Below are 144,179 nucleotides of genomic sequence, written 5' to 3' on the forward strand. Positions count from 1 at the left end.
TTTATTAATATGAAGCCTCACATATATTACAAAATTCTGCATTGTCTGTAAGGCAGCATAATGAATCCCTATAAATCCAAGTGGCATATTATAAACGTTCTCATGTACACTTCCAGTTTTATTAGAAAACACCACCCTAGCATTGCGTCTGATGGAGCTTACCACAAATTGCATTTAAACGGATTTTCCATGATTAGAAAAAAAATGTCTGCAAAAAAACAGCAATATATATATTTTTTAAATCCCATACAACTCACTTAAGTTGTATTTTATCTTTTAACAACCTTCGGCTCAATCTCGAGCCATGGCGATTTAATGGGTGAACAATCTGAAGGAAGATCAATCTTGTGCAAGCCTAGATGGGTCCACCAAGGTCTACTCCGCCGTTATCTTGATAGTATCAAGCCATCATTTTGCTGGTCTTCCTCTTCGCCTTATTCCTTTTGTTCTTCCAACCATGACGTCCTTCTCCAATGATTGCTCTCTTCGTATGATGTGTCCAAAGTAGGCAAGTCGTAGCTTGGTGATCCTTATTTTGAGTGACATGTCTGCCTTGATTTGTACCAAAATTGATTTTTTTTGTTCTTCTTATCATCCATGGTGTTGATCACATACTTCTCTAGCACCACATTTCGAAGGAGTCTTCTTTTTCTGTCTTGTTCCTTTATCGCCAGGTTTTGCATCCGTATGTCACCACAGAAAAGATAATTCATGTATAGTTGAGGGAGTCTTTTGACTACTTATGCTAATTTTCTGTCCCCAAAAATTTTAGACAATATTTGTAGAATGTCTTCTAACAAATCAGGACTTATCAGATCACATATCACTTGTCATAGTGTGTAATGTCATGTCAACTTACCTTTTGGGGTGATATGCTGTGCCTTTTGACCGCCAAACATAGTGTGTGTTATGGCATCCAAAGAGCTCAATTTTGGTCTCACCGGATCAGACTATATTCTCCCAGTATTTCACAGGCTTGTTTATATGTTGTTGAGCAAACTGTAAATGCGCTTGAACATGCTTTTTGTTCATCAATGGAGTCTTGCGTGGTGAGCGTGTATTACTTATAGTTTTCTTTGAAACAATTGTACCTACTTATTCCAGGTCTTTCTGTAGCGGTACCCACAGGTGGGCCTTGTGGGGAGCACCTGGTCGTGACCGGTTTATGGTGAAATTATGTTCTTTCCACTTCCGGATTATGACTCCAACAGTGCTCACTGGAACCATAAGTAGTTTAGGAATTCTTCTGTAACCAATGCCATCAGTATGTTTTGCAACAATATAGTTGTGAAGGTCTTGAGACAGCTGTCTGGTTTTACCCATCTTGAGATGTTTCTTGTGTGGCACCTTGGTAATGAGACACCTTTTATAGGCTATCAGTTGAACTAGCTGATATTTTTCACTAAATGGCAGGATTACTTTCTAATAACCGATGAGTTCAGCTGGTGTCATGGCATTTTTGCACCTTTCTTCATGTGTTCACATGTGTGTCATTTCACATTATTATACATAAATCAAACCACAGATGTCCATAAATTAAAAGTTATTTGCCTGTGTGGGTTGGAGGGGTTGTTACCGACATTTGGTGAGAATTTCATATCAATAGCACCTTTAGAAATATATTTACTTAGAAAATTGGTGGCATATTCAATACTTACTGTATTTTTCAGACTATAAGATGCACTTTTTTCCCTCCAAATTTGGGAGGAAATTGGTGGTGCATCTTATAGTCCAAATATAGCTTACCGCCGGCTTCCTGCAGTAGCGACCCCGCTCCACAGCCCCTCTTCCCCACCTCAGTAAGGTCAATTCAGTCTATAAGGGTATGTGCACACAGTCAGGTGCCGCTGCAGATTTGAAAATAAATGGCGCCGCTCATTTGCATCAGTGGAAACAAGCGCGGTTATTCCACAGTGTCGAGGCCGCAGGCGGCTCCTGACCGTATGCACATACCCTTTGACGGACCCTCATTTTAACATTAATTTTTTTTTTCCTATTTTCCTCCCCAAAATTTGAGGTGCGTCTGCTGTATATACCTAGGTTTTAGAAGCACTACTCAAAAAAATAAAGGGAACACTTAAACAATACAATGTAATTCCAAGTCAATCACACGTCTGTGAAATCTACCTGTCCAGTTATGAAGCAACACTGATTGACAATCAATTTCTCCTGTTGTGTAAATGGAACAGTCAACCTGTATAAATGATTGGCAATTAGCAAGACAACCCCTATAAAAGGAGTGGTTCTGCAGGGGGTGACCACAAACCATTTCTCCATTCTCATCCTTTTTGGCTGTTTTGGTCACTTTTGCATTCTGTCTCACCCCTAGAGGTAAATTAGCATGAGGCAGGGTCTACAACACAAAGAAGTTGCTCAGGTAGCGCAGCTCATCCAGGATGGCACATCAATGCGAGCTGTGGCAAGAAGGGTAACTGTGTCTGTCAGCACAGTGTCCAGAGCATGGGCAGATACCAGGAGACAGACCAGTACACCAGGAGACTAGGAGGGAGCCGTAGGAGGGCAACAATCCAGGATCAGGACCACTACATCCTCCTTTGTGCAAGAAGGAACAGGAGGAGCAGTGCCAGAGCCCTGCAAAATGACCTCCAGCAGGCCACTAACATCCATCTGTCTGCTCAAACTGTCAGAAACAGACTCCATGAGAGTGAAATGAGGCCCCGACGTCCACAAGTGGGTGTTGAGCTGTAAGCAGGGTGATTGGCATTTGCCAGAGGACACCAAGATTGGCAGATTCAACATTGGCACCCTGTGCTCTTCTTGGATGAGAGCAGGTTCATACTGAGCACATGACAGAGTCTGGAGACGCCATGGAGAACGTTCTGCTGCCTACAACATCCTCCAGCCGGAACTGTGTAGCAGTGGGTCAGTAATAGTGTGGGGAGGCATTTCTTTGGAGGGCCAAACAGCACCCCATGTGCTAGCCAGAGGTACCCTGACTGCCATAAGGTACAGGGATGAGATAGTCAGACCCACTGTGAGACCATATAAGGTCCAGTGGGCCCTGGGTTAATTCTCATGCATGACAATGCTAAGCCTCATGTGGCTGAAGTATGCCAGCAGTTTCTTCATGATGAAGGCATTGATGCTTTGGACTGGCCCGCCCGTTCCCCAGACCTGAATCCAATTGAGCACATTTGGGACATCATATCTCATTCCATCTACCAACTGTCCAGGAGTTGACTGATGCTTTAAACCATGTCTGGGAGGAGATCCCTCAGGAAAACATCCGCCGCCTCCTCAGGAGAATGCCCAGGCATTGTATGGAGGTCATACAGGCACGTGAAGGCCACACACACTACTGAGAATCATTTCCTTGCCACGAGGTATTTCCACTGAAGTTGGATCAGCCTGTAATTTCATTTTGCACTTTGATTTTGAGTATCGTTCCAAATCCAGACCTCCATGGGATATTAATTTTGATTTACATTGATCATTTATGTTTTGTTGTTCTCAAAGCATTCCAGTATGAAATGAATACAGATTTGCAACTGAAATATTTCATTCAGTGATATCTAGAATGGGGTATTTAAGTGTTCCCTTTATTTTTTTGAGCAGTGTATATTTTTTTTTGTGTATGTACATATATATTTTAATAGTGTCCATTTTTATGAAACTATATAGAACATATGAAAAGGGGACATGTAGACATTGTAGACCATTATGTTTGCCAGTCCTGATGAAAGATAAATAACTTGCACATTAAATCCAAATGCATTTTATTTTGGTAAGAGACTCTTTGCTTATAACAGACACTACAGATTTAGACATATGTTGTGGCTAGTAATCGATGGAGCTAGTAAACAGAACCGATGTGTACATGCCACAGCCTTTCAGTTAGAAGTTCATGAGACAAATCTGTATACAAGAAAGTACAGTATTTTATTTCCGTCTGTGTATAAGCAGAGTTCAGAGGTCAATTCGCAAGGGGGAGAAAAATAAACATGATCTGTAAGCAGTGGAGAAAAGAAAAAAAAAGTTACAGAACAGGCTGCCACTGTGGCAAAGCAAATAAAAGTCACATGAAAACTCTAGGAAGAAATGGTGTTTCTCCTGAGCAGATTATATCCTTCACTTTGCTGCATGAACAAAATAAGCAGAAAGAAAACGATGAGATAATTAACCTTTAATGCACAATGTGAACAAAAACACCTGCAAGTCAAGAAAATCATTCAATTATTTACGCTGTCATTGCCATTTGTGATGTTCTCAAGAAGCGCTGCGATTTTATTTTTATTTTTTTAAAGACTGCTATACGCATTTTCCAGAACAAAGAATTAAACTGACTTTTACAAAATGTTCATGTATTATTTCGCAGAACTGTCTGACACTGGAGGGCCCTATACAATGTTTCTCCAAATTGGCACATAAGAGGGGGAGGCTGCAGAGTGTTTATGCGGTGCACTTCAGCGATGCCAGCGTTACCAGGTGCTGTTAGTAGAAAGCACTAAAGTGGCAGATACTCATAATGAGAGCCCTTCCATGGCAATGCAAATTTATTGAACTGATGCTGTTATACAAAATCGCACCACTTTATTTAAGGCTTTGAAGTTTACATTTGGCCACCATAAAGCAGTTGTAGCATTAGGTTGGTCAATTGAATTACTGTGGTTCCCTGCTGGATATATACACCATTTTTACACCCAAACGTTAATGCATACAAAAGCAACAAGGCATTGATAAATAAAACAGCAAAAAAAAAGGTAATTACTGCAACATAGGCCTTGTGACTGATAACACATGATTAAAAATTACGTCCCACATTCACATCCACTGAACTCTTCCACCATTTAACAACGCAACCAAAACAATACACATGGGAAACAACCACTGACAAGAAAAGGTACTAAATCTGTATTATTTGGTATTGCAAATACACATATGCATGAGCAAGCAGGGGGAAAGACAGGGGCTCACAGTGAGAATCTACAGCTGCAGAAGCCTGGAACATGATTTACAAAATATTGATAAATCATTAAAAAAAGAACTCTTAAAATATACACTTCTTGTTGTAGACCCCCACTGTACACACATCTATAAACAGTTGTCCCTATGTAAACCGAGTGGGGAATGGAAACACTTGAATAAAGAAAAAGGAACTTATGAGTGTCCCTCCAAAGAGCTATCAAAGGCAGAATGTTCAACCAAGACAGACTATGAGAAATACATTTATTGTCATGACTCCCTTGCCTCCAGAAGGGTGCAATGCAAGTCTCCACAGGATTCCCTAAAAATAAAGGAAGGAAGAAGGAAGGCAGAAAAAAAAATATCAGTTGTGAGAAGCACTTCATATAACACGAAAGATGTTGCTGTTGTATTTCTTTAAAGGAAGGAAAAAAAATAGTTACAAGAAGCTACAAATACCAAAGATGCATGATCATCGGGAGTAGTCTATAGAGGAGCTCTTTGGACTTTCTTGTTTAGTAAGCTAAAATAGTGGTGCTTTTCATTGTACACTCCGATAGAAAGGAAGGGCTCGTGAAAGAATACAGTACACGTTTTCGGACGTGTGAAAACATTGCTGTGTGAACAATGTCTCTGGTAGCAGTAATACTGGATGTGGGCTCTGTTGTTCCCAGTTGCATACGTGAAGAACATCTCAAAAGCAGGCATCTTTCTTGTGACTTTAGGAGGGGGATCTGGTGGTGCACAATCTGAGCTTGCAACTTCCATCCATATTGTAAAGGGTACCACCACAGGAAAGTCCATTGGAGTCATTGACAGGATAATTTGGAGTTGGAATGCTGGGACTGTTGTTAGACAACAGTTCTTCAGACCTGAAATAAGGGTCAGAATTAGTGGTAGTCCTTGAATAAGCTTCACGAGATCAGTTGCTGGTTAGTTACGCTGCATCCATTCTTATCTGCACTGAACTGGTTAGTTGGGGTTGGTACAATTTGAATGTTTTATCTGCTAGCTTTAATGCAAGTGCCAACCATTATTACCTGTATTAACAGAAATTAATATCATATTCCCATTTATGGCCCATCCACATAATCCATGAATGTCTGATAGGTGCTAGCCCGAAAGGTGGAACCTGCATTTAACGTTTATGGCATATTCTGTGGGTAAATGTTCAAGATAGGAAACAAAGCTACACTTAAAGGGTTGTTCTATTAACTATCAACTCGTAAGTTGCAAAATTAAACAGATTTTTATATAAAAATTATTGAAGCCCAAATTTAATTCTAACAATCTTGGTCATAAATGATATGGGATAATATTTTTAGTATGGATTGATTAAAGGGACTCTGTCAGCACAAAATGACTGTTGAAACCAAGTACAGGCGCTCGGTGCTTCATGGCGGGGCCAATCATTTAAATATACCTTCTCACCTGCTTGATTTCCATCTATCTCCACCTGTCTCTCGCCCTATGAAGCTAGAGCGGTCAAAGAAAAAGGGATTGGAGATAGAGGGAAAACAAGCAGGTGGGAAGGGTGTATTTAAAAGTTTGGCCACAGTCATCCTGTGCTGATGTCCAATTTAATCTGCCACAAAGACAACCCCTTAGAAGCACCCACACCATGGAGTTAGAAACTAAACACCACATATCCAGTCAAATGAGCAGTCAACAATGTAATAAAACTAAATTTTCGTTATCTCTCACATTTCCTCCTATGCCATAATGGAGCAGGCTCCCAAAGGTGCTGGGTGAGGGGGCACTGCAGCAGAGTTTAGCGGTGTCACATTACAAACCCTTCTATTAGCTCTCCTGATTACGGAGTGTGTTAGTAATCACAATTTTGTCTGCTGTGCTCAGGCAACTTGTACTTGCTCTGCAGTGAGATCAGGGCAGTCATTTCATCTCACACAGAAGTAACCCTGCCTTTTCTGGACTACTACTGTGAGATATTAGGACATCCTGCTCTGATTTTACTGCTGAGCGTGTATAAGTTGAACACAATGGACATTGGTGATGAGAGCTCAAAGTGTCAGTATCTCACTAGACAGGCAGTTTGGTGGAGGGGTGATACAGCTAAACTACCAGTGCTAAAATAGAAGGAGAGCTGATAGAAGGGTTTGAAATGTGACACCGCTAAACTCAGCTGTGCTTCCCCTACCCGACAGAGGCCTCATCTATAACGAGTTTGTGATCTGTGCTTTCTTATCATGAAGATTAGTGTCTGAGATGTAATAATACAGCTCTGAGAAATCTGTTCTAAGCTATGGTGAGGGCGTGTTCGTCTTTCCTTTGAGTGTTGATGCCTGCTTATGATTGGTCTGCATCAAACAGGGAGAAGAAGTACACAACCTCAGTGAAAATTGTCTGATAACACCTACTTGGACTTAAAGTTAACCCAGTAGGTGCCAAACACTTTGATAGCTAACATCTACGCAACAGAGAGGCAAAATATCTAAAGATAACATTGTATTCCACTGTGCAGTCACAATTACATCATGTGTCCAGTTCAGCATGAAAAATTTGGTGACTGGACTGGTCCTCTTTAATATAGGTTTGGACACAATGTGGCTCTGTATAACTGGCTGCTCTAGAGCGAATTAGTAGAGAACTCTACATTAATTTATGCAGTTCTATATTGCAAGGCATATAGGAAGCAATGCCCAGATTCCCATCTGTCCTGCTCACTAGCTATGAAGGATTATGTGTAACATTGTTAATGAATAGAAGAAATTAGATTAATTGGCTACTAAAATGGCTTAAGAGGTGGGAAAATGAACATACTGCATCTAGGGTTTATTGTTTAAACTACTGATGTATCATATACTAAGGGTGCTTTCACATTGCTTCTGTGTCTCCTTTGGGGCATATGTCCGAAATCCCCTGCAAAACTGGGTCCGGGTGTATGTGTCGACAGGGCCATAGACTGTAATGGTGACAACAGAGTGAACGTGCGGTCTGCTATCACCATTACAGTCTATGGCCCTGTCGGCGCATATGCCCGGACCCAGTTTTGCGGGAGTTTTCAGACATATGCCCCGATGGGAACACAGTAGCAATGTGAAAGCACCCTAACAGAAAATCAATGTGTCATACCTGGCTCAGAGCTACAGCACATCTGTGTATTAAAGCAGCTGACATGTTGACTTTTTGCGTGCCTTGCCTGGTACAGGAGTTTTTCTGTTAATTTGTCGAACAAGATCATAAAAAATCTGTGAATGAAACAGAAGTATTAAAGTAATTCGCTGGAAAAGACAAACACCACATGATTACATTTTTGGGGTCTGCGGTCAGGAATAAACAGAATCTAAAGCTGTTAAGTTTTCTGGGTCAAGAAGGGTTTCAAAATATGAATAAGGAGTTTTGTTAACTAAAACACTAAATAATAGTTAAGATACAACTTTTATCTGCATCAAATATAAATCTTATGGCTTACCCATGTCGTCAACTGACAACCTGTCAGCTGTATACAAGTCAACCAATGGTTATTTACTATCCTAACACAGGAAAACAAAAAAATGATGCGGACAGATGATTGCTAATAAGATTGTTCTATTACCATGTACAGTACATAGTCTTGTCAGAACTTCTCTTGTTCACATGGGCCAATGTGGTGCCATGACATTTGTTATGCATGCATACAAATTATCGCTAATTTGTCTGGTAACTGCCAGCAAGTTTGAATGGGCCAATAACTGAGAACAAGTGCAGCTACGAAAGCTTGCTCGCCAACTACTGGGACAGCTAAATGGGCCATAGGGCAGAACTGGGACTTTAGCTACTGTTTGGAGGACGACTTATCTAAAATTGTTTTTCACTCATCCCTATTAGGCAAAGATTGATTCGCAATGAAAGAGAATAATTATTATATAAGTAGATACCTTTGAACAAAAGATGACGAATAAAAGAACATACAAGGGTGACCAAACTGGGAAATTTTCACATCACTTAAAGGAGTTGCCAACGCCAAAATGATAAGTCTGCAGTCACTCTGTGTGATTGTAGACTTCTGAATCGCCCCAGTGCATGCACTGTACACTGCTGTGAGGATTCGCTGGTTTCTGAGCCAGGAACGGCGGTGATGTATGCGTTATGCATACTCCCGGCCAGAACCCGACTAGTGGACATAGCCTCGCTCCATACACTTATATTGAGTGCGGCCAAGCAAACTAGTCGGCCATGCCCACTGGAAGATAGCATCACTAGACTGAGTGCAGTCTTGATCAATACAAGTGTATGGCGCGAGGTCGCGCCCACTAGTCAGGCTCTGGCCGGGAGTATGCATAAGGCATACGTACCCGCTGGTCCCGACTCAGAAACCGGCGAATTCCAGCAGTGCATAGTGCATGTGCTGGGGGATTCATAAGTCTGCAGTCACACAGGGTGATTGCAGACTTATTTTGGACCGGACAACCCCTTTAATTCGTTAACAGAGCTACAAGATCTAGCCCAATTGAATTATAAGGATAAGGCTGCATTCACATGTTAGTTTCTGGACTGCCTGTGAGTCTCCTTATAGAAATTTAATCTCATATTTGTTTATGAGACAGCTGAGTTCGGGTCAGGGGATCCGCTGCTGGTCCATAAATCACAGGAAGTATACGGATCATGAAACAAGGACACTTGAATGCAGCCTTACTAAAAATAAGCAACACAAGTCTGTCTTCAGCTGAAGATATTTGTATGGTCTTATATATTTCTGGGGTACCAAGCTGTATATAATGACTCACCATATACACTGCCAATACATGGTAAATTATGTCATAATAAATAGTTGAACTCAAGAAAACTCTTCTAAACTGTAACATAACTTGCCACAAATGTGATCTAATGTTTACCTCGTTGACATTAATCTTGGACTTGGCAGAAGACTCCAGGAATGCACAATTGTTCCACTGTCTTGCTAGATTCTGCCCCTGTTCTTTGCCAACAACCCTTTCATCTTCCAAGTCACATTTGTTTCCAACCAAAATCATTGGCACCTAGAAATGAGAGATCGGGTTAGACATTTCACCTTATAGATCTTTATGGATATGAAAGATACCCATCAAAATGTGTATTCTCTTAATATATTGCAATCATCATATTATATAGCACTGTGTACTTACAATAAGTCATTTTGCCTTTCTACAGCTAATTTTTCTCTTTTCCATCAGGTCTATGACATCATGTGATTAAAAACTGACTAGCAGAATCCTTCTAAGGTCTATGTAGAATCAGGAGGTCAATTTTCCCTCTATGAGTCATAAGTCACTGCAAACCTCCCTGGCAGGGGGAGGAGGCAGCAGCTGGGTCAGGAGTTGAAGAGGGGAATGATAAATGCAGGGACAAGAGACTTCCTGTTTCTACACAGAGCAGAGAAAAGAGAAGAACTGGCTGGGCAGAAAGGCAAAATGAGCAATTGTAAGTACACAGTGCTATATAATATGATGGCTGCAATATATTAAGGAGGATAAAAACTGATGGGAGTGCTTCTTGAAAGAAACAGATACTAAAGTGTTATTAAAAGTTTTAATCTCCCAGCGCCACTTACTTCTGCTTGACTATTCTGTGTGACTATAGGAAAAGGAGAAATAAGTCAAAAAAGAGGCGGCGGCACTAGGCGGGCAGTAGAGCTGGAGTGACAGAGGCTTCAGATCTAAAGCCTCATTAGCATATTAGTTCAAAAGCTCATTTCTCAGTAATGGAGGAAATAATTGGCCATCTAAAGGAATTGGTGAACGCATCTTTAAAACTACATATAAATAGTTTGAGGTATGAAATCCTTCTGACAGATTCCCTTTAACACCCTATGCAAATATAAAAAGCATCACAGGATTCCTCATTCTGGTGGACTAAATTCTTAACATGTGGTCTTAGCAGGGAATCTGCATCTCCATGTAAATTTGGTCTAAAGACAAGAGAACATGCAAACAACATGAACACAACGTAACCCTATTAACGTGAACTTAATGCAGGGAGATTAGCAAAAAATTACCACTATCGTTGTTGTATATGAGAGCAAAGAGTAGGCAAGTTAAAGGGGATGATCTGCCAAAATCCCATCATTCACCACCCAAATATTGCAGAGAGTCTACAGGCAATGTAAAAGGCACTAGAAAAGCAGCTATAGGTAATCTGATGTCCTTGAGACCAGTCTTACCTAAAAAAGGAATGATATAAAAATACCAAAAGTATTGTAATCTCTGTAGATGAATTTTCACATACACTCACTTTTCTCAACATACAATATATATTAGTTTTTTTTTACTGTGTGTGATATGTACATTTAACAATACAGGAAATGAAACTGCATTACGGGAACAGCACTGCCTAAATTCACTATGCATATAGAAAGGATGTGGTGACACTAGTTACACTGCCCATTTAGAAGAAACAGGCCCTTACCAATTTATTTTGTTTTCTTTGTGAGACTAAACAAATATTTCCCTGCATTAACTCAATACAAAGCTACCCGACTATTACCTGCAAAATAGAAATTAGTGTCAGCGCCAACCGTAGCGCATCCATCCCTGTATATATTCTGAAAAGCTGGCCCAGGGCCAATCCTACATTATTATCCATCCATGACGCCACTGCTGCAGTCGACAATCAGACTGCACATGCAATATGGCCTGAAGAGTATGATGTTAAGCAGACATGCTGCCTCCTGTTTACATTAAACAGAATTAGGTGCTCTTGTATTGCCGCGCTCAGATAATCGAGGGGGTTTCTGTGAGAATTAGCTCTTATCAAAGAGCGAGCAGTGAAGTGGAAATTACTTAAGTGCTTCACTGTACTAAATAAAGCTTAAATACAACAGTGAAGAGGTAAAGCTCATCACTATGGAGAAAAATCATGGAAAAAAAAAAAAAGTTCCTCCCACACAGCGCTGAGGAACACACGAGATCTGCAGCAGACTGCTGACTATGAAGTACAGTAGACCGGGCAGTAAGGAGCGGATTCATAAAGTCAATCTTTTCTCAAATAGGTCATGCCCAAAAGTCCTTGCTAAATATTACTGAAGACGAATTAAAAGAGACAATAAGACATCTGCAAACTTAGCAAAAATGATACAGCAGGGGAAAGTATGCAGATAGCTTGTTGAAAAACAGTACATGATCTGCAATTGTACAACAGAAATGAAGGTCATACTGACTTCTAGTGGTACTTGGAGAAACCCCCCTTACCTTGTTATAAAGTAATAACCAAGGTGACAAACCAAAAAAACAAAAATAAGTTGTAGAAATAAGCATCGGTATTTTTACACTTAGTAATGGTGCATGTTTTACCTTACATTTAAAGAGGACCAATTGTTCAAAAAAAAGAGAGATAAATGCCTTGTAAAAATCCATGAGCTCCTCAAATTCTGCGCTGCACCACTCCATTGCGGAGTTATTCACATTTGTTGCTCTTGGCCCAAAGCATGTAAAATTTCTGCTTGCAGTCCAACTGGGCTTTTCTCCAGACTCTTTCCTGGGGAGTCTACTCTCACCCCTCCCAGACACTGCCAATCACAGCTCAGCAGCGTCTGAGACTGCCCGACTGTTAGTACATGGTGATTGGCAGCGTCTGGGATGGAGGGGTGTAAGCACACGCACCCCAGGGAAAAGTCTGAACACACACCTACTTGGACTGCAAGCAGAAATTTTACATGCTATGGGCAAAAAGCAGCAAACGTGAATATCTCCCCAATGGAGTGGTGCGGCGCATAAAAGGAAAAGAGCGGCAGAACCAGAGGAGCTTGGGGATTTTCGCAAGGTATTTAACTCAACATTTTAAAGGGAACCGGTCATGTAAAATAATGATATTAACCTGCAGATTTGACACCGTGCAGCGCCCAAACAGAGAGACCAGCTGCCGGAAGGAAATTAACTAATGAACTTAATTCCCCAGACACCGTTCGGCGTTCAGCCATAAGGGTGGCGCCGGCAGGGCTTTAGTCACCGCTCTGTGCAGAGAGAGCGGTGGCTGTAACCGCATCTCCACTGACTAACAGTAGCTCATCATTAGTGCCTGCTGTCAGTTGGGTTACAGCCATCATATATATTTTACAAGACAGGTTCCATTTAAACAAGAGATAGGTCCTTTTTAAACTGAATAACAGCCCATTATAATAGTTGTGGATGTCATCCATTTTTATGCTGACCCTAAACTCACTGTAGAAAAGAAAAGCTATTGGTTCTCAGTTGTGATGAGCGCAAGTGCTCGTTACTCGAGTTTGCCTAGGGTGCTCGAGTGACATGTTCGAGTCCCCGCGGCCGCATGCTTAGCAGGTGTAAGACAGCCACAAAACATGCAGGATTGTTTGACAAACATGTCACTCGAGTACCCGTGATACTCAGTGCACACCCGAGCACCCAAGGCAAACTCGAATAAGGAGCACTTGCGCTCATCACTAGTTCTCAGAATTAAGATCCGTTAATGTGAAAAGAAAGCCTACTATTTTACAAGCACTGCATTTTATTTTGGTTACTGGTATATCCCATTGAGCATAGGCCTAATATGCTAAGAGTACATTTGCATTTTGTTTTTTTAAATTAAGCTGTAGACAAAATATACATAACGACAATAGTTAATACAAAAGCACGAATGGGTTTCAGTTACATGTTTTATATGGAGCCTTATTAATAAAGGGAATCTGGTCCAGGAAACCGCTAAAGCTGCTAATTGGCCTTATAATCAGGAAAGCCATGAAGGGGAAAAAATCACAATTTAAATGAATTGCCAAGCATGTAATGCATGAACTAGAAGGGTGAGACATGCTAATTAGTCTGCCCTGTTTCAGGCATCCTTATGCCCTAGCAGAGTATATGGAAAGGATAAATGTAAAATCCCATTGGGGCTCACAATCTAGATTCCCTATCAGTATGTCTCTGGAGTGTGGGAGGAAACCTGAGAACCTGGAGGAAACCCACACAAACATGTAGAGAACATACAAACTTCTTGCAAATGTTGTCCTTCGTGGGATTTGTACCTAGGACCCCATCGCTGCAAAGCAACAGTGCTAACCACTGAGCCACTGTGCTGCCCATTATTGGGAGTAAACTTAATAAAATCTGTACTTCAATGTACATAAATGACTCCCCTTGGAAACACGCTAGCTTTGTATAATTAAACAGGTTGTCTCGTAATAGAAACACCAACCATATGCCCTACTACAAAAGAGGTCTTCCGCTTAACACCACTCCATGTACTCAAAGCAATTATATGTACTCCACATTCTGAGGGCCATACGAACAAAAAATGTAGCTCAAACCCTTTAGACAGTGCACCAAAAATATAATTTCATAGTTGAAGTCTTCGCTATCAGAACCAGAAAGAAGAAATATAATTGGTTAATGGAAGGAGACGCCAGGTAGGTAGGAAAAGACCTACTCTAGTAGATCTTGGGGATTGCTTAAAAGACACCAATGTGATAAATGATGGGTTCGGTTATGGGATGCTATAAGTGTTGATGTGATTGCATCAAGTAAAATGACACTAGTTGCTTACGTATCCTTTTGATAAAAATCCCACCAAAGTCAGAACTCAAAATGAATGAAGCCAAAACATTCCATGGGTAATTCCTTGGTACACGAGTATTCTACATTAAGAAATCTTGTAATTTTTTAAACTATTAATTTTGGATGCTCACTAAAAGTTATGGAGAGTGAAAGCAACTTTCTATGTAGTGTATTTGGCTCTGTGCAATACAAAAATGTAAAGTATGCAGAAAACAGAGCTCTGAGGCTAAAACTTACATCATCCGTGTCTTTAACTCTGAGGATCTGTTCTCTGAGGTCCTGTAAATCATTAAATGTGGACTGTGCAGTTATGGAGTACACTAATGCAAAGCCTTGTCCATTCTTCATATAAAGATCCCTCATTGCTGTGAATTGTTCCTGTGTGATGTGTGATGGAAAAAAAATGAAAAGCATGTCACACTATAATCTTAAATATGCTAGCAATTTTTATGTACCAATTATATATTAACATTACATTTATCTAGTAGAGTTTCCCAGTCCAAAAGCTTTTCTCGGGGGTAAACAAAAGAACACCACAAAATGTCAATGCCCAGTGAGGTATGGTAAAAGGTAAACTTTACATGGCGACATTGACAGGTTAGGACTGAAAAGAGGATTGTGAAATTTTGTTACAGTGACCTTCCACACGACTGTACATGAAACGCACATAAAACATACCGTTCCTGCCGTGTCTAAAATTTCGAGCATACATTGTTGACCATCAACTTCAACTTGCTGTAAAAATAAAAAAAGGGGAAAATATACACGTCAACCAATAATGAACATAAAATACTAAGTATCTATGGGTTACTATTTATAGATATATGCAATATATGAAGAATAATATAGACAAAAAAAAAATTATTTACATCCAAGGCAGTTCTGTTCAGGGTACATTTACTGAACATGTATATGAAATCAAAAGGGGTTGTCCAATTAATAATTATTAAATTACACAAACTTAGAATCATTTCCAAGATGTTGCCATTGCATCCTGGTTATAGACTAATATGGTGATTCCCTCTCAGAACCTCTACTTTATATGTCCAGGCGCTTCTTCTGACTAGGACTGGACACATTGGGTGGACGTTCTGAGAAAGTCAAAAGATCAGCAGGCGGTGAGTTATCCATCAGTCATTTCTAACCACAGAAGGAATTTTTGTAAACTAATCAAATTAAATACGATTTAGGTTTTATGCAAACAGATTACGCATATACCACTTTAGCATAGATATAACGAGATTTTATGTTTAAAATCTCACGCTCCTTGGATAGATCTCTGCTAACTTTCACTTTGTCTGGAAAATGAAAGGGTCCACATTTTTTGCATCTTTAGGCTACGTCCATAGAGGACATATTTCCCACTGCATATGTATAATGCTTCCTGAAAATCAACAGTGCAGGGAACTGTAACCATCCCAAATCACTTGAAGGACCTGACCTATGTAAATGTGGCTTTATTCAGTTTCATGCACAGCTGATGTCTTATAGATATGCAGTGGATATCTGTCATGTGTGGACATAAAGATGCAAAAAAATGGGGTGACTTCCATTTACCAGAATGTCACTACGCATGAAAAAAGCAGAAGGAAATGCCGCCACTATACCTGCATCCCCTGCTCTCAAGAGATATAAAGTGATATTTCAAGGATATGCTAAGATAGGCATAGCTTTTTATGCTGTCCTATATCATCTGTGTCACTAATATTTTTAAAAGGAACATATAATTGAGTTTTTCTAATTAAAAAAAAACATTTCAGTATGTATTCTAAATCAGTTTATTTTGTGATTTTTTAAATTATTTTCTGTATGTATGTGACCATGGGGTAGCCATCTTGCCTAAATTGCTGCTTTGAACTGTAAAGCATAGCTTTACATCAACCACAAAGAAATGTGTGTATGTCTCAATCAAAAAAAGACCTAATGACTTATATGAGCGTGTTGCAGACATGCTCTGTGACCCGTACAGAGGTCACTGTGCAGGGAGGGAGAGGAAGAGAACTGTCACAATCTCGTATGGTCTAATCAGAAATTATATATTAATAAGCGTTACCTATGCTGAATGCTTAGAAGTGACCACCATAAAATATGAAGTTTCATATGTACTACTACCATATCACAGCCCTAAGTCATTACTCCTAGCAAATCAAAATAACACAAAATCTGCTGAAAGACTACATGCATACACAGCAGTTTGCTTTTCACCACCCAGAGAGGAATGAGAAGCACTCTGCTCATAAATATGCCAAACTATGGGCCAGATTCATTTAGAATGGCGCTGAACATGCTAGTCTTCAACGAAGGGGAGTGTTGGAGCAAGATTCCGCCTAAATCATTAAGAGGCACAGGCCACTAGGTGCATCTTATCACTGGTGTGAGCCTCTGTGCACCTCGTCACAGATTTTACTCCAGTCAGGGAATGGAGCACATTTCTGGCATATGTTTTGAGACTTTTGAAAAATTTGTCAGGAAGGCATCACCATGCCCAGTTCCACCCATTTTAGCAGAATTGTTTAGGACTGGCGTGAAAATGCCAAAAGAAGTAACATTTTTGTGCAACTACAAATTGCACATAAATTTAATGACTTCTTAAAATTTTACACCAGAAATGGGGGCGTATGTGTGGCTTATTCCTACAGCACTTCTAGAAGCCAAGCAGCAAATTTTATTCGTAATGTTTTGGCTACTAGGACAACTAGCCTGCAGCTGTACATAGATCTAGTAGCCCTTATTTACAGTACATCAGCTTTAATATAAACATGTACATAACTGAAAAAAAAGAAAAAAAAGCCTGAAAAATTGCTTAAAAAAAACACAAAAGAAAAACCACTCCATCACTTGAAAGACTCATTCTATTAGTTTCTATTGTAAAATCTCTTTGCTGATCATATTTTCAGTCTTTTGTGTTTTTATGCTAAAAAAAAAAAAAAAAAAAAAATGCAAGTTCTTTGAAGCAGCTCCTGATGCAATCCTTCCCAAGCTAGGCAATGTCCAATCAAAAGGCTGCTAAGGAAAAAAAAAAAGCATTTCAAGAAAAATCTTGTTCCGAAATGCTACAAAACCTTTTCAAAACTGCTTCAAGAAACATTCAAAAACTGCCCTGAAGCATTTTCCACTCAAAAGCTCATCGTTTCTGATTGCCTCAATACCCTAAGGCTATGTGCGCAAGTTCAGGATTTGAAGCAGAAATTTCTACAGCGTTTCTGCATCTCCTCGGCAGGAAAAACGCTGCGGAAAAAAACGTGCATTTTTTTTACATCAATGAATGCTTTTTGGAGCTAAATAAAGTTATTTTGGTGGGACATTGCTTTAACCCTTGGATTACCTTCAGAACTCGAGTGAGTATATTGGCTAATTTAAATGATTAAAGAATGTGTTGTATTTTAAATAGTGTTTACTCTGTATCTGTGTTTATTTAACTCTTTACTTTAAGGCTATGTGCCCACGATGCAGAAATGCTCCAGATTTTTTCCTGAGCGTTTCTGCATCTCCCTGGCAGAAAAAAAACACATGTGGATTGTACATGCGGATTGCACATGCGGATTGCACATGCGGATTGCACATGCGGATTGCACATGCGGATTGCACATGCGGATTGCACATGCGGATTGCACATGCGTTTTTCCTGCCAGGGACATGCGGAAGTGAAGCGTTCTTCACATGCATTTCTGCATGCGGGTTGTTAAGCGCTTTCCAAGCGATTTTAGCATCACTTGGAAAGTGCTTGACAACTTGGTCACACCATATAAATCCATGCAAACGGCATGGATTTATATAGTGTGACCGAAAGAATGGTAAAAAATAAAAAAATATATACTTACCCTCTGATGGCCCCCGCAGTCTTTATTCGATCCGTCCTGGCTTGCCGGCAGCTCGCGGTACACTGAATGACGTCAGCGGAGGTGCTTCAGTCCACCGCGATCTGCCGGCAAGCAAAGACAAGCACACCGCGGGCCATCAGAAGGTAAATAATATTTATTTTTTATTTTATTCTTTTTTTTTTTTACAGGTTCTATGGTACCTGGGTCCGGAGGAGAGTCTCCTGTCCTCCACACCCGGGTACCATCCGCACACTGAAACGCATTGATTGCGCATGTACAGATGCAGTGATGCGGAATCCAAGCATTCCAATGCAAGTCAATGGCGGCGAAAACGCAGTGCTTCCGCAAAATAATTGGTAGTGCTGCGTTTTTTCCCCAATGATAATCCGCATGTGCTGTGCACATGCTACGGAAATTTCCGCTGCGGGATATCATTGGGGAACACGGCAGGCTTTCTACCAAGCGTTTTTTAAGCGTTTCTGCAGCGGAATTGCCGCTGCGGAAACGCTTAAAAAACGCATCGTGGGGACACAGCCTAATTGGGTTTGGTGATGAAAGGGTCATCACCAAACAAAAGAGCTAGGTGTCAGCTAATCCCATTCACCCAATCTTCATTAGCATTTCCATTCATGTAATTTGTGGAAGCTGTGAGCTGCTATTTTTAGCCTAGGAAGGTGCCATTAGGCAAACATGGTCCCTGGCTATTATTAACAGCTCACAGCTGTTTCGTTAGCTGCTACATCCCCACGAACAACAGCAAGCAGCGCTTTGGACGCAGCGTACTTTTGCTGCATCCAAAACGCGGTGTTGTAATGCCGCACTTTTGTTGTCGGTACATATGAATCCACCGCATGTAATGACACTTCCATCGGTCAAAACCTGCAGTGGAGACTAGCGTGTCCGCTACAGAAATTGACAGGCTGCGGGTGAGTTTGGGTACGTGGCTACGATCACGAGCCGCTGCAGGTTTGACGCTGCGTGTTTGTACAGCATCAAACCCGCAGCGTCCAGACGTTACAGCATAGTGGATGGGACTTCTAGAAATCCCATGTCCACTATGCGTGCATCAGAGGCTGCGAAACACATGTGGACAATGACATTCGATGCGTCTTTCAGGACCGCAGCATGTAAAATTCTCTTGCGGAGTTGCTAGTCTCCGCAACAGAAGTTGGACCACTAGAAGGTACTGAATGCGGTAAATCCACATGGTTCAGTGAACACATGTGGATTTACCTGCGTTCAATAGAACGCAGCAAATATATGTGTCCAAAGCGCTGCTATGTCCGGATCGTGGGCAGAGCCTAAAATTTAAAAAAAAAAATAGAAAAAAAAATGGCGTGGCCTCCTGTGTCATTTTTATAACCAGTAGTGGGAAAGCCAACTGTTGGGGGCTGATCTTAGTAGCCGGGGAAGGCGCCATTAGCCAGCAATGTTCCCTGGCTATTAATATCAGCCCACAGCTGTTTGTTTAACCTTTACTGGCTAGATTACAGGGGGACCCCAGAAAAAAATTGACGTAGGGTCCCCCTATAAAATCTAACCAGAAAAGGCTAAACAGACAGCTGCGGGCTGATATTAATAGCCAGGCAAGGGGCCATGAATACTAGCCCCCTCCACCGCTAATATCATCACCCCTCAGCAGTCCCAGAAATGGCGCATCCATAAGATGCTCCAAATCTGGCGCTTAGCCTCTGCTCTTCCCACTGCCCTGTCGCGATGGCGAGTGCGGTAATGGGGTTGGGGTTCATGTCAGCCTTGTATTGGCGGCTGACGTGAAGCCCAGGTTAGTAATGGAGGGCGTCTATAAGATGCCCCCATTACTAACCGCGTAGTAAAGTTTTCGCCGCTTTTTCAATAAATACACGGCAAGAATAAAGCATTTTAATGAAATAATAATAAATTAAAACAGTGTGTTTTTTTTTTATTATTATTATTATACTCTGAGTTCCCAAATCCGTCGATCTTCTGAAAAAATAAGTAAAATAAAAAAAAAAACACCATATCCCTCACCTGTCCAACGTCACAACATAGTCCACAATAACCGCTGTCACGACTGTCCCTCGGCGATCCGGGTCACTTCTACAGCAGTGACATCAGCAATCACTGATGTCACTTCTGTAGAAGACAGCAATGTATACTGAAAGGAGTGTAAAATCACTCCTGTCAGTGTACATGCTGCTGCAGGAGCGAGGTCACTGGGGTTCATCAGCTGAAGATCAGCTGATCAGCCCCAGTGACCTCAGCACCAGTACCGGTGGGAACATTCTTCAGAATGTTACCATGCAGCACCGGTGCCGTAAAGTGAGATCACGTGAGCTCTCAGTTGATGTTCAGGTCCTGGCAGCACAGGACACTGCTGGGAGCTAGCGCGCTCCCCTCAGGGTGCCGCAAGACATTGCCGGGGGACATCGCGAGCACTGGGGTTCACCCGACAGGTGAGAATAAGTTTGGTTTTTTTACCGCACGCAGTCCCGGCTCGGCTGAGGAGATTACGGCTCCCCCCAGCCCCGCTCTCGCTTTTATCAGCGGGAGCGGTGGTCGGATGAGGGCAGTAGTAGTCCTCCTCTGCCGACCCGAGTACCACTCGCAGTGTTTCACAGCCCATTGACTTTAATCGAAACGCAGCAAATCCACAGGAATAAATATTATACCTGCGGATTTTTTGAGTTTCAATTAAAGTCAATGGGCGCAAAACGCTGCGGAAACACTGCATATAAAGGACATGCTGCGTTTATTTTCCGCAATGGCAATCCTGAGCAGAAATTTCCGCATCATGTGCACAGCACATCAGGATTGCCATTGCAATAGCTGGCAGACCGATTACCAAGCGTTTTCGCTGCGGTTTCACAGCGAAAAACCGCAGTGAAACCACATCAAAAAAAGCTACATGTACACTTAACCTAATAATGCTATACTTTTTTAGGAATAAAGGTGTATGAACGCTGCAATTTATAAAAAATGCAAAATTGCACTACTGTAGTTATCAGCAGAAACAATCAAGAGCTGAAAAATCCCTATTATGTAATACATTTTGGAAGTCTACTAGTTGTTACACAATCATAGCATTTTTTTTAAGGTACCGTACTGTTTGTTCTTACATAAGTCCACTTCTGTCTATCTGATGTCCAGCAATGCACATAACACTTCTATTAAAGAAGAATATAATGTCACTTGCAGTCAGAATGATGTGCAAATGCTGTCCCTTCAAAGCTGCAGGCAATAGAAGGCCATTGCCATACTTTGCAGGAACTGCTGACAATATCGTTTGCAGACTTAGTGCGTATTTATGCAGCGGAGCTTGAATGAAAAAAAATATATATTTTTTTAAATAATGTGCTAACCCTTCATAAATTGTATATATACTAAAATATTAGAAAAAACACATATGTAGAATTTATTGGACACTTACCTTAAAAAATGTCGCTATAATTCTACAGCGACAAAGAAACAATTGTCTATGGTGGGAAAAGACTTAGGGCCCAATGCATTAACGTTTTAATAACAGAATTCTGGTGCAAAAGCTTTGAAGCGTTGCAAAATTTTGGCACAATTCTGAGCTCTGCCTAAACTTTGCGACATCTGGCGTCTTCTGCCAAAATGCACAGCGCTTTGGCGGCATAATGACAGGCAGCATTTGCAAGGCCATAAATCCTATGGCAGCAGGCGCTGGTGTAGGATTTGTGGCGACGCACAAACAGAGGTGTACACCACCCGTCCCGATTCATAAAGAGGCGTAAGCTTCTGACTCCAGCACACCCCTGCATCAAGGCCGGCAAGAAAAACGCCAGACATGAAGCATTGAGCCCATACTCTATGTTCACATGCAGGTTTTCTTTATGCAAAATAAAAGCAGGTTGTTACAGCACCACAAAAAGCTATGAGAATTTAGAAATCTCATGCACACTTTTTTTCCTGACTCTACTTGAAAATTACAGCGTTTTTGAAATCTGCAGCTTATCAACTCTTTCAGAACACTTGTAAATGATGGACAACTTGCATCTTTTACATGATCAGTTGAAAAAACAAAATTGTTTCTCAGGTCAGTTTATGTATACCACAAGATACGATCATTATAACCAACCTTTCTGTAGGAGTCTTCTATTGTGGGGTCATATTTTTCAACAAAAATTCCTTGGACAAACTGGACGGTCTATTAAAGATCGAAAAAATGTTTATTAATGGCATGTATGAAAGATAAAGATGAGAAGAGCAAATTAGGAGGAAACAAGGTCAGAAACAGCATAAGAGAGTCATGTGATTGTGCCAGCTTTGAGAACGATGCTTGCATGCATGGCCCTACTATAATGAAGTGATCGCAGACACTAGACTAAAATGAACTGATCCCCAATATTAAAAGGATTGGGAAAAAACATATCTGCTTACTTACAGGGAAAAAAATCCCCACAACTTTCCAAATGAAGTGACTAGTGATTAGCTGCAATACCTCATACAACTATTGGATAGTCAAAGCCCTGTTTTTAAAGGACAGCAGTCATGTCCATCCAACCCCTTTAAATGGTTGTTTGATATAAAGCCATGTATTTTAATTCCTTGAGAACATAATCATTATGCTCCATTGCACAAAGCATGTTAATTACACCATGGAATCATTTTTCCACCGAGATCACATAATTTACAAATGTGCCACAAGCCTTAACACATTAAACTGCAATATGAAGCCTTATCCCTCATTCACATATACTGTTCTTTGCAACACGTAATGGCAAATTACTGTGCTGCATGAAGCAGACAGACATGGCAAGTCATATATGTGCCACTTTACCCATTATAAAGAGTCATAGTTTTGCGTAGTCCAATGGCCTGACTTTCCCGTCCATTGAACGCACATCAGGAAGCCTTGGAGACAAGTACAAACAGATAAAGTAACCAGGAACGCTCACTTCTCCCATTAACGGTGTCACGTACTGTTCTAAGCTTATCTAAATGTCTACGGAAAAAGCAGTGCAACATCTGCCTCTTCCCATTAGCAGTGCAGACGTAACAGGCAATATAAAGTTATTGATCCATGTAGTCAGAGTCAGCCAGTGAAAAACACACACAATGGACATAGAACTCTGGACACTATTCAACATGCTGCACTAATGCATTTCACATAGATAAACAGGTCACTACGCAGACTATTAAATACAATAAAGCAGGAACACGGCTTCAGGTCTTAATATAGGTATATATGCAATTTGTGCTTTAGGCTGTGTGCCCACTATGCATTTTTCAAGCGTTTTTGCCACGGAATTTCAGCAGCGAAAACGCTTAAAAAATGCTTGGTAATACGTGCCCCAAGATTCCCAATGATAATCCCCATGTGCTGTGCACATGCTGTGGAAATTTCCGCTGCGGATTATCATTGCGGAAAAAAACGCAGCACTACCAATTATTTTGCGGAATCGCGGCGTTTTCGCTGCCATTGACTTGCATTGAATCACTTAATAACCGCATGACTACATGTGCACATGCGGATATTAAGCGATTCAATGTGCGGATGGTACCCGGGTCTGGAGAAGAGAAGACTCCCCTCCAGACCCAGATACCAAAGTACCTGTTAAAAAAAGAATTTAAAATAAAAAATAAAGATTATACTTACCTTCTGACGGCCCCCGGTCTTCTCTCCGGTGCGTCCGGTGTGTTGGGCGGCTCGCGATGGTCTAAAAGGACCTTCCATGTAGTCATTTAGTCATGTGACAGGTCACGTGACCGCTGACGTCGGCAGTTGCATGACCTGTCACATGACTAAATGACGTCATGAAAAGTCCTTTCACACCACCGCAAGCCGTACAAGAGACAGGACGCAGCGGAGAAAAGACCTGGGGCCATCAGAAGGAGAGTATAATCTTTATTTTTTATTATTCTTATTCTTTTTTTTTTAACTAACTCGGTCACACTACTATAAATCCAGGCCGGTTGCATGGATTTATATAGTGTGACCAAGTTGTCAAGCACTTTTCCAAGTGATGCTAAAATCACTTGGAAAAGCGCTTGATAACCCGCATGCAGAAATGCATGTGAAGAACGCTTGACAAACGCTTCTACCTGGCAGGAAAAACGCATGTACAATCCGCATGTGTTTTTCCTGCCAGGGAGAAGCGGAAAAAATATGCAGCATTTCTGCATCGTGGGCACTTAGCTTTACTTACATCAGAGAACTCAGGAACAGATTATTGCTTCTCCGCTATATATGTTATCAGTTCAACTCAGTAGAAGTGAATGGGGCTGAGCTGCATTACAATACACCATCTATCTATAAGTGAAGAACTGTTTTTGGAAGTAAGCTTTTTATTCTCAGATGCTGTTCAACCTTTTCAAGAAAAGTGAATGTTGTGACTGTAAGACAGTCATCCATGGAAAACAGATGACAGACTACACTTTCTCCAGGTACAGTTAAAAAAATTAAAGTGGCGATCTGGTCTACGTTTCTGTTTTTTGACAAGATCACCACTTTTCCGTTTTTTGTTTAAATGGTTTTTATTAAGGGAAATTTTACATAATGGGGAATAAAAACAAAAAGGGGATACAATACATAAGAATAATGAAGAAAACCAAACAATGGAAGAATATTAGCTAGGAAATGAGAAAAACAAGCTATATCTTAACCTATCTAAACTAAAGGAAGAGGGAAAGAGGAAGGACAAAAAAGAGGAAGGGAGGGGAGAGGAAAAGTAGCAGGGAAGGGAAAGAAAATAGAAAAAGGAAAGGGAGACGGAAAAGAGGAGAAATAATAGGGGGAGAGGTTAAATGAGGAAAGAAAAAACTGGGAAGGGAGAACAAATTAATTATCTGAGAAGTGCTTAACAAGAATAATACAATGTACATTATAGTATACCTACTAAAACACAAAATTTTTTTATATATACACACACACATACATATACATATATATATATATATATATATATATATATATATATATATATATATATATATATATATATATATATATAGTACAGACCAAAAGTTTGGACACACCTCATTTAAAGATTTTTCTGTATTTTCATGACTATGAAAGTTGTACATTCACACTGAAGGCATCAAAACTATGAATTAACACATGTGGAATTATATACTTAACAAAAAAGTGTGAAACAACTGAAAATATGTCTTATATTCTAGGTTCTTCAAAGTTGCCACCTTTTGCTTTGATGACTGCTTTGCACACTCTTTAAGTTACCCTAAAACATTTCTTTATAGCTCTGCTTCCTGTCTAACTGCTTAGATGCCACGTCACTATTGATTGCTGTAACTGTGGGGTAGTAATATGTAAGTGACAACCCCTGGAAATAATGAGTGCACAGAAGCATCACCATCCTTGTGGCTTAGATTTACAGTGCTGTGCCTGGCACATGTTCAGCTCCAGCACCATAAATGTATGGCAGATGTCACCAAGGCTTTAATACTTTCTGTGCTTGCTTTGATGCGGAGGAGACATGGTGGTCCCTGGGGAACAACAAATCAGTAAAGCTACAGGGTTCAACAATCCATTTTAATTTGCTGACCCTGCCATTTTGTAAGGCCCCAGTGCACTCATTTTTAATTATAGCCTTGCTTCCAAAAAATTAAGCACATTTCTACATATTCCCTATTAAAATGTTCTACCATTTTGTTGTGCGTCTGTAACTCCTCTACATAGCTGGCTGCTGTTGCTTCTGGCTGTGTGTACATGAAGAATTACACTTTTTCACCACTATATTACTTGTATCCTGCATTATTTCATTAATTTCCCCATCTCTTACAGGGAATCTTTCACTAGAATCAACCCACCTAAGCAGTCTGTCTTTATGAGAATGAAGGTCATAGAAAGCTGAATAAAATGACACCTTAATGTCTGAAATCCAATATCTTATTAAAGAGTAATCCGCGTTTTAATATGTAAATTTGCTGTTAAAATCTATGGGCCTGACATAAATCTCCTTGAGAGAGCCTCCAGAGCTTATTTTAAATGAAAAAGGGCATTACCAATGTGAGACATGTAATGACTGACAGTCTGCTCTCCTGAGCTACATGTCTCACACTGGTAACACCCCCTTTAATTTAAAGTAGTGATGATCAAGTATTCCTCATTAAACTTTTCCGCGAACACAATCGGGTGCTGGCCAAGTATTTTGGCGTGCTCGGCGTTTCATTCATTGTCGCCGCGCCTGCAAGTGTCACGACTGTTAGACAGCTGTGACACATGCAGAGATAGCCTGTTTGCCAGGATATCTCTGCATGTGTCACGGCTGTCTAACATCCGTGACAATGAATGAAACGCCGAGCATGCCAAAATACTTGGAGAGCACTAAAAAGGAGCTCTAGAAACAGATTCTCAGGGAGATCAGTGTCCTGCCCATAGATCTTAACAGCTCACTTACATATTAAGAAAAGACGGATTTTGGTAAGACCTTACCTGTAAAATCCTTTTCAGCGAAGGAAGGAAGGGAGACACAGATCCATTACTAGTGGGTAGGTGGAGCCCCTCAGGATAGTTCACCTCAGATTAGAAAAAGTGACGACCGGCCCCTCCAGCTTAGGCTCCTCCTACTCCCATGTCCTTCAGTCCATACACAAGCTAAGGAAGAGCAGACAACACCAGCGGAACAACACAACCCCTTCCGAAAATTCAGAAATGCGAAAGAACAGGTTATGCATATAACAGAAAAAACACACAGTCCCTGGCACTACTCACTGGACCTGACAACTGCGATGAGCTGGCAATGCTGGAACAGAGCCCTAGCGCGCCAACCCCCGCCCAGATGACCGCCATCAGAGAGGAGTCGCGCCACATCTGGAAAACAATAATACACTTCTGCCATGGGAGGGTGCAGTGTCTCCCTTCCTTCGCTGAAAAGGATTTTACAGGTAAGGTCTTACCAAAATCCGTCTTTCAGCAGCAGAAGGGAAGGAAGGGAGACACAGATCCATTACTAGTGGGACGTCCCAAAGCAGTCCAGAACTCAAGGGTGGGAAACAGTGGCAGAATCGCCAACACCCCAACAACTTAGGCAAGTGCGCAACAAGCGCCAAAACTAGATAAAGAGATAACCTAAACCACCGCTGCCTGCAGGACCCTGCATCCCAAGGCCGCATCGGCGGAAGCACTCACGCCCACTTTATAAAATTTAGTAAAAGTGTGAACGGAGCGCCAGGTAGCCGCCCGGCAGAGCTGCGCTGCGCTGCCGAGGCCCCCTGACGAAGAGCCCACAACGAACCAACAGCTCTCGTGGAATGAGCTCGAACCTTAACCGGACAAGGCTCGCCCTTGAGCCGGTACGCCTACAGGATAGCCGAACGTATCCACCGAGCTATAGTATCCTTGGAAGCCCGCTGACCACGCCGACGACCAGCAGGAATCACAAAAAGAGAGTCCGACTTCCGAAACCCTTGCGTGATAGCAAGATAGAACTTCAATGCCCGCACCAAATCCAACAAGTGCAAGGCCCGCTCCTTTGGATTCTTCGGATTCGGACAGAGAGAGGGCAACACGATGTCCTGATTGACGTGGAAACGCGACACCACTTTAGGCAGAAAATCGCCACGGGTACGAAGCACCACGCGATCCGAGAGGAACTCCAGAAAAGGGGGCGAGCAAGACAGTGCCGCCAACTCAAACCCTTCTCAAAGAGGTGACCGCCACCTTCCAAGAAAGCAAGTAGAGCGTAGCTGAATCCATAGGCTCAAACGGCCCATGCTGAAGAGCCGCCAAGGAGCCACAAACGCCTTCCGAGGTGGAAACTGATGTGCAACCCCGCGAAAAAACAAACGCACATCCCTGCACGAGGCAATAGCCTTCCGAAAAAGCACGGATAGTGCAGATACTTGACCCCGCAAGGTACCAACCGCCAGACCCTTAGCCAAACCACATTGCAGAAAAGCCAAGAAGTTGGGAATGGAAAAAACCCTCGGGTTCCTTGACGATCCAGAACACCATGAATAGAAGGCCTCCCAAGTTCTGTGATAAATCCTAGTCGTAGCTGGACCTCTGGCCGCCCGCAAGGTGGCAATGACCTCGGCCGAAAACCCACGACGGGTCAAGATCTCGGTCTCAAGTGCCACGCCGTCAAACGAAGCGACTTCAGGTCCGGATGGTGAATGGGCCCTTGGGTTAACAGGTCCGGGCGAAGAAGCAGTGGAAACGGAGGCGCCGCCAGAAGAGATACCAGCGTTGAATACCACGCCCTCCACGGCCAATCCGGCGCCACCAAAATCGCCGGAATTCGTTCAAGTTTGATCCGCCGAATCACCAGAGGAAGTAAGGATACCGGCGGAAACACGAAGATCAGCTCGAACTGGTCCCACGGGGCCACTAGAGCATCTACCGCCACAGCCTCCGGGTCCCTGTACCTGGACATGAACGTCAGAATCCTGGCGTTCAGCCTGGATGCCATCAAGTCCGCCTGGGGAGTCCCCCAACGGGAGCACAGCAGTGTAAAAACTTCCGGATGAAGACTCCATGCTCCGGGATCCACCTGCTCGCGACTGAGGAAGTCCGCCGTGATATTCAGCACTCCTGGGATGTGAATCGCGGAGATGGCTGGAACCCTGGACTCGGCCCATACCAGGATCCGAGAGACCTCCATCATGAGTCTGGAACGCCTCGTCCCGCCCTGATGGTTGATATACGTGACCGCTGTCGCATTGTCCGTCTGAATCCGGACCGGCAGACCGCTCAAGGGGACCGTCCAATGTCGGAGGCAGAGAAATATCGCTCTCAACTCCAGGATGTTGATCGGCAGAGACGACTCCTCTGACGACCAGACCCCCTGAACCCAGAGATCGTTCCAAACCCCCCCCCAGCCAGTCAGGCTGGCATCGGTGGTAATGACCGACCACCGTGGGAGGAGGAAGGATTTCCCCAGGGATAAAGCCTCCGGACGTAACCACCATCCAAGAGACTCTCGCACCCTGCGGGAGATACCGACACAGCGATCTAGCGAAGCCGGCGATCGGTCCCAACGGGTCAGAATAAGATTTTGGAGACCCCGGGAATAAAATTGTGCAAACGGTACCGCTTCCATTGCTGCCACCATCAGACCCAGAAGGCGCATACACTTCCGAAGGGACATCGCCATCGTCGACCTCATATCCTGGACATGGTGACGAAGGTTCGCTTGTTTGTCCGGAGGCAGGGACACCACTGCTCGTACCGTGTCTAAATGCATCCCCAAGAACAGGATTGACTGCGACGGCTCCAATGACGACTTCTTCCAATTGACCAGCCACCCGAAGTCCTCCAGGTGCTGAAGGGAGAGATCGCGAGCTGTCACCGCCTCCTCCGCTGTGGGCGACACAATTAACAGGACGTCCAGGTAGAGGAGAATCGTAACTCCTTGCCTTCGAAGGAGCGCCATGAGCGGCGCCAGAATTTTTGTAAAAACCCTGGGCGCCGAGGCCAACCCGAATGGTAGGGCCACAAACTGGTAATGGGCCTGACCTATGGCGAAAAGCAGGAAGCGCTGGTGAGCCATGCCGATAGGGACATGCAAATAGGCATCGCGGATGTCGATCGACACCAAGAAATCGTACTGTGACAGGGCCGCCACAACAGAGCGAAGAGACTCCATACGGAATTTCCGGGTCCGGACATGAACATTCAAATCTTTGAGGTCCAGAATGGGGCGAAACTTGTCCTCCTTTTTGGGGACCACAAAAAGGTTGAAGTAAAACCCCCTTCCCGGGTCCTCCGGCAGAACCGGAACCACCACACCCTGCTGCAGAAGAGAGTCGACCTCCCGCAGCAGTGCGGCAGCCAGCTTTGGCTCGGACGGGATGCGTGACTGACGAAATATGTCCGGGGGTCGAGAATGAAACTCTATGAAATAGCCTGCCGACATAACCCGCGTCACCCAGGCGTCCGATACGTTGGACGCCCAAATCGACCCGAATTGAAGCAGACGACCTCCCACCCGAGAGCCCTCGAGAGGGTTCCTGGCGTCAGTCCGCCTTAGCGGGCTTTTTGTCAACCTCCCGTTTGTCCTGACGGAAATGTTGTTTCCAGGGTGTACGGGATTTCTGGGTGGTCTTCTTTCTGGAAGACAAGGGACGACCCGATCTCCAAGAGGGCTGACCGAACCGTCCCCTGGGCCGAAAGGACCGACGACCACTACCGGCACTTGACTTGCCAGACGTAGAAGCCGCTGCTTTCCGCTGCGGCAAAGCCGAATCCTTGGCCTTGGCCTTAGCAATCAGCTCCGTGAGGTCCGAACCAAAAAGCTGACCGCCCTTGTACGCCAGACTCAGCAAACCTTGTTTGGATACCGCGTCTCCAGTCCACTGTTTAAGCCACAGTGCTCTCCTGACTGTGACGGCCGAGGATTGAGCCCTGGACAGAACCGAAGTAGTATCCAGCACTGCGTCCCTGCCATATCGGGCCGCCTCTTCCAACAGCTGGAAAAGCCTTTCCACCTGAGACAGCGGAGTCCCATCTTGCCACGCCGTCCGCAGCTGATCCAACCACCGCAGAGAAGCCTCACCAGTCCACATGGGCCCCAAGGCCGCTCGGAATCCATGACTCGCGGCCTCGTAGATGGACTTCGCCGCTAACTCTGTCCTTCTGTCCAGCGGGTCCTGTAGACTCGCCTTCCCTTTAACAGGAAGCAAAGAGGATTTGCTCAGCTGAGACAATGGCACGTCCACTTCAGGCGAGGGGACCCAATTAGCGATCGTCTCCGTGGAGCAGGGATACAGGGCATCAAAAAACCGCATCTCCTGGAAGCGTTTATCCAGACACAGGCGTTTTTCTCCACCGCCTCGTTAAGTTCATCGTGCACCGGGAGCGTCGAAAGAGCTCGACGCAACTCCTGATACAGCCGGGCCGACTTGCCAGGGCGCCTCGTCACCTCTTCAGACAGCTGTAACGCTTCCCGCATAGCCCCAATAAAAGCGTCCACGCGGCCCGAAAGCGAAGCAGAGCGACCCTGCCGATCCTCTTCATCAGAATCGGAAATCTCACCAGCAGAGTCTGTCGGTGATTCCAAAGCCTCCGACGCACTGCGCGGAGGAGACGGCGCCACCACAGGCCTGTGGCGCTTCTTGCCTCGTGACGTCGGTTGGGACTTAGCTGATACCCAATGACCCAGGAGGTCAGACAGACTGTCAATGGAGCGTGTGAGCGCTTCCACTTTAACATCACTGAGGCCCCCGACCAGTGTCGAACCTGACGCCGTCCAAGACCCCGGCGTATCAGATACGCGTGACCGATCCTGAAGCGGACCGGGAGAGAGGTCCGCGCCCCCTGGTCCCTGATCCGACATGCCCCCACACAGTTGCGAGCGTCGCGGATAAGGCGGTAATAACCCTTTACAATGGGTACAGTAACCGAGGATGTGTGATTCCGCTACCACAGCCTGTTCCTTCACAAAAAAATCACCAAGCACTAAAGGGTTAAAGCTCCTCCTTAGAGGGAGAGAGCTACCCCAGCTGCCTGCAGAGCAAAAGTTAACCTAACAGACTAGGGAGATGCGCCCCCTGATCCCAGAAGCATGCACTCCAGTACAGGTTAACTGCCTTGATGAGGCCAGACCCCTCAGAAGGGGTTAATGCTGCTGACCACGCAATACACCTTTGCCTTAAAAGGACAGAGGTGTGCGAGTCCCAGAGCCTCCTCAGCAGGGAGATAGCAGCGCCGGATATAGCACACCCTGTCTGCCTTAACAGGTCAGCAGTAAGGTGCTCTGCACTGCAATGGTGAGAAAACTGAACATTCTGCCTTAACAGGCAGAAGTGACTCACCAGCTGGCCGCGATGACTGCTCTTCTCTGGGGAGGTGTAGAGAGCGGGGAGCAGGGAGCAGGAGGCGCTGCACGTGGCAATGGACGCCGGCCGAAGGACCCGGAAGAAGAAGAAGAAGAAGAAGGGGCTGGAAAGCTCCAGCGCGCGCTTTCCGGAAAGCTCCAGCGCGCGCTTTCCGGGCGCTTCCTGCCTGAGGATAAGATGACAGGCAGCAGAGAAGCGCGAAGCCACGCCCCCCCGCCGCCGCACACCAACGGAGCCCGCGCTCCCCCGTCCCTGCTCCCCTGCTAGCAGAGAGATCTCCATACGCCGAATGCAGCGGTGATATCCCCTGTGTAACGGACAAAACAGCAGTCACCACTTGTACAGTAACAGCGGCTGCCACAGCAGCCGCTGAAGCACTCAGAACTTGATGAGCACTTACCCAGCTGAGCGCCACAGGGACCCCCAGGGATGTGTGGCGCTGTGGCCCTTTGCTCCCTCCCACGGCGGAGCGCGCAGGGACCCCACAGAAGCGGTGTGCGTCTCCGCCAGGGAGCGCCCTGTATCCCCCGGGCCGGCAGGCTTCTGCGGGGACCTTCTTAGGGGGTACGCAGATCCGCCAGGGGAGGGTCAGGGGTCCCAGCATCGCCGAGACCCCCTGAGACCTCTAGACTGCGGGGGGTCCAGGTCTCCGGAAATATAAAATAAAAAATTCTTCTGAGGAGCTGCAAAGGCAGCGACAATCCTCTGCGACCTCAAATTTTAAACTGAAGGACATGGGAGTAGGAGGAGCCTAAGCTGGAGGGGCCGGTCGTCACTTTTTCTAATCTGAGGTGAACTATCCTGAGGGGCGCTGCCTACCCACTAGTAATGGATCTGTGTCTCCCTTCCTTCCCTTCTGCTGCTGAAAATGTGGATTTCTCTGGAGATCAGGAGGCAGGAGAAAGAGGCTGATAAGTTGAGAAGAAAGCAGATTTCTCTGATAAGTTGCATTACAATGTTTCTTTTATTTGTCTGTGCTACTGATTTAAGCAAAGTGTGTTGAAAGTACAATTTCTTCAAAGGGAATCAGCCCTCCTAACCTGTCTATATGGGCATGTAGATCATAAGAAGCTGACTAAAATGATACCTTGATATATGTGATCCGATGTTTTATTCCAGAGAAATCAAAGTTCTTCTTATATGTAAATGAGCTGTTAAGATCTATGGGCCAGACACAGCTCTGCATGAGACTCTGACTACAGGGCTTATTTTAAATGAAAGGTGGAGTTACCAGTGTGAGACATGTAACTAACACAGAACAGTGGAATTGAACTTTGTCTCCTAAGGCTAAGTGCCCACGATGCAGAAATGCTGCATATTTTTTCCGCATCTCCCTGGCAGGAAAAACGCATGCGGATTTTACATGTGTTTTTCCCGCCAGGTAGAAGCATTTGTCAAGCGTTTTTGCATGCATTTCTGCATGTGGGTTATCAAGCGCTTTTCCAAGCGATTTTAGCATCACTTGGAAAAGTGCTTGACAACTTGGTCACACTATATAAATCCATGCAACCGGCATGGATTTATATAGTGTGACCAAGTTAATAGTTGAAAAAAATAATAAAAATGGTAAAAAAAAACAAACAAACATTATACTTACCTTCTGATGGCCCCCGGTCTTTTCTCCGCTGCATCGGCGGTCGCGTGACCTGTCACATGACTAAATGAAGTCATGAAATGTCCTTTCACACCACCGCGAGCCGTACAAGAGACCGGATGCAGCGGAGAAAAGACCGGGGGCCATCAGAAGGTAAGTATATGTTTATTTTTTTATTTTAAATTCTTTTTTTAACAGGTACTATGGTACCCGGGTCTGGAGGAGAGTCTCCTCTTCTCCAGACCTGGGTACCATCCGCACATTGAATCGCTTAATATCCGCATGTGCACATGTAGTGATGTGGATATTAAGCGATTAAATGCAAGTCAATGGCGGCAATTACGCTGCGTGTCCGCATTATTAATGAACATGCTGCGTATTTTTCCGCAATGATATCTGCAGCGGAAATTTCCGCAGCATCAGCACAGCACATGCGGATCATCATTGGGGACCATGGGGCACGTATTACAAAGCGCTTTCGCTGCGGAAATTCCGCGGCAAAAACGCTTGAAAAACGCATAGTGGGCACGCAGCCTTACATTTGCTGCAATACAGCAGAGCTGTGAGAATGGCAACATTACAACACTGTCTGTCTGAGATGGAAGCTGAGAGAAGCCTGCAGTTGTGTCAGTCATGGTTCTCTCACATGAGCGTATAACATGGCCGAGTGCTATGCTGTATTTTATCGGATATCACTCAGACCAGTGTTATTCTATGGGGAAGCTCAGATCTGCGATTATTTTCTCATGCTGAATCGGCATGAGAAAACAGTTGTAGCATGCTGCGAGTGCATCCGAGAATCGGATTATCTCGCACGAGAGAACATTCGCTTGTGTGATCCCAGCCTTATAATCACACACAGCTCTGCAGTGAGATCAGGAGAGCAGAGAGCGGCCATCACACATCACACTGGTAACTCCTCCTACATGGAATATAATCTCTGGAGGCAGAATCTCAAGGAGATCTGTGTCCGGCCCATAGCCCTGAACAGCTCATGGATATGTAAAAACAATGTAGATTTCTCTGTAATAAGACATCGGATTGCAGATATCAAGGTGTCATTTTATTCAGCTTCCTATGACCTGCATGTCCATATAAACGGCTTAGGAGGGTTGTTTCTACCTACATACTCCCCTTAAGGAAACCACATATATACTGTGTGTGTGTATATATATATTCCACGGCAAGAGTGTTCATATCCTTTAAAAAAAAAAGGACAAAAGTAAAGCTCCTCTGCATATCTTGCCCAATGTTTGTTCTTGAAAGAAGCATATTTCATGGTCAGATTCATTTCATGTCATACAACAAACTAAAATATCAGGTTCGGATAGCAGTATTTCAATAGCTAAGCATGTATTATACAATGTATAGTACAAAGCAGGCTGTACGGCACTGTCAAAATAACAAAAAAAAGCAGAATTTGAGATGTGAGCCAAAAGTGAAGTTTCAGTTCAGGTGGCAATACTTTAAGATATTAAATTAAATGCCATTTTGGAACACAGGTTTACAGAGGGAACAAAAACAGCCATTAAGATCACATTTCCTATCCCCTCGAAGCAGCAACAGCCTACCCCCATCAGCATTCAACTCACTATGCAAGTCTGAAAACTAATAAATCAGAGTGCCAGAACAAACAGACACAGGGCATCTGACACAGGAAAGAACAGGGAACTGAGCCGACTACAACAAACAAATGACACCATTCTTTCTCAACGTCACCATCCGCTCTCCAGTATTATAGAATTATTCCGGTTCTCAAAAGGGTTCAGTGTTTTTTTTTTCTTTTAATTCTTTCAAACTCTGTCCTAGTTTAGCTGCTCAATTTGAGTTGTGTCACTAAGCGGATAAAAGCAAAATCAGTACAGAGATTCCACTGTAAATCTAGTAAGAAAAACTTCAAGCTGTAGGCAACCCTACCTAGAAACATGTTTCAGTGACTAACTGCTGAACAGAAACATGTGTGAAGTTTTGATCAGAGTGGTCCTAGGTGTTGGGAACTCTACAGCTAGCTAAAGCTGCAAAACAGAAGTGTTCATCAGTATGAGGTGCCCTTTCAACTTCAATCTCAATTTCCACCTGTCCAAGCCTTTCTGTCCCATGGTCCTGGATCTAAACTGATCACATATTTTACTGTCTTAATATGGAGTTTCATTTTTAAAACATATGCTTTAAGTTCCATCTAGTGAAGACTGGGACAGACGACCGCTACAACCAGGCCCAACAGGTGAGGGGCCCGCCAACGCCAGCAAATACTTCAGATGGATGTGCGACCTCAGACGCACATTCAACTGAAGTGTATTGCAGCATACAGACCCATCGAGGCCTGCATGGCAAGACACACTGCCGGCCAATCAGAGGCCAGCAGCTGACGTCTGCGTGTATGACTGGGGGCGCATAGCAGTGACTTCATATGCTCCTGTTGCTTGCATGCGGACATCAGCTGCCAATTTCAGAATAAGGATGCCGTGCGTCGGGAAGGATTTTTTTTCTTTTTAAATCTGTGAGTACATGGTGCCCGTGGCCATACTACTACATGGATGACTATGGGCTGTGCATTATACCACATGGATGACTATGGGCTGTGTAATGCATTATACTGCATGGAGGACTATGGGGGTTGCATTATACTATATGGAGGACTATGGGGGTGCATTATACTACATGGAGGACTATGGGCTGTGCATTATACTGTATGGAGGACTATGGGGAGTGCATTATACTTCTGCTATGGGGCCCCATGACTTCTATGTTCACCCCTGGTGAGTATAATGGTTTATTTTATACATTAAAGAACAGCGGCAGAAAGGGGGTCATATACCAGGATAGGGCCAGGATGAGCGATATATATGTATGTATGAATTAACTGCCTACAGATAATAAAGGTAATTCTACAAATACACACATGGTTCTGAGGTCTTCTTCATTGTTTACCAGGTACAGCTTGTACAGGTAGTAATTGTAAAACACTATCCTGTTCACTTAAAAGGAACCGGTCATGTCCTAAACCACTTAACCTGCAGACATGGGGTAATTTGCAGTTCAATAGCATTCTAAAACTAAAAGCCTGGCTACCGGTAGGAGATTAAATGGGTTGTCCGATCAAAAGTGATAAGTCTGCAATCACTTTGTGTGACTGCAGACTTATGAATCCCCACCAGCGCAGGCACTGTGCGCTGCAGGTATTCGCCAATTACAGACCCAGTAACGGAGGGGGTGTGTTATATATATATACACACCCCCAGCCAGTGGGTGTGGCCTCGTTTTCCATACACTTGTATGGAGCAAGGCCACGCCTTCTAGTTGGACACGCCAACTAGCCGTCTGCGTCACTAGACGGGGCAAGGTACCGGCGACTGGCCGGGAGTACGTATAACTTATACATACCCACCGGTCCCGGGTCTCAAACCGGCTAATCCCCACTGCGCACAATGCATGTGCTGGGAAGATTCATAAGTTTGCAGTCAGAAAGAGTAACTACCGACTTATCACTTTTGAACGGACAACCCCTTTAACTTTATTCCTCCCAGCAGCCTCGGCTTTCAGTCCTAGAGAAGCGGCTTCAGTAACTGCTCAGTTCATAGTAAGCAGTGGCTGTAACCACTCCCTGGTACTGACTGACAACCAGCTCTGTATTGCTGCACTGCTAAGCCGACTATCGCCATCTGCGCCTCTGTGACTTAAACCCGGAGGATGCCGAGAGGAATAAAGTTAATTTCTTCCCAGCAGCTGGGCCTTCAGTGCGGTGGCCGCACGGCTTTAGAACACTATTAACCTGCAGATTAACAGCATTTTGGGACATGACAGGTATCTTTTAAACATAAATCATCTGTGAAAGCTGCATCAGACACAGTCCCTGCCAACAGCAGAAAACTATACCTGTTGAACAATCAACGGAACCTCAAAACTGCAATCCTCTGATAAGATAGGTGGGTCCCGAAGCCCTTGCCAATCTATCCAATAATGATCGCTGATACTAAAGATATATGATAAGTGTTGTAGATCTTGAAAACACCCTTTAACTCCCAACCCGAGTCAACCTAAAAAAAACAAACAAAAAACAACAACTACTTACCAGTGCAGACTTCCCGACACCACCTGACCCAAGGACAACCAGCTTATATTCACGCATGGTGCAAGCCTTGACTTAACTCCACACCCTTAAAAATAAAATATACAGTATTAAAGTTTCCATTACATAGGTGATACATAAATATAATATTCACTTTGTGGGAAAATAATAGATCTTACAGTATGTTGGGACATTGAAATTCATGGCAGATAGCTGCTGATAGTACATTCCTCAACACTGAAATTTCACCGAGGAAAAGTTATGGAAATCTCAGGATCTATAGACATGTTGATATGCAAATAAAAAATAAATAGAAAACATTTAAAAAGTAACCTCCATTTATTCAGAATTGACTAAGAGCTCCATCACTGCATTGCCTACCATGGCTTCTTCGCCATGAAGAGGCCTTAATGATGGAACGTCACATTGGTCCTACTCCCGGGATTGTGTGGGGTGGCATTATGTATAGAAGCCAAACACATCTAGCCTTATAACAAGGAAAACTCAAGGGTAATTCACTTGACTTCACTACTGGCAGTTGTACGGTAGTGAGCCCCTTTCACCTTCATTCCAGGTACATTAACAACTCGAAGGTACATTGATTTTATGATGGAACTAGTACTACAGCTATTTCTCCAAAGTATCCCAGGAGCTGTTTTTCAACACAGTGCCAGGCCACATGTTGCTCGTGCTACCGTGAGCAACCTGCATGGTCTAAATATGCTACCATGGTCTGGAATGTCATTGGTCAGCAATTGCAAAGGCCGCTGCCAGCAGCAGATCTTGTGGACTTGAACACCCAAGTGTATTCGGTGTGACAGAACATTCCTCAGATAACCATTAACCACCACTGTTAGAAGCCAAGGTGTGTAAGTGCTTGTACTTCTGCGCATATTGTTCATACTTGATACTGAATAACTCAAGATGTTTTGAAAATTTAGTTTCCATTTTTTCATCATATGCATTTATCATTAACATGTCAACCAATCCTGTGATTTCCATAATTTTACGACTCTTCCTTCTTGGTGCTGCAATTTCAGTTAGGAGGAGTGTATGTTATTATATTGCTGACCAGTTCCCAGTTATTCTAAAACGAGTAAGACAACCTTAAAAAAAAAACACCTCAATACACAATTTGCTGTCCAAGAGATTATATTGCAGTCTCCAAAGTCTCTTTTAAAGTTGCCAGAAAGGAACCACTAAAGCCTAAAGGCCCCATCACACTTAGCGACGCTACAACGATCCCGACAACGATACGACCTGTCAGGGATCGTTGCTGCGTCGCTATGTGGTCGCTGGTGAGCTGTCAAACAGGCAGGCTCACCAACGATCAGGGGAGCAGCGACATCGTGGAAAGAATCTTTCCACGATGTCCTGCTCCTGGTTACCAGCCTGCTGAAGCAGGAGCAGGCTGGTAACCATGATAATCATCGGGTTACTAGGGGCACACGCGCACCTAGTAACCCGTTGTTTATCATGGTTACCACTCTGCTACGGTGAGCGGGAGGTTACCGCTCACTTTAGCAGGCTCGTAACCATGATAAACAGCGGGTTACTAAGTGCGCGCGTGCCCCTAGTAACCCGATGTTTATCATGGTTATCAGCCTGATCGCTGCTCCCGCTGGTCACACACAGCAATGTGTGCTGACCAGCGGGAGGGCAACGACCAAAAAATGGTCCAGGACACTTTGCAGCGATCAGCGACCTCACAGCAGGTGCCTGATCGCTGCAAAGTGTCACACATAGCGACATCGCTGGTGAGGTCGCTGTTGCGTCACCAAAATAGTGACACAGCAGCGATCTCGCTATGTGAGACGGGGGCTTAAGAGTGCCCTTAGCGGTAGTGAGCCAAATTACTGGCATCACTGCTGAGTGATGAATGCCATGATCTGAGTGGTATTATGTTAGCGCTGAGGCCACAGGCTGGCTGCAGTGGTTACATGCTAGGCACAGCCACCTGTGTGATCAGCTGTGTATAGCGGCGTTACCAGACATTGTAATCCTGCCTCCGATTAGAAGGAGCCTCTTCCCGAAAAGACAGAAACTTTGAGTCTAAAAAAGCCCAGTGACCAGTGTGAAAATTGGAAGATTACTAATTTAGGTTTTTTTTAAATAAAGATCGCAGTAAACACACCCCCTGCATCCCCACAAAAAAAAAGGCTTTTTTAAAAATATAACACAAAAAACAGATTTAAAAAGGTCATTATTTAATGATGGCTTCCCTTTAATAAACGAGTTGTAAAAAAAACAAAAAAACAGTGGAATCAGTCTTACATTCTTTGAAGTATTATTCATTACATGAAAGATCCAACATTACCCTTTCTTAGATCCACCCTGTATGTCAATGACATTTATGAAATGCTTCCAAGCTAAACAGAATGACACAGAAAAGCTTGTGTGTGTATGAGCACTATTGTTTAGAAAACTTTTGTTTTTGTTTAACCCTTTATGCCCACTGATACTTTACGGTGGTCATTAACAGGATTTTTTTTTTTTTTGATATGCGGATTACGCTTGCTCATTTATGTGAAGGAGCCTAAAAATAAATAAATTTAAAAAAAATAGCACCCAAATTACATTCATATGTCATCCAAGTACTGTCTGTTTCTTATTCTCCGATAGGAGAAGTTTGGAAAAATTCATTTATTTTTTCTGCATATTAAAAAAAACAGACACCATATTTAAGGCAAAAGCAAAAAACAGGGACACAGACCACAAATGAATGAAAACCGAATCCATCACACTGATGAATAAAAGATCAATTTTAAAAGGGTTATTCCAATCTCCAGTATCCTATCCCAATTATGTAGTAGGTGTAGTAATAATAATATTAGCAGATACCTCCAATTAGAAAAGTAGTATAGTTTTTCTGATTCGCCATGTCGCTTACCCCATGTGCAGGCATTGTAGTAGCTTAGGTATCCATGGTTACGACAACTAACAACCAACTGTTGCTATGTGAGTGGTAGTAACCAGGGCCTGTGGAGTCGGAGCCCATTTTGGTGGAGTCGTACTCAGTGTAAAATGGACCGACTCAGAAAATATATAATAAATTGGATTCATAAGAATTTGGGAAAGTTACGAAATGTCCTATAAAGGTCTGTCCTATTCCTGATCTAAGGGTCTAGACTTTTAGCCGAGACTAATCTGTGCTACAGTAAATTCATCACTTAAACATGAGCCATGTATGAGGGAGTCGTAGAGTCAGTGTCATGGAAATTGAAGAGCGGGAGGTTTGGCTTACCCACTCCACAGCCCTGGTAGTAACCATGGATATCTAAGCTACTGCAATGCCCTGCATATGGGGTAAGCGATATGTAGTATAGTTCTTCTGATTCTCCATTTCTAACTGGAGGTATTGGAGAGCAGGTGCTAGAACAGCGCTTGCACTGGAGGAGAGTATAGCTGTTATTTTAAATGGAGGAAACACAGTGATTGAGAAGGGGTTGTCTTGAGTAGAGAAGCAACCCTTTAAAATTATTTTTATAATAAGTGGCTGGCTATGTGGAAAAGTGGAAACACTACACCAGCCAAAATGCACTCAATGCGCCTCCTTTATTATGAAATAGGAATGGGGGAGGGGAGTCGGAGTTCCAAAAAAAATACATTTACTCCTATGAGTTGGTTTCTCTATTAATAATCTGTTACTAGTAATAAATTTAGTTCATAACTAAAATGGCTTTTCCGCAATCTATTTTGTGCCTATAATGGTAACTCAATAAGTAGTATTCTAGACGTGCAATTATATTTTCATCCCAGCTACCTTAGACACCATGTTGATTACCAAATTTTAGGCCTCGTGCACACTGTAAAGCAGTTTTTAAAGAATTTCTATGGTGGCATACAGAACCCCCAGGTCGCTACAGATGTATACAGCTCAGTTATCTTTTTGCTTAGTTCAGAATATTTTATGGGAAACCTTTGTACAGTCAAAGATCGTGCAGTTGTAGGAGTAAGGAGTTGGCTGTCAGACACAGCTGAACTCCCAGAGAGAATGCAGAGATGGTTTATCATCTTTACCTTCCTGATCGGTGTATATACAGAGCTGAATAAGCACTGTGTATACAGTATAGGAAGTGCTAACAACGCTTCCTCTTCCAGACCCAGCAATCATGTGATTGCCATGTGCAGGGATAGAGGAGAAGCTGCGGGGGGGGGGGGGGGGGGGGGGGGGGAGGGGGTGGGGGGGGGGTTTAAAGGGAATCTGTCATCACTTTGGAGTTATCAGACTTCTACTATGGGCCATACAGGGTATAGAAAAGTGAATCTATACATACCAGTATGGCCCATAGTAGAGGTTTGAGTGCAGAGAAATCTGTTTTTATAAACTCTGTTAATCAGAGGCTTGGAAGCCAAGAAATCCCCAGCCTATATGATTAATTATCATATTTGCCCTTCCCCTGCATGTCACAGTGGGCCCTGTGATGTGCACTGTGCTCCCTTATGTGCTGGGCATGCACAAAGCGCCGCTTACATCCCGGCCCCGTCTGCCTGTGCTCTGCGCTGCAGGGTTCTATTGCGCAGGCGGCGGGAAGTGACCGCAACTTCCCGCCGCCTGCGCAGTAGAAACCTGCGGCGCAGTGCACAGAGAGACAGGCCGGGATGAAGCAAAGCGCGCTCTATGTGAGCGGTGCTTTGCGCATGCCCAGGAAGTCTGGGAGCACAGTGCACGTCACCAGGCCCTGTGACGTCCGGGGGGTGGGGAATATGATAATTAAGCATGTAGGCGGGCATTTGGGGGAATAATAAGCACATAGGCGGGGATTGCTTAGCGTCCCCCGGACGTGGTTAAAAGAAAACACGTATCCCCCCCACCCCCCCAAGGTTTTCCCTGCAGAGAACCCTGGTAACATTTTGTAGGCACGTTCCAAAGTGAGCAGATAACCTGTCTCCTATACAGAGCAGTAGTTTATTTTGATCTAATCTTATATGCATTTTGACAGATTCACCCCAAGTATTATACATTACTGTATATCTTTAGAATCTGATAACTGGAGTTACAACGAACTTCAAGAAGCAGCCAACACCCAATGTTTCAGGAAGTATGCTTGCAGATTAAAAAAATACATTGCTAAATTTAAACATGTGTTCAGTTTTCCACTTTCAGACCTTTAAAATGATCGCTTGAAAACAATATCTAGGCTGCAATGTGGTCTGCTAAAAGAGCATATCCACCTAGAATTAGAAAATCCCAGTAAAAAAAAGGGGTCAATGTGCCATCCTCTTTGGTCAAGTTACTCTTTTTCCTCTCTGAAGAGACAATTTGCATATTTCCCAGAGGAACATTGCGCCTTTAAAAGTCTCCTCATCTTGACATGCCTAAACATGTTACTCTCTGCAAGGAGCAATGTTACCCCTTGGATACTGGTCAAGCTATTAAAACTCCTAGTCAGATATTTCTTAAAGGGGATTGTCCAGCTTTAAACTACAAGTCTGCACTATGTGACTGCAGACTTGAGATTCTTCTGTGCGCGAAGTGAAGATTCTCCGATGCTGGCGGTCATGTGACCGCAAGTATGGAATTTGCATACTTCCAGCCACATTCCAACTACACTGTATCTGGCCTTGCTCAATACACTTGCATTGAACAAAGCTGCATTGGCATGTGAGCTCATGTATCCAAAGGACCGGTACCGAAGAATCTTCACAGCACGCAGTTCGCGAGATTTGAGGAATCACAAGTCTGAAGTCACAGAGTGTAGAGCTGTAGCTTAATACCAGACAACCCCATTAAGGTCCTCTTATATGTTCCGGCATGATCGGCCGGCAGTCTAATGTGTATGGAGATCTTCCAACCCTCCTCCGACAAGATGATGTTGGGGACAGAGAAGGATCCGGCTAGCTGAATTTCAGCAGCCAATCTTATTGGCTTTTGGGAAATAAGTTCCTACAAGAGGAATCTGGTAGTGGCTGTCTCATTGAGAACACAGGAGCACTTAGAAGAGACAGCGGCCAGCCAAATGATTGTCCAGCCAACAGTTATTAGTTTATATGAGGGTCTTTAGGCTTGGTACACACTGTGTACAGTAGTGAATTCCTGAAAAGCAAGATTCAGATGTGGCCCTGACGGAGTCTTTCATTGCTAGGAGACTAACTTGAAATGAACTCTGTTTGCGGCAGAGTCAGCCTTTTCAGCTAGTCTAAAGAACGTAATCCACTAAAAAGCAGTGAGAGTGGCATTTATTTCATTGTAGTTAATGGCTCCGACAGGTTCAAGTCGGAATGCTGGTTTTTAGGGCTTCAGATGGTGTGATAGATGAAAGCTATCAAGGCACTATTCAACCCAGAGTGTATCTAGCCACACTTAGATCTGTTTCAGTTTTCAAAATGTGACAACAGGAAGAGGTTGCCAGTACTGCTCTAGTTGTCGACCAATATTCAATACTCCAAAATGACTAATCTAGCTATGCAGCAAATACGCGGAGATGGCAAGTTACTGATGTGACACCTCCATTACAGCAACATGTAAAAAGTGCATTCACACGTTGCGACTGTGCCACAAAACAAACAGAACCAAACTGCAGGAATACATACAAAAATGGCATTTCAATAAACACTGGCACTGTTAAATTTGCAATATAAGTTTTTTCCTAGTGTTTTCCAAGGCTCAGAGAATTTTAAGGCAAAATGCCATAACCACTACAAACTGCATTTAAAAAAAAAAAAAAAAGTAGTGAAAAATTCTACAAAAACGCTGTGCAAAATGCACCACACTGAAATGTTTCATTAGGCTGTGTGCCCACTATATGCATTTTTTAAGCGTTTCTGCAGCAGCAATTCCACTGCAGAAAAGCTTAAAAACGCATGGTAGAAGGCCTGCCATGCTCCCCAATGATAATCCGCATGTACTGTGCAATTGCTGCGGAAATTTCCGCTGCGGATTATCATTGCGGAAAAATCCGCAGCACTACCAATTATTTTGCGGAATCGCTGCGTTTTTGCTGCCATTGACTTGCATTGGACCGCATGACATCCGCATCACTGAATCTGTACATGCAGATTCCATGTGTTTCAATGTGCGGTTGGTACCCGGGGTTGGAGAAGAGCAGACTCTCCTCCGGACCCGGGTACCATAGTACCTGTAAAAAAAAAAAGAAATAAAATAAATAATATACATTATACTTACCTTCTGATGGTCCCCTTTGTCCTTAGCGATGCGTCCTGGCTTGCCGGCAGCTCGCGATGCTCTACAAAGGACCTGCCATGACGTCATTTAGTCATGTGACGGGTCACGAGACCGCTGACATCTGACAACAGAATACTAATCCTAAAAGCAGGTAAACATACTGACTACTTTTTAACATCAGGGTTGAAAAATCCACCACTGTAATTTTGACCTTTACATACTAGGCGTTCAGCTTTATCTCTAAAAATTATAAACGCTCATTAGATCTGACCAGTATATGTACAAGAAAATCTCTTTAACCCAGCAGTAACTGGTGCCAGATCATAATGTAAACGGAAAAGCTAACTAAAAAGCCATGAACGAGCAGAACTTATCCGCTAACTCAGTCTGACAGGTTTACGAGGGGACGCGGACCAGGAGGAAGAAAGCTTGCACTGCTCTGCTTAGTGAGCGTCTGCGCTCTGGTATCATGCTTCAGTCATATCGCGAGGTGATTTTTTTTTCTCAAAAATCACGGCAAAAGCACTTTGTTTTGTTTTTTTGCGATATTCATAAAGGAAAGTTAGAAACTACCGACATTACGTTTTGAAAAACATTCATATTTTCTGTGTTTTACTTTATGTGACTATACCCACAAGCAAAAAAATGTAATCAAAACTTTAGTTTTCACACAGGCTACAAGAGCAGACAAAATATGTCCACAAACTTTTTTTTCTCCACTTCATTTGTTAGCTTTGCTGTATAGATTGGGTTAGAATAAACAGAGTCATTACAGAGTAACTAAACTTTTTTTATTCTTGATGTAAAGTTATGAATCTTTTTAATGTACTCAATTACCTTATATTGCTTCCTTTTCTCTCCATACTGAAAGGGCGGTTTCAACTGCCTAGTTCATTTACTTGGAGTAGCTGTTTTGAAGGCGAATGTACGCCTGTGTTTGCGTGGGTTTCCTCCGGGTTCTCAGATTTCCTCCTACAATCCAAAGACATACTGATAGGGAATCTAGATTGTGAGCCCCAATGGGGACAGCGATGATGAGGTCTTTGAAGTGCAGTGAAATTTAAAGTGCTATACATGCGAAGAAAATAAAATTACACAGGAGTAAGTATTTATTAGACTGAGGCTATGTGCCCACGATGCAGAAATGCTCAGGATTTTTCCTGAGCGTTTCTGCATCTACCTGGCAGAAAAAAACGCATGCGGATTGTACATGCGGATTGTACATGCGTTTTCCTGCCAGGGACATGCGGAAATGGAGCGTTATTCACTGACATTTCCGCATGTGGATTGACAAGCGCTTTCCAAGCGATTTTAGCATCACTTGGAAGGGGCTTGTGACAGCTAGGTCACACCTATATATATCCATGCAAACGGCATGAATTTATATAGTGTGACCCGAGAGAATGGTAAAAATAAAAAAATAAATATATACTTACCCTCCGATGGCCCGCGCTGGCTTGTTTCACTCGGTCCCGGCTGCCGGCAGCAGTGAATTGAAAGACCTGCCGACGTCAGCGTCGCGAGACCCGCCACATGACTCTGACGTCAGCGCAGGTCCTTCAATTCACTGCAAAGTGCCGGGAAGCAAGGAGGAGCGCAGCGCGGGCCGCCGGAAGGTAAATATACATTTATTTTTTATTTTATTATTTTTTTACAGATTTTTTAATGGTACCTGGGTGTGGATGAGACTCTCCTCTCCTCTCCACCCGGGTACCATCCGCACATTAGAACGCTTGGATTACGCATCTACATATACAGTGATGCGTAATCCATGCGATCTAATGCAAGTCAATGGCGGCGAAGACGCAGCGCTTCCGCAAAATAATTGGTAGTGCTGCGGATTTTTCCGCAATGATAATCCGCAGCGGAAATTTCCGCAGCATGTGCACAGCACATGCGGATTATCATTGGGGAACATGGCAGGCCTTCTACCACGCGTTTTTAATGCGTTTCCGCAGCTGCAAAAACGCTGCGGAAACGCATTAAAAACGCATCGTGGGCACACAGCCTTACAGTTCAAAACAGCAGGTGAATTTGTCCAAAGTTTAGTTAGTCCTTAAAGGATGAGATTTTTACTGACAGCTTTATAATTGGACTTTGAAATACGGAGGATCTGATCTCTATATACTCTGCATGCAGCTCTCCTACTACTTTCTACAAGCTAATAATCTATCAATCATATTTCTCTGTCAACTGACACCAATTCTATAAGCTGCCATAAAGAACACACACCCTGCTCTATTGTTGATACTGACAATACATAATGGAACCTTGTTCCTTGTTATCCTCTGGAAAGATATTAAAAAAATAAAAATCGCTGCAGGTTTTAAAAATGAAAAAAAAAAAAAAAAACACATTGGTCCCAATTCATCAGGAGTTTTTGCCACTTTTCTGGTGTAAAACTCCTTCAAACATTGCAAACATTTTGCACAATTTGCACGTAATAAGGGGGTTGGTAAAGCTTGTCCGTCCTAACCTGTGTGGCCAAGGTGGAGTAAATTATTACATAAGTGTATGCGAGCAGCTAGCTGCAGTAATATTTCTGGCGGAGGCGCACGCCAGTTGTAAGACGCCTGCGCCTCTCAATGAATTTGGCGCATTTTATTCTAGTGTACCTTTCATTAAGATTGGCAAACAAAATGCCAGTCTTAATGAATCGTGGCCATTATTTCCCTTCTACAGACATAAACCTAATTAACGAAACGAAAATTAAATACATGACACATTTCCTTTAAAGAGAGGATTCAGTCACTGTATAAAACTGCATTGACAGCCAAAAAGAAGCTGACAAGAGAAATGCTAAGCCCCACTGCACATATCTCGTGGCTTTCCAGCCAGGTAGACTCTGCAATAATGACAGTCAAAGCTCAGCGTTAGTTTGCTTCTATTCCACTTCCCAGACCCTCCAGCCTAAAGCGTATCACCTCATTAACCTTCTATATATAGAAGCACTGACTCAGGGACTGGGAATAAATGAACCCCCCCCACCCCCAGACTGCGCAGAAGGCATGCTAACAATACCTTTGGATACAGAGGTGTCCCAGGATTTACAGTTCTGTAGATCTTCCCTAATCAGAACATGGCAAATCAATCCCTCCGATTTTCTGGAAAGTGCCATGTACTCCATCCAGAATCACAGGCACAACCATGATATGCTATGGAACCATCCATTATCAAGCCAGCAGATGTGTACAACTCATGACAACCCTGGGAGTTGCTCCAGGGAGTAAAACCCTCATGTGACCTTCATCCTGTACAATTAATTTCCTAAGGACATATTACTCCCTGTGTGATATCATTGGAGAACAGACTATAATATCAGGCCTAATGGAAGCATGGTCAAAAATGCAAGCACTAGTTCTGTACCAAGAGTGGCACGCAGACAATGCATGTCCTGTGTATCATTATTTTCATCTATTAACATTAAGCATGGCAGAAAGGCTGGAGAAGATAGAGATCACTGGGTAATTGTGCTACAACGAGGCTGTTGTGTTCGGGTCAGGAGGCCTGCAACAAGTCCGGAAATCTCAGTCCGTATAATCTGTGATCCATGTACATGAGAATGTAGAACTACTTTTACAGTAGTGGACAACCCCTTCAAAAAAACAATGCATAAAAAAGGAATTCTTTAAAAAAAAAATTCACATACACAAGTTAATAAAAGTACAACTAAAGTTTATAGCACAGCATTCTGCTGCACACTTCAAAGGAGCCGCTGTGATGGAGCAGCTATGTGCGGTTCTCACTCACGGGAAGGGCTTGGCATTAAAGGCAGCAGCTTTAGGCTAGTGTGACACGCTGACTTTTATAGCCCTACTAATTTGGATCTTGTGGGTTGCAGCTATCACGCAATAGTTAACATTCATCAGGAGCACTACAAGTAGGTTGTGTATCTCTAATCTTATGGCCATTAGTGTAATACGGGTGCAAGTCCCGGCCCAGTGGAGGGTATAATAACCAGAATTAATATTTCTCAGATCCTTAGGAGGCTGTTCGTTTGAGTCATTAGACCCGAGGTCGAGCTGAGACTTGCACCCATATTATACCTGTGTAAGAAAAACTGCTTTCAATGTGATATTCAGATCTTTGTTATGACAATTAACCCCTTAATGACCACCAATACGTCTATTTACTGACCTAAAAATATAAGTGAATAGCATCCCCGATGGGTGACAATCTAGCAGCTATCAGCTGTACATTATAGCTGACAACTTGCTGCAACAGCCATGATCAGTGTTGGCACCGACCATGGCTGTTTAACCCCTTAGATGCTGCTGTCAAAGACTACAGCATTTAGATGATTAACAAAGTATGGGGGCTCCTTTTTTAACCTCATCAGCACCCTGAGATCTTGATCGTCTGGTCCTGATGTTTGACATGGCAATTCATAGCCAAATAACGGCCTTAGAGTCTGCTGGCTATAATGACCTGTTCAGAAGTTAGCATTATTTAGGTGGTAAAAATTATTTTTTTCATTCCAGTCATGCCATTTTGCATTACTCCCTCAAAAGCACCTGAAGGGTTAAATAAACTACCCGACAGCAGTTTTGAATATGTTGAGGGGTGCGGTTTTTAAAATGGTATCAATTATGGGGGTTTTCCAATATATAAGTCCCGCAAAGTCACTTCAAATCTGAATAGGTCCCTAAAAAAGTAGGTTTTGCAAATTTCCTTGAAAAAATGAAAAATTACTGCTACATTTTTAAACTTTTTAAAATGCTAACAAAATAAAAGAACATTTTACAAACGGTGCTGATGTAAAGCAGACATGAGGGAAATGTTATTTATTAACGTTTTTGTGTGGTAGGACTATCGGGATTAAAGGGATAATCAAAGCTTGAAAATTGCAAATTTTTTGAACATTTTTGTCAAATTTCTGATATTTTTGTAAATAAACACCAAAACATGTCAACCTAAATTTACCACTAATATAAAGGTGACACGAAAAAATCTCAAAATCACTTGCATATGTGGAAGCGTTCCAGAGTTATTATCACAAAGTGACACGTCAGAGTTAAAAAATTTGGCTCGATCACTAAGTGGTTATAGGGGCTGTCCAATGAAAACAAGATATCAACTATCCACCGGAAGGACGATAATTTGGTGATCGGTGGAGGCCACGCCACTGGGACCCTCACCGATCGGCAGAATGTGAAACTTTCATCTCCGTTAGTATGTAATGGCAGTGTGCATGCTCGCCTGCCACTCCATTCACTCCCTATTGGGCCCCACAGAGAATGAATGCAGGAATGGAGCAGCAGTCTGGCGTCCAACCTGTAATGGGGATACAATTTCACTGATCTACAGATTGGTTTGGGTCCCAGGAGTAAGTTATCATCTATTAGATAGGTGATCACTTGTTAACAGGAAAACCCCTTTAACGCTAGGTTCACATCTCTGGTGCTTTGCATATGGAGTCAAAAAAGGCAGAAAAATTAACAATGACACAAAACTGAAGGATCATTATATTATAGTCTATGCCAGTGTTGAAGTCCAGCAGTGTCGTTATTTTCGGCTTCCTATTCCTATGGTGGAAGAGAAAACTGAAAATGCCAGAGCAGGTTTTCTATTTATTGAGCAAAATCATAAATTCTCAGGATCACATACAAACAGGTAGTCATGACATTTGCTCATAAATGAAATGCTTATGTACAGAAAAGCTTCCCTTCTGCTGAAAAATCCCTAAGCAGTGAGGAAATCCCACTGTCATACTGCACAGGCTGCTCAGCCATTCCCGGGAATAGACGGACTCTGCCATATATGGCCATGTACAGCCAAATCCTGAATTCCTCATCTGTAGAGGTCTCTATTCGCTCAGCCCAAGCGCGTGCACATTTCTTCAATGTCATGCTCACTTGCCAGAAATTCTGAGCATTTCTCTACTTAACATAGAGAATAACAACTTATATGTTGGCTATTTAATAGAAGTCCAAACTTAAAAGCATGTGAAAAAGATATATTGTTCTAATCTTTTGCATCACAAAGAATAAAAAAGGCCAACTAAATCAGGGCTGGCGGATTGTACTTACAAGCACTTCCGGTCCTAGATGCCATGAAGGAAAATGAAGGGAGTCCGGGACCCATTACTGGTTAGAGATTTTTTTTTCTCTTTACAAAAGTCCAGCAATACCTTTACATGGCCAGTCCATTCCTCCATTACTGAGAAATCAGCGTTTTGTATTGATATGATAATGAAAATGTAGATATGAAGCCTCTGTCACTCCAGCTTTATTCTTCGCCCAGCACTTCCGCCTCCTCCTACTTGACCGACAGCCTCTATGCTGTGTGACTTCAGGCAAAGGAGCCATCGGCCAAGCAAGAGGAAAGAACAGAGTTGGAGTGACAGAGGCTTCATATCCACCATATCCATTTACATATCAATTCAAACACTGATTCCTCAGTAACAGACTGGCCATGTAAAGGTATTGCTGGACTTCTTTGAAAGAGCTACATGCACAAGATTCCCTTTAAAGAAAAGGCCTTGTGGAAGCTAACTGTATTATGGAGAAAGACTTCTAGGGGACCATGAGTGCCTTAAAGGGGTTGTCGGATATTTTGATAAAAGTCTGCAGACTTCTGAATCCTTACAGTGAGCGCCCGGCACATTGTCAGGATTCTCCGGTATTGCCGGCAATAGTGGGTGGTCATGCAACTGCAAATATGTGATTTACACACATGGTTAAAAAAATTGTAGGTACCCTTGTTTAATGAAAGAAAAATGCACAATGGTCACAGAAATAACTTGAATCTGACAAAAGTAATGAATTAAAAATCTATAAAAATGAACAAATGAAAGTCTCCACCTTCTCTTATCAGTCAAAAAAACGGACGGCATACGATGGTATACGAGTGCTGTCTGATTTTTTCATGGATGATTTTGATACGACACACGGATCAATATTGGACATGTCTCCATAATTTTGTACAGACCACTCGGTCCGCGGGAAAAAATAAAAAAAATCAGAGATGTGAACAACCCCATAGACTTTTATAGTTAGGAGTGCTATCAGTAAGAAACACAGATCACACTCATATGAGAAAAACTGACCTCTGAATGAGGCCTGAATCTGTCACCAGGCTGTTACTAGATCTGAGAGCAGCATAATGTGGGGGTGAGATCCTGATTCCAGCAATGTATCACTTACAGAGCCGCTTGCTGTCATTTTAATAAAATCACAGATTTATCTGCTGCAGATCTAGCAGTTATCTCTGAATGCTGAGCTCTGTATCCCTCGCCCACACTACTGATTGGCTGCTTTCTGCTCATGTACAGTGAAAGCTGCCAATCAGTGGTGGTGATTGGGTTATACAGAGTTCATGAATATGGAGGACTATCTGACAGCAGATTTACTAGTCCTCTAATGATAATCTGCTGTTAAAACACCAAGGTTACTTACCAGCAGCCGGTTTTTCCTGAACCCATGACAGCACACCTAGAGAGAGGGATCAGCCCCACCAAGGACAGGAAACCGTCTGAAATAAAAGGGCGGTACCTCTCCCTCGCTTCAGTTGGATTACAGAGCATTGAGAGGACTTCCAGAAAAGGTTAGACATACATATATATATATATATATATATATATATATATATATATATACATATACATACACACATACTGCGGGTGCTGTCATGGGTTCAGGAAAAACCGGCTACCGGTAAGTAACCTTGGTGTTTTCCCCTCACCCATGAGAGCACACCTTGAGAGAATTTTGGAGAATATGAGCACGCTTAGGGAGGGACCACCGCCTGAAGTACCCTTCTCCCAAAGGGGAGGTCAGAGGATAGATCCAACCTATAGTGCTTGTAGAAGGAGGATGGTGCAGACCAAGTAGCAGCTTTATATATCTGGTCAATTGAGACGTCTACTCTCTCTGCCCAGGAGGTCGCGACAGCTCTGGTGGAATGAGCTTTAATACCGTCCGGTGCCGGAACACCTGTAGATATGCAAGCTAGACAAATGGCCTCCCTAAGCCACCTAGAAATAGTTCCCTTTGATACCCCGTGACCTTTCCTACTCCCCTGAAAGGCCAGAAATAAGGAGTGGTCCTTCCTCCACTCCCTAGTCATGTCTATGTACTGTAGTAAAGCCCTTCTAACATCTACATTGTGGAAGCTAACCTCCCCGGGTTTTTTTTGGGTTACTGCAGAATGAGGGAAGCACAATCTCTTGATTACAGTGGAATCTGGAAACTACTTTCAGAAGGTATGCTGGATCTGTACGTAGGACGACCCGGTCATCATGAATTTGGGTGTATGGAGGGGGGGGAATCAACAGAAAGGGCCTGCAGGTCACTCGCCCTACGGGCCGATGTTAGGGCCACTAGGAGAATGGACACTCTAGGACATCTTTAATTGGAGGTTTATCCGAGAACGGGGAGTCTATAAAATCCAGGAATTTTCCTCAGATTCTGCTATAAATCTTAGTTGTTATGGGCTTCCTACTACCCAATAGGGTGGAATCTAGGCCCAGTGAAAACCCCCTATTGCTCAGTAACAACCTCTCAAATTCCAAGCCGCCAGATGGAAACCTTTGGCTTGTGCATGGAACATCGCCCCCTGGATGAGAAGATCCGGCAGAAACCAGGGATCCGAGACCGACATTAGGCGAAGCAGGGAGCCCCCTTTTGGCCAAAAAGACCCAGGTTCTATCAGAATTATCCTTGCCCCCTCCTCCCGAATTTTCCTCACAACTGCCGGGATCATTACTATCGGTGGAAAAGCATAGGCCCCCCTGAACTTCCAGGGTATCTTGAGAGCATCTACAGCATAGGGATTCTCTGTTGGATCTAGTGAACAGAATCTCTTCACCTTCCTGTTTGCCCTGGTGGCGAACAAATCTATGTCCGGTGACCCCCATAGTTGGATAATCTGCTGGAAGACTATCGGGTTTAGAGCCCACTCTCCCTGTCTTAAAGTGTGGCGACTGAGGAAATCTGCCTTTGAATTTTCTACCCCCCGAATGTAAAGAGCACTGAGGGATGGGAAATGCTGTTCTGCTAGTTGCAGGATTCTGTTTGCCACTACCATCAGGCAGCGTGATCTTGTTCCTCCCTGGTGATTTATATAAGCTACTGTCGTCCGATTGTCGGACCTGATCTGGACATGGCGACCCTGTATGTGGGGAAGGAAGCCTATCGGGGATTTCTCCACTGCCAAAAGCTCTTAGGTTCGATGATGTCCCTATTTCGTGACGTAGCCAGAGCCCCTGAACCGAGAGATCTGCTAGATGACCCCCCCCCCCAGACGGAGCCACTTGCATCTGTTGTAATTGTATGGTCGACTGGTCTGGACCACTGCAAGCATGAGGTCAGATATTCTCCCTGTTTGTCCACCATGAGAGGGAGTCTACCATCTCCAAGGAAAGAGATGGTCTTTTTTCTAAATGTCCGTTAAAGGATTTTTGCGCTGACAGGACCTCCCACTGAAGAAGCCTCATATGATCTTGGGCCCATTTGACTGCCGGGAGACAGGAAGTCATGGAGCCCAGTAGAGACATTGCTCCTTTCAGGGACATCACTGGAGACTTTATGGCCCTTGAGACCAAGCTGATTATTTTGCAAACCTTGTCCTCCGGGAGGAAGCAGGCTTGGAGTTGGGAATATAGGGTCAAGCCCAGAAAGATCTGAGTCCTTGAGGGGGATAGTTTTGATTTTTGAATATTTATCAACCATTCTAGCTGATGTAAGGCTGTCCTGACCTCTAATAGTTGAGAGGAAAGTCGTCTAGGTAGAGAACAATCACCACGTTTTTGATTCGGAGAAAGGCAGTCACCTCTGCTATAACCTTTGTAAACACTCTCTGTGCTATATAGAGACCAAAAGGCAGGGCAGTAAATTGGAAATGCCTAAATTCCCATTGGATAAATAGGGCTACCCTTAGGTACTTCTGGTAGTCTGGATGGATTGGGACGTGATAATAGGCATCTTTTAGGTCGATAACTGCCATGAAACAATTGTGGTGTAGGGGTTTTACAGCCGAGTTCACCGATTCCATGTTGAAAGTCTGGTTCTCTATCAGCTGATTTAGACTTTTGAGGTTGATAATGGTCCTTAAGGACCCATTTGTTTTTTTTTAGCACAAATAGGGGGGAATAAAATACCCTTCCCCATTGTGACTCTGGAACTTCTTGAAGGACCCGCTTGTTGACTAAATCTAGCACCTCCGACTCTAGGGCTATCTGCTCCTCCCTGGACTTTCTCCTGGGGGTGATCATGAAGGTTCGGTGAGGGACTTGACTGAAGTGTATCTTTAGGCCATTCTTTATGATACTCAACACCCAGGGATTTGAAGTAATGGCTTCCCAAGCTGGGATAAAATGGGAAAGCCTTCCCCCGACCTCTAGCCCTGCGTCATTGGGGAGATTTTTTGGTACTGGAGGATGGCCCCCTAAACATGTACCCAGAGTCTTTTTTAGATCTGGGCTCCCATCTTTTCCTTTCTCCCGGAGGGCGACCCTGGTTAAATCTTTTCCTCCGAAAGTAGGACCTTTTTGTGTCCCCCGTGAACCTTGGGAAACCTCTCTTCCTGTTGCCAGCCTTCTCCAAAAGCTCATCCAGTTTTTGGCCAAACAAGAGTTTACCATCACAAGGAAGGGAACAGTTTATGTTTAGACTGCAGGTCTCCTGGGCAACCCTTGAGCCACAGGGCTCGTCTGGCAGCATTAGATAAGTTTGCAGACCTGGCAGCGAGTTTAACCTAATCCGCTGAGGAGTCGGCAAGGAAAGCGGACGCTGCCTGTAGTAAAGGTAGATTGGAGATGATTTTATCTCTGGATATCTTTTTATCCTTGAGCTGGTCTTCTAATTGTTGAAGTTACACCATGAGTGACCTAGTGACACAAGTCGCCGCTTCCCAGGTGTGACGCAGGAAGGAATCTGCCTTCTTATCTAGAGCATCCTTTAGACAGCCAGAATCTTCCAGGGGTAGGGACGATTTTTTTGGATGATCGGGCGACAGGCCCGTCAACTTTAGGAATTTTATCCCAGGACCCAGAGACACTATCCTCGAAGGAGTACCTTCTTTTAGAGCAGTGTTTCCCAAACCCTGTCCTCACGGACCCCAAAGCATCGTGTTTTCAAGATCTCTTAGTATTGCACAGGTGAGAAAACCTGTGGCAGTTTCTGATAGAATTATTATTAAGGTATCAGAAACTGCCACAGGTTTTCTCACCTGGGCAATACTAAGGAAATCCTGAAAACATGACATGTGGGGGGCCGTGAGGACTGGAGTTTGGGAAACACTGTTTTAGAGGATGAGGGAAACACTCCTGATTTCTCAGGCTTCATCCATTCCCGGTCTATAAGGGTCTGAATTTTAGGATTCACTGGAAAGGAGCGTCTTTTTTTTTCCTCCAGGCCTGCGAACATAATGTCTTGCAGGGACATGGCTGCCTTCTCCTCCCTCAACCCCATGGTTGATCTGACCGCTCTGACCAACTTGTCTGTACCCTCAATAGGGAAACAGGGCCTACCACTGTCTGATGAAGAGGAGGATGATGAATCACTGAGGCATGGATCCTCCGACTGGGAGGATGAATCATAGTCGGAGGAGAGATCCTTATGGGATTTTTTTTTTCCCTTAAGAAAGCCTTTTAGGGAATCTTGAACCTCTGTACAGATTACGGACCTCAAATTAGAAGCAAAATCCGGGGAGCTCTCCGCTATGGTTTGGTTAATACAGCTAGCACAAAGCTGTTTCTGCCAATCTATGGAAAGGGGGACTTGGCATAAGGCGCAAACTCTGTGCTTCTGTTTGGAGCTACTCTTAGGTTCCTAAGGAATGAAGCGCATAATAACTTTCCATTACTATTAAGTGACATTCACGAAGATCACTCATTTCTGAAGTCACAAAAGGGTACCGTATTTGGAGGCTGTGGCGGGACATAAGATGAATCCCTTCTGGATGGCCCTGAAGCGTCCGACACCTTACTTCTCCTGCTGCCGCTACAGTACTGGAGCGCCTGTCCGTGTGAGAGGCGTCCGACTGCGTCTTCCGCTGGCGTTGTTGAGATGGAGGGGTCAGCTGCTGCTGCTCCTGGCTGTCCTGGTGTGCCATAGCTGCTATACCACAAGCATGAGTATAGGCAGCGTTTGACCAGGACAACACCCCCAACCTAAAATACGGCACATCCGGAACCTCCTCCGGTTCAGGTATCCTCCCCCCTCCTGACACCCGCCGGCCAAGGTTTCAAAAGCCGGCCGGCAAGCGCTTACAGGGCGCCGCCATGATAGATCCGAGTGCCCCCCCCGACGCCATCGGGCACACCTCTCCCAGCGTGCACCGCGCCGTGACGCCAGGCGCGTCATACCCAGAGGACGCCGCTCCCGGCGTGCAGCCAGCCAGGAGCCTGTGGCAGGGAGAGGACAGCGCAGCGGTTTGCGGGGAGCCAGAGCCCTCCTCACCGCCTGCGCACACTCGGACATGGCTCCAGGGAACCGTGGACGGCGCTTCTGGAACCCGGAACCCGGTTCACAGGCTGGCGCCCGCTCTTCCACACCGAAACAGGCCCAGGTAAGCATGGACATCTTCTTTCAGACAGGTTCCCATCAAGGACAGGAAACCAACTGAAGCGAGGGAGAGGTACCGCCCTTTTATTTCAGACAGATTCCTGTTCTTGGTGGGGCGGATCCCTCTCTCAAGGTGTGCTGTCATGGGTGAGGGGAAAACAGTTATTTTATCAAAACTACACTAAGCAACACATCGCTAGAATCAGTGTCTCTGCACCTAAATTATGATGGTCTTAGATTAGGTGGCAAAAACCTGGTGACAGATTTCCATCAAAATATGCAACATAATTTGACAGGTTGATTTCAAATCTGCAACACGGTCAATTTTCGCTTTGTAAATTCTCGGCCCGGTTTTGCAAAGTCAGTGCTGCTATAGTAAAGTGCAGTTAATTTTCCAACCCTTATGTTTGGGAGCGTTCCCTAAATCGGTTATAAGGCTGCTGTGTAAAGCAAGTGACAATAAGACGATCCATAGGTTTAGACAAGAGGAAATGTGAAATACGGAGGTTTGATGAATGATGAGGAGGGTAAGTCCACCAAAAATGAATAGTGGTGGACATGATGCACTTGTATAAGATGTTGCATAGGATGTTATTAGGGCAGCTGAGTCCAACAATAGGCTACATGCAGCACCATCACAGAGTGCAGTCAGGGTATATGGGCACAAAAAAATAAAACCATGTAGCAATAACGGGAAGCCCATGTCATGGTGGTGATAGTGTATGATAGGGATGAAGACAAAAATGGAGGGGGGCGTGCTGTAGTATAAGCCTGTAATATAGCAATCTGCAGAGAGGATAAAGTCGCCGTACTGCAGATTAATATGCCTGCATGAGTCTCCCAACAATAGTGTATCTGCAGTACACAGTAACTGGAGCTACCCTGGACGGTTTATCACTGCAGAGGCATCAAATAAGAAATGATGTAAGACATTGGGAGCAAAAATTGTCTTTCTAAAAGACTGTTTGCTTTGTAACCTGTGTGATGTATACATGTCTATGATGATACTGAATGTATTAATAGTTCTTATCACAATCACTGGTCACATAAAAAAAAACCCACAAGAATAAACTAACATAAGACCTCCCAGCACGCATCCGGCTCTCAACTAAGAACTGTATTATCCTGATAGGAGAAGAGCAGCAAATATTCTATAGAGAATGGTGAAGTTCTAGGGAAATCCACATTGTTACATCCACAGACCATTGATTTCCTATTCAGACTGCACAGCTCGGTCACCAATTCTGAGGACACAGGAAATTGACAAAATTACCTTAACCACCCACCATCCATAACTCTCACATCACTCCCTTAAAGGGGGACATGTTTGGGAAGCAAATGAAGCCTTTTAGAGTTAATAAATAAAAGGAATGATTGAAGTATATTCAATTTGAGGAGGAATCTTCTATACATTACCTTAATGCTGATCCATTCGCCACTAATACTCAATTAAGGAATTCGGGCAGCATTGTTAGCGAGGACATGCACTAGTGATGCATAGATAATAGGCATCACATTCTGTGCCAGTGAACCTGACTATGCCGGAAGTGTTGTACATCTGATCCCTTACTGCGTTCTCTTTGTCTTATTACACTTATACACAGTAGATATTGTCACCACCGCATGATGGGATGTTCGTAGGAATGTCACAGCAGCGAAGCCCAATTAGCTGCAGTCATCACGTGACATCGGGTCATTACATACAGGCTAAATAAGTAGAAAAGAGGACTGACCGCACCAGTGGAACAGAATAAAAAAAATTATACAAATTACTTCAGCTTTACAGCATGGTAAAATCTAACTGAAATCCTGAAAAAGAACGGGTTGTCCACTACTAGAACAACCCTTCTCAATCTGAATGTTGCCCCCGCTAAAATAAAAACACCTATACTCACCTGTTGTGCCAGCGCTGTTCCAGCAGTGTCGGCACTTGTGTTCTCGGGGCTCACGTGAGGTTGTTACATCACAGGAGCCCTGCACCCATTCAGCCCTTGGCGTCACGGTCACCACCTTCAGACGTCTAAGTAATCTAGAGAAGGTTAGAGCTGCGGCTGGCCGCTCACCTCCTCGATTACTTATACGTCTGAAGGCAGGGACAGTGACACCAGCATGGAAGGTGAGTATAGGCGTTTTTATTTTAACAGGGGGCAAACATTCTCCTAGTAGTGGACAACCTCTTTAACTTTATTGTTACATGGTTAATACGGTACATCAAGTTCAAGTGAGGGATGAAAAGCATATTGCATGATCCGGTCCCCCCAAAAAGAGCTACTCTTTCACCCAAACATTCAAGAAAGAACTTTACACATTTACATAATTATGCTTGTTGTTTTCTTCTAAAAAAAAAAAAAAAAAAAGAATCTGAGGCTGCGTACCCACTATGCATTTTTCAAGTGTTTTTGCCGCGGAATTTCAGCAGCGAAAACGCTTAAAAAAGCACTTGGTAACACGTGCCCCATGTGCTGTGCACATGCTGCGGAAATTTCCGCTGCGGATTATCATTGCGGGAAAAATACGCAGCACGTCCATTAATTTTGTGGACACGCAGCGTAATTGCCGCCATTGACTTGCATTGAATCGCTTAATATCCGCATGACTACATGTGCACATGCGGATATTAAGCGATTCAATGTGCAGATGGTACCCGGGTCTGTTAAAAAAAAGAATTTTAAATAAAAAAATAAAGATTATACTTACCTTCCGATGGCCCCCGGTCTCCTCAGCGATGCGTCCGGTGTGTTGGGCGGCTCCAGATGGTCTAAAAGGACCTTCCATGACGTCACTTAGTCATGTGACATCGGCGGTCGCGTGACCTGTCACATGACTAAATGACATCATGAAAGGCCCTTTCACACCACCACGAGCCGTACAAGAGACCGGACGCAGCAGAAAAAGACCGGGGGCCATCGGAAGGTAAGTATAATCTTTATATTTTATTTTTTACCATTCTTATTCTTTTTTTCAACTATTAACTTGGTCACATTATATAAATCCATTCCGGTTGCATGGATTTATATAGTGTGATCAAGTTGTCAAGCACTTTTCCAAGTGATGCTAAAATCGTTTGGAAAGCGCTTGATAACCCGCATACGGAAATGCATGCAAAAACGCTTGACAAACGCTTCTACCTGGCAGGAAAAACGCATGTAAAATCCGCATGTGTTTTTCTTGCCAGGGAGATGCCGAAAAAATATGCAGCATTTCTGCATCGTGGGCACTAAGGCTATGTGCCCATGTTGCGGAAATGAAGCAGAAAATTTCTGCTTCATTTCCGCATGTCCTCTCCCGGAAAAACGCATGCGGAATTCCGCACGCGTTTATCGCGCGTTTTTCACGCCTTTGCGACATGCGGAATTGCCTTGCGTTTTTTCATGCATTGATTAAGGCAATTCTGCATGCGGAAACGCAAAATTAATGAACATGCTGCGGATTTTTGAACGCAGCATAAACGCTGCGGAAAAATTCGCAGCATGGGCATAGAACTTGCGGATTCTCATTGGGGACCACGGGGTGCGGATTAACAAGCGTTTTACAAGCGTTTACGCTGCAGAAAATCCGCATCAAAAACGCTTGTAATCCGCAACGTGGGCTCGCAGCCTTAGCCTAAGTCTTTTTTGAAACCATCAATGGCTTTTGCTGTTACCAGTTCTTGAGGTACACTAATCCACAGATTAATAAGAAGGCCCGTCTCCTCTGGAGATTGAACCTTTCTTTTTCCAGACTGAAGGAGTGTCAGTCTTGTCTTTTGAGGGGGTTTTACATTTCAGTTCTTTGCTCACATGGTAGAATAGCATAGCATGCTATGTGGCATGGACAGCTGCCCTTTCTACATACACCTACCTTGGATAGTAGTGCAGAATTACCAGATTAATGGAGTAATAATAGAAAAGTTTGTTACTCATCTTGCTGATCCAGCAGTATGTCTCAGTCACTGCTCTGGCAACATCACATCAAAAGTGCTGCAGTCAATCACTGGGTTCTGTAGATGAGATGAGCTATAGTGCCCAAGAATTGACTGCAGCGCTGCTTATGCGATGTCACCAGTGCAGCCGGCAAACAAATCACCAGAGTTAGGGTGGAGACGCACCATTAAACCCAGGGGAGGGCAAATACCACCTGTTTCTGTTATATTTAACACTGGTACACTGATGTGGTGTACAGTGCTGAAGGAAGAAAACCTCTTTTAGGTTTCCCAAACTACAAATCAATGGTTATTATGGAGCCTAAGGGTATGTGCACACGATGCAGAAATGCTCAGGATTTTTTCCTGAGCGTTTCTGCATCTCTCTGGCAGGAAAAAACGCATGCGGATTGTACATGCGGTTTCCTGCCAGGGACATGCGGAAATGAAGCGGTCTTCACTTTCATTTCCGCATGCGGGTTGACAAGCGCTTCCCAAGCGATTTTAGCATCACTTGGAAAGTGCTTGTCAACTTCACACTATATAAATCCATGCAACCGGCATGGATTTATATAGTGTGTGATGTCAAAAAATAAAAAATAAATCTATACTTTACCCTCTGATGGCCCCCGGTGTCCTGCTTCATCGGTCCCGGCTGCCGGCAGTGAAGACTGTAGGACCTTCCGACGTCAGCGTCACGTGACCCGTCACATGACTCTGACGTCAGCGAAGGTCCTTCATTCAACCGCGAAGTGCGCGGGAAGCCGGCAGGACGCAGCGCGGGCCGTCAGAAGGTGAGAATATATATATTTTTTATTTTATTCTTTTTTTTTTAATGGTACCTGGGTCTGGATGAGAGTCCTCTCATCCACACCCAGGTACCATCCGCACATTAGACCGCATGAAAAGCGCATCAACATATACAGTGATGCGGATTCCATGCGGTCTAGTGCAAGTCAATGGCGGCAAAAGAGCAGCGTTTCCGCAAAATTAATTGACATGCTGCGGACATCATGGGCACAGCACATGCGGATTTCCATTGGGGAACATTGCTGCCCTTCTACCATGCGTTTTTCATGCGTTTCCGCGGCGTTTACGCAACTGCAAAAACGCCGCGGAAACGCATGAAAAACGCATCGTGTGAACTCAGCCTAAAGGTCCTTTTACATGGGCAGATAGATTGCCCATATGGGCTCATGCCCTCAGTCCGAGTGCTGTCTAAAAATACAGAAAGTGCTCAGACCAATGTTATTCAGTGGGGCAGTGCAGATGACAGATTTTTTTCTTGCTGACCGAATTGGTGTGAAAAAAGTCACAGCATGCACGAGTTTCCCCCGTCATTTGGTGGAAACTCCCCCATTCAAGTTTATGGGTATGCAAAAAAAACGGATGTCACGGTATAGCATGCGATTTTTACAGATGCGTTGCAATTCTGTAACATAGGAAACTGAAAATGGTCTTGTAAAATATTAATAGATGCTGCTGTAAAAAAAAAAAAAAAAAGTAGATTGAATGCAGATAACAAAAAAAAAATCTCACTTTTCTGGATGAAACTTAAAGATTTTTTATATGGTTATGTGACCCTATCCTTTTAAGCAAGTCTTTAAAGGGGTTGTGCGCTACCTGGTCAACCCTTTCTTAAATAATATATTACGCCTTGTAAAATAAAAATAACAGATATTTACCTCCCTTATAGGCACTGGGTGTCCTGAGACTCGTGTGACATTGGCTACAGAGCTCTTGTGGCATAACAATCAGTGGCCGCTATTGAGCTGTTGCGCTCTAAATTCTTTGGGATGAACTTTGGACATCCAGGGGGAAGTGTAAGCATTGCACCCCATTAGTAACTGCTGATTGGCTGCAGTGCTCACATGACCAGGGCTGTGGAGTCGGTAAGCCAAACCCACGACTCCTCAATCTCCACGACTCCCTCATACATGGCTCATGTTTAAGTGATAAGTTTACTGTAGCACAGATTCATCTCAGCTAAAAGTCTAGACCCTCAGATCAGGAATAGGACATTTCATAACTTTCCAAAATTCTTATGAAAAAATATTCCCCACAAACTGCATTGAACTACTGTACCTAATTTATTATATATTATAGGAGTCAGAGTCGGTACATTTTATACTGACTCCACAGCCCTGCACGTGACAATGTCACATGAGAATTGGAAGACTGTGTCCACATAGCTGCAACAGTGCCAGTAATGGGAGGACACATAGGGCATTTTTATTTTACAAGGGAGAATATAATATTTAATAAGGAGGTGTCCAGGTAGTGGACAACCCATGACAAACTTAGCATAACACTTGTTTCTAATTTTTTCTAGATGACTGCTAATTAAAATTCTGGCATATAAGAAATTGTGCGAGAATCGCCACATTGAAATGATATTTATTACAACAGTTCTCCATGGTGGCAGATTTCTTGCTATGCAGAACTCCAGTTAACCCACACATAAGCAATTAAAAATATTACAGCACTTATTAGTTGCGCAAAATAGTTATGGTCCAGTTTAATAGCAAGACTTTACATAATCTTTTTAGGCGACGTGGCCACTAAAGTAAAGAATATATTGAACAATCCGAATAATTACTACTAAAAGTAGGTAGGCGTATTTAAAACAAGAAAATGATAAGGGTGCCCATACTTATGCACCTGTCAAATTTTGTTTGAATGCAGATTGCACATTTTCTGTTAGTACAATAAACCTCATTTCAAGGCAGAAACATTACTGTGTCCAACAGTCATTACATATATCAAACTGAAATAGCTGTTGCAAAAACACCAATTTTTATAAAACATTAAGCTTAAGATTAATAGGGGTGCCCAAACTTTTTCATATAACTAAGTGATCGGTTCTGACTGATGAACTTTAATAGCTTGGAAATCAACAATAAAATCTACATGTTCTATATGGATTTTGTGGAGGGTTTTTTACTTCTTTATATATGAAAATCTGTGACAGACTTGACATCCTACTTCAGTATGCGCATGTCCATTACATTGTAAATGGTCGCACATTATTTGCAATATTTGCATTGAAAAACCACAATGTGTTAATTCATCCTAAGCAAACAGGTCAAACCAGTCAAATCCCGTGCAGTGGGTGAAATCTACAGCATTAAATGACATTCTGCATAGTTCTTCAGTGCCAGTCAAATTGTGAAATCTCATCCACAATGCTACTACTGTAATAGGAAGCAGATTTTCCAGACGGAAACAATTGCTGCGTATACACAAGAGTGGTAATACCGTAAAATGGCCATACACATAAGATAACTGTGTGAAAACAATGGTTTGGCAAATTGCTCCCTCTCTCGACTCTCCCATACACAAAAATGCTCTGCGGCTCCCAATGGGGAGAGCGGAGTAAGCCATGGACAGAATCATCTCGTAGCAGTTTATCTGACTATTTAAACCATTTAATGCTCATTTCCCCAGACACCATCCATTGATGAGAGTTGGGAGGCCCCATATACATTGGATGGTCAAAGGACTCCCCCAAAATCAGCAGGTTAAGACAATTTTTTATGTGTATGGGGGAGTTTAATCTACCTTCTCATGCTGCACAATCAGTGCAGCAAACGTATTGGAAAAAGACAGCTAAACCCAGCGCGTTGGCAGGAAAAATAGAGCTTGCTTGGGGCAGTGCAAAAATATGGCACCATGTTACCAAGCAGCTAAAAAATAAAAATGGAAAGTCATCAATAGCTAATAACTACTAACATGTATTTAGCTTACCAAAAGGCATTAAATACAGAGGAAAAAAAAAACATTAATATTTTTCCAATTGCAGCTCATGAACTACTATTTTCCACCACTCCTTGGCTTAGTGAGCTTGGGCTCGATAACATGAAAAACATCGAGAAAAACAGTACATGCTACTGAACTGTGTTAAGTGTAGTTTAACCAAAACACTAAAGAATGTGAAAGTTTAGTGACAAAAGAAGAGCACTGTTCACACATGGTAGTATCACTGCATCCAGAGTAGACCACCCCAGTGTGAACTAAGTACAGGTGCTTCTCACAAAAGTAGAATATCAAAAAGTTAATTTCAGTTCTTCAATATAAAAAGTGAAACTCACATTATATAGTCATTACAAACAGAGTGATCTATTTGAAGTGTTTATTTCTGTTAATGTTGATGATTATAGTTTATAGCCAATGAAAACACAAAAGTCATTATCTCAGTAAATTAGAATACTTTATAACAGCAGCTTGAAAAATGTTTTTAAAATCCGAAATATTGGCCTACTGAAATGTATGTTCAGTAAATGCACTCAATACTTAGTCGCAGCTCCTTTTGCATCAATTACTGCATCAATGCGGCGTGGCATGGAGGCGATCAGCCTGTGGCACTGCTGAGGTGTTATGGAAGCCCAGGTTGCTTTGATAGCAGCCTTCAGCTTGTCTGCATTGTTGGGTCTGGTGTCTCTCATCTTCCTCTTGTCAATATTCCATAGATTCTCTATGGGATTAAGGTCAGGTGAGTTTGCTGGCCAATCAAGCACAGTGATACTGTTGTTTTAAAACCAGGTATTGGTACTTTTGGCAGTGTGGACAGGTGCCAAGTCCTGCTGGAGAATGAAGTTTCCATCTCCAAAAAGCTTGTCGGCAGAGGGAAGCATGAAGTGCTCTAAAATTTCCTGGTAGACGGCTGCACTGACTTTGGTCTTGATAAAACACAGTGGACCTACACCAGCAGATGACATGGCTCCCCAAACCATCGCTGATTGTGGAAACTTCACACTAGACCTCAAGCAACTTGGATTGTGGCCTCTCCACTCTTCCTCCAGACTCTGCGACCTTGATTTCCAAATGAAATGGAAAATTTACTTTCATCTGCAAACACCTAGGACTACTGAGCAACAGTCCAGGTCTTTTTCTCCTTGGCCCAGGTAAGACGCTTCTGGCGTTGTCTATTGGTCATAAGTGGCTTGACACAAGGAATGAAACACTTGTAGCCAATGTCTTAGATACGTCTGTGTATGGTGGCTCTTGAAGCAATGACTCCAGCAGCAGTCCACTCCTTGTGAATCTCCCCCAAAATTATGAATGGCCTTTTCTTAACAATCTTTTCAAGACTGTGGTTATTCCGGTTGCTTGTGCACCTTTTTCTACCACACTTTTTCCTTCCACTCAACTTTCCATTAATATACTTAGATACAGCATTCTGTGAACAGCCAGCTTCTTTAGCAATGACCTTTTGTGGCTTACCCTCCTTGTGGAGTGTGTCAATGACTGCCTTCTGGACATCTGTCAAGTCAGCAGTCTTCCCCATGATTGTGGAGCCTACTGAAACAGCCTAAGGGACCTTTTTAAACGCGTAGGAAGCCTTTGCAGGTGTTTTTTGTTAATTATTCTAATTTATTGAGATAATGACTTGTGTTTTCATTGGCTGTAAGCCATAATCATCAACATTAACAGAAATAAACACTTGAAATAGATCACTCTGTTTGGAATGACTATATAATATTGGAGAGATGCACCTGTATATTTACATAAATCAAAATAGTCAATGCAAATGTCCATCCTGCTGCTCAGGTCAATCCCCAGTTTCCCCTTCTGGAGTGGTCGTAGCATAATCTGCAGCGGTTATAGGTTGACATCGTCGTTAGAGGGGGAGCCAAACAGTGGTACCAAGGAGCAGAAGGTGAGTGTATGCTTTTTATTATTATTCAAGCACATTCGGGCTCTTGGTAAAACAAAAATAAATTAAAAAGGGATGGACAAACAATATTCCAATCATGACATATAATGTCAGCTTTATACTGAATTATTTTGCAGCTGGAATGTCCACAACAGAAGCATGTGACAGAAAAGTGGCTTGCATAACAAGGATCGCTGCATCATACGCAAGTAACTTAACAGTACATTTACACTTGCCAATAATTGTGTCCGAGAGTTCCTAGAAAAGCTTTCCTGATAACTGGCCTGTCTACACAGGCTGCAATCACCCAGAGAATAAGCAAAATGGTTGCCGCCCATAGGGTGAAATTATTTAAAAAAAAACATTTTTTGGCAGCACATTGTTCTCAGCAGTGCAGGTCCTGCATAGGACTATGGACAGCCTATGTACATACAGTAGTCTACTACTGATAGTTCTGTGCACTGGAAGTAGAATCGGCCTGACTGGCTTTAAAGACCACCACGATTGTGTAGTGTAAACGCATCTTTACGCCCAGGTTAAAATGATGAATGAAAATGGGGGGGGGGAACAGACCAGTCACGTCCACAAACTGCAGACAGAGTGGGTCAGTGGCGATGAGGGGGGAGTGTAAGCTGCCTGCATCTACATGCTAGAAATTGCTATTATTATTGGATCAGTGTGTGGTCCGTTGAGCAGAAAGACAACACACAGACCGAAAATACGTTTCTTTGAACACAGCCTTATACAGATACTTTTCCAATCCAGCTATTTAAAATACCTTTCAAAAGAACATATTATAAAGCTGTTATTCCTCCTGAAAATGAATGGGATAAACTGACAATTAGCTGTTACCATTCCTCTTATCAATAGGGCTAGTCCCCACAATCTGTCCAGTCAGTGCGGACAGTGTCAACACATGCTCCATTAACAAATGGAATGGTAATACCTAGTAGTCATTTATTCATACATTTACAGGAGATATCCCACGGGAGCAGTGATAACAGTTCTGGGATAAGACGTTCCAGAAAGGGTGTATTATAGGGAATGCAAGTATTTACTAACATGTCAGGAGTAGTGACAGCAACACCTTCAAAAGATCATACAAAATTGCTCCAGAAATTAATAGAGAGGTATTCCAGCACTGCCAGCAGAGTTCCACAAATATCCTATTTCTCTGTCTTCAGAAAGCGTATAGACCGGTGGCAGACTACACAGAAAATTAGTGCAAACGTGCCATGTCTAAAATTGCTCTGGCCGTCAGGTAATTTCTAGAGACAAGAACAATTCTATTCACGTTGATTATAATATGGAACTGCTCAATAAAGAAAAATCATAGGCAAAAACAAAGTGTTCACCAGTCACATGGAATTCTACATCTCCTTTAAAGAGGTCCAACACCCAGCAACCCTCGATCAGCTGTTATCGGTGTCGGCAGCCGGTAATGCTCACTTGCGGAGCTGGCCGTCATCTGATAGGCTGAGGCTTGGTACTGCACATCCGCCTCCTATTTAAATCAATAGGCGGATGTGTAGTACCCTGCCGTGGCCACTACAAGAAGACGGCCAGCTCTGCAAGTGTGTGTTTCGGGCACCGGACACAGATAATAGCTGATCGAGTGGTGAGGGGGATGTTAGGTATTGGACCCCGACCAAATCAGACATTGTTTACCTCTCATACATTGTAAGCTTGCGAGCAGTGCTCTCACCCCTTTTGGTATCTGAGTTATGTTTATTTTGTAATGTCTTTATTGTCGGTATAAGTCCGATCTAAAATTGTAAAGTTTCGTGAAATATGTTGGCGCTATAAAAATACAAATTATTATTATATCCTAAGGATAGGTCAACAATAAAAAAGTGTAGAGGGCAACCTCTAAGTTTTAATTTCATTAATGCTGACAAATCTGCCACCAAGTATATAGTGCCTTATCTGACATCAAGTGACAGCACTACAATCATGGCTTTGGTCACCACTAAGGTTCACACTGCCATCCCATGCAAGATGGGATTCAAGCATATGCGCCGATGGGGTCACAGAAAGTGCGCTCTGTCGTGCATCATTTTTTGGTTTATACACCTATTGGAGGCGGACAATCAGACGCAGTCTGGAGTGTCCACCTCCAGTAAGCGTATACACCCGAAAATGACATAGCGCATGTTCGCACCATTATAGTCTATGGCGCTGTCGGTGTATACGTCCGAATCCCGTTTTGGGGGGGGGGGGGTTTCGGATGCAAGCCCCGACGGGACCCACGAACGTGGAGAAAAGCACAATGTGAGATCACCCTAAGTCCTGTTATACATTGATAAGTCCGTTATACGGACGTATAATGAAAAAGCATGAATCAGTATTTCATCAGTTTTTGTATCTGAATTTTCATTTATTGCTATTTTTTTTTTCCTTGCGCTACGTTCCCACAATGAGCTTTTCGTGCACTTTTGAGGATGTAGAATTTCTACACCTATTTAATTGAGGTTACTTGCGTTTTTTCAACATGCGCTCTAATCGCGTTTGTCTGTTTGATATGTTACGCTTTAAATAAAGTTGCTTTGTTTTTGATACTTCCTGGTTATTTGCTTTGACAAAACTTTATTGACATACTTAGATGCTGCTCACATGCGTTTTTTTTATGCGTTTCCGCTGTTGAAACGCACTAAAAACGTATGGGCATTTTTTAACCTGAGGAATTTCTGCATCTGATGCAAGTCTTTGGGAAAATTCTGCACAGAAAACTCAACGTACCCGCAAGAGAAATTGACATGTTGTGGATATGAAATGTAAAAGGGGTTTTCCCATGAACAAAAGTTAACTTTAATTAATAGATCTTGGAATAATAATAATTTCCACAATTGGATGTGTTTAAATAAAATGTTCCTGTGCTGAGATAATCTTATAAAGGTGCCCCTGCTGTGTACTGTGTAATGGCTGGGTCTGACTGTGTACGCTCATAATACGGAATAAAGACGTTTTGAATTATTTTTTTTCCATTTTTTCATAATTTGCATATGATTAACATGCCTATCCACCCTGTGATTTTCAGAATTTCACATCTTTTCCTGCTTGGCATTGCAATTTCAATGTTTAGGAATGTATATCCTATTGCAATCTCTCTTGATCTCTCTACCCCGATTCCCAAAGTGGAGAGTCACACAACCTCTTTAATCCATCTTAGCCGTGTTCACATTAGGTTTGTGACGTTCGTTTAGTGCATATGCAAACATATCCACAGCATTACATTAGCCAAGTGGAGGCCTAAAGTGTGTCCAAAAGGGAAACAGAATAGTGTTCTGGACTTGACTATTCCATCTTAAGGAGTCCTGATACATTTGTATACCACACAGTACATGTTTTTTAAACATGGAAATCCATGGATGAGACATGTGGTAAACAGAGTGAAAAACAAGGTGATGTGAACAGGGTCTTAATAGAACAGAAGTATAAAATCACAGCAATGTTTCGGTAAGGATGAAAAAGACCTTGATCCCTACAACGGTGGAGAATTACACACCTTGTATGCTGTGCATTGGATTCTCTGGAACTTTGACAACACACAAGGAAATACCAATACAATTGTGTCATCTACACAGCAGTGAGTGCCAAGAGCACAGTTATTTCTATAGCAGTGCCCTTATAATTAAACCAGAAAAAGTGCCCAATTTCATAATAAAAGATCTTTTCTGCACACTACCAGGAAATTTAGATGGCCACGCACATCAGACTGCAGTGAGACCTCTCCACATTTCATCATAAACTGAATCAGTCAATTGCATTGAATATTTCTGGAGGGAAAAAAAAAACTCTCGAGGTGGAAAAAAAAACAAAACAAAAACATAGGATGTACTTAAAACAGACACAAAAAATACAATTAGGTCTCATTCACACTTACAAAACTAAGAAAAATACTGATTAAAGTTTAAAACTCAATTCAGAAGTGAATTAAAAAAAGAATGTGTTTCCTGTGTTCATGTTTTATCCCTGGTTTTGGCTCAAAAAGGATGAAAATACTGATTTAATACTAAATTTTGAACAAGACAACGGGAATTAAGATGGTCGTATTCTTGTTATTCATGTTTGGTCTGTGAAGGCTGCCATTTTTAACTACAGCACCCAGCAACGACCAAAAAATGCAACATAGCAAATAAAAATTATCTGTCATAAGTCAGCTTCTGTCACACTCATTAATGTCATAGAGATGGCCACTTCTACTAGCCAAACTATCTACTACTAAAGGATTTCTGTATTTAAAAAAAATAACGCATTAAAATAAGCTGCTTCAAATCTGCACCAAAAATGCATCAAATAAGGGGGAAGAAGCATAAACAAAACAAGCAATAATCCGAGAAGATTGTTATTGAGTATAATGGTACGGACACTTGCAGCACATATGCAGATAAGCAGCAGGAAAAAAATGCAGCATTTATGCTGTGTGAGAACACAACCTAAGGCTGGATTCACACATGTTGGGGTCAGGAGGCGTCTTTAAAGAGCAGCAGCCCTGCACTGCCATTATTTCCACTGCACAATTACTTGATCTTACAGCTGTTTCATCTGCAAAACAGTGCGACCAATTGCAATGGCTACTGCGCTTAGCAGGTGAAACAGCTGTTTTCTTGCAATACTAAGTGATTGTGCAGGGAAACAGTGGAAACACCAGAAGTGGCACAGGGATGTTAAAGTTTAAAGCCACAGCATGACCGCTACATTTGAACACGGTATTATTATAAAAAATAAAATTATCCTGACTTGGACAACTTAGGCTAGGTTTAAACAATATAGTAACGTCCAGTTCTTTTTTTACTATGGTTATGCTAGGTGGTTATTGGCGTTGCAGTTATACCGGGGAAACATATTTTATAACAATTTTTCCATGAAAAAGCTTTGGTACCTGCAGTATTAAACATTCTGCTAAAAGGAACAGATAAGCCAGGACTATAAGGCTATGTTCCCACGATGAGCTTTTATCGCTGCATATTTTCGCTGCAGCAAAAACGCAGCATTTTACAGTACCAGCAAAGTGGATAGGTTTTATAGAAATCTCATGCCCACTGTGCTTACAATTTATGCTGCATAAACTCACCTGCGGAGCGTTTTTCCAATCCACAGCATGCCAATTTCTCTTGCGGGTATGCTGAATTTTCTGTGGGGAATTTCCCCATAGACTTGCATTACATGCGGAAAATTTATCAGCAAAAAAAAGCACATGCGTTTTTGATGCATTTCCACCACAGAAACACACTAAAAATGCATGTGATCCACCCCTGAGAATGTCAAATACCAGGAAATTTCAAAAACAAAGCAGCTTTATTTAAAGCATGACACACCAGAGACAAAAAAATGCAGCGTCAAAAATGCAATAAGGGTATGTGCCCACGATCCGGACGCAGCATATTTTTGCTGCATTCCATTGAACACAAGTAAATCCGCATGTGTTCCCTGAACCATGCGGGTTTATCGCATGCAATACTTTCTAGTGGTCAAATATCTGTTGCAGAGACTAGTGACTCCGCAAGAGAATTTGACATGCTGCGGTCCTGAAAGACGCGCCGCATGTCAGTGTCCACGGGTGATCCGCAGCCTCAGATGCACGCATAGTGGACATGGGATTTCTAGAGATCCCATCCACTATTGTGTAAAATCTGGAAGCTGCGGGTTTGACGCTGCATAAACACACAGCATCAAACCCACAATCGTGGACACATACCCTCAAAACACATGTTAAATGCACATAGAAACACAATGAAAAAAAGCAAGCAACCTAATTTACATAATAGCTGTGGAAATTCTGCAACGTCAAAAAAGTCACCAAATACTAATTGTAGGAACGTAGCCTTACATTTTAGGGTATGTGCACACGATCCAGACGGGCAGCGTCCTAAGCGCTGCATTGTATGATCGCAGGTGAATCCGCATGTGTTCATTGAACCATGCCGATTCACAGCATTCAATACATTGCACTGATCAGATTTCTCTTGCAGAGACTAGTGACTGAGTCCGCAAGAGAAATTGACATGCTGAGGTTTTGAAAGACATACCGCATGTCTGTGTCCATGGGTGATCCGCAGGTGTATGGAGATGTAAAGTGGACATGGGATTTCTACAAATCCCATCCACTATACTGTAACATCTGGCCACTGCGGGTTTGACGCTGCATAACACGCATCAAACCCGCAGCGGCTCCTGACCGTGTGCACATACTGTTAAGGGGTAGTCGAGTGGAGAAATTTTATTGCAAAGTGGTTTAAAAAGAAATAAAGAAGTAAAAAAAAAAAAAAAAAGGGGGAAGTGATACTCATGATCTCCTGATGCTCCCACTCCGACACCTACTGGGTCCCTGCTGGTCTAATCCCAACAGAGAGGAAATGCCAGCACAGCTAACCACTAGCCGCAACAATGACCCACCTCTGCTGCGGGTCGGCTAAACAGGCATTTCCGGTGTGTTGAGACAGTACCAGTAAGCAGAGACCAGTGGGGCCAAGCTAAGTGTCACAAGAACGGTTAAGGCGAGTAACACTTGATTTTTTATTTATTTTTTTATAATTAGCGTTTTTTGAAAAACCATTCCCAACGCTGGCTAACCAGAAGATACAATTCTGACACAGATTCAATGTTCACAGTCCTAGAGGGCATATGCTTAGCTGTGACTAAGTTCCTAGTTATGCTTACTACGCCTTATGTTAATTTAATGACTCCTATGGGTTGTGAATGTCCCACAGCCATATCTAATAGTGAGATGTCAATATCAACTGGTATATTTACAAGTACAGATGATTTTGACACAACTAGATACACCACGAATGAGAAATAAAACAAAGCTATAGCCATGTTTGTGAATGTGAAATGCAACAAATAAAACAAAGACTAAGCCATTTACAAAACAGAACTGAAATTTCGACACTGAAATTCACGTAAGGAATTACACAAGTTCCATCAGTGGAGAAACATCAATGAGACATGGCAAGTGAGACATATCATCTGCTCTAATACAATCTGGCATTAATCAGCTTCCCTCCCTTGTTTTGTGCAAGCCAGCCCTATTGAGCCATCGCCTGCCAATGTCACTATTTCTTCGCTAAGGCTTAAGACAGTAACAAAAGCAAGACATGGACCGTACGGAGTTAGATTTACGCAATCTGCCTGATGAATGACACCCTGATCCCAGCTATACACTGTACAGAAAAGCAGGTGACATTTATTAACTATTTACGCTGTCACTAGACATCAGCAGGAACCAAAATTCTTTCCAAAGGCAACTGATCTTCCTTCCCTTTTGCAGGCCACAAAGGGGAGGGGATCCTCTGCTCAGTAACCTCTTTCCGTTCATGGTTTAGGTGGGGCTCAATTCTCTCACTATTTCTTAGGTCCATACAAGAGAAACCATACTGCATTAAGTAGCGGAGCTGTGCCTATTGTAGTGCTGCCCGCCACATTGTGCCATGGTCTGATTAGTCTCCACTACCTGACCTCAGCTGCTCTGCAGTCATTTGTGGCATGTGATGCCCGACATCCTTGGCACTTCAGGGGTTAATACTAGCCTAATAGTAGTGCCAAGCAGGCAGTGCACAGGCCAAGCAATGCCTGGGGTGAAGACATTGTACAGCACAGGAACTTTCAGAGGAAAGATCCCAGGAGAATGCCCACTGGTGCCATCCTGAGTAACCAGGGTGCCCTGCACATACCCAGGGAACCCGGCTGGTACCATGTATGCACACAGAAAGGAGTGCCATGACAAACATTACAAGTATGCAGAAAATGGCAATTCCAGGAGTGGCCAGCCCCTGCACAGCCACATCTGCTGGCACGTCTACTCTCACCAAGCCATTGTCTGCTGCGCTGCCCACCCCCTGCTCAGAGTTGCCCTTTAAGTCCCCAATTCAGACACCACAGCAGTATACCGCAGCCGGCCGCTGCACTACAGTACCTGGGCCCGGCCCTCACTTCACTGCCCCATCCTGGAGCCCAAAAAGGTGTCCCGGTTATCCACGGTACAGGCGCCCCCGGCTCCGCACACACTCACCCCGCTGTCCTCCCTCTCCTGGATGGGCCCGGGCGCTGCCTGGGATCCCCGCCGCCTCCCGCTTGTCCTCCTCCGCTCGGGACACACAGCGCCACCAACCCAGCCTGGGTGAGGCTCCCAGCTCTCCCCCTCCCGTGACGTCACCGCGCCAGTCTCCCTCAGTCCGTGCGCGCTCCAGAGAATCCGGCTGCGCGCGGCCACGCTGCACGTTACCGGCTCTGAGGAGGCAGAGTTCGGCGCGGCCGCGAGAGTTAACCCGTTCACCGCATGGGGTGGGGCACTCTGCAGCCCTTGTTCCTGCTGGTGTAGCGGGACACTAGTCAAGTGTAATATGTGAATAAACGTGAGGGCAGAATTGTGTGTGGTGTCATTAGAGGCGTCTTACATGGTGTAACGTTAGAAAGTTGGTGAGGTAGATTACCCTCCCGCCAATTCATGATGTGCGGAACAGGAGCTTCAGAAGTACAGAAAGTCACAGCTTGTGAGGCAATGCGACAACAGGTCACCCTGCCACAGGACATAGTCACAGCTTGTGAGGCAATGCGACAACAGGTCACACTGCCACAGGACATAGTCACAGCTTGTGAGGCAATGCGACAACAGGTCACACTGCCACAGGACATAGTCACAGCTTGTGAGGCAATGCGACAACAGGTCACCCTGCCACAGGACATAGTCACAGCTTGTGGGAGACTGAAGCTGGAACATGAAGGAACCTGACATTTGCCTCAAACTGAGCAGCACACGCTAAGGCTATGTGCCCACGTTGCGGAAATGAAGCAGAAAATTTCTGCAAGTAAAAACGCATGTGGAATTCCGCACGCGTTTATCGCGCGATTTCCACATGCGGAATTGCCTTGTGTCTTTTCATGCATTGCAAAGGCAATTCCGCTTGCGGAAACGCAAAATTAATGAACATGCTGCGGATTTTTGAACGCAGCATAAACGCTGCGGAAAAATCCGCAGCATGGGCATTGACATTGCGGAATCCCCTTGGGGACCATGGGGTGCGGATTACAAAGCGTTTTACAAGCGTTTCCGCTGCGGAAATTCCGCATCAGAAACGCTTGTAATTCGTAACGTGGGCACCCAGCCTAAATGTAAAGCGTGTCCTACTAGCACAGGGATGTCGAACTCAAACACACAAAGGGCCAAAATGAAAAACGTGGACAAAGTCGCTGGTCAACCACTATACAGTATAATGGGCCTCACATAGTCCTCCATACAGAATAATGACCCCACATAGTCCTCCAAACAGTATAATGGGCCCCACATTGTCCCCTATAGAGTATAATGGGCCCAACATAGTCCTCCATACAGTATAATGGGCCCCACATGGTCCTCCATACAGCATAATGGGCCCCACATAGTCCTCAATACAGTATAATGGGCCCCACATTGTCCCCTATACAGTATAATGGGCCCCACATAGTCCTCCATACAATATAATGGGGCCCACATAGTCCTCCATACAGTATAATGGCCCCACATAGTTCTCCATTCAGAATAATAGGTCCCACATAGTCCTCCAAACAGTATAATGGGCCCCACATTGTCCCCTATACAGTATAATGGGCCCAACATAGTCCTCCATACAGTATAATGGGCCCCACATGGTCCTACATACAGTATAATGGGCCCCACATAGTCCTCAATACAGTATAATGGGCCCCACATTGTCCCCTATACAGTATAATGGGCCCCACATAGTCCTCCATACAGTATAATGGGCCCCACATAGTCCTCCATACAGTATAATGGCCCCACATAGTTCTCCATTCAGATTAATAGGTCCCACATAGTCCTCCAAACAGTATAATGGGCCCCACATTGTCCCCTATACAGTATAATGGGCCCCACATAGTCCTCCATTCAGTATAATTACATAGTTACATAGTTTATAAGGCCGAAAAAAGACAAGCGTCCATCCAGTTCAGCCTATTTCTTGTGCACTGCAGCTATTCCGCAGCGTTGATCCAGGGGAAGGCAACAAAAAACCATGCGGTATAGGCCAATTTACATCATTGAGGAAAAATTCACTTCCCGACACCAATCTGGCAGTCAGATTAAATCCCTGGATTAATTAACTAAGCATAAGATGTAATTTTATTGTTCTCAAGAAAGGCGTCCAGGCCTCTCTTGAACTCTTTAAGTGAGTTGGACATCACCACTTCCTCTCCCAGAGAGTTCCAGAGTCTCACAGCTCTGACCGTAAAGAATCCCCTTCTATGCTGGTGCAGGAACCTCCTTTCCTCCAGACGCATAGTGTGCCCCCTCGTCTTTGTCACCATCCTTGGTATAAACAGGTCTTGGGAGAGATCTCTGCACTGCCCCCTGATGTATTTATACATGTTTATGAGGTCTCCCCTAAGCCTTCTCTTTTCCAATGTAAATAGGCCTAATTTTGACAACCTCTCTGGGTATTCTAGTCCCTCCATTCCCTTTATTACCTTAGTCGCCCTCCTTTGTACCCTCTCTAGCTCCAATATGTCTTTCCTGAGCACCGGAGCCCAGAACTGTGCACAATATTCTAAGTGCGGCCTTGCCAGCGCTTTATACAGAGGACGAACAATGTTCTCATCATATGCCCCTATTCCTCTTCTGATGCATGCCATGACTCTATTTGCCTTCGCAGCTGCTGCCTGACACTGGGCACTCCAATTTAATTTGCTATTAACCAAGACGCCCAGGTCCTTCTCCATGTCAGATTTCCCCAACGGTTTCCCATTTAATATGTATGGGTGACTGCTGTTTTTCTTTCCCATGTGCATGACCTTACATTTGTCGGCATTGAACCCCATTTGCCATTTTTTGGCCCAACTCCCCAATTTATCTAAATCCTCCTGTAGCTGTGCCCTATCCTCATCTGTATTAACTACTTTACAAAGTTTAGTATCATTTGCAAATATTGCTATTTTACTATGCAACCCTTCCACTAGATCATTAATAAATATATTAAATAATATAGGGCCCAAGACAGACCCTTGAGGCACCCCGCTAGTAACCCTGACACACCCTGAGCTTACTCCATTGATAACCACCCTCTGCTTTCTATCACTCAGCTAGCTATTTACCCACTTGCACACATTATCCCCCAGGCCAAGCATTCTCATTTTATATACCAACCTTTTGTGTGGCACAGTATCAAACGCTTTGGAGAAGTCAAGGTATACAACATCCACTGACTCTCCCCGGTCCAGCTGTGAGCTCACCTCCTCGTAGAAGGCGATCAGGTTTGTTTGGCAGGAGCGATCCCTCATGAATCCATGTTGATATGGAGTTAGACAGTTATTATCATTAAGATATTCTACAATAGCATCTCTAAGAAATCCTTCAAACAATTTACCCACAACAGTCGTTAAGCTTACTGGTCTATAGTTCCCAGGGTCACTTTTAGACCCCTTTTTGAATATTGGTACCACATTTGCTTGGCGCCAGTCTAGTGGGACAGTCCCTGTCCATAAAGAGTGCTTGAATATAAGATACAGCGGTCTGTCTATCACATTACTTAATTCTTTTAGTACCCGGGGGTGTATGCCATCTGGGCTTGGTGACTTGTCTATTTTGATATTATTTAGGCGTTTCTGAACTTCCTCCTGGGTTAGGAGGGTGATATTTAGCGGAGGGTTTACTTTATCACTCTGCATTTCCTCCGATAAATTGTTTTCTTTTGTGAAAACAGTGGAGAAGAAGCTATTGAGTAGGTTTGCTTTACCCTCATCGCCCTCTATGATTTTACCCAGGTTATTTTTCAATGGGCCAACTCCATCAGTTTTAATCCTTTTACTGTTTATATAGTTAAAGAACAGTTTGGGATTCGTTTTACTTTCCTAGGCAATTAGTCTCTCTGTCTCCTCTTTTGCTTTTCTTATTTGTTTCTTACAGATTTTGTTTTTTTCCCTATAAGATATTAGCGCTTCCTCGCTGCCTTCTTGTTTAAGTTTACCGAAAGCCCTTTTTTTGTTTTTCATTGCCCTCTTGACTTCCTTATTTAGCCACATTGGCTTCCTCCTATTCCTAGCCCTTTTATTCCCATAAGGTATGTACCTTCTACAGTGACTATGTAGGACTGTTTTGAAAATTTCCCATTTTCTATCCGTGCTCCTATTACTAAAGATACTATCCCAGTCTATAAGGTGAAGGGCATCTCTTAGCTGATCAAACTTTGCCCTCCTGAAGTTCAGTGTTTTTGTGACTCCCTTGCTGGGCACCCTACTGAAGCACATGTGGAACTGTATAATGTTGTGGTCACTATTTCCCAGGTGCCCCCCGACCTGCACCTCAGTTATTCTGTCTGGCCTGTTAGTTAATATTAAGTCTAAAAGGGACGTCCCTCTAGTTGGTTCCTGCACAAGTTGTGACAAATAATTGTCTTTGATAATTGACAGAAACCTGTTTCCTTTCTGAGATCTACAGCTTTCGGTTTCCCAGTCTATATCGGGGTAGTTGAAGTCCCCCATAATAATCACCTCGTTATTTTTTGCTACTTCGTCTATTTGTCTCATTAATAGACTTTCCGTGGCTTCTGCTATATTTGGTGGTTTATAACAGACTCCTATGATAATTTTATTATTGTTTTTTGCCCCATGCATCTCCACCCATAAGGACTCGACCTTCTCATTTCCCTCCCATACATCCTCCCGTATTGTAGGCTTTAGACTCGTCTTTACATATAGACAGACTCAACCCCCTTTCCGACTTCTTCGATCCCTTCTAAACAGACTGTAACCCTGTAAGTTAACTGCCCAGTCATAGCTTTCATCTAACCATGTCTCGGTTATTCCCACTATGTCATAGCTACCTGTAGATATTTCTGCTTCCAGTTCATCCATCTTGTTTGTCAGGCTCCTGGCATTTGCTAGCACGCAGTTTACACAATTTTGTTTTGTTCCAATCTTCTCCCTGTGGATTGTATTGGAAATTTTCTTACCTCCCTTCCATTTTCTTACCTCCCTTCCAGTTTCTTACCTCCCTTCCAAAAGGCCCCACATAGTTCTCCATTCAGAATAATGGGTCCCACATAGTCCTACAAACAGTATAATGGGCCCCACCTAGTCCTCCATACAGTATAATGGGACCCACATAGTCCTCAATACAGAATAGTGGGCCCCACATAGTCCTCCATACAGTATAATGGCCCCACATAGTCCTCCATACTGTATAATGGGCCCACATAGTCCTCCATACAGTATAATGGGTCCACATAGTCCTCCGTACTGTATAATGGGCCCCACATAGTCCTCCATACAGAATAATGAGCCCCACATAGTCCTCCATACAGAATAATGGGCCCCACATAGTCCTCCATACAGTATAATGGGCCCACATAGTCCTCCATACAGTATAATGGGCCCCACATAGTCCTCCATACAGAATAATGGGCCCCACATAGTCCTCTATACAGTATAATGGGCCCCACATAGTCCTCTATACAGTATAATGGGCCCCACATAGTCCTCCATACAGTATAATGGGCCCCACATAGTGCTCCATATGGAATAATGGCCCCCATATAGTTCTCCATACAGTATAATGGGCACCACATAGTCCTCCATACAGAATAATGGCCCCCATATAGTTCTCCATACAGTATAATGGACACCACATAGTCCTCCATACAGAATAATGGCCCCCATATAGTTCTCCCTACAGAATAATGGCCGCACATAGGAGTGGTGGTTCTGGTGTCGCGGGTCAAATAAAATTACCCTGCGGGCCAGAGTTTGACATATGTGTACTAGTGAAATTTATCCACATGGATAGATAAATGTTTGATCAGCAGCGTCCTACCACTGGGACCCCAAAGATCTTAAGAACTGCGGTCCCCCAAAATAATTCAGCTTTAGCGTGCAATCATGGCCAGTCACTGACTTACCCACAGGTTACCCACCGGTCACTTACCTTACAAATCCCGTATCTCCCGGGATCCCTGACGCAGCTTTTGATTTTCAGGGCTGACACAATGTCATCTGTGGATCTGTAGCGCCCCGAATGTTTGGTCGCTACAGAGGTATTGCATCTCATCCAGATGTACGATATCTCACTTCCAGGTAAGGATGGAGTGTGGATCAGGACCCTGATACCTGCATGCATTACACCACATTTCCTGGGGGCAGGGCGACCGATATGCTCCAAGTAGAGCAAGAGAGTCCCTGTCCCTGGCTGGAGTGGGGGGAGGGAACACTGAGGAAGGGGGAACCCTGTAGTGCATAGGAGGGAGAGTGTAGTTCCTGGGTGCACTGAAGAGGGAGGTATAAAAGGTGGGCACCATCTTAGTTCACTGTTCAGTCAGAGGGAAGAAGTGACAGAGCAGGGCCTCTGTGGAGCTCTGCTCCGGAGGCGGGCCTAGCCTGTGAGGCCCTGCCAGGACTGAGAGAGAGAGAGAGAGTGTAGCGTCGGCGTCCCTGCCTCCTGCTAGGCAGGGACGCTGTTCCCCTCACCTCTCTGCTCCGTGCCCGGCGGCTTCCTCCCGCTCTGCTTGCAGCGCCCGCTCTCCCCCGGTCACTGTGCTTAGGGCGCGCGCGCTCCCCCTCTCTTAAAGGGGCCGCGCGCGTCGTCCTAAGGAGTCCCCGGCCAATGGCCGGAGGATCCCTCCATATATAAGGCACCTCCTCCAAAATGGAGGTGCCCGAGCAATGTTGTTGCACTGTTCACTACTCTGCTTCAGCCCTCAGGTCCCGTTGCCAGTTACCTGCCAGTTACCTGCCAGTCTCCTGCCAGTTTGCTGCCTGATTCCTGCCTGTCTTCCGCTTTCCTGCTTGCTAGCCTGAGGTCCAACGGTCTGCCTTCCGACACCTGTCAGTCTGTCTATGGACCAGCTTGCCCGCTCACCTGGGAGCGCTCACCTGCTACCTGCCTGATAGCCTACCTGGATGCTCCGCCGTCACGTGCTGTGACCACCTGCCAGTCCAGAGACTCTTGCCCGCTCACCTGGGAGCGCTCATCTGCTACCTGCCTGTTAGCCTACCTAGAGGCTCCGCCGTCACGTGCTGTGACCACCTGCCAGTCCAGAGACTCTTGCCCGCTCACCTGGGAGCGCTCATCTGCTACCTGCCTGTTAGCCTACCTAGAGGCTCCGCCGTCACGTGCTGTGACCACCTGCCAGTCCAGAGACTCTTGCCCGCTCACCTGGGAGCGCTCATCTGCTACCTGCCTGTTAGCCTACCTGGAGGCTCCGCCGTCACTTGCTGTGACCACCTGCTTATCCTGAGACTCTCGCCTGCTCACCTGGGAGCACTCATCTGCTATCTGCCTGCTAGCCTACCTGGAGGCTCAGCCGTCACAGGTCGTACCTGCCCGTTTACCCAGAGACTGCCTCGGTCACTTGCCGTGACCTCCTGCCCGTTTAACCAGAGACTGCCCCGGTCACTTGCCGTGACCTCCTGCCCGTTTACCCAGAGACTGTCCCGGTCACTTGCTGTGACCTCCTGCCCGTTTACCCAGAGACTGTCCCGGTCACTTGCTGTGACCTCCTGCCCGTTTTCCCAGAGACTGTCCCGGTCACTTGCCGTGACCTCCTGCCCGTTTGCCCAGAGACTGTCCCGGTCACCTGCTGTGACCGCCTGCCTGTCTTCCCTGGTCGCCACCCGCTTCCTTACAAGGACTGCCCCCTTGTATAAGTTGCTCAGAGGTTCCGCCTCCCAGACCCGTTACAGAGAGAGAGAGAAGGAGGCTGGGAGCAGAGGCTCTGCATGGGCTCTGCTCAGCAGGCAGGCCGGAGAGAGCGACCGGAGCCTGGTAGAAGAAGAAGGAAGGAAGAGGAGCGGAGGAGGCTCCAGGAACAAGGAACGAAGGTACTCCAGGGGTGTGGACCAGCGAGTCGCCATCGCACGCCCGAATCTACCTGCGTAGAAGGGTTAGGTCAAAGGGGGAGACCGGTCCCCGAAACTAGTGGAGGCGGGGAACTACCCTCAGCTAGAAACCGGAGGCTGTGACATTTTACGTTGCGCAGCCCCTCGCTACACCCGCTAGGAAGGCACCATATAGGGTCAGGGAAACTGGCGCCAAGGTTTACCAGAGAAGGCCCAAGGCAGCCGGACAGAAGCGAGGTGACTGGCGGGGTACGACAGGCCAGAGAAAGGACACACAAAGGGGTCCTGTGAAATGCTCCAAAGTTATCTGGGAGTTGGCCGAGCCCCTCACCTGGTGAACACGGTGCGACGCGGGAAGTTACAGCCGGCCGGAGTAACGTGGAGTAATGAACTGTGAGTAAAGATCCTGGACTGCATTACAGAGACTCTGAGTCATTATTCCCACGCACCATCACCCCCATCATCCACACTTGCTGCCCTGAGGCTATACTCCTCCTGTGGTGAGTTATACTATCCTCTGCTGCACCCACAACACCAGCCTCAGCGGTCTGCCCTGCAGCGGCGGTTCACTCTGACCTCAATCCACGGGTGGCGTAGTCGGACATTTAATCGTAAAAACCACATAAATAGACTGCCATTTAGTTTGACCACCCTGAGCCACGGTGACTACAACCCCCAGCATCTAAAAAAAGGCCCTGTTCCTGGTTCCCCACGCAGCCCAGGGGGCGCGTCAACTTTGGCGTAGTCGGCAGGATTTCGTGCCCGCTACCACCGGGTACTGCGCGCCTTCAGAGACTGAGATACTTACCGTGGTGAAGTTTTCCCGCCATCCGCAGCCGTTTTCCCGCCATTGGGCGCCATCTTCGGGACGCCGCGTGGGAAGAAGAGGGGCGTGGACGCCGAAAGTGCGTGAGATCTGAAGCCCCGCCCCACGCGCAGACGCTGCGCAAGATCCTGGAAGGAGCACAGCGAGCGCTGACGTCAGCAGCGCGCGACGCCAGGTCCTCAACGCAGACCATCGCCTGCGGAGCTGCGGCCTACGGAGGAGAAAGAAGAGAAGGTAGGCCGCGGTTAACCAGGGGGGAGGAAGACGCCCAAGATGGAGGGAACTTCAGCCGCAGGCGCGGCCGCTGCCACGGTAATGCCGTTCTCCATGCCGTGTACACCGGGGGCGGCGCTGCAAGTGATCGGTGGCGCCCAAGCCCCGGCGAAGCTTCTCATGGATCGGGAGGTGATAGGCCAAGCTGAAGCGGTCGCGGGAGCAGGTAGGAGTGATATCCCTGTGCCGGACGCAGCTGGCGCTGCACCGTCCCTGGTTCCTATGCCAGAACTGCTTATCCAGGGAGCTCGCGCACCAAACCTGTACCCTGGTGATCACGTCATCTACACCAGGCACAGAGGTGAGAGGGGCTGCTAGGCACTGAATGTCCACAGGGTGGAGACAAAGAACAGTCCTTCACCCTACAGCGCTGAAGACCCGGCTGGGCCAGCCTACAGTGGACAAGAGCCTCCCCGGAGGGAGCACCACTACTGAAGTATAGTAGTTGGGGACTGAACTGTAAATAGTTACCCGCCAGGGTGAAGAAGTTTCGTGAAACGCCGTTTGCGGATTACAAAAAAGTTTACCTGGTTAGGGATTGTTGTTCGTGTGTTTGTTAAAGTTACCCGAAAAGGGTCTGTGAACTATCCGGCTGAGGACTGGGAGCAGCCAATCCATGTATATAGTTGCACTTCCTAAAGTGCCCTCTATTGGTTTTATAAATATTGCAACAACAGACCTCAGAACAAAAACCTATTTGGCGTGGCAGAAGACGTGGTCCAACAGCCGGATCACCTATGCCCTGCAGCCACGCCCAGGGCCTACGTTGAGGGTTTATGAACGGGTCCCTCATGTTCAAAAGTTTTGCCAAGTTTTCACCTTAAGAATGGACAACTGGTCGCAGAAAGAACTGTGACCTGTTGAAAAGAGACTTCGCCGTTGATATGCTGCTGATGATGTTTTATATGTTTTCTACTAAAAATAATGTTTTATATATTGGTGAAAAGAGAAAATGTTTCCCATAAAGGGAAATGCTATGCAGTTGACAGTTAAAAAAAAATAATATATATTTCTTTGCATGTCCTAATCTGCATTGTCTTTTGCTCTGTTCCAGCCCGCAGACGTGCTGTGATTTACCAGGGGGGAATGTAGCGCCCCGAGGGTTTGGTCGCTACAGAGGTATTGCATCTCATCCAGATGTACGATATCTCACTTCCAGGTAAGGATGGAGTGTGGATCAGGACCCTGATACCTGCATGCATTACACCACATTTCCTGGGGGCAGGGCGACCGATATGCTCCAAGTAGAGCACGACAGTCCCTGTCCCTGGCTGGAGTGGGGGGAGGGAACACCGAGGAAGGGGGAACCCTGTAGTGCATAGGAGGGAGAGTGCAGTTCCTGGGTGCACTGAAGAGGGAGGTATAAAAGGTGGGCACCATCTTAGTTCACTGTTCAGTCAGAGGGAAGAAGTGACAGAGCAGGGCCTCTGTGGAGCTCTGCTCGGGAGGCGGGCCTAGCCTGTGAGGCCCTGCCAGGACTGAGAGAGAGAGAGAGAAGGAGGCTGGGAGCAGAGGCTCTGCATGGGCTCTGCTCCACAGGCAGGCCGGAGAGAGCGTCCGGAGCCTGGAGAAAGAAGAAGGAAGGAAGAGGAGCGAAGGAGGCTCCAGGAACAAGGAACGAAGGGACCCCAGGGGTGTGGACCGGCGAGTCGCCACCGCACGCCCGAATCTACCTGCGTAGAAGGGTCAGGCCAAAGGGGGAGACCGGTCCCCGAAACTAGTGGAGGCGGGGAACTACCCTCAGCTAGAAACCGGAGGCTGTGACATTTCACGTGGCGCAGCCCCTCGCTACACCCGCTAGGAAGGCACCATATAGGGTCAGGGAAACTGGCGCCAAGGTTTACCAGAGAAGGCCCGAGGCAGCCGGACAAAAGCGAGGTGACTGGCGGGGTACGACAGGCCAGAGAAAGGACACACAAAGGGGGTCCTGTGAAATGCTCCACAGTTATCTGGGAGTTGGCCGAGCCCCTCACCTGGTGAACACGGTGCGACGCGGGAAGTTACAGCCGGCCGGAGTAACGAACTGTGAGTAAAGATCCTGGACTGCATTACAGAGACTCTGAGTCATTATTCCCGTGCACCATCACCCCCATCATCCACACTTGCTGCCCTGAGGCTATACTCCTTCTGTGGGGAGTTATACTATCCTCTGCTGCACCCACAACACCAGCCTCAGCGGTCTGCCCTGCAGCGGCGGTTCACTCTGACCGCAATCCACGGGTGGCGTAGTCGGACATTTAATCATAAAAACCACATAAATAGACTGCCATTTAGTTTGACCACCCTGAGCCACGGGACCGGGTCACCACCACGGTGACTACAACCCCCAGCATCTACAAAAAGGCCCGGTTCTGGGTTCCCCACGTGGCCCAGGGGGCACGTCACATCAAAACACAATCATGACATCGCGCCAGCCTAGCTAATTAAAAACGCACCAAGGATCTTGGAAGATAAGAGATTAATTGAGCCTCCCACCCAGTGACCAGAGACTACTGACCTGGCCAATGGAGCAGAGTCCCGACTCCCACACTTCAATCTGCCCAACTCTACTAGTTTATTTTTATACAAATTCATTTATTATTATATACAGTAGATGAATAGGACTCAAGATCCCTTTCCCTGATCATCATTAGACTGGAGTTACACATGACACAGGTCACATGGCCAAATATTGGTGCATAGAATCATAGAATGTTAGAGTTGGAAGGGACCTCCAGGGTCATCCGGTCCAACCCCCTGCTCAATGCAGGATTCACTAAACCATCTCAGACAGATGTCTATCCAGCCTCTGTTTGAAGACTTCCATTGAAGGAGAACTCACCACTTCTCGTGGCAGCCTGTTCCACTGCTTAGGATAAGTCATCAATGTCTGATCGGCTGCAGTCCGACATATGCCACTTACGCCGATCAGTTGTTATCATAGCCGGTGGCGGCCGTCGGCCAGAAATACTAGCGCAGCTGGCCGTCTTCTCATAGTGGCCGAAGCAGGGTACTACGCATCCGCCTCCTATTCAAATCAATACACTGTTAACAGCTGGTCGGCAGGGGTGCCTGGTGTTGGACCCCGACCGATCAGACATTGATGACCTATCCTGAGGATAGGTCATCAATCAAAAAGTAGTGGATAACCTCTTTAACACCTAAACAGGAGCCTCTTCTAATTAGAAGGCTTAAAGAAAATCAGCATGCAAATTAACTTGAGTAAGTGAAAGACATAGAAAGCGAAACTGGATTCAGTGTTTCCTGTGACACAATACGTTGTACATTCCATAGGAATGACATACGTGGATGTCGTCCATGAAGTGGGCCACTCCTAAAGCCCATGTACAAAGAAGCCCACCTACAATTTATCATTGCCTATGCTGAAAAATATGAAGACTATTGGGACTTTATACTCTGGGATCATTAGACCAAGATAAATCTTTTTAGAACTGATTGGCGTTGCAAAGGTTAGGAGTACATAGAATAATGCACAATGCCTACAGTGAAACATAGCAGTGGCGGTGTACTTTTGTGGGGTTGCATGAGTGCTGCTATTATCAGGGAGCAGCATTATTGTTGTTCTTTGATGGCATCATGTATTCATAGATGTACTGCTCTATATTAAAAGAGAAGATGCTGATATCACTTCATGCCCTTGATAGACTTGCACGTTTCTAAAATGACAATGATCCACAACCAGTGTCGGACTGGGGTGCCAAGGGTCACCAGTAACCAACTTCAGGACCCCACTTTTCACCTTAATGCAAATGTGACATTATCCTCAATCTCAAATTTATGTAACAATGAACTGGGTAGATTGTCAAATGAATAAAATGCTGCCTTTGTCTGCACATAGTGATTCAAGTTCAACTATGCAGCCCCATATCATCAATGACTGTGGAAATTTGCATGTTCTCTTCATGCAGTCATCTTTATAAATCTCATAGGAACGGCACCAAACAAAAGTTCCAGCATCATCACCTTGCCCAATGCAGATTCGCGATTCATCACTGAATATGACTTTCATCCAGTCATCCACAGTCCACGATTGCTTTTCCTTAGCCCATTGTAACCTTGTTTTTTTCTGTTTAGGTGTTAATGATGGCTTATGTTTAGCTATTCTGTATGTAAATCCCATTTCCTTTAGGCAGTTTCTTACAGTTCGGTCACAGACAAATATACCCAGACTGTTTGGCGTGAGCGTGGTTAGTGGTCCCACTGGACCATGAACCGAGGAGTGCCTGCGGGGCGTGACTAGGGACCTCGCCAGATCCGACCACACACACACGGCGGCTTAGTCGACTCCATGGTCCGAGGAGGGACGTGGGAGGTGGCTCAGGTGCTACTCCAGGTCAAACCCCGGTCACAGCTGTTGACCCACACCGGGGAATGCAAGAACGGGCAGGTTTGGCTGGTATGCAGACAGGCGGGTACTGGCAGGCACGGATGGTATGCAGACAGGCAGGTACTGGCAGGCACGGATGGTATGCAGACAGGCAGGTACTGGCAGGTAGGTAAACAGGCTGGATAGGGACCAGTACAGACTGGGATACAGGAACATAGCCGCAGATGCGGAAGGCAAGCGGAGCAGTGCAGAGCCGCAGGTGCGGAGGGCAAGCAGAGCAGAGCCGCAGGTGCGGAGGGCAAGCAGAGCAGAGCCGCAGGTGTGGAGGGCAAGCGGGGCAGAGCAGAGTCGCAGATGCGGAGGGCAAGCGGAGCAGAGCCACAGGTGCGGAGGGCAAGCGGAGCAGAGCCACAGGTGTGGAGGGCAAGCAGAGCAGAGCCGCAGGTGCGGAGGGCAAGCGGAGCAGAGCAGAGCTGCAGGTGAAGAGGGGAAGCGGAGCTGAGCAGAGCCGCAGGTGTGGAGGGCAAGCAGAGCAGAGCTGCAGGTGCGGAGGGCAAGTAGAGCAGAGCCACAGGTGCGGAGGGCAAGTGGAGCAGAGCAGAGCTGCAGGTGCGGAGGGCAAGTGGAGCAGAGCAGAGCCGCAGGTGCGGAGGGAAAGCGGAGCAGAGCAGAGCCGCAGGTGTGGAGGGCAAGCGGAGCAGAGCAGAGCCGCAGGTGCGGAGGGAAAGCGGAGCAGAGCAGAGCCACAGGTGCGGAGGGCAAGCGGAGCAGAGCAGAGCCACAGGTGCGGAGGGCAAGCGGAGCAGAGCCACAGGTGCGGAGGGCAAGCGGAGCAGAGCACAGCCGCAGGTGCGGAGGGCAAGCGGAGCAGAGCAGAGCCGCAGGTGCGGAGGGCAAGCGGAGCAGAGCCGCAGGTGCGGAGGGCAAGCAGAGCAGAGCCGCAGGTGCGGAGGGCAAGCGGAGCAGAGCAGAGCCGCAGGTGCGGAGGGAAAGCAGAGTAGAGCCACAGGTGCAGAGGGCAAGTGGAGAAGAGCAGAGCCGCAGGTGCGGAGGGCAAGCAGAGCAGAGCCGCAGGTGCGGAGGGCAAGCGGAGCAGAGCAGAGCCGCAGGTGCAGAGGGCAAGCAGAGCAGCAGGTGCGGAGGGCAAGCTGAGCAGAGCAGAGCCGCAGGTGCGGACAGACAGGACAGGGCTCTGTTCACATGGAACAGACAGGGACAGGGAAACACGGGAAGATAACTAGAACACAGGAGGTAGATACGGAGGCAGGGAAAAAGGACAAGCAGAACCAGATACACACAAGGTACTTGCTATGAAGTAGCGAGTGGGCACAAAACTCACAAACAGAAGTACAGAGACAACGAGTAGGAGTTAGGTACTGGTTCAGACACTGCAGGAAAAGGGAAGGATCGGACATAGAGACAAACAGGTAACGGGCTAGGACACAGTTCAGACAGGAACTGACACAAGAGCAAAATACAGGAATGAGCCTGGGCATTCAGCTCCCAGGGTGGCGGGAATAGACTAGAAGTCACAAATACAGGTAACGGGCCTGGGTACTCAGCCCCCAGGGTGGCGGAAACAGACTAGAAGTCACAGATACAGGTAACGGGTATGGGTACTCAGCCCCCAGGGTGGCGGAAACAGACAAGATTCAGGACAGGACCTGGCAACTCACAGTTGCACAGAACATACTGAAAGAAAGTGTTGCACAGTCACCTCCCAATGGGTGGAGGAGGTTTAAGTATCCAGTGACTCACAGCAATAGGCTGGGGATGCATTAGGACTGTGCACACTGTAACTTTAAGAATCAGGAAGTGCCAGCGCCGCTGCCCTAAGCCAGCAGACAAGAGACAAGCACACAGCAGGTAGAGAAGCATAGTGTGCAGCCTGGACTGGTAGGTAAGTTGGCGGTCTTGCATGGTGGGAGATGGTAAGCCATGCCAGCACGCCGACAGGTTACATTAAAAATTTTGCACTGTTTGCCATCTAAAGCCTCTGTGTTGCATTGTCTATTGTTGGCTGCAGAATGTGGTGAGGTAACTGAGAATCTGTCATCCAGGAACTTGGTAAATAGAGAGAAAAATACTCCCAATATAAGAAGATGTGCAATCAGCCGACAGAAGCAATCGTGAAAGATTATACTGCCACCACAGTCAGAACATCAAATCCTTTTGACTGCAATTCTAGAGGGCTGTACCAAGGTGATGTCATCACCCCTGAAGAAGCCACAAACGCTGGCGGCGATACGTGTAGGGTCTCCCCTTCCTCTACATTGTTTGCCTGCCTGCATGACCTCTGGTCATCTGCTCACCTGGGTACAGCCCTTTAGGATTGCAGTCAAAAGGATTTGGTGTTCTGTGCTGGTAGTATATTCTTTCACGATTGCTTCTGTTAGCTGATTGCACATCTTACGTTGGGAGTGTTTTTCATATCTACTTAATAGCAGCATTTTAAATATATACTCACCTCTTAAGCTGAACTACCAGATTTATATACAGTACAGACCAAAAGTTTGGACACACCTTCTCATTTAAAGATTTTTCTGTATTTTCATGACTATGAAAATTGTACATTCACACTGAAGGCATCAAAACTATGAATTACCACATGTGGAATTATATACTTAACAAAAAAGTGTGAAACCACTGAAAATATGTCTTATATTCTAGGTTCTTCAAAGTAGCCACCTTTTGCTTTGATGACTGCTTCGCACACTCTTGGCATTCTCTTGATGAGCTTCAAGAGGTAGTCACCGGAAATGGTCTTCCAACAATCTTGAAGGAGTTCCCAGAGATGCTTAGCACTTGTTGGCCCTTTTGCCTTCACTCTGCGGTCCAGCTCACCCCAAACCATCTCGATTGGGTTCAGGTCTGGTGACTGTGGAGGCCAGGTCATCTGGCGTAGCCCCCCATCACTCTCCTTCTTGGTCAAATAGCCCTTACACAGCCTGGAGGTGTGTTTGGGGTCATTGTCCTGTTGAAAAATAAATGATGTTCCAACTAAATGCAAACCGGATGGAATAGCATACCGCTGTAAGATGCTGTGGTAGCCATGCTGGTTCAGTATGCCTTCAATTTTGAATAAATCCCCAACAGTGTCACCAGCAAAGCACCCCCACACCATCACACCTCCTCCTCCATGCTTCACGGTGGGAACCAGGCATGTAGAGTCCATCCGTTCACCTTTTCTGCGTCGCACAAAGACATGGTGGTTGAAACCAAAGATCTCAAATTTGGACTCATCAGACCAAAGCACAGATTTCCACTGGTCTAATGTCCATTCCTTGTGTTCTTTAGCCCAAACAAGTCTCTTCTGCTTGTTGCCTGTCCTTAGCCGTGGTTTCCTAGCAGCTATTTTACCATGAAGGCCTGCTGCACAAAGTCTCCTCTTAACAGTTGTTGAAGAGATGTGTCTGCTGGTAGAACTCTGTGTGGCATTGACCTGGTCTCTAATCTGAGCTGCTGTTAACCTGCGATTTCTGAGGCTGGTGACTCGGATAATCTTATCCTCAGAAGCAGAGGTGACTCTTGGTCTTCTTTTCCTGGGGCGGTCCTCAAGTGAGCCAGTTTCTTTGTAGCTATTTATGGTTTTTGCAACTGCACTTGGGGACACTTTCAAAGTTTTCCCAATTTTTCGCATTGACTGTCCTTCATTTCTTAAAGAAATGATGGCCTCTCGTTTTTCTTTACTTAGCTGCTTTTTTCTTGCCATAATACAAATTCTAACAGTCTATTCGGTAGGACTATCAGCTGTGTATCCACAAGACTTCTGCACAACACAACTGATGGTCCCAACCCCATTTATAAGGCAAGAAATCCCACTTATTAAACCTGACAGGGCACACCTGTGAAGTGAAAACCATTTCCGGTGACTACCTCTTGAAGCTCATCAAGAGAATGCAAAGATTGTGTAAAGCAGTCATCAAAGCAAAAGGTGGCTACTGTGAAGAACCTAGAATATAAGACATATTTTCAGTTGTTTCACACTTTTTTGTTAAGTATATAATTCCACATGTGTTAATTTATAGTTTTGATGCCTTCAGTGTGAATGTACAATTTTCAAAGTCATGAAAATACAGAAAAATCTTTAAATGAGAAGGTGTGTCCAAACTTTTGGTCTGTACTGTATATCAATCATTACTATTTTCCTAATACACAGCATTGTGTGTACTTTCTTTTATCATTGCATACTGTTATCTAACTGTTGCAGCTGTGAGATTTACAGCCATAGGATTTGGTTTGTTGTGCTGAAGAATATACACTGCTCAAAAAAATAAAGGGAACACTCAAATAACACATCCTAGATCTGAATGAATGAAATATTCTCATTGAATACTTTGTTCTGTACAAAGTTGAATGTGCTGACAACAAAATCACACAAAAAATCATCAATGGAAATCAAATTTATTAACCAATGGAGGCCTGGATTTGGAGTCAACCCCAAAATTAAAATGGAAAAACACACTACAGGCTGATCCAACTTTGATGTAATGTCCTTAAAACAAGTCAAAATGAGGCTCAGTATTGTGTGTGGCCTCCACGTGCCAGTATGACCTCCCTACAGCGCCTGGGCATGCTCCTGATGAGGTTGCTGATGGTCTCCTGTGGGATCTCCTCCCAGACCTGGACTAAAGCATCCGCAAACTCCTGGACAGTCTATGGTGCAATGTGACATTGGTGGATGGAGCGAGACATGGTGTCCCAGATGTGCTCAATCGGATTCAGGTCTGGGGAACGGGCAGACCAGTCCATAGCTTCAATGCCTTCATCTTGCAGGAACTGCTAACACACTCCAGCCACATGAGGTCTGGCATTGTCCTGCATTAGGAGGAACCCAGAGCCAACCGCACCAGCATATGGTCTCACAAGGGGTCTGAGGATCTCATCTCGGTACATAATGGCAGTCAGGTTACCTCTGGCGAGCACATGGAGGGCTGTGCGGCCCTCCAAAGAAATGCCACCCCACACCTTTACTGACCCACTTCCAAACCGGTCATGCTGAAGGATGTTGCAGGCAGCAGATCACTCTCCACGGCGTCTCCAGACTCTGTCACGTCTGTCACATGTGCTCAGTGTGAACCTGCTTTCATCTGTGAAGAGCACAGGGCGACAGTGCCGACTTTGCCAATCCTGGTGTTCTGTGGCAAATGCCAAGCGTCCTGCACGGTGTTGGGCTGTGAGCACAACCCCCATCTGTGGACTTCGGGCCCTCATACCACCCTCATGGAGTCGGTTTCTAACTGTGCAGACACATTCACATTTGTGGCCTGCTGGAGGTCATTTTGCAGGGCTCTGGCAGTGCTCCTCCTGTTCCTCCTTGCACAAAGGCGGAGGTAGCGGTCCTGCTGTTGGGTTGTTGCCCTCCTATGGCCCCCTCCACGTCTGCTGGTGTACTGGCCTGTCTCCTGGTAGCGCCTCCCGCCTCTGGACACTACGCTGACCGACACAGCAAACCTTCTTGCCACAGCTCACATTGATGTGCCATCCTGGATGAGCAACACTACCTGAGCAACTTCTGTGGCTTGTAGAGTCCGTCTCATGCTACCACGAGTGTGAAAGCACAACCAACATTTAAAAGTGACCAAAACATCAGCCAGAAAGCATTGGTACTGAGATGTGGTCTGTGGTCCCCACCTGCAGAACCACTTCTTTATTGAGGGTGTCTTGATAATTGCCAATAATTTCCATCTATTGTTTATTCCATTTGCACAACATCATGTGAAATTGATGGTCAATCAGTGTTGCTTCCTAAGTGGACAGTTTGATTTCACAGAAGTTTGATTTACTTGGAGTTATATTCTGTTTTTAAGTGTTCCCTTTATTTTTTTGAGCAGTGTATATATATTTTTTACCTAAATCATTTTTTGCATCTGTTTTTGATTCCTCTTTGGTTGTTATAAGAATAGCCCCATCTCTGACCCCTTTGATGGTATTTTTATGGGCCTACATGTATTACACACTATCATATGTCTGATATTGTGTGTGGTGCCCTTTCTCACCAGTGTACATTGCAAATTAGAGGTTAAATTTGCATTTTTTAGTGCATTAGAGGTTAGACATTGAATCTATCATGAGCATGTTGTGATTTGTATATATAGCTATTTTTGGCTTTTTATTATTTTTTTTAATTTTGTGTGTTCTGTCAGTATTCTTGATATTCCATTAATAAGCTTATGATATTATATTAGTGATCCCTTCACTGGCATGCTTCTTTGTCCTTGTTGATTCAGGAAGTTGGTAATTCTTACCTATCTTTTTTTTACCTCCTCTCATTAAGTAAAACTTTGGTTTTATTTTTATTTTTTTAAAGGTAACTGAGCCTATGGGCAAAAGTTTTTTGAAATGGGACAACACCTACAATTAAATTTTCAAATGTTGCTAAGTGTGTTATTCAAATCCATTCTGATATGAATGTGAATGTGGTAAAAGAATTTATTAATCTGCTTGTATCACCTACCATTTCTTCTTTGTTCCTATTTGGAATATTAGTTAACATCAAAATAGAACAATTACAAAAGGCCGAGCCAGCAGACAGCAATTAAAATGTAAAATCTCTCGGTCACTCACTCCACATGCATACTTTTCCTTGTACTTTTTTATGCTTCTAGGTACCACTGCAGACAACTGCACAGTCAATTATTATGGTATCCGTCATTCTTTCATAAAGATATTGGTCCCAATATTGGACGTATTGGAGTAAGATGTGTCTGATTCATTAATATAAGAGATGCACACCACTTAATGAATCTGGTGCGTATTAAAAGTGGCGTGTACCTCTGTGCGCCTGGCTAAAATCGTACTCTATTCAGGGACTGGAGTAAGATTAATGGCACAAGTCACTCTGCAGTTCGCCATGAGCAGGCATCGCAGGCATCTAGCAGGCATCGCCAAGGCCTGTCCCACCCACTTTCCATGTCAGGTCCACCTATTTTTTAGCACAAACTGGCATGAAAACAATTGCAAGTCATAAAATGTTATGACTTTTCAAAGTATTTTACTCAAGATTTCGGGCATTAATGCTTTGATGAATGTGGGGCATTATTTTGACTTACTTTACACAAGATTTTACACTTTATGCCACAACCATCAGTTCAACTGTGAACAAAAATATGCTTGGCCACACTAAAGATAGCATATGACTTTTTGATGATTATTAAAAGAAAGAAACCATTATTTCTCTTCTGCAGGAAAAGTCTATCTTCTTAATATTTTTGCACATACCCCACATACTCAACTCTCCTTGTTCCTATGCTTCACTTCCAGAAGCAGGAAGGGGAGAGGTGAGTGACCTAATGTTTAATCTGAAGTCTTTAAAGAGTAGTTTGGGGTCTGCTCTGGGGCCTATAAAAATAGAGGTTTGGGGTCTGCAAATTTGGGTTCTGGTTTGAGGCCTGTATACAGGGTGACTGGTCTGAGTTCTGTATACAGGGCAGTACTACTGGTCTGGTTCTTGTTCACATGGGGCAGGTCGCTTTATGCAGTGCGCAGGGAACCCAATATATCGGGCTTGGGTTGGATACCTGGTGTCATCAGTGGTGGCCGTGCCCACTGCCTGTCAAACTGATGCAACGGTGGCAATGAATGTGCATGGTTGATGCTGGCATTACCTCATGCTTTGATTGTCAGTGGCGCACCCCATGAAATGGAGAGGAAACAGGAGAGGTAGCAGTGGTGTAAAACAGAAGTAAACTTTACTTTTAAAGCAGGAGTTGTAAAACAGCTACATAAACTTGATAGTTACACATCTGATAATCACAGTGGCACATTTCTTGAAATTTTGGCCACGCCCCTGGCCACACCCCAATCCACGCCCATTTGCTATTTCTTTCTCCCCCACCAGAAGGAGTTGTCAGAGGGGCGCTGGTAATGACAGTCATTCAGCAGACTCCATAGACATAGGGCGTAGACCCAAATCCAGGACTGTCCGTTTTATCTGGGACAGTTGCGACTAGAGATGAGAGGATGGATTCCCGGGTCTCTGTTCCAGCGTTCAGGTCAGTGCTACCTGGCGGCTGGACAGGAGGCCGTGAATCTCTAACCATCCGGCGTCCCCGGCAGCTTTTGATTACCCAGGGCAGGGCAACGTCATCTGTGCATGCTGCTCATCTCTAGTTGAGACCTGTGGATTATTTTTTGTTCCTTCATTCACAGTCAGAGACGCCAGAACTTTATCATCTTTATTAGTGATGAGCGAGCACTAAAATGCTTGGGTACTTGTTGTTCGAGTGGAGCAAATTGGAATGCTCGAGTGCTCGGATCGAGTAACGAGCCCAATGTAAGTCTATGGTAAACGCAAGCATTTTTCCAGCAGCTCCCCCCCTGGCTGTCTGCAGAGAGACTAAAAATTGCCCAAATCGATGGGAACAGTTCTCAAATGACATGGGAAAAGCATGGGGAGGACCCCTGGAAGCATTTTTGACTCCCAGGTCACTGCTATCAACAACGTTGTCAGAGGTATTATGCCACTTTTACGGACTCACAATAAAACATACAAAAACGAAACCAAAATGGATTTTCCTGGGAAATATGTTAAGGAACATCCTTTCCAGTGTAATGACTTATATATAAGGCTAAATAAATAACAAAAAAAAAAAATGCTCCTCCACACCTTGGGCTATGTTCACACGTAGCGTTTCTGATGCATTTTTGCACTTTTGCATTGCTTTCAATGGTGAAAAAACATTTACCAGTAAATGTCATTTTAACATTCTACTACCTTATCTGGCCATGTGGTGTGTAACACATCATTAGACACATCCTGTTTCATTTATGATGGAAGGACTCAAAGTCACAAAGACTATTTTTATAGGGCCATCAGGTGGCCCTTACTATTCTTAAAGGGCCAGAAGTCGGCTATGCTTTGTTGTTCCCATTATTAACGATTGGGTCTCCTATACTGTTATTGCGTATGCAGTGGCTGCAACGGCAGCCAAAAATTTGGAGGAACTCCAATGCCCCTTGCAAGAGACGTAGAGGTCGGAGGGACTCCTGCAAAAAATGCTTCCATTATTAGGAAGTGTGTCTCCCATACTGTTTGCCTATACCAGGGGTCTCAAACACGCGGCCCGCGGGCCGCATGCGGCCCCTGAGGCTGCTTTATGCGGCCCGCAGGCACAGACCCCTTGATGATCCCGACCTTGTCCAGGAGGAGCCGCCGACAGCAGCGCTGAATTGCCGCACAGAGACCGTCTCCCAGCACTGCATTTCCAATGCCAGCCGCCGGCCAATCAGAGGCCAGCAGCTGATATCTGCGTGTCGGCGCAGCGAGTATGACGTCATTGCCATATGCAGATGTCAGCTGCTGGCCTCTGATTGGCCGGCGGCTGACATTGAAAATGCTGTGCTGGGAGACAGTCTCTGTGCGGCAATGCAGCGCTGCTGTCGGCGGCTCCTCCTGGACCAGGTCGGGATCGTCAAGGGGTCGGACTCTGTGGTGCCTGCGGGCCACATCTGCAGGAAGGCCGCCGAGGGAACGGAGGACAGGTGAGAATCATCTTTTTTTTTTTTCTATTTTATGTGTGTGAAGAACAGCACAGGGGGCACAGAGCCACAACATGGGGACCGGGATGGGGCACATAGCCACAACATGGGGACCGGGATGGGGCACATAGCCACAACATGGGGACCGGGATGGGACACATAGCCACAAGATGGGGACCTGGATGGGGCACATAGCCACAGGATGGGGACCTGGATGGGGCACATAGCCACAAGATGGGGACCTGGATGGGGCACATAGCCACAAGATGGGGACCTGGATGGGGCACATAGCCACAAGAGGGGACCTGGATGGGGAACATTGCCACAAGATGGGGACCTGGATGGGGCACATAGCCACAAGAGGGGACCTGGATGGGGAACATTGCCACAAGATGGGGACCTGGATGGGGCACATAGCCCCAAGATGGGGACCTGGATGGGGCACATAGCCCCAAGATGGGGACCTGGATGGGGCACAGAGCCACAGGATGGGGACCGGGATGGGGCACATAGCCACAAGAGGGGACCTGGATGGGGCACATAGCCACAAGATGGGGACCTGGATGGGGCACATAGCCCCAAGAGGGGACCTGGATGGGGCACATAGCCCCAAGATGGGGACCTGGATGGGGCACATAGCCCCAAGATGGGGACCTGGATGGGGCACAGAGCCCCAAGATGGGGACCTGGATGGGGCACAGAGCCCCAAGATGGGGACCTGGATGGGGCACAGAGCCACAACATGGGGACCGGGATGGGGCACAGAGCCACAACATGGGGACCGGGATGGGGCACAGAGCCACAACATGGGGACCGGGATGGGGCACATAGCCACAGGATGGGGACCGGGATGGGGACCTGGATGGGGCACATTAGTACAAGATGGGGACTTGGATGGGGAACATTACTACAAGATGTTTTCCATTATTACTATATGATGCTAATTGTAAGACAATATTACTGTATGTGGCCATTTGGGGGAAATAAAATTGTAAAAAAAATAAAAAATAAAATAAAGCATGAAAAAATATTGGGCACTAAAAATGCTGTTTTATATGTAAACTAAAGTAAACACAAAAAAGTGCACGTTTATTATCACCACATCCATAACGACCCAAGCCATAAAAAAATAAACATGGCAAAAATGTTCAAAAGGTGTATACAAAAAAAATGGTATCACTAAAAATGTCACACTGAACAAAGAATGCGGCCCCCCAAATTCAAATTTTTTCCATGTGCGGCCCATATACCCAGCCGAGTTTGAGACCCCTGGCCTATACAGTGAAGCAACAGCTGCCATAAATTTGGAGGAACTCCAATGTCCCTTGCAAGAGACGTAGAGGTCGGAGGCCCTCCATAAAAAAATGTTCCCATTATTAGGAAGTGTGTCTCCCATACTGTTTGCCTATGCAGTGAAGCAACAGCTGCCAAAAATTTGGAGGAACTCCAATGTCCCTCCAAAGAGACGTAGATATGTTGATATGGTACATATGGTAGTGATATGGTCGTGGAGGATGAGGATGCGGAGAAGGAGGAGGACAAGAGCAAACAGACAAAATCAAGACGCGTATACCCATGTCTGGGTGTGAATACAGAGGTGCATGGGAATAGAGTTAGACCTCCCAAAAAAAAGACACTGGATTTGAGTTTATGTTACTCTGCTATCATTCGGTGGTGTTGAGAAGTCTGGCCCAATCCAGCCCTTGTTCATTTTTATAAGAGTAAGCCTGTCAGCATTTTCAGGTGACAGGCGGGTGCGCCTATCAGTTATAATTTCACCTGCAGCACTAAAAACCCGCTCTGACAAAACGCTAGCAGCAGGGCAGGCCAGGACCACCAAGGCGTAGAGAGCCAGTTCATGCCATGTGTCCAGCTTGGATACCCAATAATTATAAGGCACAGAGGAATCACGGAAGACATTGGTACGGTCGGCAAGGTACTCCCTCACCATCTTCCGAAACTTTTCCTTCCTTGGGAGAATACCCCACGCCTCAGGGCCTGTGCGATGGGAGGGTCTGAGAAAACTGTCCCAGAACTTTGACAGTGTTCCCCTGCCTCTGCTCTATTGCATTTGTGGCTCTCTTGCCTGTACACCTTGGTTGTCCCACAAACTGTGACCTCTGCCGCCAGTGTTTTCAGATGGGAATTTTTTAAATAATTCCGCGACAAGGGCCTTCTCTTACGGCCCCATTTTATTAGGCCTGTCCTGCAAGGGAATAAGAGACAGAAAGTTCTCCTTGTAGCGTAGGTCTAGAAGTGTCACCAACCAGTAATGACTGTCACCCAAAATTGGGACAACGTGAGGGTCACGGGAAAGGCAGCATAACATAAACTCAGCCATGTGTGCCAAACTGCAAAGAGGCAAGACTTCCGTGTCCTCACCAAGAGGATTACTATCCATGCTCACCTCCTCTTCCTCCGCCTCCCTGTCCTCAGGCCATACACGCTGAACAGACGGTATGACAGTTGTGCAGGTAGTACTGTCTATAGCGCAGGAAACTAGCTCCTGTTCTTCCTCTTCCTCCTCCTCTTCCTCACTGTCACCCAATCCACGTTGGGATGAGATGAGTCTGGGCTGTGTGTAATCACCCTGTATGCTTCCTTGCTCCATCTCATCGTGCTCCGCCTGCAATGCATCCTGTTTAATTGTGAGCAGAGAGCGTTTCAGGAGACAGAGAAGCAGGATGGTGACGCTAATCACCATCTTGGTGGAGTCCTCAAAGTTTTGTAGGATGGTACTGTCAAGGTAAAATATATATATTATAGAAAATCAATTAGTTTCTTTTAATAGATTACTTAATCAGGGTGAATTAATATAGAGATGATGGAATAATCTATGTGTATGTATGTATGGAAATGTGTATATGCACATGGATTATGTTAATAGTTAATGAATATATAACTAACAGTTTCTATTCTTATTGTAGACACGAACAACTAAATGATTTTCTGAGAATGACGTATGCATGTGCATGGCTGATAACAGAGAGATTCATGTCGAGTTGGCAAAGATGGGGTTGAGAAACGATCTCACCCCTTCCATCAGAATTCCTAAGGCGTTACTGAGACTAAGAGATATATGGATGAGCAAATTGCAGTGTGCCGAGTTATCAGAAAAAGCAATGAATTTTACTAATCCCACCTAGAAGTAGAATACTATATAACCCCATGATTTGGTTGATTAGCTTCTCTACATGCACTCGGACATCTTTAATTTGGAGGAGAGCAGTTACCTAGTGTATCTTAAATTGGTGAAACCTCCACAAATGGTGCCGTGACTTGGATCACACTCGAGGGGACTCTAAGTCTCGGGGTACCCATCACCGGACCACCTACGGACGAGCTGGGACTGCTCAAAGCGAGAGCCTGATCAACTCTCATCACTGAATCTGCAGATTTAATGAATCCGTAGTGTTTATTCGTATTTTGAGAAGTCTCTGGTGAGTTTGTGGTGTCTAGATTGGCCCTTAGGGACAGCCCCCTGCGACTGGGCGGGTCCTCGCTGTGTGATTCCAAGAACTCTGGTGTGTAGTCGCTCCTGGCTAACTGCTGCTCTGTGGTATCTGAGGAGTTCCGTCCCATTAGAATGATCTTTGTACACAGGGGCGTACAAGTATACACTTGAGAATTTAGGAAAATTTCTTCTGTTTATAACGCGGGCATGCGGGGAGTGACGTTGTTGCTGATAAGTCGTGTATTAAGACGCCATTAGGGCGCGGGCATGCAGGGCCAACCAATCCTCTGCTAAGTCGTGTATTAAGTCGTGGGACACGCGGGGAGTGAAGTTACTGATAAGTCGTGTATTAAGACGTTATTAGGACGCGGACATGCGGGGTTAACCAATCCTCTTTTAAGACGTGGGATACGCGGGGAGCCAACTGCATCATTAAGCCGTATATCAAGATGTCACTAGGGCGCGGGTGCGTGGGGTATTCAGTGCTTCATTAAGTCGTAAACGAATCAACTCAGTGCTTGGTAGGGAGTGTAGGGACCTGTTACAATTCTACTTGTGTATCAGCTGCCTGGTCTGATCATAAGTCTAAGGGGACGGGACGCCTGGAGCCAAAATCATGGAAAAACTAAAGACATTGTTCGTGTCGCAGGGGTCGCTCGATCAGGAGCGACAGGACCCCAAAGAGATAGTTGCTAGAAGGGAAGGAAGGAAATATGTAGAGAAAACCAAAAAAGTAGTGTCATTGTGTGGGTTGTACCCAGGGGATAGATTACAGTACGAGATGTTGAATGCAGCAATTTGTAAAAACAGGGGAAAACTGTAAGATAATGGGTTGTTGCAAAGTGCATACATGTGGAAAAAGGTTGCGCTGAGTTTATCGAAAGAAGGGAAAAAGTATGTGCAGAAACTTAAACAGTTAACTAAAATATGCGAGCTACTAGATAAGGGCCGGTTACAGCTGCTAGAATGGCAAGAAATTATGAAGAAGAAAAAGGTCAAGCTAGAAGATAAAGGATTGTTACAAACAGCTTTGGCTTGGTATAGAACAGCAGAGAATTTGTCAAAAGAAGGGTGGGTGGAGGAAGAAAATACAGACAATAAGGGAAAGACGCCATGTTATGTGTATTACAAAGATATTGCTCTCCAGCCACCGCCCGGAAATGGTGGACGGGGGGGATGGACCTGTACAAATTGCAGTCAGCAGAATCCTGATAATAGAGATACTTGTCTTGCATGCGGGGCACTATGTCCCAGACCTCCCACTGTTCCTCCTGTCCCCACCACGCCTCCGCCACCGCCCTATAATGGCAGCGCAATGAATTGTTGGATGTGTTCTAATTGTGGCCAGCAGAATCCATTATCAGCAGATTATTGTGTTGCATATCACACGCCCCGTCCAGGAGGCCCACCCCTCGCTACTACCCAAGCTACTCCTAGTGCCCCATCCTCATCCTGCTGCGGCCATGTTACTACACCCATTGCATCACCTCCAGCCTCTGACCAGATGTCAGTGGGTGTGCTCCTTCTCAGTGGCACGCGCCCTTCCTGTAGTGTGCTTCCTTCCGGTGGTGGCCATCTTGGCACAGCCGGAATACAGGCCGCAATATACACTACACCTGGAACATCAACCACAACATTTACTCCTATACCAGTGTGTCCGGTTGTCACTCCGGATGGCGCGTACTATGTCCCAAAAGACTATGCCCCTCTCTATCCTCATTTGCCTAGTGCCGAAACTCTATTTAATAGTCCGGAGTTCTGGCAGGCCCTTAACCGAAGGAGAAATATTATTGAACCTGAGGAGCCATGGGATGAAGAGGCGGCAGCACCACCACCACCATCAGCGTCCACACCAATAAGCGATCCAGAAGGTAAACCAGCTCGTGTGACATTTTGTACACCAGTATCAGAATTCACTCCGGATCGGGAGGATTCCCGTGTCACCCTTTCAGATGAAGAATACCCACAGGTGTGGAAACCATGGACAGAAAGAATGATTTAGAAGTCATCAACGGTACTAACAGCAGGTCTGGGGGATCTGGTAACACAGCGGGTGCATGCAATAGTTAATGCAGCAAACCCTAGATTACAACATAGGGGAGGAGTGGCTAAGACTATTGTGCAAGCCGGAGGTAATGCTATTCGGGAAGACTGTAACAGCATTGTACTTTGTTCAGGACCGGTCGAGGCAACAGACCTGGTAGCCACCAGACCAGGGAGATTACCATGCAGGCTTATCATTCATGCAGTAGGTCCAGTGTATGATGAAGTGTGATCAGTGTGTCACAACTAAGAGCTACAATCAACAATATTCTGAACTATGCTGGAACAAGGAACCTTACTTCTATTGCTCTTCCTGATATAAGTTCTGGAATGTATGGATTTCCTATGCAAGCCTGTACCCAAGCAATAGTCCAAGCTATACGGGAGTATAGAGGACTAACTACATTAGAGGAGATAAGACTAATCAGCAATGACTATCATAAATCTCAAATTCTCACCCGAGCTGTGGAAAGTGCCACAGCTAGATCAGACCCACTCAGCCGCCAGATGACCTCAGAAGATAACCCAAATGAACTATTTCCTAGACAAACAAGCCCACCTCCTGTTGCTGTGTTGCCGGTATCTCCCTCAACATCTTCTCAGTCAGAATCTCCAGTGCCAGATCACCATAATAGATATGTTGTATTCACACCTTCGCAAGTTTATCAAGTGATTAGACAACTACCTGACCCAGACAGACATCCAACGGCGTTCTACAGAAGAATCAGACAAATTCAACAAACTTATTCAGCCACTTGGAAAGATCTTCATGAAATCACTAGCATTAAAGTGGGAGATGCCTTTTGGCCAATAATTCAAATAGCTCTGAATGACAACCAAATGACAGACAAGGAGACTTACCAATCAGGAGGAGCTTTTTGTCAACAGCTTCAGCAATGGGCCAAGGAGCAGCTCACAGACTCATCTACCAGTGTATCGGACTGTACTCAAGAATCAGGGGAGAATGTCAAAAAATTTTACACCAGAATCCATACTCTGTTCAAGGATCAAGGGTTCGATGAATGTAAGAGGATCCAACAGAATCTGCTAGTCACTTTTATTTATTAGGGGACTCAGAGAGGAAATCTCAGCGAAGCTTACAGACTCCAGACCAGAATATGTGGAAATGTCCCCGCGAAAGGTACTCCTCATTGCTAAAGCTATAGAGAAACAAATGTACAGAGGACCGAGTTTAAGACTAAGGGAACCAATCTGTTATCGTTGTAACCAATCAGGTCATTGCAGAAGAGAATGTCCAGAGAATAGAGGGGATCCTTTCTATGGCTCGATGCCACTCTCCTACAACCTGCAATTTGAAAGAAGAGATTCTCCACGCTACCAAGGGAATCCACTGTACTCCCGCCAAGAGTATAGACAGCCATCACGGCAGCCACCACAGAGAGAGTATGAGACAATGCCAAGAGAACCTGTGCAGAATTACAGAGACCAGCCACCGCAACAGATGTACCAAAATAACAGGGACCCACCACGCCGGTTTGCGGGGGAAGACCAGAATTACCCCGCATAGGACAGTGGCAAACCCGTACTCACCTTGACCTCAGTTGAAAACGTCCCCACTAAATCTGGACTGATTTCTACTGTCAAAATTGATGTAGAGGACAGAACTTTACCTTTTCTAGTAGACATGGGTGCAGCCAGATCAGTAATACGGTCAAGAGATTTACCCTATGAATCGCTTATATCTGATGATTTCCTTTCATGTGTGGGAGTGGATGGAAAACCACACTCATCCCGACTAACATTTCCATTGCCTATTGGGAAAGAACAGAAGCTGCTGGCCAGATTACTCGTTTCAGACACCTGTCCGCTTAATTTTTTGGGAGCAGATCTACTCCAGAAGTTAAATTCTCAGATATCATATGATGAGAATGGAATGCATCTAGATGTCTATACACCGTTATCATTAGAGGAACAAATAAAGGTACATGCCCTCCCATTGTGTGTCATCCAATTTGCAACAACCGCCATACCATAGCATTATCTTGACTGCATACCACCTGAACTCTGGTCTCAAGGTCCTGATGATATAGGCCGGCTGGCTGTCCCGCCAGTCCAAGTTTTCCTGAAAGAAGGTGCACGGATTCCCAGACTCCCACAGTACCCACTAAAAGCAGCCCAAGAAGCGTCAATAGATGCCCAGATCCAAGACTTACTCAAGGAAGGAGCATTAATTCCCTGTGTGTCTCCTGCTAATACTCCATTGTTTCCAGTGAAGAAGAAAACTGCAAGAGGAGAACCGGAGAAATTTAGGATGGTGCAAGATCTGAGAGCTGTGAATGCAGTTACAATCCTGGAGACCCCAGTGGTGCCAAATCCACATACATTACTCAGTGAAATTCCCCCTGAGGCAACGCATTATACAGTAATCGACTTGGCAAACGCCTTCTTCAGTGTGCCTCTGCATCCAGACTGTCAGTATCTTTTTGCTTTTACACACAGAGGAGTACAGTACACCTGGACCGTTATGCCTCAAGGAGCTCAGAACTCTCCTCATCAATTCACACTGGCCTTAACTACCTGTCTCCAACCCTGGAAGAGTGAGAACCCTGAAGTCACATTAATACAATATGTCGATGATCTACTCCTCTGTTGTCCCGATGATCAAACTTGCCACAGGTTCAGCTAGTCTTTGCTCCAATTTCTGGCCACCATCAGATGCAAAGTTACTCTGCGAAAGCTACAATGGTGTTGTACCAAAGTTGTGTTTTGGGTCATTGCATATCCCAAGGTACCAAGTGTAGCGCTGGCGTCCCTGCCCTCTGCTAGGCAGGGACGCTGCTCCCCTCACCGTTCTGCTCCGTACCCGGCGTCCTCTCCCCGCTCTGCTGTCAGCGCGCGCTCCTTCCCGGCGTCCTCCTCCCGCTCTGCTCTCAGCGCGCGCTCCTTCCCGGCCCCTGTGCTTAGGGCGCGCGCGCGCTCCCCTCCTCTTAAAGGGGCCGCGCGCGCCGTCCTAAGGAGTCCCCGGCCAATGGCCGGAGGACTTCATCATATATAAGGCACCTCCTCCAAAATGGAGGTGCCCGAGCAATGTTGTTTGCACCTGTGTCTCACCTGTGCTTCAGCCCTCAGGTCCCGTTGCCAGTTTCCTGCCAGTTACCTGCCAGTTTCCTGCCAGTTACCTGCCTGATTCCTGCCTGAATACTTGTTACCTGTCTGCCAGTCTGAGGTCCGACGGTCTGCCTTACTACTCCTGTCAGTCTGTCTAAAGGACCAGCCTGCCCGCTCACCTGGGAGCGCACATCAGCTACCTGCCTACTTTCCTGAGGTCCGACGGTCTGCCTTACAACTCCGGTCAGTCTGTCTATGGACCAGCTTGCCCGCTCACCTGGGAGCGCTTCTCCGTTACCTGCCTGCTTGCCTGCCCGGAGGCTCCGTTGTCACGTGCTGTGACCATCAGCTACTTCAGACTCTTGTCCGCTCACCTGGGAGCGCTTCTCCGTTACCTGCCTGCTTGCCAGCCCGGAGGCTCCGTTGTCACGTGCTGTGACCATCAGCTACTTCAGAGACTCTTGCCCGCTCACCTGGGAGCGCTTCTCCGTTACCTGCCTGCTTGCCAGCCCGGAGGTTCCGCCGTCACGTGCCGTGACCACCTGTTATTCCAGAGACTCTCGCTTGCTCACCTGGGAGCACACATCTACCATCTGCCTGCTAGCCTACCCGGAGGCTCTGCCATCACAGGTCGTACCTACCCTTTACCCAGAGACTGCCCTGATCACTTGCCGTATCTCCCTGTCCGTTCATCCAGAGACTGCCGCCCGCTCCCTTACAAGGGCCGCCTCCTTGTATAGTAGCTCAGAGGTTCCGCCTCCCAGACCCGTTACAGTTTGCTCGGGCCATGGAACCCGGTGGCACCCAAGCTCCCTCGCTCTCGGACCTCTGTCTTGAACTGTCCCGTCAGAGGTCCCAACAGGAGTCCATCCTGGGTCACCTGCGGAATGTTAATACTCGCCTGAACACTCTGTCTGATCCACCAACAACCTCCGCCAGTGCCATATCTTGCAATCCGGCAGCTCCGCTGCCCACTAATACCATGGTATCCTACCCCGGACCCCGGCTTTCTGCACCTCCTCGCTTCGGAGGCGACTCCGTCCAGGCTCGGGGCTTCTTAAATCAGTGCACCCTGCATTTTGAACTTTTGTCCTACCAGTTTAACTCCGACCGGGCCAAAATTGCCTTCATCATGTCCCATCTCACCGGGGAGGCCCTGGCCTGGCTAAATCCTCTATGGGAGAGAGGAGACCCCCTGGTGTCCAACTTGCCTGCTTTTCTCACGGCTTTCCGGAAAGTCTTCGACGAACCCGGACGGAAGACCTCATCTGCATCATCGTTGCTACGCCTCCGTCAGGGGAGTCTCACCGTGGGCCAATATGCCATACGGTTCCGTACCCTTGCCTCGGAGCTGACCTGGGATAACGACGCTCTGGTTTCCGTCTTCTGGGAGGGTCTGTCCGGCCGTATTAAAGATGAACTTGCCGGTCGGGACATTCCTACCACTCTCGATGACTTAATAACTCTTGCCACCCGGATTGACCTACGGTTCCAGGAGCGTGCCAGAGAGGTCACCCGTGAGAGGAGGTTACCACGTCTAGCTCCTACTTTTCAGAAACCCGTCACTCCTTCTGTCTCTAACCAGGTACACCCTCCTGAGCCTATGCAGGTCGACCAGACCAAGATGGTCAAGACCCGTCAGGACTTACGCCGTGCCGAGGGGACCTGCTTCTACTGTGGCAGTAAGGAGCACCAGATCCGTGCCTGCCCGGAAAGGTCGGGAAACGCCTGTGTCTAGGTTCGCTCAGAGAGGTCCACCTAGACAAGAATAAATCCTCTCCATCCCTGCTGTTGTCAGTTTCAATCGTCTACGGGGAGAACCGTTATTTCGAACTAGCCCAACTGGACTCTGGAGCAGCCGGGAATCTTATTTCACAGTCCCTGGTAGAGAAATACCGCATCCCCACCAAACCTCTGGCTGTACCCTTGTCTGTGGCTGCCGTGGATGGGGGGCTCTTACCACGCCCCATCCAACTCATCACCGAATCCATTACTCTGCAGGTGGGAATGCTGCATTCTGAGAGTATCTCCTTTCATGTTCTGCCTGGACTCTCTCACGCCCTCTTGCTAGGTCTGCCTTGGCTCCAGAGACATGCACCCGTGCTTGACTGGCAAACCGGAGAAGTCCTTCGCTGGGGACAAGACTGTCATAAGACCTGCCTGGTTCCCGTCCATCCCGTCCGTCCCTCTCCTACCCCAGCTAATCTACCTGGACTTCCAATTCCTTATTGGTCTTATGCTGATGTCTTTAATAAAAAGGAGGCAGAGACATTACCCCCTCATAGACCATACGACTGTCCCATCGACCTGTTACCCGGTACTACTCCTCCCCGTGGGCGTATTTATCCTTTATCCGCTGCTGAGACCCGGTCGATGTCCGAATATATTGAGGAGAATCTGGCCAGGGGATTCATCCGGAAATCTACCTCCCCGGCGGGAGCAGGCTTCTTTTTCGTTAAAAAGAAGGACGGCTCTCTCCGTCCCTGTATAGACTATAGAGGCCTAAACCAGATCACGGTGAAGAATAAGTACCCCCTTCCGCTCATTCCAGAATTATTTGATCGTCTGAGGGGGGCTAGAATCTTCACCAAACTAGACCTCCGTGGGGCGTACAACCTGGTTCGTATCCGTCAAGGGGATGAATGGAAGACGGCATTCAACACCCGGGACGGCCACTATGAATACCTGGTAATGCCCTTTGGTCTCTGTAACGCTCCTGCCGTCTTTCAAGAGTTGGTCAATGACATCTTCCGGGACCTTCTCTACTCCTGCGTAGTGGTGTACCTGGACGACATCTTGGTCTTCTCTCCGGATCTCCAGACTCACCGGAGGGACGTTCGTCAGGTCCTGCTCAGGCTCAGGCAGAATCACCTCTTCGCTAAATACGAGAAGTGCCTCTTTGAGCAGACCTCGCTTCCGTTTTTGGGCTACATTATTTCTCAGACCGGCCTACGAATGGATCCAGAGAAACTGTCTGCCATCGAGAAATGGCCTCGACCGGAGGGGCTGAAGGCCATTCAGCGGTTCCTGGGCTTCGCCAACTACTACCGCCTCTTCATACCACACTTCTCTTCCCGGACTGCCCCAATTTCCGCGCTCACCCGTAAGGGTACTAATCCCAAAGAGTGGCCGTCCGAAGCAGAAGAAGCCTTTCTTTCCTTAAAACAGGCCTTCTCTTCCGCCCCGGTGCTGCATCGCCCGGACGGCAACAAGCAGTTCTTCCTGGAAGTGGACGCCTCCTCCTCTGGAGCTGGAGCGGTACTTACTCAAAAATCTTCTTCCGGGAGGATGGTAACTTGCGGCTTCTTCTCTAAACTCTTCTCCTCCTCAGAGCGCAATTATTCCATAGGAGATCGAGAGTTATTGGCCATCAAACTGGCATTGGAGGAGTGGCGTTACCTGCTTGAGGGGGCTCTTCACCCGGTAATAATTTACACTGACCACAAGAACTTGGCTTATCTCCAGCATGCCCAGAGACTTAACCCGCGCCAAGCCCGGTGGTCCTTGTTTTTTGCTCGTTTTGATTTTGTCCTTCATTTTCGCCCGGCTGACAAAAACGTCAAGGCGGACGCCTTGTCTCGATCCTTTCTGGTATCTGATCTCGAGGAAGATCCAAAACACATCATCGATCCCGCCAGAGTAATGCAGGTGGCTCCCGTGAGTCTAAATCGTCTTCCTCCCGGAAAGACGTTCGTATCAGTACCTGATCGGGAGAAGATCCTTCACTGGGGTCACTCGTCTAAACTGGCTGGCCACGCTGGTCAGAAGAAGACCCTCCAGCTTATTTCCCGGCACTACTGGTGGCCTACCCTGCACAAGGATGTAATAGACTTTGTTTCTGCCTGTGTGTCCTGCGCCCGCAACAAGGTTCCGAGACATCTGCCAGCCGGTCGCCTCCTTCCGCTCCCAGTACCTGCTGCCCCCTGGCAGCATATTGCAATGGACTTCATAACTGACCTCCCACTCTCTGCCGGTTGTACGGTCATTTGGGTGGTCGCTGACCGCTTCTCCAAGATGGCTCATTTCGTTCCCCTGCCAGGCCTCCCGTCTGCACCCGAGCTAGCTAAAGACTTTATTCGTCACATCTTCCGTTTTCATGGCCTGCCCCTCCACATCGTGTCGGATCGTGGGGTACAGTTCACCTCACGCTTCTGGAGAGCCACTTGTAAACTACTAGACGTCTCCCTGGACTTCTCTTCCGCTTACCACCCACAGTCCAATGGTCAAGTGGAGCGGATCAATCAGAACCTGACCAGTTACCTCCGGCACTTCGTTAATGCCCACCATTCTGACTGGGTGGATCTCCTACCATGGGCCGAGTTCTCTTACAATAATCACGAGAGCGAATCCTCCTCCAAATCCCCGTTTTTTGTAGTCTTTGGTCAGCATCCTCGGATTCCTTTTCCTGTCTCCACCTCGGTGGACAACCCGGCTGCGGAATCTCTCGTTAGCAAATTTTCCTCCATTTGGGAGAGTACCCGATCCGCACTCCTTCAGTCTTCCAAGCGTATGAAAAGACACGCTGACAAAAAACGTCTGGACCCTCCTCAATTCCGTCCTGGGGATAAAGTCTGGCTCTCGTCCAAATATGTCCGGCTCAAGATCCCTTCCTATAAGTTAGGGCCTCGGTTCATCGGCCCACTGGAGGTCATCAGTCAGATCAACCCGGTGGCCTATAAATTGAAACTCCCGGTCAACTTACGGATCCCTAACTCCTTCCATGTATCTCTCCTCAAACCTGTAGTACTTAACTCTTTTTCCAAGTCTACAGGTACGCCTCCTGCTCCGGTTTCTGCTGAGGACGAGTTTGAGGTAGAGAACATTCTTGCCACCAAGAGGGTAAGAGGAAAGACCTTTTTTCTGGTAGATTGGAAGGGGTTTGGTCCTGAGGAGAGAACGTGGGAGCCCCGGGAGAACATCCATGCCCCTCTCATCCTAGCTAAATTTCTGTCTGGCCTAAAAAAGGGGGGGCCTAAAGGGGGGGGTACTGTAGCGCTGGCGTCCCTGCCCTCTGCTAGGCAGGGACGCTGCTCCCCTCACCGTTCTGCTCCGTGCCCGGCGTCCTCTCCCCGCTCTGCTGTCAGCGCGCGCTCCTTCCCGGCGTCCTCCTCCCGCTCTGCTCTCAGCGCGCGCTCCTTCCCGGCCCCTGTGCTTAGGGCGCGCGCGCGCGCGCTCCCCTCCTCTTAAAGGGGCCGCGCGCGCCGTCCTAAGGAGTCCCCGGCCAATGGCCGGAGGACTTCATCATATATAAGGCACCTCCTCCAAAATGGAGGTGCCCGAGCAATGTTGTTTGCACCTGTGTCTCACCTGTGCTTCAGCCCTCAGGTCCCGTTGCCAGTTTCTTGCCAGTTACCTGCCAGTTTCCTGCCAGTTACCTGCCTGATTCCTGCCTGAATACTTGTTACCTGTCTGCCAGTCTGAGGTCCGACGGTCTGCCTTACTACTCCTGTCAGTCTGTCTAAAGGACCAGCCTGCCCGCTCACCTGGGAGCGCACATCAGCTACCTGCCTACTTTCCTGAGGTCCGACGGTCTGCCTTACAACTCCGGTCAGTCTGTCTATGGACCAGCTTGCCCGCTCACCTGGGAGCGCTTCTCCGTTACCTGCCTGCTTGCCTGCCCGGAGGCTCCGTTGTCACGTGCTGTGACCATCAGCTACTTCAGACTCTTGTCCGCTCACCTGGGAGCGCTTCTCCGTTACCTGCCTGCTTGCCAGCCCGGAGGCTCCGTTGTCACGTGCTGTGACCATCAGCTACTTCAGAGACTCTTGCCCGCTCACCTGGGAGCGCTTCTCCGTTACCTGCCTGCTTGCCAGCCCGGAGGTTCCGCCGTCACGTGCCGTGACCACCTGTTATTCCAGAGACTCTCGCTTGCTCACCTGGGAGCACACATCTACCATCTGCCTGCTAGCCTACCCGGAGGCTCTGCCATCACAGGTCGTACCTACCCTTTACCCAGAGACTGCCCTGATCACTTGCCGTATCTCCCTGTCCGTTCATCCAGAGACTGCCGCCCGCTCCCTTACAAGGGCCGCCCCCTTGTATAGTAGCTCAGAGGTTCCGCCTCCCAGACCCGTTACACCAAGCATCTCACTGAAGAGCGGAAAACCGACATCCGTGACAACCCGTACCCGAGAACTGTCAAACAACTCCAAGCTTTCCTGGGAATGGTCACATTCTGCAGGCAGTGGATCCCTAATGTGTCAGTTCTCTCCTCTATATGATCGGGTTCACTCTTCTCAGCTTGACCTGCATTTTGACCAAGAAGCTGAGGATGCAATGGACCAGTTGAAAGAACTCATCATTTCAGCCCCTGCACTGGGGATTCCCAACTATGATTTTCCATTCTTTATATTTGTCTCTGAAGTGTGTGGCCATGCCTCAGGAGTTCTGGCACAAAAACATGGAGGCCACATGAGACCCATCGGATATTATTCCAGTAAATTGGATCCAGTGGCGCAAACAGCTCCAACATGCCTCAAAGCAGTGCTGGCAGCTACAGAATTCTTCCGCAGAACAGCAGATGTTGTACTTGGCCATCCTACAGCTATACTGGTCCCTCATGATTTGAAAGCTATCCTTGCACAAACCCAGCACAACCATCTATCTATGCAACGTTGTGTCAAAATCCAATGTGAGCTCCTTTTATGGAGGTGTTTGTGCTCACCAGAAGTCAGAGACAACGAGGGGATGAGGAAGAAACGAGAATGAAAAATTTGGGGTTGGAAGAAGAAGAGGAGGAAGATGAAGAGGAGCTAAGACTGGAAGAGAATCCAGCACACAGAACTTTAGTGGACCGGCAGAATGCGGTAACAGAAGAAGAAAAATAAGGATGGATCGGACGGGGAGAAACGTTTTGTAATGACGGATTCTGGAGAGTGGGAAGAAAAATATGTCTGCCAAGAGCACTGTATCCTGCAGTGGTTCAGTGGGCTCATGGAAAGGTACATAGAGGGAAGAATCTGATGATTTCAGCTATCAACAAACTCTATATTGCACCCGAGATCTCAGTTCTTGCTACAAACTATACTAGGAGCTGTGAGATTTGTAACACTTGTAATCCCGGAAGAAGAGAACGTGTGCCAAAGAAGGAACTGGCAAAGTCACAGTATCCTTTCCAGAGAATCCAAATTGATCATATGCAATTACCCAAGAGTGGAAGATATGAATATGTTTTGGTGGTGATGGATATGTTTTCTGACTGGACAGAAGCATACCCAGTAGCCAACATGACCGCTAGAACTACAGTGAAAAGGCTTCTGGCAGAACTTATCTGCAGATTCGGGATTCCGGAAGTGATTGAAAGTGATCAAGGACCCGCCTTCACTGCAGAAGTTACCAGATCAATCTGGGAGATGATTGGGGCGGATTTAGGCCTGCATACTCCTTATCATCCTCAAAATAGCGTCAAAGTTGAAAGGATGAATGGCACTTTGAAAAACAACATTTTTAAAGCCAGTAAAGAATTGTCACTTTCATGGCCGGAGGTGCTGCCTATTGCCCTATACTCAGCCCGAAATACCCCGAGACAACCCACAGGGCTCACACCATATGAGATCTTGTTTGGGGGGCCACCTAGAATGGGTCGATATTACCCACAGCAGCTTAGTTCAGGGAATGATAAGCTTGTGAATTTTGTTGTTGTATTTGCTAAAGAGTTAAAACTAACACATGCTACAGTGTACTCTTCTATTCCAGACTCAGATCTTGAACCAGGTACTCACAGCCTGGAGCTTTTGTCTGGATAAAGAATTACGTGAGAGGCACACTGAATGCCAGATTTGAAGGGCCCTACCGAGTGCTGCTTACATCATCTACGGCTGTGAAGGTCGAAGGCCTAACATCATGGGTCCACGCATCCCATTGCAAGAAGGGGCTCTCAGACCCACAACCCTGATGTTCCTTTTTCTGATGACAGGAGCTGGGGGGGGGAGCCTTTGTTACGGTAACACGTGCATTCCAAGCAATTATTACTAAAGAGAATGATATTCCAGTTTTCTGGTACAACACTTCCTTGAATGTGGTGACATGAAGATTAGGATTAGACTGGAGGGCAAATGGACTGGGGAATGTGCCTTAACTAAAGCAATAATGTCTGTTTACCTTATATCTGAGTCCCAGGAATCCAAAGAGGAAATAAAGGCTGCGTTTGCAGGTACATACAGGGCCAAGAGTGAAGTTAACCCCAAAGGCAGTTTTGACCCACATAAATATTGATGATCTCGGAGTGCTTAGGGGGGTGCCAGATGAATTCAAGGCCCGAGACCAAATGAAGGCGGGATTTGAGTCCATAATACCCATAATAACCGTTAACAAGAACGTAGATTGGATAAATTACATATATTATAACCAACAAAGATTTGTCAGTTACACCAAAGATGCCTTACAAGGGGTAGCTGACCAACTAGCACGCACATCTACCATGGCCTTCCAAAACACAATAGCTCTGGATTTGTTACTTGCAGAAAAAGGAGGTGTATGCAAAATGATAGGTGAGCATTGTTGTACTTATATCCCAGACAATACCGGCCCCATACGGAAAGTTACTAAGGCTCTCAAAATCTATGAACAAACAGTTCCCCTTAGAGCAAAAGTGTTGTACCAGAGAGATTACCGGAGGTAAATGAGTTTGTAAAGTTAATATCCATATTTCTGTGTTAGGGGTGGCACTCGATTACCCAGTCACTAGATCTTTTAGGGTCTCCATCCCTTTCCTGTAGGTCTTCGTATGAGTTAAATTTAGGAACATCGGTGGGTCCGTCTAAAAGGGACGGGGCACCCGTCACATCGTAGGGTTCCAGAATAGCCTTAACATAGGGGCAATTCTTTCTCCCCCTCTGATTTTTAGCATATGGATATTAAAAGCAAATAATTAATTTTAGGGGGGTCTGTCAAGGTAAAATATACAGTACAGACCAAAAGTTTGGACACACCTTCTCATTTAAAGATTTTTCTGTATTTTCATGACTTTGAAAATTGTACATTCACACTGAAGGCATCAAAACTATGAATTAACACATGTGGAATTATATACTTAACAAAAAAGTGTGAAACAACTGAAAATATGTCTTATATTCTAGGTTCTTCAAAGTAGCCACCTTTTGCTTTGATGACTGCTTTGCACACTCTTGGCATTCTCTTGATGAGCTTCAAGATGTAGTCACCGGAAATGGTTTTCACTTCACAGGTGTGCCCTGTCAGGTTTAATAAGTGGGATTTCTTGCCTTATAAATGGGGTTGGGACCATCAGTTGTGTTGTGCAGAAGTCAGGTGGATACACAGCTGATAGTCCTACTGAATAGACTGTTAGAATTTGTATAATGGCAAGAAAAAAGCAGCTAAGTAAGGAAAAACGAGTGGCCATCATTACTTTAAGAAATGAAGGTCAGTCAGTGCGAAAAATTGGGCAAACTTTGAATGTGTCCCCAAGTGCAGTTGCAAAAACCATCAAGCACTACAAAGAAACTGACTCACATGAGGACCGCCCAAGGAAAGGAAGACCAAGAGTCACCTCTGCTTCTGAGGATAAGTTGATCCGAGTCACCAGCCTCAGAAATCGCAGGTTAACAGCAGCTCAGATTAGAGACCAAGTCAATGCCACACAGAGTTCTAGCAGCAGACACATCTCTACAAGAACTGTTAAGAGGAGACTTTGTGCAGCAGGCCTTCAAGGTAAAATAGCTGCTAGGAAACCACTGCTAAGGACAGGCAGCAAGCAGAAGAGACTTGTTTGGACTAAAGAACACAAGAAATGGACATTAGATCAGTGGAAATCTGTGCTTTGGTCTGATGAGTCCAAATTTGAGATCTTTGGTTCCAACCACCGTGTCTTTGTGCGATGCAGAAAAGGTGAACGGATGGACTCTACATGCCTGGTTCCCACCGTGAAGCATGTAGGAGGAGGTGTGATGGTGTGGGGGTGCTTTGCTGGTGACACTGTTGGAGATTTATTCAAAATTGAAGGCATACTGAACCAGCATGGCTACCACAGCATCTTGCAGCGGCATGCTATTCCATCCGGTTTGCGTTTAGTTGGACCATCATTTATTTTTCAACAGGACAATGACCCCAAACACACCTTCAGCCTGTGTAAGGGCTATTTGACCAAGAAGGAGAGTGATGGGGTGCTACGCCAGATGACCTGGCCTCCACAGTCTCCAGACCTGAACCCAATCGAGATGGTTTGGGGTGAGCTGGACCGCAGAGTGAAGGCAAAAGGGCCAACAAGTGCTAAGCATCTCTGGGAACTCCTTCAAGATTGTTGGAAGACCATTTCCGGTGACTACCTCTTGAAGCTCATCAAGAGAATGCCAAGAGTGTGCAAAGCAGTCATCAAAGCAAAAGGTGGCTACTTTGAAGAACCTAGAATATAAGACATATTTTCAGTTGTTTCACACTTTTTTGTTAAGTATATAATTCCACATGTGTTAATTCATAGTTTTGATGCCTTCAGTGTGAATGTACAATTTTCATAGTCATGAAAATACAGAAAAATCTTTAAATGAGAAGGTGTGTCCAAACTTTTGGTCTGTACTAGTGTTGAGCGAGTATGTTCTGTTAACCCTTTCGCCGAGTACGCTCGGTCTGAGCACCAAGTATTTATAGCTGCTCGGTGATATGCTTGAATCACTCCCCGTGTGCATGATTTGCGACTGTTTGACAGTTTTATTACATGGGAGGAATGTCTATTTCTTACACATTCCTCACATGTAATAAAGCTGCCAAACAGTTGCAAATCATGCACAGGGGAGCGATTTAACCTTATCACAGAGCAGCTCTAAATACTCGGAGCTCGGCCCGAGCGTACTCGGACAGAACATACTCGCTCAACACTAGTCTGTACTGTATATATTATAGAAAATCAATTAGTTTCTTTTAATAGATTACCTAGATTTCTTTTAATAGATTACCTTAAATCAGTGTGAATTAATATAGAGATGATGGAATAATCTATGTGTATGTATGTATGCAAATGTGTATATGCACATGGATTATGTTAATAGTTAATGAATATATAACTAACAGCTTCTATTCTTATTGTAGACACCAGCAACTAAATGATTTTCTGAGAATGACGTATGCATGTGCATGGCTGATAACAGAGAGATTCATGTCGAGTTGGCAAAGATGGCACTGAGAAATGAATTTACCCCTCCCATCAGAATTCCTAAGGCGTTACTGAGACTAAGAGATACATGGATGAGCAAATTGCAGTGTGCCGAGTTATCAGAAAAAGCAATGAATTTTACTAATCCCACCTAGAAGTAGAATACTATATAACCCCATGTCTACGTAATAAAGTATGCCATTTTGCGTGGTTCAGTCTCTGAGTGAAGTTTTTTAACCAGATTAGCAGATTTGGTTAATTAGCTTCTCTGCATGCACTCGGACATCTTTAATTTGGAGGAGAGCAATTACCTAGTGTATCTTAAATTGGTGAAACCTCCACAGTACAAATGTCTGACATCTGTGTCCACTCCTGAGGTTTTATGTGTAGAGTCTGACCTGAATACCGAGGGCCTTGTTGATGCTGGTAGTCAACAACTGCCCTCTTCTGCTCACAAATCCTTCTCAACATCTGAAATGTAGAGTTCCAACGCGTGGGGACATCGCAGATCAGTCAGTGAGCTGGAAGCTGCAAACGCTGCTGAAGCATGGCAAGGGTGGCGGAAGCTGTAGCTGACTTTCTAAAATGGGCACACAGGCGACATAATTTGACAAGCTGGTCCCACAGGTCCGGTAGATTTTGAGGAACCGCTGAACCACGAGGTTACGCACATGGGCCAGGCATGGTACATGTGTGAGCTTGCCTCGTCTCAGAGCCGCCACCAGGTTAAGGCCATTGTCACACACGACCATGCCTGGCTGTAGGTTCAGCAGTGTCAGCCATAGATCTGCCTGCTCTTTCAGAGCTGTCCACAACTCTTCAGCATTGTGCGTTTTGTCACCTAAACATATTAGCTTCAGCACAGCCTTTGCCACTTGGCCGAGGCAGTGCTGCAGTGCTTCCAGCTTGCGACTGATGTGGTCATTTCGGAGATGGAGGCTGAAGAGGAGGCTGAGGAGGTGCAGGAGCTGTAGAATGTGGGGGCAACCTTGATTGACTCAGGGCCCACAATCCTTGGCGTCGGGAGGACATGTTCCATCCCAAGGTCCGACTGGATCCTGACTTCCACTATATTAACACATTGTGCCGTCAACGAGATGTACAGTCCCTGCCCACAAGCTCTTCTCCACGTGTCCGTGGTTAGGTGGACTTTCCCAGTAACTGCGTTGTTGAGGGCACTTCTAATGTTGTGGGACACATGCTCAGGTAATGCAGGGACGGCACCCCGGGAGAAATAGTGGCGGCTGGGGACCGAGTTTCGGGGGACGGCCGCCGCCATAAGGTTGTGTAAAACTTCAATCTCCATGAGCCTTAAAGGCAGCATTTCGAGTGCAAGCATTTGCGAAATGTGTGAATTTAGTAGTGTGGCCTGTGGGGCATTGGTTGCGCATTTGCCCTTGCCTTCCAAGCACTGGGATAGAGACAACTGAACGCTGCGCTAGGACAAGGACGTGGACGTGCTTGCTGATGGTGCTAGTTGAGAATGTGCAACGACAGGTGCAGGGTGGGAGGCATCTTGGCATGTGCCATGCACAGGGGATTGGCTTGCACGCACAACAGTGGAACAAGCAGTGGTGTCACCCGCAGACACTGTTGCTGGACCCTGGGGTTCGGCCCACTTAGTCGGGTGCTTTGCTGCCATGTGCCTGATCATTCTGTTGGTGGTCAGGCTGGTAGTTTTGCTACCCCTGCTGATGCTGGCCTGGCAGGTGGTGCAAATGGCCTTTTTCGTGTTATCTGCAGAGTCTTTTTGGAAAATAACCAAACACGGGAAGACCTAACAGTTGTACTGGCAACTTCCGTCGTGTTGGCGTTACGAGGAACGCTTTCCCGCCTTGTGTCTGTGCCCATCACGCTGCTTCTTCCTGCCTGTTGTGGTGCAATGCCTCCCTCCCCCTGTGTGCTGCTGTCCTCGCTCTGTATGTCCCCCTGCCAGGTTGGGTCAGTTACTATATAATCCACCACCTCGTCTTCCACTTCCGCACCCTGGTCCTCCTCTTGACTTGACTTTCTGGCAATTGTGTCTCATCATCATCATCACCCACCTCTTGCGACAGTAATTGCACTTTCCCACTGTTGCTTTCGTGTGACCGTGGCTGCTCCAATATTTGGGCATCGCTACACACGTTCTCCTCTTGACTTGCTTGAAGCTGGCCGGGCGAGAGGCCCGAATCTACAAATGGAAAAGTGAACAGCTCTTCTGAGTGTCCAAGTGTGGAATCAGTTGTCTCCGGGCACTTGGCAAGGTGGGAGGAAGGAGGAAGGATCAGGGTGAGGAATATGCGGTCCATACTCACAGCTACTGAGTCTTGACCGTGTGGAAGACAGGGTGGTGGTGGTGGTGGCTAAGTGACTGGAAGCATTATCTGCTATTCAACTAATAACCTTTTGACACTGCTCTGTGTTCAATAGTGGTGTACTGCAGTCCCCTAGTAATTGGGACAAGAAGGTCAAGCGACAAGATGTGGGTGTTTGTTGTGGCACAATTTCAGCTTGTCCTCGGCCTCTGCATGCACCATCACCATCACGTCCACTTGCCTGTCCCTTGCCACGCACCTTGCCCATTTTTAATGGAGGACAATATTTTCCACGTTCACGAGAAATGGCTGATTTTGGAACGCAGTTATATATGATTCGTCTGACAGAGAACCACGGTTTTAAATAGCAGGCCTGCTATTTGCTAATACTATCCTTCACAGACACCTAGTGTGAATAGCTTGACCGACACACTGCAACGGAATGAAAATGGAAGAAATGTCTGATTTTGGAATACTCTTATAGGTGTTATGTCTGACAGAGAACCACGGTTTTAAATAGCAGGCCTGTTGTTTGCTAATACTGTATCATGCACTGCAGTCTGCCACATACACTGCCTGCCTACCTAACTCCTGCTATCACCACTGAATATATGCAGCTGGATTAGTCCTCAGAAGGACTGTTAGTTCAGTTGGATATATATATATATGTGGAATATCTATACTAACTATGAAGAAGCAAATCTCTTCCTGATGCAGCAGCAGCTCTCCCTACTCTGCCTGGTTCCGGAGTAGACTGTGACAAGCATGGCGGCGTCCGGTTTTATATAGACTTGATGATGCTGTGCGGGCAGCCAATCACTGTAATTTCCACAGCCAACATGGCTACGGCATTACAATGCATGGAAGACAATCCCTGCTTGTTCATTGGCTCTCTAAAGAGCGCCAAACATGCAGGGAAGGGACCCAAGTGATGCTTGGGCAAGTACTGAGCAGTGGCGAGCAAGTTCGCTCATCGCTAATCTTCATGTAGCTTCACAAAGTGCAGAAATACTGTGTTTTTTGTTTTCTGCAGGATCCGCACCAAGCTCCACAATAAGAATCAAAGCTTTTCTGGACTGTTAAAAATCGTTAAAAACTCTGCTTCATATCTTCCCCAAAACTGCATCAACCAAAGAGGAAAACGCATAAAAGAAACACAGCAAAGATGCCATAATCAGAGAAGATTGTTACTGGTGCGGACACCTGCAGAAAAAAAAGTAGCAGAAAGAGTGCAGCATTTACGCTACGTGTCAACACGGCCTCAGCGTTACAGTTTTATTACATTTTTATGGATTTAATACAGAAAAATATAAATTCCGCCATTTTTTTTACGTTATTTACCGATCCCTGTAAATAATCTGATCGCTGTGTTGTGTGGGTCGTTGCGATTACAGGGACACCAAATATGTCCATATTATTTGCTGATTTGTGATGTTCATTATTTAAAAATAAACACATTAAGAATAACATTTTCTTTTCATTATCAAGTATTTTTCATTATTATTTTTTTAGTAATTTTATAAGATGAAAAAAATCTCTTAGGGTGTGTGCGCATGATCCAGAGCCGCTGCGTGTTATGCAACGTCAAACCCGCAGCAGCAAGATGTTACAGCATAGTGGATGGGATTTGTAGAAATCCCATGTCCACTATGCATCCCCGGGCACCTGCAGATCACCTGCGGAATTTGCATATTGAGCGGAAGCCACCGGCATCTATTCTAGAGAGTCGGGCGCACATACCCTAGTTTTCCCTGTAGAATAAAAATACATACATTGTACAGTCATGGCCAAAAGTTTTGAGAATTACACCAAAATTATATTTTCACATGATCTGCTGGCCTCTGGTTTTTATTAGTGTTTGTCTGATGTTTATATCACATACAGAAATATAATTGCAATCATATTATGAGTACCAATAGGTTATATTGACAGTCAGAATGAGTTAATGCAGCAAGTCAATATTTGCAGTGTTGCCCCTTCTTCTTCAAGACCTCTGTAATTCTCCCTGGCATTCTCTCAATCAACTTTTGACTGATAGCAGTCCATTCTTGCATAATCAATGCTTGCATTTTGCCAGAATTTGTTGGTTTTTGTTTGTCCACCCGTCTCTTGATGATTGACCACAAGTTCTCAATGGGATTAAGATCTGGGGAGTTTCCAGGCCATGGACCCAAAATCTCTATGTTTTGTTCCATGAGCCATTTAGTTATCACCTTTGCTTTATGACAAGGTGCTCCATCATGCTGGAAAAGGCATTGTTGGGCACCAAACTGCTCTTGGACGGTTGGGAGAAGTTGCTCTTGGAGGACATTCTGGTACCATTCTTTATTCATGGCTGTGTTTTTAGGCAAGACTGTGAGTGAGCCGATTCCCTTGGCTGAGAAGCAACCCCACACATGAATGGTTTCAGGATGCTTTAAGGCCCCGTCACACTAAGCGATATCGCTAGCGAGATCGCTGCTGTGTCACGGTTTTGGTGACTCACCAGCGACCTCACCAGCGATGTCGCTATGTGTGACACTTTGCAACGATCAGGCCCCTGCTGTGAGGTCGCTGATCGTTGCAAAGTGTCCTGGACCATTTTTTGGTCGTTGGCCTCCCGCTGGCCAGCACACATCGCTGTGTGTGACCAGCGGGACCAACGATCTGGCTGGTAACCATGGTAAACATCGGGTTACTAGGGGCACGCGCGCACTTAGTAACCCGCTGTTTACCATAGATACCACTCTGCTACTGTGAGCGGAGGCTCCAGCGCACGGTAGCAGAGTGGTATCCATGGTAAACAGCGGGTTACTAGGGGCACACGCGCACTTAGTAACCCGATGTTTACCATAGTTACCAGCCTGCTCCTGCTTGCAGCAGGCTGGTAACGGGAGCAGGACATCGTGGAACGATTCTTTCCACGATATCGTTGCTCCCCTGATCGCTGGTGAGCCTGCCTGTTTGACAGCTCACCAGCGATGTATTAGCGATGCAGCAACGATCCCTGACAGGTCGTATCGTTGTCGGGATCGCTGCTGCATCGCTTAGTGTGACGGGGCCTTTACAGTTGGCATGAGACAAGACTGGTGGTAGCGCTCACCTCTTCTTCTCCGAATAAGCTGTTTTCCAGATGTCCCAAACAATCGAAAAGGGGATTCATCAGAGAAAATGACTTCGCCCCAGTCCTCAGCAGTCCACTCCCTGTACCTTTTGCAGAATATCAGTCGGTCCCTGATGTTTTTTTCTGGAGAGAAGTGGCTTCTTTGCTGCCCTCCTTGAAACCAGCCCTTGCTCAAAGAGTCTCCGCCTCACAGTGAGTGCAGAAGCACTCACACCAGCCTGCTGCCATTCCTGAGCAAGCTCGGCACTGCTGGTAGTCCGATCCCGCAGCTGAAACAGTTTTAAGATACGGTCCTGGCGCTTGCTGGTCTTTCTTGGGTGCCCTGGAGCCTTTTTGACAACAATGGAAGCTCTCTCCTTGAAGTTCTTGATGATGCGATAGATTGTTGACTGAGGTGCAATCTTTGTAGCTGCGATACTCTTCCCTGTTAGGCCATTTTTGTGCAGTGCAATGATGGCTGCACGTGTTTCTTTAGAGATAACCATGGTTAACTGAAGAGAAACAATGATACCAAGAACCAGCCTCCTTTTAAAGTGTCCAGTGATGTCATTCTTACTTAATCATGACTGATTGATCGCCAGCCCTGTCCTCATCAACACCCACACCTGTGTTAATGGATCAATCACTAAAACGATGTTAGCTGCTCCTTTTAAGGCAGGACTGCAATGATGTTGAAATGTGTTTTGGGGGTTAAAGTTCATTTTCTGGGCAAATATTGACTTTGCAAGTACAGTAATTGCTGTTAAACTGATCACTCTTTGACATTCAGGAGTATATGCAAATAGCCATTACAAAAAATGAAGCAATAAACTTTGGAAAAATTACTATTTGTCTCATTCTCAATACTTTTGGCCATGACTGTACACAACAGTGTATTTCTAGCAGTTTTATCAGCCTAGTCAGATTCTGCAGTACAGATCAAGTACATGGAATTCTGCTCATTTTTCCACTAGAGCTTGTGGCTCAGCACACTAAATCTCCCATCTATGTGAAGGTTGTGCGTTCAAGACCTGAGTAGACATACAAAAAAAATGTTTTAATTGCTTATTATTTATAATACTTTTAGGCTACATTGCCACGATCAGGAACAGCAGTGCTTTGGACGCAGCATATTCTCGCTGCGTCCAAAACGCTGCATTATAATCATGCAGGTAAATCCACATGTGTTCACCGAACCATGTGGAGTTACTTCATCTAATGACATTTTATTGTGGAGATTTCATAGTGGAGACACTGCAGCAGAAATTGACATGCTGCGGTTTGTAAATCCGCGCTGCTGGCGAGTTTACACAGCGCAGGTGAGCTGTGTCCAAAACGCTGCCATTACAGAGCGTAGGCTTACAAGGTGATTTTCTTCACCTCAGTATACAGCCACCATAAAAATACATTTTTATATATACACAATGTATTTCTATGGAGATGTATACTCTGCTTATGGACTTATTGCAATGTAGAGTAAAGATAACCAAAATCTCCTAGTGTTATCATTATTGGCTGTAGCTCACTGGTTATGGCACACTTACTGTGAGCATTAGAAAGCATGTTGTAACACTGAGATTGTGAGTTTGAGTCCTGGGTGAGACTAATATTTAATTTATGCACTAAGAGATGATCGACCCCGCCCCCGAGGAGGAGGAGCTACAGAGCGATGAGTACGTCGGAGAGAGAGGTAAGTATAGAAGCTGAGAGAACAGCTAATCTGTGACGGGACAGTCCCGCTGAAAACGGGACGGGTTGGGAGCTATGAAACAGGCATACTGCACTTCATTTTCTTCATATACTTCTGCTGTGTCGGTCTACTGGAACAAGGAGAGAGCTGCTCTCCTACATCCTTGCTGTGGCTGCCTCACTGCTGCTCTGCTGACTTGCAACCATAGTTGCAGTATGTTAGAAACTAAACTCCACAACCTTAACTATTTCTTAACTGTCAGCTAAGTGGTGAGGTTAACCCTTAGTGTGTGCTGAATACTACACAATAAAACAGTGCATCAACTCAGGAATTTGAAGGCATGTTTCAAAAACAATTCACATTGTGTGTGTGGTCTGTATTTGTTTAAGGCTCTAGTGTATTAGAGTTGTAATAATTTAGGTTGTGCTAGAGAGGGTTATTTATTTATTTTACTCACCTATATAACACCATTAATTCCACAGCGCTTTGCAGACATTATCGGTACTGTCCCCAATGAGACTCACTAGATTCCCTATCAGTATGTCTTTGGAGTGTGGGAGAAAACCGGAGAACCTGGAGGAAACCCACGCAGACACGGGGAGAACATACAAACTCCTTGCAGTTATGTATCATACATATGTATGATTTAAATGCTGTTGGTTGGGGGAATGTCCTATTTATTTGGACTGGGTGTAACAAGAAAAATTTGCTCGCTGTTGCCATCCATTTTAATAATTTAATTTCTCAAAAAGTCTCTTCTAAAACTTTAGCAAGTATAAAATGTTCATATATGCGCTGTGGATTGCATTCTTAAAGAGAATCTGTCAGCAGGATTTCACAATCAAACTATTTATATATCCATGCAGCTTTATAGACAAGTCCAGCAATAACTTTACCTAGACCAGGGGTGGCTTGAGAGCTGCAATGTCCAGTAGAATAAATATACACATGCTCTCGCTATTTGTATGTACTGTATGTATTGGTGTGCGGCTTCTAGTGTGTTATTTTCCAAGTGTGGCGCCCCTGAGGGTTCGGTCGCCACAGAGGTACTGCATCTCACCCAGAGGTGTGGTATCTCACTCTCAGGTAAGGAGGGAGTACAGCTCGGGACCCTAACACCTGCATCCAACACATACCAGCAGTGGGGGCAGGGCGAGATTGCTCCTAAGGGAGAGCACAGTCCCGGGTCCCTAGCTGATGGGAGGAGCTATGTAGTGGGTGTAGGTGGAGGAAGTAGCTTAGGGGAGCACATGAAAGTAAAGCATAAATAGAGAAGCCATTTTGTTCAGTCGGAGAGTAGAGAGCAGTGAGAGGGAACAGTCTGCAGAGAGAGGAGTTGGGAGCAGGATCTCTGTAGGAGCTCTGCTCAGGCGGAGGGCCTAGGAGAGGCTCAGGACTGAAGGAGAAGGAGAGAGGAGCAGGAAGGGCTCCTGGAATGAGGAAAGGACCCCAGGGGTACGGGCAGTGCTGAAGGCCACCCGTACGCCCGAATCTACCAGGAGGTGGAGGGGTCAGGCCACACAAAGGGGACCGGTCCCTCAACTAGCGGAAGACTGTACGTCTCAACTAGAAACCGGAGGCTGCAGTATTCCAAATCCTGCAGCCAACAGTCCATACCAGTCTCACCAAGAAGGGAGCTATAGAGGACCCAGGGGACGGAACAGACGTCGCCCGACAAGGCCCGCGGTTACCGGATTGGGACACTTGGTATGAGGTGCAGGGAGACGGCCAGAGAGAGGACACACAGAAGGGGGTCCCGCTAAGTACTCTGGAGATATCTGAGGGTGGACTGAACCCCTCCCTGAGTAAGCGCAGCACGACAAGGGAAGTTACACTGGTACCTGTAACTTGGACTGTAACAACCGTGAGTAAAGACCCTAAGGACTGCACCCCTCTGTCTCTGTGATTATTATCTGCGCCATCACCCTTGCACTACAACGCCCAGCATCATCTACTTCACTACAACATCTACACTGCCCTGGAGCTAAGCTCTACCTTTGGAGAGCTGAACCAACCCGGCTGCACTAACACCAGCTCCAGAGGACCTGTGCTGCAGCGGCGGCTACCTATAGCCGCATACCACAGGTGGCATCACGAATACATAAAAACTATAAAATTCCCCTTTTTACTGACCGCCCTGTGTCATGGACTGGGTCACCTCCACTGTGACATCTCCCTAGCAATGACCGGCCCGGCACCGAGTGCCCCACGGCCCAGGGGGCGCGTCACAAGCACAGTCAGTAAAACTGACACCATCAGACACATTACATGTGCTCATGCAGGGCCGTATTTGCCCTTAGGCACTTGTAGGCACGTGCCTAGGGCGCCGGAATTCGGGGAGGGCAGCGCCTGTTTTTTTTTTGTGTGTGTGTTTTTTTTTTTGGGGGGTTCGTGCCCCGAGCCGGCCGGGTGGCCCCGCCCCCCCCCCCGGTCATCACGCCTATAGGCGGATTATAATGAGGGCAATCCAGGGTGTCTATGGCCGGATTGCCCTCATTATATGTGCGGCGCTGCGGCACATACTGGCAGACAGTGGCGGGGGGGCCCCCGGACCGCTCCTCCAGCAGCGGCGCACGGCCGCTGCTTCTTCTCCGGCCGGGCCAGCACTGCAGCAGTTAACTTCCCTGTGTGCTGGCCCGGCCGCGTCACTGCTAGGAGACACAGCCCTGTGCGTGGCCGTGTCTCCTAGCTGTGACGTCACACAGTGCGCGCCCGGCCTGCAGTGCTGCACTGGAGAGGACTGGAGCTGAGCCGGGGGATGGTGAGTCTGTGTGTGTGAGAGTGTGTGTGTGCATGAGAGAGTGTGTGTGTGAGAGAGTGTGTATGTGTGAGAGTGAGTGTGTGTATGTGTGATTGAGTGTGTGTGTGTGTGTGTGTGTAGGCAGATATCATTGTGTGATGTCTGTTTATATGTATTTTTGTGTTTCAAATGTGTTTATGCATGTATGTATATGTCTGTATATGTTTGTGTGTGCGTGACTGCGTGCGGCCTCCCACTGTCTCTGGGGGGAGCGCCGTGCAGCCTCCCGCTGTGTATAGATGGCGCTGTGCGGCCTTCTGCTGTATAGTTGGCGCTGTGCGGCCTCCTGCTGTGTATAAATGGCGCTGTGCGGCCTCCTGCTGTGTATAGATGGCGCTGTGCAACCTCCTGCTGTGTATAGATGGCTACGTGCGGCCTCCTGCTGTGTATAGATGGCTACGTGCGGCCTCCTGCTGTGTATAGATGGCTACGTGCGGCCTCCCGCTGTGTATAGATGGCGTCGTGTGGCCTCCCGCTGTGTATAGATGGCTACGTGCGGCCTTCCGCTGTGTATAGATGGCTACGTGCGGCCTCCCGCTGTATATAGATGGCTACGTGCGGCCTCCCGCTGTGTATAGATGGCTATGTGCGGCCTCCCGCTGTGTATAGATGGCTACGTGCGGCCTCCCGCTGTGTATAGATGGCTACGTGCGGCCTCCTGCTGTGTATAGATGGCTACGTGCAGCCTCCCGCTGTGTATAGATGGCTACATGTGGCCTCCTGCTGTGTGTAGATGGCGCCGTGCAGCCTCCTGCTGTGTATAGATGGCGCCGTGCGGCCTCCCGCTGTGTATAGATGGCGCCGTGCGGCCTCCCGCCGTGTATAGATGGCGCCGTGTGGCCTACCGCCGTGTATAGATGGCTACGTGTGCTCAATATTGAGTCAAACAATTAATGTAAGGCTATGTGCCCACGATGCAGAAATGCTTCGGATTTTTTTTGAGCGTTTCTGCATCTCCCTGGCAGAAAAAACGCATGCTGATTTTACATGCGTTTTTCCTGCCAGGGACATGCGGATGTGAAGCGTTCTTAACTTGCAATTCCGCATGTGGGTTGACAAGCGATTTTAGCATCACTTGGAAAGTGCTTGACAACTTGGTCATACTATATAAATCCATGCAACCGGCATGGATTTATATAGTGTGACTGTAAAAGAATGGTAAAAAATAAAAAATAAATATATAATTACCTTCTGATGGCCTGCCAACGTCAGCGGTCGCGTGACCCATCCCATGACTAAATGACGTCACGGCAGATCCTTTTCAGACCATCGTGAGCTGCCGGCAAGCCAGGACGCATCGGATAAAGACACCGGCGACCATCAGAAGGTAAGTATGATATTTATTTTTTATTTTATTCTTTTTTTTTTTACAGGTACTATGGTACCCGGGTCTGGAGGAGAGTCTCCTCTTCTCCAAACCCGGGTACCATCCGCACATTGAAACGCATGGATTCTGCATGCACAGATGCAGTGATGCGGATTACATACGTTCCAATGCAAGTCAATGGCGGCGAAAACGCTGAGCTTCCGCAAAATAATTGGTAGTGCTGTGGATTTTTCCACAATGATAATCCGCAGCGGAAATTTCCGCAGCCTGTGCACAGCACATGCGGATTATCATTGGGGAACATGGCAGATCTTCTACCAAGCGTTTTTTAAGCGTTTCTGCAGCGGAATTGCTTAAAAAATGCATAGTGGGCACACAGCCTAAAAAAAATTATTATAATTAATTTTGTGCCAAATTAATTTCACGTGAACTATCACATGATCTATCACAGGGGATCATGTGACATGTGATACATCAGGTGTGTGTGTGTGTGGGGGGGGGGGCCGTGCCTTCTAAACTGCCCGGGGCCCTTGCTACTCTTAATCCACCCCTGATCGCGCCCTCTCGCCCTCCAGTCACGCTCACTCACCTCACCTCTCTTAGTCTGCTCTGCTGCTGCGATCTGGAAAGAAGAGGTGGAGACCGGGCACTTGAAGTTCCCGCGGAGGCCCGGGCAGCACATCGCTGGCGGCGGCTCATCTCAGCAGGCAGCGCCGGTAATTGTGTCCTGTTGTGATGTGCCATTGCGCCGACACTGCCACTCGGGCCGTGGTGCCGGTGCATGATGCTGGCTGAGGAGCTGCCGCTTCTGCAGACAGTCTGCTCTGCAGCATAATTGATGATGGCAGGCGGCGAGGCGGGCGGCGGGATCATAGATTATGCGCAGACGCGCAGTCAGCAGCTGCCGCCGGTACTGTGTTCTGTGCTGTGCACAGACAGTACAGCCAGCGGGCAGCAGTGCCAGCCTGATAGAGCCCAGACTGCCCGAGTTTCTGACTAGTCTCAGACTCTGAGGAGTCTGACTAGTCTGTGACTGTTGTCACTGGTCAGACATGATGGCAGGCAGCAGCAGGGAGGGACATAGTGCGGTCTGAATCCTAGACATGGGCTGCATCAGGCACTGCAGCATTGCATATGGGCCATATGCAATGCTGCAGTGCATGCTGCAGCCCAGTTCTGTGTGGGCAGCTCCCCCCCCCCCCCATAACAATGCTGCAGCGCTGTGGTCTGTGTGGGCCGCTCCCATCCCCCCCACCCCCATATGCAATGCTACAGCCCTGTGGTCTGTGTGGGCCGCTCCCATCCCCCCCACCCCCATATGCAATGCTGCAGCCCTGTGGTCTGTGTGGGCCGCTCCCATCCCCCCCACCCCCATATGCAATGCTGCAGCCCTGTGGTCTGTGTGGGCCGCTCTCACCCCCCCCCCACTCCCATATGCAATGCTGCAGCCCTATGGTCTGTGTGGGCCGCTCCCCCCCCCCCCCACCCCAACCTTTTATATGTGCTACATGGAATGGGGGGGGGAAGCTACATGAAACTTGGGGAAACGGCTGCGACGGGGGGGGAACATATTGGATGCTAGGGGGGGCACGACGTGGGGGGGACGTGACGGGGGGTGAGGGTGGGTGTGATCGGGGGGGGGGCACCCCTGACAGGGCCTAGGGCAGCAGAAACTCCAAATACGGCCCTGTGCTAATGGTCAATATATCAATAATATTTCCACCTACCATTGCAACATTAGAAGTTTAATGCTACTTAGAAGTCAGGTGAGCATTCTTATTTGATTATTGAGGGTTCTTCTACACCTCGCCAGAGCCTCACAAACTTCCCCCCTCTCTCTCTTTACAATTAGCCTTCTGCTGCGCTCTGCATCAGCAGCCAAGAGATTAATGCAATGGTGTTGGTAGGCACTTTGATTCTGGGTCATTGCCCCGAATGATAAGTCCATCGCCTCAAATCTTACTAATGCCATCATTTTAAATAAAGTTAATTTTATTCAAAGCAGCGCTGCTCAGTAGTGCGCTCAAACTGCTCAAAAGCTGTGTAGGCACGCACACACTGCTTTAGTTATAGAGATGAGCGTGGTGTGACATAACTAACTATTCTTCCTGCGCAACAGTACTCCCCCCAGTTCGCTATCCCAAATTAAGTCCCGATCGGCCAGAAGCTGTGGAAGGAATCAGGGGAGCTGACAGAAGCTCCTAGACAGTAGTGAGTGGAGACATGGAACAAATAGCTGATTGTTCCCATCAGTTGATGTGCAGAGGCCAGTAGCCAAGGATGGAACAGGAGCTGGGTCAGAGGTGTATCTAGGTTTTCTAGCACCCGGGGCAAGAATTCAGTTTGGCGGCCCCCACCCCCAAGCACATATGCGATTTGCACACTTAGTCATGTGCCGACTAACTGCTCTTTCTAATTCTCTCAATCTTCAGTGAAAAACTGCTGGCAGAGAAGCTTTTTGTCACGTGACTGTGTGAAAATCGCATATGAATCAAGTGGCCATGGGATGACTGCTGGAACCTGCAAGCAGAGCTGAATCCTGACAGTGAGTATATTATACACTGTCAGGATTGGCATGCTACAGGGCTTAATTTCATAATTAAAGGGCTTGTCCAGGTTTGAGATGAAAGTCTGCAGTCACTCTATGTGACTGAAGACTTCTGAATTCTCACAGCGCATGCACTGCACACTTTTAGAATTCCCCCTTGCCGGTGGTAAAAGTGGACAGTCATGTGAGCACAAGTATGAGATTTGTATACTTCTGGCCACATTCTGACTGGACGTGTCCAGCCTCGCTCAACTAATTTTCATTGAGTGAGGCCACGCATGTCTAGTTGACTTGTGACAGCATGTATACAAATTGTAGGCACCAGAGAATCCTGTCAGCGTGTAGTGCGCACTGTGAGAATTCAGAAGTCTGCAGTCTCATAGAATGACTGCAGACTCATCACAAACTTGGACAACCACTTTAATGCTCCTAACATAAATTCAAACATGAGAATTAGTCAGTATCACAAAAAATTTTTACATCCAGGTACCTGATAGATGACGTTGTCTCCAATTGGTGTCGTTCTCTTTCTTTTCTTCATCTTGTCCAGACTCCATGATGAGTTTTCACATCCACAGCCAGTCTCTGCAGACTTCCATCTTCTCCAGTCTTGTGCAGCACATTCCCACATGGTGCCCTTAAAAATAGCAGTGTCATTATAATGCTCCTGAATAAAAATAACTGCCCTATGCTGAGCCCCTGAATAAATAATTGTCCCTCACTATATTCTCTGCACAAAATATGACCCCACATTGTCCCTCTTATGGTACATGCTCTACACACTGCCCCGTCCTTTACATACTGGGTCCCCTCTTCACACTATCCTCTCACACTGTGTCCCCCCTATAGGGCCCAGTTTCTACATACTGTGCCCCCTCATCACACTCCCCCTCCTTGGTATACTGTCCCCTCCTGGCTATGCCCTTACACTGTCAACCCATACTACCCCACCACACACACTACTCAGTCTCTATTCTGTGCCCACACACACTTCCCCCCATACCTTCTCCTCACACTATTCCCTTCAATAGTCTCCACACACGTTTCCCCATCCCTCCTCATACTGTCTCCGCTCACATCCCGCCTGCTAACCATAATTTCACCTCACATATTTACCCCCTCACTCTCTATATTTCCTCATCACACATCCCCCCAACTCCCCATACTGTGTCTTCATCTATCCCATCATCCTCGCTCCCCATACTATGTCCGTATACATTTTTCCCCTTCCTACCCTTACTGTCCGCACCCATCCCCCTGCTCAACATATTGTATTCGCACCCATACTACCATTCACTCCACATACTGTGTCCGCATACATTTAACCCCTTTGCTCCCCATACTGCTCACAAGTCCTCCACTCACCATACTGTGTCTGCATCCATCCCCCCTCATACTTTCTCCCCCACTCATAATACTGTGTCCGCACCCACCTCCCACTCACCATACTGTGTCCGCACCATCCCCCCATACCGTTTCCTCATGCATAACCCCCATCTTCCCCCTTGCTCGTCATATTGGCTTCAAATTTTTCCCACTCTTCATATTGTGTCTGCACCTGTCTTTTCCTTGCTCCTCAAACCTGTTTCCTCAAATCTTCCCCACTACATTACACTAAATCTCCCCTCCCTCACATTAAATCTCCCCCACACACTACATACCCCCATCCCCACACAGTAAATCCCTCCAATCCCCACACTAAATCTCCCCACACACACTAAATCCCCCCGTCCCCACGCTAAATCTCCACACACACAGTGAATATCCCTACCCCCACACTAAATCTCCCACACACACACTGAATACCCCCATCCCCACAGTAAATCTCCCCACACTCAGTAAATCCCCCAATCCCCACATTAAATTTCCCTACACACAGTAAATACCCCCATCCCCACACTAAATCTTACCACACACAGTAAATTATCCCACACAGTAAATCCCTCCAATCCCCACACTAAATCTCCCTACGCACAGTAAATACCCCCATCCCCACAATATAGCTCTCTTCACACGCTTAATCTTTGGTGTCTTCAGCTCCACTGGTCTGGAGCACTTACCACCAATGTTCTGTCCGCCAGCAATTGACGTCAGAGCTTCAATCGCACTCGCGTCTGAAAGACGCAAGTACAATTAATCTGTGGGAGCCAGAGCGCTGCACCTTCTCTGAGTCGGCAGGACAAAAGAAAGGCAAAGCCACTATTTTAGGTAAGGACACAAACAACAAACAGGTCCCATAACCCCCTGTCATGCACAGTGTAAGAAAGAAAAAGTGCAACACAAAGGGATGAGTGGAAGGGAGTCCAGACACTAAGGACAGAGGGGGTGGAGACGTCCTAGGCTGATCTGATATTAGAGCTGAAGTGACAGAAGCTTCAGATTTACATATCAATTCAAACACTGATTTCTCAGTAACGAAGGAATGGACTGACCATATAAAGATATTGCTAGACTTGTCTTTGAAAGAGCTACATGTGCATATAAATAGTTTGGGGGATGAAATCCTCCTGACACTCTTCTTCCTACATTAAATTGTATCTGAAGCCTTTGTCACTCCAGATCTATCCCCCGCTGAGAGCAATCTTGTGTGAGATGGAGAATTATGGAGAGGGGCAACGTGGGGGGACAGTATGGAGAGGGGGAAGCGTATGGGGAAAATAGGGTGAAGAGTGGGGGGACAGTAAGGAGAAGTGCGAGTATGGGGGGACATTATTGAGAGATACCAATGTGGAGGTGGCAGTAGGAAGAGGGGCAGTATGAGGGTTATTATGGAGAGTGAGCCACGTGTGGGTCAGTATGTAAAGATGGCAGAGTGAGGGAGACAGTATGCAAAGCTGGGAGCATGTGGGAGCAGTTTGGAAAGGTGGGAGTGTGGTGGTACAGTATGGAGATGTGGGAGACTGGGTACAGTATAGAGAGGTGAGAGCATAGGGGGACAGTATGGAGAGATGGCGGTGTGGTGGGGACATTATGGTGAGGTGGGGGACAGTATGGAGAAGTGTGAGCATTGAAGAGCAGTATGGATAGGAGCAGTGTGGTGGGAGAGTATAGAGAGGTGGGAGCATGGGGTGACAATATGTAAAGCGGGGAGCTTTGGGGGACAGTGGAGAGAAGTAGCATGGGGAGATAGTACGCAAAGGTAGCAGCATGGGGAGATAGTACACTGAAAACGGGGAAAGAATGAGTGAGGAGAGTGTGGATGCCAGAGTTCGTAAGGAAGGACAGCATAAGCAGATATGGTTCATAAGGGTGGACTGTGTGATGGTTATAGTTCATAAGGAAGGACAATATGGTGTCTATAATTTATAAGGGAGGACAGTGTGGTGGCAATGTTTCATAAAAGGGCAGTGTATGGAGGCGTATTTTGAGCAGGAAGCACAGTGAGGGGCAATTATTTATTTAGGGGCATAGCATGAGAGATATTTTTATTGATGGGGCATTATAATGATACTTTTATTTTTAAGGGTACAGTGTGGAGATGTGCTGTAGAAGACCAAAGAAGATGAAACTCTACAAAGAGTTTGGGTGTCAAATCTCATCATGGCATCTGTACTACATCGAGAGATAAGGGATGGGAACAGGTTCAATCAGACAAGATGTCATCTGTAAGGTACCTATTTAAATATTTATGGTACTGACTGCTTCCAGTCAGTACTGTAGTTCTAGTATGGTCTGCAGTCTAATGATCGCTGGTAACAATAACTCCCAGCATCTCCATACCAAATGTTAAGGACATACTGGGAGTGGTAGGTTTATTCGATACAAGTGCATATGTGGATGACCTGACATTATAGTTGATTGCTGCATTCATGTACTGTTGGTGGTTCGGTGGTTCTGGAGCTGCATTCATGTACTGACAGTGTTTTTGGTGCTGCATTCATGTATTGATGGTGGTTCTTGTGGTGAATTCATGTACTAATGGTGGTTTTGCATTCATATACTGTCGATGGTTCTGTTGTTGGATTCATGTACTAGCGGTGGTTCTGGTGATTGATTAATGTACTGATGGTGGTTCTAATGATCAATTCACATAGAGATGGTGGCTCTGATTTTGTACACATGTAGCAATCCATAACTGGTTAGATGATGTGCTATAGGTCTATGTGAAAATTCCAAACTCCTCAAAACTTAAAAGACTAAAGCTTTTAGAGGATTTGAAGACTTCCTGCTCAGTTTCTGCTCAGTGTAAGTTAGAGTGTGCTCATCACTGGGTTTTTGGAGCATAAATTCTCAAAATACTCCTGAAAAACTCAAAACATGGTTTTGGTGATATATTCATATAAGTATTCCTTTAAATATTTTCTGCGGCCCTTAGGATTGGTTCAGTATGACAAGGGGCTCTTGGACCAAATAATGTTGTGCACCCCTTCGCAATAATAAAAATTGTACTAAAAAGTGGCATACTATTATAATGTCTCTGACAGCCACTTTGTAGTCATTAGGAGGTCTTTCAAGCTAGAACTTCAGCAAAAGCTTATGTTTGATCTGTTGCTTAGTAAAGCAGTGTGTGACATGTCACATATAAAGATCTCCAAATGCTTGTGAGTATATAGATTTTATCCACATTCAAATGAAGTGCTGCTAGAAGGCACATATGCATACATATCACCGGGGCTTCTTCCCCACTATTAAAAAGGAAGCAAGAATACTTTTGCTCCCCTGCACTTGAACTAATATGTTCTTGAGTTTATGTTGATTTTCTAATGCACTCCTGGATAGGGCAGTAAGTGGATTTGGAAGGGGACACACTGTCTATGGTGGAATTTTTTTTTTCAGTTGCTATAAAAGTAGCGCTGTAATTACCCTAGTTGTCCCATATTAATTGTGTATGCTTGATAAAAGTCAGGTTGATTGAAACGTCAGATTTCTTATACACTATATTGGACTATTAAATTAAAGAATTTTTCTACATCATTCATCTGAGAGTGCCAGGGTCTTTTCTATATGAATATTGTCAAAACATCATTCAGCCGTTAGCTATTTATTGTGTAGGAGGACTTTACTATACATAACACACTTGATGTTACATTTCTATTGGGAATTAAAGGAGTTATTTCATCAGTGATGAAAATGAAGCTGCTGAGTTGCTCTCTCCACAGTCAGCCAGGCATTTCCCATGCTTCTGCAGAGGAAAGGTAATATTACATGATTCAGATTTATGGTCGTCTTTCTTTTACAAGGAATACTCGAGTTTGCAGAAAGGGAGCTTCTCTTTTATGATGTCCGTATGCACGCATAGAGTATATTGACTTGGGCTGTTTATCAAGAGACTATCCATTCAAATATTATTTTTGCTACAGTTAATAAAAAAAGTTTGGTCTATACAATCTTATAGCTAACAAACATAAAAGAAACCAATCTAATGTGACTATTTGGTTTACAAACATTATTAAGAAAAATGCTTAGCTTACAGCAAAAACAGTCATTAACAAGGCAATCATTAGCTTAACAGGATAATGAAAAAAAATTTATGCTACTATGTCAGAAATCATAGACATCACTAAATAAACTGAAAGAGAAAAAGCCAGAAATGTTGGTTGTACTTGTCAAAACCAATTAACTAATGATACTCACTTGAAATTATCCACCATCAGCTTTAAGCGAGCCTGGCATTAGATCTGCTTTACTTACATTGTGCTGCTATTTGACATCAGGCATTGCTTCCAAAGTGCTTTACTTCTCAAATGTTCTCATTTACCACTGCTAAGAAGGACTTTAGAATATTATGGGCCCGATTCATCAAACTTTCATGCCAGAATTGTGGCGTAAAAGCTTTGAAAAGTTGTAAAATTTAGTTGTGCCTAAATTTTGTGACTTTTGGCATCTTTACTTCAGTTTCGCCGAAATGGGCAGAGCTAGGGTGGGATGGAGGTGTGGACAGGGCGATATGCTACAACTTATCTAATTCATAATGAGCGGTGGCGTTCCCTACACCAGAAATCTCACTCCAGTACTTGACTGGAGTAAAATTATTGACACGGCACATGGAAGCACACACCACTTGTCAGCAGCTCCAGACTCATGAAGAGACGCGCACCTCTTCCTGAATCAGCAGCGTCTGACTGCAGCATGCCTCCTCATCAAGATCAGCATGAACAAGATTGGTGTTGGTGAATCGGCCTTTTGTTTCCACTAGTATAGAAATTTGAGACATGGTGAATACTGGCTATTCACAATATTGTAAATGTTGTGACGGCGGTGGGTGTGGACCCACTGCTCCACGGGCCAGGCTTACCCTGGAGGGACGTGACTAAGTGACTACCTGTTTTTTACTAGAGCCTCTGATGGTGAGGATAGGCTTGGGCCACAGGTAGTCACCAGTTGTCACTCCAGGACAGTCCTCGGACCTGCAGCAGCTGACCCATGGGTCAAAGCAGGAATGTGGAGCACAGGAGGGCGAAGACAGAAACGTAGTCAGATGGCTCGAGGTCAGGGCAGGCAGCACGGGTTCACAATACAAAGCTGGGGTCAGGAGCGGAGAGGTCAGACAGGACAGGTAAACGAGCGGGTCTGTACCAGTAGTGACGAGACAAAATAGCACTTAAACTGATAGCTGGAGACATACAGAAACCAGGAAAGTAAGTTCAGGCAGGGGCGAACCTACCGCCGGTGTAACTGCACCGGGACCCGGCGGTGCAGGGGGGCCCTTGTCGGGTGGCTGATAACGAGGGCAATGTGGCTTGTTTCTCGGAGGCCCAGGCCATGGCCAAATTGCCCTCATCATATGCGGCGGGCATGGAGCGATCCCTGCAGCTCCGCTGCTGACAGGAGGAAAATGGCAGCGGAGCTGGAGCTATCCAGACTCACCTTTGCTTCCTGGCTGCCCAGCGCTTCCACAGTTACCGGAGACAAGGGGGATGCTGCAGAGGAGCGAGCTGGGGTAAGTTGTGTTTTTTATTTTTTTAACTGAAACTGGGGAAGCTGGGAAGAGGAACAGGAGAATGAAGGGGGGCTGGGGAGAGCAAAGAGAGAATGCTGGGGAGAGCAATGAGAGGAGGCTGGGGAGAGCAATGACAGGAGGCTGGGGAGATCAATGACAGGAGGCTGGGGAGAGCAATGACAGGAGGCTAGGGAGAGCAATGAGAGGATGCTGAGGAGAGCAATGAGGGGAGGCTGGGGAGAGCAATGAGAGAAGGCTGGGGAGAGAAATGAGGGGAGGCTGGAGAGAGCAATGAGGGGAGACTGGGGAAAGCAATTAAAGGCTGGGGAAAGCAATGAGAGGAGGCTGGGGAGAGCAATTAGGGGCTGGGGAGAGCAATGAGGGGAGGCTGGGGAGAGCAATGAGGGGCTGGGGAGAGCAATCCTGGGGCTGGGGAGAGCAATGAGAGGTGGCAGGGGAGGCTGGGGAGAGCAATGAGAGGAGGCTGGGGAGCGCAATGAGGGGAGGCTGGAGAGAGCAATGAGGAGAGGCTGGGGAAAGCAATTAGGGGCTGGGAAAAGCAATGAGGGGAGGCTGGGGAAAGCAATGAGGGGAGGCTGGGGAAAGCAATGAGGGGCTGGGGAGAGCAATGAGGGGAGGCTGGGGAGAGCAATGAATGAGAGGAGGATGGGGAGAGCAATGAGGGGCTGGGGGAGCAATGAGAGGAGGCTGGAGTGAGCAATGAGGAGGCTGGGGAGAGAAATGAGAGGAGGCTGGGGAGAGAAATGAGAGGAGGCTGGGAAGAGCAATGATGGGAGGCTGGGGAGAGAAATGAGAGGACAAATCCTATAACGAGAAGGAAGTACCACAAATTTTAATAAATCCAAAATACCTCAATCTCAGAATACCAACCACAAAAGAAAGGTATAAAGGAACAACACAATACCAATTGTAATTCATATATTTAATTTTATTCAATTTAAACATCAGAAAACAGACAACAAGAAGGATTAAAAATTCTTTAAAAACATAGTTAAAATACAGCTCGGGAGGGGGGGAAATGGTGGTTGGAACCAAAGATCTCAAATTTGGACTCATCAGATCAAAGCACAGATTTCCACTGGTCTAATGTCCATTCCTTGTGTTCTTTAGCCCAAACAAGTCTCTTCTACTTGATGCCTGTCCTTAGCAGTGGTTTCCTAGCAGCTATTTTTCCATGAAGGCCTGCTGCACAAAGTCTCCTCTTAACAGTTGTTGTAGAGATGTGTCTGCTGCTAGAACTCTGTGTGGCATTGACCTGGTCTCTAATCTGAGCTGCTGTTAACCTGCGACTTCTGAGGCTAGTGACTCGGATAAACTTATCCTCAGAAGCAGAGGTGACTCTTGGTCTTCCTTTCCTGGGGTGGTCCTCATGTGAGCCAGTTTCTTTGTAGCGCTTGATGGTTTTTGCAACTGCACTTGGGGACACTTTCAAAGTTTGGCCAATTTTTCGGACTGACTGACCTTCATTTCTTAAAGTAATGATGGCCACTCGTTTTTCTTTACTTAGCTGCTTTTTTATTGCCATAATACAAATTCTAACAGTCTATTCAGTAGGACTATCAGCTGTGTATCCACCTGACTTCTGCACAACACAACTGATGGTCCCAACCCCATTTATAAGGCAAGAAATCCCACTTATTAAACCTGACAGGGCACACCTGTGAAGTGAAAACCATTTACGGTGACTACCTCTTGAAGCTCATCAAGAGAATTCCAAGAGTGTGCAAAGCAGTCATCAAAGCAAAAGGTGGCTACTTTGAAGAACCTAGAATATAAGACATATTTTCAGTTGTTTCACACTTTTTTGTTAACTATATAATTCCACATGTGTTAATTCATAGTTTTGATGCCTTCAGTGTGAATGTACAATTTTCAAAGTCATGAAAATACAGAAAAATCTTTAAATGAGAAGGTGTGTCCAAACTTTTGGTCTGTACTGTACATCTGTAGCTTTGTCGCAAGTAAAAGGTGGGGGGCCCAGACACATTTCTTGCACAGGGGCCCCAAGCAGTCAGTGTCCGCCCCTGAGGCAGGGAATAGGGGGAGATGCATTTCAGTTAAAATTAAACATTTTTGTCTTCATTCTTAAGTCATAGAAAAGCAAAAGTAATTAAATAGAAAAACTACAGATTCACAGCCAATAATTGAAAAGAGGGTGATACACAAATATTTGAAATCAAATGATAGCAAAAGGAAGACAATACATAAGACAGTTTACGGTATTTCTCCCAGAAAATTATTGCAATTACACATGTTTTGTTATATACATGTTTATTTCCATTGTGTGTATTGGAACAACAAAACAAAACAAAACAGAGAAAAAAAAGGCAAATTGGACATCATTTCACACAAAACCCCAAAATTGGGCCGGACGAAATTGTTGACACCCGCAACTTAATATTTGGTTGCACACCCTTTGGAATAAATAACTGCAATCAATCATTTCTTATAACCATCAAGAAGCTTCTTACACCTCTCAACTGGAATTTTGGACCACTCTTCTTTTGAAAACTGCTCCAGATTTCTCATATTTGAAGGGTAACCTTCTCCCAACAGCAATTTTACGATCTCTCAACAGGTGTTCAATGGGATTTAGACTCATTGCTGGCCACTTCAGAACTATCCAGCATTTTGTTTCCATCTATTTCTAGGTGCTTCTTTAAGTATGTTTGGGGCCATTGTCTTACTAGAACACCCATGACCTAGGATACAAACCCTGCTTTCTGATGCCAGGCACTACATTGAGACCCAAAATCCATTGGTAATCTTAAGGTTTAATGATGCCTTGCACCCAGTGCCACAGACAGCAAAAAAAAACATCTTTGAACCTCCACCATATTTGACTGTAGGTACTGTGTTCTTTTCTTTGTAGGCTTCATTCTGTTTTCGGTAAATAGTAGATATACTTTACCAAAAGGCTCTATCTTGGAAACTTTCATCAATTTTTCTCTGTCGTCCAGATCCAGGGAGATTAGCTACAGTGCCATGAGTTGTAAACTTCTTGATTATGTTGCGCACCATGGGCAAAGGAACATCAAGATCTCTGGAGAGGGACTTGTAACCTTGAGATTGTTGATATTTTTCAACAATTTTGGTTATCAAGTCCTCAGACAGTTCTCTTCTACTTTCTGTTGTCCATGCTTAGTGTGGAATACACAGACACACAGTGTAAAGATTGAGCCAACTTCTCCCCTTTTTATCTGGTTTCAGGTGTGATTTTCATATTGCCCACACCTGTTACTTGCCACAGGTGACTTTGATTGAGCTTCACATGCTTGAAACAAAGTTGTTTACCCACAATTTTGGAAAACCCATTTTTTGTGTTTTGTGTGAAATTATGCCCAATTTGCCTTTTTTTCTCTGTTTTTGTGTGTTGTTCCAATACAGACAAAGGAAATAAATATGTGTATAATAAAACATGTGTCATTGCAATAATTTTCTGGGAGAAATATTTAATTTTCTGTAACAATTTCAACATTTTCAACCATGACTGTTGTCACACTGTCACAGAATACTGGAGGTAGGGGGCCTAAGCTGACCCTAAGCTGGGGCCCTGACTAATCCCTCATCCTGGAGGTACTGTTAAAGGTACAGAGGTCCAGGCCGCCAGCGTAACCCCTACCTCCTGAGGATCCCTGCACCACAGTAATCTAGTCCTGAGAAGGACCCTGATCACAACAATTGGGAACCAGCAATAATATGCCCACACACAGTATTTAGACGAACGAGACAGTACAAGGGAAAAACCAAAACCACCTTGCATACAACTTCAACAAAACTACAACAGAGGGAACACCAACGGGAAAGGAGATAAATGATAAAGCGAGGAAAGGGAAATAACACTTTCAAATACACTTATCTCAGCAACTCCAAACACCACGATCCGCTCTGTAAGTCTGAATGAAAAGCTTTCACCGACACCTCACAAACAGACCTGCAGGAATATAAAGGAGTCTCACTAACGAAGCATTGATTGCAGCTGGGCGAGGCTGGACCTCAGCTAGCCCAGAGAGAGAGAGAATTAACTCCTTCACTGCCGAGAAAACACAAAGCACCAACAAGTCAGCTGCGAGAAGTCAGGCTGTGTACTCGTGACGATCTTCGTGGCAACACACCCGTGACAGTACCCCCCCTTCTACGAGGGGCCTCCGGACCCTCAGGGCCAGGTTTATCCGGGTGAGTCGTGTGGAAGGCCCGAACTAATCGGTCTGCGTTAATATCCGACGCAGGAACCCACATCCTCTCCTCAGGACCATACCCCTTCCAATGAACCAAGTACTGAAGGGACCGGCGATTAAAGCGTGAATCAATGACCCTCGATACCTGGAACTCCAAGTTACCATTGACAACCACAGGAGGGGGAGGTAAAGGTGACGGTACCACCGGCGCCACATACCTCTTAAGCAATGATCTGTGAAACACGTTGTGAATTTTAAACGTAGGGGGGAGGTCAAGACGGAATGCCACCGGATTAATAACAGAACTGATTCTGTACGGCCCGATGAACCTGGGACCCAGTTTCCAGGAGGGAACCTTAAGTTTAATATTCCTGGTAGACAACCATACCTGATCGTTCACACTTAAGTCCGGACCAGACACTCTCCTCCTATCAGCCATACGTTTGTATCGGTTCCCCATAGTATTCAGATTCTTCAGCACCCCTCTCCATACTGAAGCGAGAGATGAGGAAAATCGTTCCTCCTCCGGAACCCCCGAAGAGCCCCCCCTACTGAAAGTACAAAACTGGGGGTGAAAACCATATGCCCCAAAAAACGGGGACTTACCAGTGGACTCGCTTCGCCTATTATTGAGAGCAAACTCTGCCAGAGGTAGGAAAGAAGCCCAGTCCTCCTGGTTCTCTGACACAAAACACCGAAGATATGTCTCCAAGCTCTGGTTCATACGTTCCGTCTGACCATTGGTCTGAGGATGAAAAGCCGACGAGAATGACAAATGCATCCCCCGCCGTGCACAAAACGCCTTCCAGAACTTGGACACAAACTGAGACCCCCGATCAGACACCACCTCGGAGGGTACCCCGTGAAGCCTCACAATCTCCCCAATGAACACCTGCGCAAGAGTTTTAGCATTAGGGAGAGCCGGAAGAGCGATAAAATGTGCCATCTTGCTGAACCTGTCCACTACAACGAGTATGACCGTTTTACCCGAAGACGGAGGGAGGTCCGTAATAAAGTCCATAGACAGATGAGTCCAAGGACGCTCCGGGATCTTCAAGGGTAAGAGGGCCCCAGACGGACGGGTATGTGAGGTCTTTGAGCGCGCACAAACCCCACAGGACGCGACAAAAGTTACCACCTCTTTATGTAAGTTAGGCCACCAAAACCGACGCGAGAGGAGATCCACAGTTGCTTTACTCCCCGGGTGTCCTGCAAAAACTGAGTTATGGTGTGCCTCGATCACCTTTTGTCGCAACTGATCTGGAACGAACAGTCTCCCCGGAGGTCCAACAGGGGCGTCCCCCTGAGCCTCCAATATCTCCTCCTCCAGCTCAGAGCATACTGCCGAAACCACCACCCCCTCCTGAAGAACAGGAATCGGGTCGTCCGTATTCCCGGCCCCAGGGAAACTACGAGATAAGGCATCCGCCTTTACATTTTTAGACCCAGGACGATATGTAACGACGAAATTAAACCTGGTAAAAAACAATGACCACCTAGCTTGTCTGGGATTCAGACGTTTAGCGGACTCCAGATATAGCAGGTTCTTGTGATCGGTGATGACGGTGACCGGATGAACTGCCCCCTCCAAAAAATGGCGCCACTCCTCAAAAGCTAACTTAATGGCCAGGAGTTCCCTATTGCCGACATCATAATTCCTCTCAGCGGACGACAATTTTTTAGAGAAAAAGGCGCACGGATGCCACTTACCAGGGGACGAACCCTGTGACAATACTGCTCCCACCCCTACCTCGGAAGCGTCTACCTCTACAAAGAATGGCTGAGACGCATCAGGTTGAATGAGTATGGGTGCCGAGGCAAAACATTTTTTCAAGGAGGAAAATGCTTGACAAGCCTTGTCAGACCACCTAGAAAAATCCGTCCCCTTTTTAGTCATGTCTGTGAGAGGCTTAACCACGGACGAGAAATTACGAATGAACTTCCGGTAATAGTTAGCAAACCCCAGGAAACGTTGTAGTGCCTTAAGATTCTCCGGCCGATCCCACTCAAGAACTGCCCGCACTTTCCCAGGGTCCATACGAAAACCGGACGCAGAAACCAGGAAGCCTAAAAACTGGAGTTCCTGTACGGCGAACACACACTTTTCCCACTTGGCATACAGTTTATTATCCCGCAA

The 144,179-nt window shown here is 45.8% G+C and overlaps 1 protein-coding gene across 2 annotated transcripts; it reads right to left on the reverse strand.

Annotated features, from left to right (window-relative positions):
* Positions 1-4,128: 4,128 nt before the first annotated feature.
* On the reverse strand, positions 4,129-74,996 carry RAP1B (RAP1B, member of RAS oncogene family). Of its 2 annotated transcripts, XM_073651751.1 has the most exons (8): positions 74,833-74,996; positions 37,636-37,720; positions 22,308-22,376; positions 15,084-15,140; positions 14,643-14,783; positions 9,759-9,902; positions 8,017-8,132; positions 4,129-5,795 (listed from the first exon to the last, which is right to left on the reverse strand). In XM_073651751.1, the coding sequence occupies exons 2-7, from the start codon at positions 37,690-37,692 to the stop codon at positions 8,046-8,048; spliced, it is 555 nt and encodes a 184-aa protein (XP_073507852.1). In that variant the 5' UTR covers positions 37,693-37,720; positions 74,833-74,996; the 3' UTR covers positions 4,129-5,795; positions 8,017-8,045. The 2 variants fall into 2 exon arrangements, with proteins under 2 accessions (XP_073507852.1, XP_073507853.1); XM_073651752.1 differs by lacking the exons at positions 37,636-37,720; positions 74,833-74,996 and adding an exon at positions 23,010-23,034.
* Between the last annotated feature and the right edge of the window lie 69,183 nt (positions 74,997-144,179).

The sequence above is a fragment of the Phyllobates terribilis genome, unplaced genomic scaffold (genome assembly GCF_046119375.1).
Source record: "Phyllobates terribilis strain yellow unplaced genomic scaffold, ASM4611937v1 Scaffold_11__3_contigs__length_659146591, whole genome shotgun sequence".
Classification (NCBI taxonomy): Eukaryota; Metazoa; Chordata; class Amphibia; order Anura; family Dendrobatidae; genus Phyllobates; species Phyllobates terribilis.

What these genes read in the sequence shown, in the direction of transcription:
- RAP1B (XM_073651751.1), bottom strand. Translation starts at nt 37,692, where the DNA reads ATGCGTGAATATAAGCTGGTTGTCCTTGGGTCAGGTGGTGTCGGGAAG. An exon ending in TTTTAGACACGGCAGGAACG is followed by an intron (nt 14,784 to 15,083) that starts GTATGTTTTATG and finishes CACATCACACAG; the next exon opens with GAACAATTCACAGCAATGAG. An exon ending in GAGTTAAAGACACGGATGAT is followed by an intron (nt 9,903 to 14,642) that starts GTAAGTTTTAGC and finishes TCTCATTTCTAG; the next exon opens with GTGCCAATGATTTTGGTTGG.